The sequence below is a fragment of the Procambarus clarkii genome, chromosome 52, assembly GCF_040958095.1.
Source record: "Procambarus clarkii isolate CNS0578487 chromosome 52, FALCON_Pclarkii_2.0, whole genome shotgun sequence".
Taxonomy (NCBI): Eukaryota; Metazoa; Arthropoda; class Malacostraca; order Decapoda; family Cambaridae; genus Procambarus; species Procambarus clarkii.
In genome coordinates, this window is record NC_091201.1 from 6,307,869 (window position 1) to 6,452,047 (window position 144,179).

At 46.9% G+C, this 144,179-nt stretch overlaps 1 protein-coding gene across 2 annotated transcripts; it reads right to left on the minus strand.

The window, feature by feature from the left end:
* Positions 1-6,928: 6,928 nt before the first annotated feature.
* On the minus strand, positions 6,929-63,972 carry LOC123763692 (ell-associated factor Eaf-like). 2 transcript variants are annotated; one of them, XR_011222697.1, is made up of 6 exons: positions 63,851-63,972; positions 47,935-48,141; positions 32,042-32,064; positions 23,367-23,599; positions 16,202-16,556; positions 6,929-16,105 (listed from the first exon to the last, which is right to left on the minus strand). XR_011222697.1 is itself a non-coding variant. In XM_069304288.1 (5 exons), exons 2-4 carry the CDS (start codon positions 47,996-47,998, stop codon positions 23,390-23,392), a joined length of 297 nt encoding a protein of 98 aa, XP_069160389.1. In that variant the 5' UTR covers positions 47,999-48,141; positions 63,851-63,972; the 3' UTR covers positions 6,929-16,556; positions 23,367-23,389. The 2 variants fall into 2 exon arrangements, 1 of the variants encoding a protein (XP_069160389.1); XM_069304288.1 differs by having other exon boundaries at positions 6,929-16,556.
* Between the last annotated feature and the right edge of the window lie 80,207 nt (positions 63,973-144,179).

A 144,179-nucleotide genomic window follows, 5' to 3' on the forward strand; every position in this document is an offset into this window, starting at 1 on the left:
CCGCCATAGTGATAGTATTGGGCAGCGCCACTCATCCTGTGAGTGGACACACCGCCATGGTGACAGTATTGGGCAGCGCCACTCATCCTGTGAGTGGACACACCGCCATGGTGACAGTATTGGGCAGCGCCACTCATCCTGTGAGTGGACACACCGCCATAGTGACAGTATTGGGCAGCGCCACTCATCCTGTGAGTGGACACACCGCCATAGTGACAGTATTGGGCAGCGCCACTCATCCTGTGAGTGGACACACCGCCATAGTGATAGTATTGGGCAGCGCCACTCATCCTGTGAGTGGACACACCGCCATGGTGACAGTATTGGGCAGCCCCACTCATCCTGTGAGTGGACACACCGCCATGGTGACAGTATTGGGCAGCGCCACTCATCCTGTGAGTGGACACACCGCCATAGTGACAGTATTGGACAGCGCCACTCATCCTGTGAGTGGACACACCGCCATAGTGACAGTATTGGACAGCACCACTCATCCTGTGAGTGGACACACCGCCATAGTGACAGTATTGGGCAGCGCCACTCATCCTGTGAGTGGACACACCGCCATAGTGATAGTATTGGGCAGCGCCACTCATCCTGTGAGTGGACACACCGCCATAGTGATAGTATTGGGCAGCGCCACTCATCCTGTGAGTGGACACACCGCCATAGTGACAGTATTGGGCAGCGCCACTCATCCTGTGAGTGGAGACACCGCCATAGTGATAGTATTGGGCAGCGCCACTCATCCTGTGAGTGGACACACCGTCATAGTGACAATATTGGGCAGCGCCACTCATCCTGTGAGTGGACACACCGTCATAGTGACAGTATTGGGCAGCGCCACTCATCCTGTGAGTGGACACACCGCCATAGTGACAGTATTGGGCAGCGCCACTCATCCTGTGAGTGGACACACCGCCATAGTGATAGTATTGGGCAGCGCCACTCATCCTGTGAGTGGACACACCGCCATGGTGACAGTATTGGGCAGCGCCACTCATCCTGTGAGTGGACACACCGCCATGGTGACAGTATTGGGCAGCGCCACTCATCCTGTGAGTGGAAACACCGCCATAGTGATAGTATTGGGCAGCGCCACTCATCCTGTGAGTGGACACACCGCCATAGTGACAGTATTGGGCAGCGCCACTCATCCTGTGAGTGGACACACCGCCATAGTGATAGTATTGGGCAGCGCCACTCATCCTGTGAGTGGACACACCACCATAGTGACAGTATTGGGCAGCGCCACTCATCCTGCGAGTGGACACACCGCCATAGTGACAGTATTGGACAGCGCCACTCATCCTGTGAGTGGACACACCGCCATAGTGACAGTATTGGACAGCACCACTCATCCTGTGAGTGGACACACCGCCATAGTGACAGTATTGGGCAGCGCCACTCATCCTGTGAGTGGACACACCGCCAGAGTGACAGTATTGGGCAGCGCCACTCATCCTGTGAGTGGATACACCGCCAGAGTGACAGTATTGGACAGCGCCACTCATCCTGTGAGTGGACACACCGCCATAGTGACAGTATTGGGCAGCGATACTCATCCTGTGAGTGGACACACCGCCATAGTGACAGTATTGGGCAGCGCCACTCATCCTGTGAGTGGACACACCGCCATAGTGATAATATTGGGCAGCGCCACTCATCCTGTGAGTGGACACACCGCCATAGTGGCAGTATTGGGCAGCGCCACTCATCCTGTGAGTGGACACACCGCCATAGTGATAGTATTGGGCAGCGCCACTCATCCTGTGAGTGGACACACCGCCATGGTGACAGTATTGGGCAGCGCCACTCATCCTGTGAGTGGACACACCGCCATGGTGACAGTATTGGGCAGCGCCACTCATCCTGTGAGCGGAAACACCGCCATAGTGATAGTATTGGGCAGCGCCACTCATCCTGTGAGCGGAAACACCGCCATAGTGATAGTATTGGGCAGCGCCACTCATCCTGTGAGCGGACACACCGCCATAGTGATAGTATTGGGCAGCGCCACTCATCCTTTGAGTGGACACACCACCATAGTGACAGTATTGGGCAGCGCCACTCATCCTGTGAGTGGACACACCGCCATGGTGACAGTATTGGGCAGCGCCACTCATCCTGTGAGTGGACACACCACCATAGTGACAGTATTGGACAGCGCCACTCATCCTGTGAGAGGACACACCGCCATAGTGACAGTATTGGACAGCACCACTCATCCTGTGAGTGGACACACCGCCATAGTGACAGTATTGGGCAGCGTCACTCATCCTGTGAGTGGACACACCGCCAGAGTGACAGTATTGGGCAGCGCCACTCATCCTGTGAGTGGACACACCGCCATAGTGACAGTATTGGACAGCGCCACTCATCCTGTGAGTGGACACACCGCCATAGTGACAGTATTGGGCAGCGCCACTCATCCTGTGAGTGGACACACCGCCATAGTGACAGTATTGGGCAGCGCCACTCATCCTGTGAGTGGACACACCGCCATAGTGATAGTATTGGGCAGCGCCACTCATCCTGTGAGTGGACACACCGTCATAGTGACAGTATTGGGCAGCGCCACTCATCCTGTGAGTGGACACACCGCCATAGTGACAGTATTGGGCAGCGCCACTCATCCTGTGAGTGGACACACTGCCGTAGTGACAGTATTGGGCAGCGCCACTCATCCTGTGAGTGGACAGACCGCCATAGTGACAGTATTGGGCAGCGCCACTCATCCTGTGAGTGGACACACCGCCATGGTGACAGTATTGGGCAGAGCCACTCATCCTGTGAGTGGACACACTGCCATAGTGACAGTATTGGGCAGCGCCACTCATCCTGTGAGTGGACACCCTGCCATAGTGACAGTATTGGGCAGCGCCACTCATCCTGTGAGTGGAAACACCGCCATAGTGATAGTATTGGGCAGCGCCACTCATCCTGTGAGTGGACACACCGCCATAGTGACAGTATTGGGCAGCGCCACTCATCCTGTGAGTGGACACACCGCCATAGTGATAGTATTGGGCAGCGCCACTCATCCTGTGAGTGGACACACCACCATAGTGACAGTATTGGGCAGCGCCACTCATCCTGTGAGTGGACACACCGCCATGGTGACAGTATTGGGCAGCGCCACTCATCCTGTGAGTGGACACACCGCCATAGTGACAGTATTGGACAGCGCCACTCATCCTGTGAGTGGACACACCGCCATAGTGACAGTATTGGACAGCACCACTCATCCTGTGAGTGGACACACCGCCATAGTGACAGTATTGGGCAGCGCCACTCATCCTGTGAGTGGACACACCGCCAGAGTGACAGTATTGGGCAGCGCCACTCATCCTGTGAGTGGACACACCGCCATAGTGATAGTATTGGGCAGCGCCACTCATCCTGTGAGTGGACACACCACCATAGTGACAGTATTGGGCAGCGCCACTCATCCTGTGAGTGGACACACCGTCATAGTGACAGTATTGGGCAGCGCCACTCATCCTGTGAGTGGACACACCGCCATAGTGACAGTATTGGGCAGCGCCACTCATCCTGTGAGTGGACACACTGCCGTAGTGACAGTATTGGGCAGCGCCACTCATCCTGTGAGTGGACAGACCGCCATAGTGACAGTATTGGGCAGCGCCACTCATCCTGTGAGTGGACACACCGCCATGGTGACAGTACTGGGCAGCGCCACTCATCCTGTGAGTGGACACACCGCCATGGTGACAGTATTGGGCAGAGCCACTCATCCTGTGAGTGGACACACCGCCATGGTTACAGTATTGGGCAGCGCCACTCATTCTGTGAGTGGACACACCGCCATAGCAGCATGTACAACACTCCCCAATAGGAAGAAAACCCACTGGGTTGTTCATCCTGTCACTTGTACCCAGACACAGCTGGGACTTGCATAACTGTCTCAAGTGAAACACTGAGAACACTTACTTATCAAAATAAGAAGATTAACATTTGCCAACATCTAAAATGTACGTTCTCTTGAGGGTGCAAAATGGTTGAATCTCTTAAGAAAAGTATCTTGTTACGGGTTGTGGTACTGCAGCTATACTGAACCAAGAGGGTATGGCTCTCCATCACACAAATAAATAAAAAATTGGTGCTATTGGCCTTGCAGTGTGTAAGTCGCTGGTGGAAACAAATGAAAATCATCAAACAAATAATGAAAATAATATACTTTTTTTTATTATTTTCTACCACAGATGTGGCCACATATTTACAATGCTAACCAGCATATATATACATGTTCTTCTGTCCTCCATGAAACAGGGTTAGAGATTTGTTAATGGCACCTGAGAACACTTGGCGATCACATAATCCAAAGGTGGACAAGATGTTATGAAAATTAATAGAAAAATAAACTGTAAGAAATTAAATGAATACAATGCATGAAGATATACTGATGTACTGATGACAGCTACCACACCAGGGCATCAGACACACGGCGTAGGCTGAAGGCGGACGACGGGTGAGAGACACCAAGGTGATCCAAGTGCGCTAAGAGAGAGAAACTACTTCTCCAGGTTGTGTTGTTGTTTAAGATTCGCTACTTGAAACAAATAGTTCCAAGTAGCACGGTCTATGGTGAGCCCGTAGACTCTCTCCAGGGACTGTTCAGCACACTTCCACTACACATAAAGGGCATAACTGGCCGACCCCTCACAGTGTTCAAGAGAGAACTATCAACATCAGAGGCCCGAGACTGTTCAACACGCTTCCACTACACATAAGGGACATAACTGGCCGACCCCTCACAGTGTTCAAGAGAGAACTATCAACATCAGAGGCCCGAGACTGTTCAACACGCTTCCACTACACATAAGGGACATAACTGGCCGACCCCTCACAGTGTTCAAGAGAGAACTATCAACATCAGAGGCCCGAGACTGTTCAATACGCTTCCACTACACATAAGGGACATAACTGGCCGACCCCTCACAGTGTTCAAGAGAGAACTATCAACATCAGAGGCCCGAGACTGTTCAACACGCTTCCACTACACATAAGGGACATAACTGGGCGACCCCTCACAGTGTTCAAGAGAGAACTATCAACATCAGAGGCCCAAGACTGTTCAACACGCTTCCACTACACATAAGGGGCATAACTGGCCGACCCCTCACAGTGTTCAAGAGAGAACTATCAACATCAGAGGCCCGAGACTGTTCAACACGCTTCCACTACACATAAGGGGCATAATTGGCCGACCCCTCACAGTGTTCAAGAGAGAACTGGATAAACACCTCCAAAGGATACCTGATCAACCAGGCTGTGAGCCATACGTCAGGCTGCGAGCAGCCTCGTCCAACAGCCTGGTTGATCAGTCCAGCAACCAGGAGGCCTGGTCGACGACCGGGCCGCGAGGACGCTAAGCCCCTAAATGACTGCAAGATAACCGCAAGGTTACCTTGCGCTGGGGTTTATTATGGTTACATATTTCTAATGTCTCTTACATGTCCACATACCCTCAGGAAGTGGTCAAGGCGGTGTCCGTCACTCTCACCACAGATTCTGCAACTCCGCTGCTCAACTGTTGTTTCCACCCCAGATCTCCATGTGTATATTTGTAATTGTTCTTAGTTGACGTATTAACTGTTTTGACTCATGTGCGCCACGATGTAATATTTTTAAATATGTGCGCAGCTCAGGGGCTATACAAGGCTCACTGAGAATATCAATCACGTATTTAGTCACCCAGATGACAGGTGCAAGAGCTCGGTGTATGTGTGTGTATATCTTGTATGCTTCTTAATGACGCCCATCTGGTTCATACACACTGTCCACGGATCTTCGCAACCTCATCGTCTGTAAACAACTTCACTCAGCTTGTTAACTCACACTTCTAGAGTCACCTCACTTCTCTAGAGTTACAGAAATGTTAATTACACACTTCTAGAGTAATTAGCGGACTTCTGTCCGCTAATTACTTACTTACCTACTGCTACATATGCAGGCGATGAGTCACAATAACGTGGCTGAGGTATGTTGACCAGACCACACACTAGAAAATGACGGGACGACGACGTTTCGGTCCGTCCTGGACCATTCGCAAGTCGATTGTGACATTCACAATCGACTTGAGAATGGTCCAGGACGGACCAAAACGTCGTCGTCCCTTCACTTTCTAGTATGTGGTCTGGTCAACCTACTGCTACATAGTCTCCCCTGATTGGTGCTTTTTCTGAGTAATTACTTACTCGCCTACCATAGTGCCGCTGGCGACTTCAGATGAGTGATCATGAGTTTGTGAAGCAAATTCTTAATTGCTCGTATATTTCGTGAAAGAAAACTAACTTCAGTTTGTCTAGCTTGATTAACGTTAAGAAAATAGGGAGGGTGGAATGCCCGGTGCCTCAGGTAACCAGGGAGATTAATAATTAACTTAAACATATAAACAAAGGCAGACGATAGAATAAATTTAATCAGAATGATAAAGGAAGATACTTTCAGGTAAAAAGTTACCATTTGTTTTTATCACAGCTAATTAAACTGTGATGCATTATAACTTACAAGCCAATTAACAGGAAACTAGACACAGACACTCAATGCAGTCTTTCAAGAGCTCAGGCACTCTTTATCAGTACAGAGAATTAAGAGATTGTTTTGAGTGTTAAGATTGAGCCAATACACAATGCTCCCTCTCCCTTTAGATAGAATATTGTCCTTCTGTCTACAAGCCAGCACCAACAGCGTAATTAATCCTTCAGCTCGACTAGAAAGTCAGAATTCCGGTGCTGAATTGCAATTACAAGGACTGCAACAATGACTCCTCCGTAGGCCAGGATCGGGGGTTTGTCCAGCTTCCCAAGCTTTGGCACAGTCCAAACCGCTTTCAATTTGACGTTCGTCGACCCCGGAGAAGCGGCCGAGGGGTCGAGGCAGAGGAGGAAAGGAAACTCACACATTTGGGTAGACATTTATTGAGAAATATGTCCCTTGTACAAACACTTTAATATTAGCCGACCATACAGCTAGCCGGAGGGAACTGGAGTCCCTCTCCTGTGAGTGAGAGCAGCAAGAGTCTCCCCTCCTGTGAGTAAGAGCAGCAAGAGTCTCCCCTCCTGTGAGTAAGAGCAGCAAGAGCCTCCCCTCCTGTGAGTAAGAGCAGCAAGAGTCTCCCCTCCTGTGAGTAAGAGCAGCAAGAGTCTCCCCTCCTGTGAGTAAGAGGAGCAAGTGGTAAAGGAATCTCAGCTTATATCAAAGTCTTCCAGTGGTGTGAGCCCAGTGTTGTGAGCCCAGTGTTGTGAGCCCAGTGTTGTGAGCCCAGTGTTGTGAGCCCAGTGGTGTGAGCCCAGTGTTGTGAGCCCAGTGTTGTGAGCCCAGTGTTGTGAGCCCAGTGGTGTGAGCCCTCCCCAGTAGTGTGATAATCCTATGTCAATATATCTCAAAGGCTATTTTTTCACATATATGAAGCATATTTCTATATACGTGTAATCTATTTTTGCAAAGCTATGTATTAACTTATGGATCTTTCTATAGTGCATATGTATTATATATATGTGGATCGTCTACCTTTCTCTTGTGCTGATGTAATTTCCACACAAAGAGAGTTCACAAGATGCTGGAATAAAGTGAATCTAATATATATTATTTTACTGTGAAAAATGTCTATATTCCTGATGTAAAGAATACAGTATCTATGTTTTTTGGACTGAAGAACATCTATATTCTTGTTATGAAGAAAGTCAATATATTTCTACTGTGAAGAACATTTATATTCCTGTTATGAAGCACATCAATAGCCCTGCTAAAAAGCTTATCTGTTGTCCTGTTGAAAAGAACACCAACGCTCCTGTTTGGAGAATTTGTTTATGTAATCTCATAACACTGGAAGACTCGGAATAGTATCTGTTTTCTAGAGGTCCTAGTACTTTCTAGAGGGTCTAGTACTCTTTTAAGAGGTCTTAGTACTCTCTAAGAGGTCTTAGCATTCTCTAAGAGGTCCTAGTAGTCTCTAGAGATGTTAGTACTCTCTATAGGTCCTAGTACTTTCTAGAGGTCCTAGTACTCTCTAAGAGGTCTTAGTACTTTCTAGAGGTCCTAGTACTCTCTAAGAGGTCTTAGTACTCTCTAAGAGGTCCTAATACTCTCTACAGGTCCTAGTACTCTCTAAGAGGTCCTAATACTCTCTACAGGTCCTAGTACTCTCTAAGAGGTCCTAGTACTCTCTACAGGTCCTAGTACTCTCTAAGAGGCCTTAGCACTCTCTAAGAGGTCCTAGTACTCTCTAAGAGGTCCTAGTACTCTCTAAGAGGTCCTAGTACTCTCTACAGGTCTTAGTACTTTCTAAGAGGTCCTACTACTCTCTAGAGGTCCTAGTACTCTCTAGAGGTCCTAGTACTCTCTAAGAAGTCTTAGTACTCTGTAAGAGGTCCTAGTACTCTGTAAGAGGTCCTAGTACTCTCTAGGGGTCCTAGTACTCTCTAAGAGGTCCTAGTACTCTTTAAAAGGTCCTAGTACTCTCTAAAGAGGTCCTAGTACTCTCTAAGAGGTCCTAGTATTCTCTAAGAGGTCCTAGTACTCTCTAAGAGGTCCTAGTACTCTCTAAGAGATCCTAGTACTCTCTAAGAGGTCCTAGTACTCTCTAAGAAGACCTAGTACTCTCTAAGAGGTCTTAGTACTCTCTAAGAGGTCTTAGTACTCTCTAAGAGGTCTTAGTACTCTCTACGGGGTCCTAGTACTCTCTAGAGGTCCTAGTACTCTCTAAGAGGTCCTAGTACTCTCTAGAGGTCCTAGTACTCTGTAGAAGTCCTAGTACTCTCTAAGAGGTCCTAGTACTCTGTAGAGGTCCTAATACTCTCTACAGGTCCTAGTACTCTCTAAGAGGTCCTAGTACTCTCTAAGAGGTCCTAGTACTCTCTAAGAGGTCCTAGTACTCTCTACAGGTCCTAGTACTCTCTAAGAGGCCTTAGCACTCTCTAAGAGGTCCTAGTACTCTCTAAGAGGTCCTAGTACTCTCTAAGAGGTCCTAGTACTCTCTACAGGTCTTAGTACTCTCTAAGAGGTCCTAGTACTCTCTACAGGTGTTAGTACTTTCTAAGAGGTCCTACTACTCTCTAGAGGTCCTAGTACTCTCTAGAGGTCCTAGTACTCTCTAAGAAGTCTTAGTACTCTGTAAGAGGTCCTAGTACTCTGTAAGAGGTCCTAGTACTCTCTAGAGGTCCTAGTACTCTCTAAGAGGTCCTAGTACTCTCTAAAAGGTCCTAGTACTCTCTAAAGAGGTCCTAGTACTCTCTAAGAGGTCCTAGTATTCTCTAAGAGGTCCTAGTACTCTCTAAGAGGTCCTAGTACTCTCTAAGAGGTCCTAGTACTCTCTAAGAAGTCCTAGTACTCTCTAAGAAGACCTAGTACTCTCTAAGAGGTCTTAGTACTCTCTAAGAGGTCTTAGTACTCTCTAAGAGGTCTTAGTACTCTCTACGAGGTCCTAGTACTCTCTAGAGGTCCTAGTACTCTCTAAGAGGTCCTAGTACTCTCTAGAGGTCCTAGTACTCTGTAGAAGTCCTAGTACTCTCTAAGAGGTCTTAGTACTCTGTAGAGGTCCTAGTACTCTCTAAGAGGTCCTAGTACTCTCTAAGAAGACCTAGTACTCTCTAAGAGGTCTTAGTACTCTCTAAGAGGTCTTAGTACTCTCTACGAGGTCCTAGTACTCTCTAGAGGTCCTAGTACTCTCTAAGAGGTCCTAGTACTCTCTAGAGGTCCTAGTACTCTGTAGAGGTCCTAGTACTCTCTAAGAGGTCCTAGTACTCTGTAGAGGTCCTAGTACTCTCTAAGAGGTCCTAGTACTCTCTAAGAAGACCTAGTACTCTCTAAGAGGTCTTAGTACTCTCTAACAGGTCTTAGTACTCACTACGAGGTCCTAGTACTCTCTAGAGGTCCTAGTACTCTCTAAGAGGTCCTTGTATTCTCTAGAGGTCCTAGTACTCTGTAGAGGTCCTAGTACTCTCTAGAGGTCCTAGTACTCTCTAAGAGGTCCTAGTACTTGCTAGAGGTCCTAGTACTCTCTAAGAGGTCTTAGTACTCTCTACGAGGTCTTAGTACTCTCTAGAGGTCCTAGTACTCTCTTAGAGGTCCTAGTACTTGCTAGAGGTCCTAGTACTCTCTAAGAGGTCCTAGTACTCTCTATAGGTCCTAGTACTCTCTAAAAGGTCTTAGTACTCTCTAGACGTCATAGTACTCTCTAAGAGGTCCTAGTACTCTCTAGAGGTCCTAGTATTCTCTTGAGGTCCTAGTACTCTCTAAGAGGTCTTAGTACTCTCTAGAGGTCCTAGTACTCTCTAAGAGGTCTTAGTACTTTCCAAGAGGTCCTAGTACTCTCTAAGAGGTCTTAGAGAGATCTCTAAGAGGTCCTAGACTCTCTAGAGGTCCTAGTACTCTCTAGAGGTCTTAGTACTTTCTAGATGTCTTAGTACTCTCTAAGAGGTCCTAGTACTCTCTAGAGGTCCTAGTACTCTCTAAGAGGTCTTAGTACTCTCTAAGAGGTCCTAGTACTCTCTAGAGGTCTTAGTACTCTCAAGAGGTCCTAGTACTCTCTAGAGGTCTTAGTACTCTCTAAGAGGTCCTAGTACTCTCTAGAGGTCCTAGTACTCTCTAAGAGGTCCTAGTACTCTCTTAGAGGTCCTAGTACTCTCTAAGAGGTCCTGGTACTCTCTAGACGTCATAGTACTCTCTAAGTGGTACTAGTACTCTATAGAGGTCCTAGTACTCTCTAAGAGGTCCTAGTACTCTCTAGAGGTCCTAGTACTCTCTAGAGGTCCTAGTACTCTCTAGAGATCCTAGTACTCTCTAAGAGCTCCTAGTACTCTCTAAGAGGTCCTAGTACTCTCTAAGAGGTCTTAATACTCTCTAAGAGATCCTAGTACTCTCTAAGAGGTCTTAGTACTAAGAGGTCCTAGTACTCTCTAAGAGGTCCTAGTACTCTCTAAGAGATCCTACTACTCTCTAGAGGTCTTAGTACTCTCTAGAGGTCCTAGCATAAAGTTGTGTTTCTAGAGAGGATATTTTAATACAGAGAATTATAATGTCACATTTCAAGGCACAATTTAATATGTACATAAATTTTTCATTTTTTTTTTTTACAGACATAGATAAAGATGAGCCTCTGTGCCACATGCAAGCTTCCCCTCCATTGTTCACCGTTCACATTTGTTCAACATTGTACAAAAATACTTGGTAAATTTAGATCACGGTCTTTTAGAGAAATGTTTGGGAGGTCAGTTCAATATTAAATCACAATATTTTTTAAGTTCATTTTGAACTGAAAATTACTCTCACCGTGGTAAGAAATTTTTCAAATTTCGTTGAAAGTTGCTACAATTTTTAAAAAAGCTACTCAAATTTCTTTGAAAACTACTCACATTTTTTAGAAAAACTACTCGATTTTTCTTCAAAACTACACAATTTTTTTTTTTTCAAAACCACAGAAATTTCCTTCAAAATTATGCACCTGTTATCCTGAGTCTCTGGAGTTACCTAAGGATAAAATAATAATAACAATAAAAATTAGTAATTACAAATTCTGAATCGACACGTTTCTATGAAATGCTTCAAAATATAAAAGCCTTTTGAAGATATGTTTTCGTTTTAATTAAATAAAACCCATCATAAAAGTTTAACGTTTAAATATCTTGAACTTGAAGCAAATTTTCCAAAATCCGACTACAATGAAAACATTTCCTGAACTTAAAAAAAATATATATTTTCTAGAGGATTTTTATTTCATTATTTACGTTGCAAAATAGTCATGAACATTATTTTTTTGTAATAAAACTACTTACAAAATATTCATTTAATTTTTACGCTTTGAAAATAAATGCACAAATTAAAAAAAATATTAAAATCTTGATTAATTAATGAGCCAAGTTTCTGAAGTAATGTATAACATTATGGAATTCAATTCTTCACTCGAGAGTTATATTATAATTCGTTCGGAGAGACTATAATAGTTTGACCATTAGTTGACTATTCTGTTGGCTCTTATATGTCTTCTGGGATATACCATTGAGTCATTAATATAAGGTGCTGGGAATAGTCGAATCTTGGACAACGAGGCGAACAGAAACTGTTTACTTGGCTAGTTAAGAGGCCAATCGTTAATTATCCCCCCCCCCCTTAGCTGACTGGGTAAGTCGACCATTTCCTCATCAACTGCCTGGGTAAGTCGACCACTTCCCCATCAACTACCTGGGTAAGTCGACCATTTCCCCGTCAACTAACTGGGTAAGTCGACCATTTCCCCGTCAACTGACTGGGTAAGTCGACCATTTCCCCGTCAACTGACTGGGTAAGTCGACCATTTCCCCGTCAACTGACTGGGTAAGTCGACCATTTCCCCGTCAACTAATTGGGTAAGTCGACCATTTCCCCGTCAACTGACTGGGTAAGTCGACCATTTCCCCGTCAACTGACTGGGTAAGTCGACCATTTCCCCGTCAACTGACTGGGTAAGTCGACCATTTCCCCGTCAACTGACTGGGTAAGTCGACCATTTCCCCGTCAACTAACTGGGTAAGTCGACCATTTCCCCGTCAACTGACTGGGTAAGTCGACCATTTCCCCATCAACTGACTGGGTAAGTCGACCATTTCCCCGTCAACTGACTGGGTAAGTCGACCATTTCCCCGTCAACTGACTGGGTAAGTCGACCATTTCCCCGTCAACTGACAGGGTAAGTCGACCATTTCCCCGTCAACTGACTGGGTAAGTCGACCATTTCCCCGTCAACTGACTGGGTAAGTCGACCATTTCCCCGTCAACTGACTGGGTAAGTCGACCATTTCCCCGTCAACTGACTGGGTAAGTCGACCATTTCCCCGTCAACTGACTGGGTAAGTCGACCATTTCCCCGTCAACTGACTGGGTAAGTCGACCATTTCCCCGTCAACTGACTGGGTAAGTCGACCATTTCCCCGTCAACTAACTGGGTAAGTCGACCATTTCCCCGTCAACTGACTGGGTAAGTCGACCATTTCCCCATCAACTAACTGGGTAAGTCGACCATTTCCCCGTCAACTAACTGGGTAAGTCGACCATTTCCCCGTCAACTGACTGGGTAAGTCGACCATTTCCCCGTCAACTGACTGGGTAAGTCGACCATTTCCTCCCTAGCTGGATAATAAACAAGACCACAATTACCCTTCTGTAGTCAGTTTCCCTAGAACTACCTACTTACCCATTATTTACCTCAGCACCAGCTGCGACAGTGGACTGCGTTACCAGCTCGTCCCTGTTCAGTACTGCAGCTTATAGCATCAACAGAGTACATAAATATACTACTGTCTGGGTATATCAAGTTATATAGGAAGCGTGGTACAATCTACGGTACAAAATATTGGGGCATTTTCTGATATGTTCAGTATTTTCAATCAGCATGAACGACACATTTTTTGTATTTTTTTGTGTACTTTTGAATTATATTTCAAACAATAAAGAGAAGGAATATTTTTCTAAGAGCACGCAAGAACAAGATTTATATATTGAATATAAAATACATGTAATTTTCATATTTTTTTAAATGTATAAATGGGGGTACAAGGGGATTTTAACACCATGAATAACCTGAATGACTTGATGAGTACGCGTGTTACACACACACACACACACACAAACACCGCAGCACATCGATGAGTCTGGCTCAACGGTGAGTCAGTGAGGCGCCTCATTCCTACCTCATTGCAAGATCGACGTTCGATCCCCCGATGATCTAAGTAGCCGCCGGGCACTGTTCCGCCACTATGTTATCATGTCCTGGCTCTTTATCAGTCTTTATATGCAAGCTCTTAGTCTGTCTCATATCCCAGCACTTAGTCTGTCTCATATCCCAGCACTTAGTCTGTCTCATATCCCAGCACTTAGTCTGTCTCATATCCTGGCTCCTTGTCCTGGTATACCTTCCTAGTGTCCTAGCGCCTTCTCTCATTACTGCGATATCTTCCATCATCAGAAGAGAACCATCACTCTACATGCCAACCAAAGAGTATACTATAAGTGCTGTAAAAGTATCCTATATATACTTCCTCTCCAACTGAAAGTCAGTTAAAGTGGTGCCGTTTATATGAACGTGTGACTACCATGGTCAACAGACCTCCTCGACCAAACATACAGTATACAGAAATAAACTGATACAGTCTTCACTGCAACAAAGGGGTCCCTCAAGACTCAGTCTTGCTGTTCAGTTCACGGTGATGTTCAGCACCCGAGTGCCTCTGGTGGCAAGGGTTGGAAACAGGCGCCTCACAGCCCACCGCTGACATCAACGCCATGTTATATACAGTAATATAACGGTACATCAACGTCAGATCAACAGGGCATCAGTGTTGACTCACTGCTACATCAACGTCAGATCAACAGAGGATCATCATTGACTGCGACATCAACGACTCGTGCCCAGGCTTGCCCCTGGGGGGTAGGGGTGAGAATATACAGTGTTCGAGGTTGCCAGCAGACGACTGTACGTACAGTACTCACCCTGATCCTCGTTACTTATGTACACTAAATGTCTTCCAGCGACACTTGTCAATTGAAATGTTATTTTAACACACATGCTCCAAAGAATTACCTTTACAAAAGCTTCATTCACCAAGAAAACAAATAATGAGAACTTGAAGGGTTATTTGTTTTCATTTACTTAAAATCTCACTATGGAATAAAATGACTTGTTGTGTATTTAGTTCTCATCTCCTATAGAAAATTATGTTTCTACATTATGGTCAAATGCACTCAAGATTTCTATGTGATAAAATATATAGAGAACCCTTCAAAAGTCGGTCAAACTGGCCCCTCAGGTGGGTTCCACTTCCAAAAATCCTCTCTAAAGATTTTTTTGTGTTTTTTTTTGGAAAAATAATAGCATTTGATAGGTACATAAATAGCTAGATTCAATAATTATCCCCCAAAAGGTAACTCTAAGATAACATTGATCGAGGCACCATTGAGAGTCCGTCAAGACAGTGGCGTCTCAAGCAGGAGTCGAATTGCTGTTTTGGTCAATACATATCAGCCACGTCGTTGCAAGTTTTTTGAGCAATACTGAAACAAAAGGAAACATTGAATTTGTGCGTCAAATCTTATACGAACGAGGCCCGAACGTTCTGGCCGAGAGGAACATTGTCCTTGGCCGAGTAGCACTTGTCGCCCTGCTTGGCCGAGTGATAGCAGCTTCTGTAGGCGGCCGTGTGATCGTCGCTACTCTCTTCTTGGTCGAGTGATATAGCTGCTACTTGGTTTGGTCGGGGGGCAGCACCTACACTACCTGCAGGAGTGATACCAGCGACTCTACTTGATGGATTGATAACAGCTTCGCCACTGGGTTGAACCGTAGTATCCGCTATATTAGGCCTGAGGCCAAGTGGCAGCAACTGTTGTGTTTAGTCGAGTGACAGCTGCTTCTCCACTTGATCGAGTGACAACAGCCACTCGATAGAGTGACAAATGCTAGTTTACTTGGTCGAGTGACAGCCAATCTACTTGGCTAAGTGACAACATGTAGCCTATTTGGTTGAGTGAGAGCAACCACTCTACTTGGCCCAGCAATAGTAGTCAGTAGACTTGGCCAGGTGGCAGTTGCCATTCTACTTGCTAGAATAGCAACCGGCACTTCGCACGACTGAAGGCTAAATGGCAACTAACCAAGCAAACAAGGAGACATTTACGAAGGCATTAGTCGTCTCGCTACAGCATAAATAAGCTTGAAATGCTTCATGCTGCGTATATACAAAGCAGAGGTGGTAATGCTTGTGCACGTGTTTTGATTACTGAAAGAGGATGGAATGGAGAGTTTGAAAAAGATGCTAGAATCCTGGGAGGATGCCCTACCAATGTGCCTAAACGCTTGTAGGAAGAAATCCTGTCCTACAAGGTAAGGGTATATTATTGAATAACATATTTTAAAGGATTTGACATATATCTCGAATATTAATTACATTGATGAATGGGCTCTGTCCTCTTAAGAATTTGAGCGGAAGAATGTGCTAGACTTGGCCTCGGGAAATCCAAGATTATTTCAGTATCCGTGTCCACAAGCTCTGAGGAACTGCGAACTCCGTTTCCACAAGCTCTGAGGAACTTCGAACTCCGTTTCCACAAGCTCTGAGGAACTGCGAACTCCGTTTCCACAAGCTCTGAGGAACTTCGAACTCCGTTTCCACAAGCTCTGAGGAACTTCGAACTCCGTTTCCACAACTGCTGAAGAGCGGCGAACTTCGTGTCGACGACCCATAGGACGCTGTGAATACACTTCTAGAGCTCTGGAGAGCTTTGAACGCTCTCCACGAGTTCCAGAGAGCTATGGACTGGGCATCCACGAGCCCAAGGAGAATAGAGCACCGTGGCAGGCCTGAGAGAGGTCGCCATGATGCCTCTTGAGTAGCCCAGTCAGCGGATAAACTCTACGATGGGGAGAAGCCGCCCCCAACCGAGCCTCCGTTGGCCTTTGTGCGTGTGAGGCTCCAGCAGGGGCGGCTCCACCTTCAGATATAAAAATGATCAGCCATCTCCACCCTTCAGGCTGCTACAGGCACGAAGAACCTCACCAACAGCTGCAAATACAAGAGACATTGTTGAGTGAATTGTCCATCACGTGATGAGGACGGCGTGTTGTCTCATCTGTCTTGGCTCATCACCTCAAGGTCACAGTTATATAGCACTCTGGGGAGTGACATGTAAGACACACTGGGGATCTTACATGTAAGACACTCTGGGGATCTTACATGTAAGACACTCTGGGGATCTTACATGTAAGACACTCTGGGGATCTTACATGTAAGACACTCTGGGGATCTCACATGCAAGACACTCTGGGGATCTTACATGTAAGACACTCTGGGGAGTGACATGTAAGACACACTGGGGATCTTACATGTAAGACACTCTGGGGATCTTACATGTAAGACACTCTGGGGATCTTACATGTAAGACACACTGGGATCTCACATGTAAGACACTCTGGGGATCTTACATGTAAGACACTCTGGGGATCTCACATGTAAGACTCTCTGGGGATCATACATGTAGGACACTCTACGGATCTTACATGTAAGACACACTGGGGATCTTACATGTAAGACACTCTGGGGATCTTACATGTAAGACACTCTGGGGATCTTACATGTAAGACACTCTGGGGATCTTACATGTAAGACTCTCTGGGGATCATACATGTAGGACACTCTACGGATCTTACATGTAAGACACTCTGGGGATCTTACATGTAAGACACTCTGGGGATCTTACATGTAAGACTCTCTGGGGATCATACATGTAGGACACTCTACGGATCTTACATGTAAGACACTCTGGGGATCTTACATGTAAGACACTCAGGGGGATTTTACATGTAAGACACTGCGGATCTCAAATGTAAGACACTCTGGGGATCTTACATGTAGGACACTCTGGAGATCTTACATGTAAGACACTCTGGGGATCTTACATGTAGGACTCTCTGGGAATCTTACATGTAAGACACTCTGGGGATCTTACATGTAAGACACACTAGGGGATCTTACATGTAAGACATTCTGGGGATCTTACATGTAAGACACTCTGGGGATCTTACATGTAGGACACTCTGGGATCTTACATGTAAGACACTCTGGGGATCTTACATGTAAGACACTCTGATGATCTCACGTATAAGACACTCTGCGGATCTCACGTGTAAGACACTCTGGGGATCTCACGTGTAAGACACTCTGGGGATCTTATATGTAAGACACTCTGGGGATCTTACGTGTAAGAAACTCTGGGGATCTCTAGTGTAAGGCACTCTGGGGATCTTACATGTAAGACACTCTGGGGATCATACATGTAAGACACTCTACGGATCTTACATGTAGGACACTCTGGGGATCTTACATGTAGGACACTCTGATGGGGATCTTACATGTAGGCACTCTGGGGATCTTACATGTAAGACACTCTGTGGATCTTACATGTAAGACACACTGGGGGATCTTACATGTAAGACACTCTGGAGATCTTACATGTAAGACACTCTGGGGATCTTACATGTAAGACACTCTGGGGATCTTACATGTAAGACACTCTGTGGATCTTACATGTAAGACACACTGGGGATCTTACATGTAAGACACTCTGGGGATCTTACATGTAAGACACTCTGGGGATTTTACATGCAAGACACACTGGGGGATCTTACATGTAAGACACTCTGGAGATCTTACATGTAAGACACACTGGGGGATCTTACATGTAAGACACTCTGAGGATCTTACATGTAAGACACTCTGGGGATCTTACATGTAAGACACTCTGGGGATCTTACATGTAAGACACTCTGTGGATCTTACATGTAAGACACACTGGGGATCTTACATGTAAGACACTCTGGGGATCTTACATGTAAGACACTCTGGGGATCTTACATGTAAGACACTCTGTGGATCTTACATGTAAGACACTCTGTGGATCTTACATGTAAGACACACTGGGGGATCTTACATGTAAGACACTCTGTGGATCTTACATGTAAGACACTCTGGGGATCTTACATGTAGGACACTCTGGGGATCTTACGTGTAAGACACTCTTGGGATTTTACATGTAGGACACTCTGGGGATCTTACATGTAAGACACTCTGGGGATTTTACATGTAGGACACTCAGGGGATCTTACATGTAAGACACAATAGGGATCTTACAAGTAAGACACTCTGGGGAACTCACATGTAGGACACTCTGGGGATCTCACATGTAGGACACTCTAGGGATCTTACATGTAAGACACTCAGGGGATCTTACATGTAAGACACTCTGGGGATCTTACATATAAGACACTCTGGGGATCTTACATGTAAGACACTCTGGGGATCTTACATGTAAGACACACTGGGGGATCTTACATGTAAGACACACTGGGGATCTTACATGTAAGACACTCTGGGGATCTTACATGTAAGACACTCTGGGGATCTTACATTTAAGACACACTGGGGATCTTACATGTAAGACACACTGGGGGATCTTACATGTAAGACACACTGGGGGATCTTACATGTAAGACATTCTGGGGATCTTACGTGTAAGACACACTGGGGGATCTTACATGTAAGACACACTGGGGGATCTTACATGTAAGACACTCTGGGGATCTTACATGTAAGACACAATAGGGATCTTACATGTAAGACACTCTGGGGATCTCACATGTAGGACACTCTTGGGATCTTACATGTAGGACACTCTGGGGATCTTACATGTAAGACACTCTTGGGATCTTACATGTAAGACACTCTTGGGATCTTACATGTAAGACACTCTTGGGATCTTACATGTAAGCCACTCTTGGGATCTTACATGTAAGGCACTCTGGGGATCTTACATGTAAGACACTCTGGGGATCTTACATGTAAGACACTCTGGGGATCTTACATGTAAAACACTCTGGGGATCTTACATGTAAGACACTCTGGGGATCTTACATGTAAGACACACTGGGGATCTTACATGTAAGACACTCTGGGGATCTTACATGTAAGACACTCTGGGGATCTTACATGTAAGACACACTGGGGATCTTACATGTAAGACACACTGGGGGATCTTACATGTAAGACACTCTGGGGATCTCACATGTAAGACACTCTGGGGATCTTACATGTAAGACACTCTGGGGATCTTACATGTAAGACACTCTGGGGATCTTACATGTAAGACACTCTGGGGATCTTACATGTAAGACACTCTGGGGATCTTACATGTAAGACACTCTGGGGATATCACGTGTAAGAACGCATTTCTTAAAACTATTTATAGTTGCTATACATGAGTTTAGATGACTTTACGTCATCAGATGCTCGTTCATCAAGCAAACTTTGTCTACTGTGGTGGTGTTGTCTACTGTAGTGGTGGTGTCTACTGTGGTGGTGGTGTCTACTGTAGTGGTGGTGTCTACTGTGGTGGTGGTGTCTACTGTGGTGGTGGTGGAGTCTACTGTGGTGGTGGTGTCTACTGTGGTGGAGGTGTCTACTGTGGTGGTGTTGTCTACTGTGGTGGTGGTGTCTACTGTGGTGGTGGTGTCTACTGTGGTGGTGTTGTCTACTGTGGTGGTGTTGTCTACTGTGGTGGTGTTGTCTACTGTGGTGGTGGTGTCTACTGTGGTGGTGGTGTCTACTGTGGTGGTGGTGTTGTCTACTGTGGTGGTGGTGTCTACTGTGGTGGTGGTGTCTACTGTGGTGGTGGTGTTGTCTACTGTGGTGGTGTTGTCTACTGTGGTGGTGGTGTCTACTGTGGTGGTGGTGTTGTCTACTGTGGTGGTGTTGTCTACTGTGGTGGTGTTGTCTACTGTGGTGGTGGTGTCTACTGTGGTGGTGGTGTCTACTGTGGTGGTGGTGTCTACTGTGGTGGTGTTGTCTACTGTGGTGGTGGTTGTCTACTGTGGTGGTGTGTGGTCTACTGTGGTGGTGTTGTCTACTGTGGTGGTGGTGTCTACTGTGGTGGTGTTGTCTACTGTGGTGGTGGTGTTGTCTACTGTGGTGGTGGTGTCTACTGTGGTGGTGGTGTCTACTGTGGGTGTTGTCTACTGTGGTGGTGTGTGTCTACTGTGGTGGTGGTGTCTACTGTGGTGGTGGTGTCTACTGTGGGTGGTGTTGTCTACTGTGGTGGTGGTGTCTACTGTGGTGGTGTTTGTCTACTGTGGTGGTGTTGTCTACTGTGGTGGTGGTGTCTACTGTGGTGGTGGTGTCTACTGTGGTGGTGGTGTTGTCTACTGTGGTGTTGTCTACTGTGGTGGTGGTGTCTACTGTGGTGGTGGTGTCTACTGTGGTGGTGGTGGTGTCTACTGTGGTGGTGGTGTCTACTGTGGTGGTGGTGTCTACTGTGGTGGTGTTGTCTACTGTGGGTGGTGTGGTGTGCTACTGTTGTGGTGGGTCTACTGTGGTGGTGGGGTCTACTGTGGTGGTGGTGTCTACTGTGGTAGGTGGTGTCTACTGTGGTGGTGTTGTCTACTGTGGTGGTGGTGTCTACTGTGGTGGTGGTGTCTACTGTGGTGGTGGTTGTCTACTGTGGTGTTGTCTACTGTGGTGGTGGTGTCTACTGTGGTGGTGGTGTCTACTGTGGTGGTGGTGGTGTCTACTGTGGTGGTGTTGTCTACTGTGGTGGTGGTGTCTACTGTGGTGGTGTTGTCTACTGTGGTGGTGGTGGTGGTGTGTACTGTTGTGGTGGTGTCTACTGTGGTGGTGGTGTCTACTGTGGTGGTGGTGTCTACTGTGGTGGTGGTGGTGTCTACTGTGGTGGTGGTGGTGTGTACTGTTGTGGTTGTGTCTACTGTGGTAGGTGGTGTCTACTGTGGTGGTGGTGTCTACTGTGGTGGTGGTGGTGTCTACTGTGGTGGTGGTGTCTACTGTGGTGGTGGTGGTGTCTACTGTGGTGGTGGTGGTGTCTACTGTGGTGGTGGTGTCTACTGTGTTGGTGGTGGTGGTGTCTACTGTGGTGGTGTTGTCGTACTGTGGTGGTGTGGTGGTGTCTACTGTGGTGGTGTGTGTCTACTGTGGTGGGTGGTGTCTACTGTGGGGGGGGTGGTGTGTACTGTGGTGGTGGTGGTGGTCTACATGTGGTGGTGGTGGTGTCTACTGTGGTGGTGGTGTCTACTGTGGTGGTGGGGTGTCTACTGTGGTGGTGGTGGTGTTACTGTGGTGGTGGTGGTGGTGTCTACTGTGGTGGTGGTGTCTACTGTGGTGGTGGTGTCTACTGTGGTGGTGGTGGTGTCTACTGTGGTGGTGGTGTCTACTGTGGTGGTGGTGTCTACTGTGGTGGTGGTGGTGTCGTACTGTGGTGGTGTGGTGTCTACTGTGGTGGTGGTGTCTAACTGTGTGGTGGTGGTGTCTACTGTGGTGGTGGTGGTGTCTACTGTGGTGGTGGTGGTGTCTACTGTGGTGGTGGTGTCTACTGTGGTGGTGGTGGTGTCTACTGTGGTGGTGGTGGTGTGTACTGTGGTGGTGGTGGTGGTGTCTACTGTGGTGGTGGTGTCTACTGTGGTGGTGGTGTCTACTGTGGTGGTGGTGGTGTGTACTGTGGTGGTGGTGGTGGTGTCTACTGTGGTGGTGGTGTCTACTGTGGTGGTGGTGGTGTCTACTGTGGTGGTGGTGGTGTCTACTGTGGTGGTGGTGTCTACTGTGGTGGTGGTGTCTACTGTGGTGGTGGTGGTGGTGTCTACTGTGGTGGTGGTGTCTACTGTGGTGGTGGTGGTGTCTACTGTGGTGGTGGTGGTGTCTACTGTGGTGGTGGTGGTGTGTACTGTGGTGGTGGTGGTGTGTACTGTGGTGGTGGTGGTGTCTACTGTGGTGGTGGTGTCTACTGTGGTGGTGGTGGTGTCTACTGTGGTGGTGGTGGTGTCTACTGTGGTGGTGGTGTCTACTGTGGTGGTGGTGTCTACTGTGGTGGTGGTGGTGGTGTCTACTGTGGTGGTGGTGTCTACTGTGGTGGTGGTGGTGGTGTCTACTGTGGTGGTGGTGTCTACTGTGGTGGTGGTGGTGTCTACTGTGGTGGTGGTGGTGTCTACTGTGGTGGTGGTGGTGTGTACTGTGGTGGTGGTGTTTTAAGAAAGATTTAAGAAAAACAAATGGAAGAGAAAGACACACAAGTGATTAGAACAAAAATCCAAAATAACTTTTCACGAATGCAAAAAACAAAATAAAACTCTCCAATAATACTGGACCTATACACACATTTGTTGGTTCATTCACAGAGGACGACAAATACATCTGAGTATTTGTCGCCTCCCAAAATACTCGCAAAAGAACAGTGCGAGGCTACCGTTGTTCAGTATTACTCAATGGCTTCTGTTCGTTAGGTAATTAAAGATCAGTCATCCTCCCTCTGGGAGCAATTTTGTTTTTGAACATTTTCAGAGCAATAACACCATGGTCATATTTCTCAAAAGCTCTCTCGAAATCCGTGTTACATCAGCGTTTTGCTGGTGATCCATGGCAGCAGCGACCGTGTTACAGTGGTCTAGTAACTGTGAGACACGAGCGCCATGCTGTGTACCCATGCTCAGAGCACGGCGCTGATTATGTAGATATTGACCCCAGGGGGTTTGTCATCTTACTTCTTAGCACACTCTTTCAAATGCGTTTTATTATGTATACTATTTATACTATCGATCAGTCATTTTTTGCGTCTACTTTATTATCTCCTTTGTGCAGTGGCGCGATCTTCACTATTGCAAATGTGTCGGAGACAAGAACGGCATCTAGGCTCGGAATGTGTCACTCAATGGTGGCAACTGTCGCAGAAACACCTTAGTCTTTGAATGAATCACGTGAGGGTAAACAGTTAATAAATTTGGCCACTAGGCCTAAAGATAATGATAATGTAGGCCTACTCACCATGTCTTCACCTCGACGTTTTCTCATTTAACGTCTTCTTTCTTCTTCGTGTCGGAGTGAGTGTCGGAGTGGGTGTCGGTGGGTGTGGTGGGTGAAGCCTTGGCCCCGGCGTGGTGCTGCTGTTGGTGGTGGTGCTGTTGGTGCTGCTGGTGGTGCTGTTGGTGCTGCTGGTGGAGCTGTTGGTGCTGCTGGTGGTGCTTCGCCTCCTTCAGCTTCTTCTCCTTCAGCGAGGGCTGCGGGTCACCAGGTACTGTTAGTATGGTGGTGGTGGTGGGGTACTGGGGGGTGGAACAGTGGCTTCTGTGTGAGGGGGGACACTGAGGGGTGGAACAGTGGCTGCTGTGTGAGGGGGGACACTGAGGGGTGGAACAGTGGCTGCTGTGTGAGGGGGGGGGGCACTGGGGGGGGGGTAGAACAGTGGCTGCTGTGTGAGGGGGGGCACTGGGGGGGGTGGAACAGTGGCTGCTGTGTGAGGGGGGACTATGGGGGGTGGAACAGTGGCTGTGTGAGGGGGGTGCACTGAGGGGTGGAACAGTGGCTGCTGTGTGAGGGGGGGACACTGAGGGGTGGAACAGTGGCTGCTGTGTGAGGGGGGGACACTGGGGGGGGGGTGGAACAGTGGCTGCTATGTGAGGGGGGGACACTGGGGGGTGGAACAGTGGCTGCTGTGTGAGGGGGGACACTGAGGGGTGGAACAGTGGCTGCTGTGTGAGGGGGGGGCACTGGGGGGGTGGAACAGTGGCTGCTGTGTGAGGGGGGACACGGGGGGTGGAACAGTGTCTGCTGTGTGAGGGGGGACACTGGGGGATGGTACAGTGGCTGCTGTGTGAGGGGGACTCTGGGGGGGGGGGTGGAACAGTGGCTGCTGTGTGAGGGGGGACACGGGAGGTGGAACAGTGTCTGCTGTGTGAGGGGGGACACTGGGGGTAGGAACAGTGGCTGCTGTGTGAGGGGGACTCTGGGGGGGGGGTGGAACAGTGGCTGCTGTGTGAGGGGGGACACGGGGGGTGGAACAGTGTCTGCTGTGTGAGGGGGGACACTGGGGGTTGGAACAGTGGCTGCTGTGTGAGGGGGGCACTGGGGGGGTGGAACAGTGGCTGCTGTGTGAGGGGGGGGGCACTGGGGGTGGAACAGTGGCTGCTGTGTGAGGGGGGGACACTGGGGGGGTGGAACAGTGGCTGCTGTGTGAGGGGGGACACTGGGGGATGGTACAGTGGCTGCTGTGTGAGGGGGACACTGGGGGATGGTACAGTGGCTGCTGTGTGAGGGGGGGACACTGGGGGGTGGAACAGTGGCTGCTGTGTGAGGGGGACACTGGGGGGTGGAACAGTGGCTGCTGTGTGAGGGGGGCACTGGGGGGTGGAACAGTGACTGCTGTGTGAGGGGGGCACTGGGGGTTGGAACAGTGGCTGCTGTGTGAGGGGGGGCACTGGGGGGGTGGAACAGTGGCTGCTGTGTGAGGGGGGGGCACTGGGGGTGGAACAGTGGCTGCTGTGTGAGGGGGGGACACTGGGGGGTGGAACAGTGGCTGCTGTGTGAGGGGGGGACACTGGGGGGGGGGTGGAACAGTGGCTGCTGTGTGAGGGGGGGACACTGGGGGGTGGAACAGTGACTGCTGTGTGAGGGGGGGATGGAACAGTGGCTGCTGTGTGTGAGGGGGACACTGGGGGGTGGAACAGTGGCTGCTGTGTGAGGGGGGGCACTGGGGGGTGGAACAGTGGCTGCTGTGTGAGGGGGGGGCACTGGGGGGTGGAACAGTGGCTGCTGTGTGAGGGGGGACACTGGGGGGTGGAACAGTGGCTGCTGTGTGAGGGGGGGGCACTGGGGGCTGGAACAGTGGCTGCTGTGTGAGGGGGGGCACTGGGGGGTGGAACAGTGGCTGCTGTGTGAGGGGGGGCACTGGGGGCTGGAACAGTGGCTGCTGTGTGAGGGGGGCACTGGGGGGTGGAACAGTGGCTGCTGTGTGAGGGGGGGCACGGGGGGGTGGAACAGTGGCTGCTGTGTGAGGGGGGGCACTGGGGGGGTGGAACAGTGGCTGCTGTGTGAGGGGGGGCACTGGGGGATGGTACAGTGACTGCTGTGTGAGGGGGGCACTGGGGGGTGGAACAGTGGCTGCTGTGTGAGGGGGGGGGCACGGGGGGGTGGAACAGTGGCTGCTGTGTGAGGGGGGGCACTGGGGGGTGGAACAGTGGCTGCTGTGTGAGGGGGGGCACTGGGGGATGGTACAGTGACTGCTGTGTGAGGGGGGCACTGGGGGGTGGAACAGTGGCTGCTGTGTGAGGGGGGGCACTGGGGGCTGGAACAGTGGCTGCTGTGTGAGGGGGGCACTGGGGGGTGGAACAGTGGCTGCTGTGTGAGGGGGGGGCACTGGGGGGGTGGAACAGTGGCTGCTGTGTGAGGGGGGGCACTGGGGGGGTGGAACAGTGGCTGCTGTGTGAGGGGGAGACACTGGGGGATGGTACAGTGACTGCTGTGTGAGGGGGACACTGGGGGGGGGGGGGTGGAACAGTGGCTGCTGTGTGAGGGGACCCTGGGGGATGGTACCGTGACTGCTGTGTGAGGGGGGGCACGGGGGGGTGGAACAGTGGCTGCTGTGTGAGGGGGGGCACGGGGGGGGTGGAACAGTGGCTGCTGTGTGAGGGGGGGGCACGGGGGGTGGAACAGTGGCTGCTGTGTGAGGGGGGACACTGGGGGGGGGTGGAACAGTGACTGCTGTGTGAGGGGGGACACTGGGGGGGGGGTGGAACAGTGACTGCTGTGTGAGGGGGGACACTGGGGGGGGGGGTGGAACAGTGACTGCTGTGTGAGGGGGGACACTGGGGGGGGTGGAACAGTGACTGCTGTGTGAGGGGGGACACTGGGGGGGGGGGGGTGGAACAGTGGCTGCTGTGTGAGGGGGGGGACACTAGTAGCATATATGACGGGTCAGCCCAAACCGACGGGTCTAGGCGGACCCGTCAGGGGGTTTCAAGGAAAATTTGTCTGAGTTTAAGATAGGCTAAGTTGTCAGGGGTTTCCAGGCTACATTGTCTCAGCTTTTCACTTGCCGCTAAGATGCCCAACCACTTGGGCTGGACGGTAGAGCGGCGGTCTCGTTTCATGCAGGTCGGCGTTCAATCCCCGATCGTCCACAAGTGGTTGGGCACCATTCCTTTCCTTCGTCCCATCCCAAATCCTTATCCTGGCCCCTTCTCAGTGCTACAAAGTCGTAATGGCTTTGTGCTTCCCCCTGATACTTCCCTTCCCTTGGCGCTAAGATGCCACCCATTTAAGACTGATTTTTTTCAGATAATAAGTTTATTAGTTTGTTAAGGATTTCTTATAAGGGAAATTCAGAGCCAAAGTCGCCCTTGAGGCGTTCCTATCGAAACGCTACGGTTAAACAGATATTTTAAATGATATGATACAGTCATATTTCAGACGTATTAAGAAATGAAAATAAAGTTACGGAGCTCCAGTTCTTGTCCCCGTCTTGGTAGTGTCTCCTATCTTCGTAAATAACCAATCGATTCCCTTGAAAATTATTAGCCTTGTATTTCGGACGTAGTAAATAAGATCAAAGCCGTAACAGAGCTCTGGCTCTTGTCCCCCGCCTTAGATCACTCGTACTACTTCTGTAGTATCTATCCAAATCCCCGGAAATGTAAAACTGCTTTATTTTAGAAATAGTAAAATACAACAATCTAGTTACCGAGTTGCAGCTCCCGTCCCCCGCCTTAGTTCATTCGTACAACTCCGTTATTATCTGATAAATTTCCTCAAGATATAAGACCGCTACATTTCGTACGTAGTAAAATAGTTCAAAACAATTACCGCGCCCATATCTTCTCTTACCCCCAGCTCCCCATCTACCCCCCCTCACCCCTATATCTCCCCCCCTCCACGTCTTACTCCTTCCATACATTTATCCCTTCATTTTACCCCTACCCCGCACCGTCGTCTCTCCTATCTCCCTCACCCCTTACCTACCCCCCTCCCTTACCTTCCCGACTCCCCCCCACACCCTTATCTCCCCCTCCCTCACCTCTTTCTCTCCCACATCTCACCCATTCCTCTACTCCCCCTTCCCCAGATTCATTCACAACTCTGCACCTTCAAGAACTTGAAATACAACAATTACTAATAATCTTACTGTATTTTTGTGTTCTTCACTTTCTCTTTCATGTTCTCTACAAATTCCCCTCATGATGCTTTAAATAAGTTACTTTAAATAAGTTAGGTTATGTAAGGGCAGGTAAGTTATATTAGGTAGGGTAGGTTATGTAAGTTATATTAGGTAAGAGAGGTTAGGTAGGTGAGGGGTAGATAAGTTATGTTATGTTATGCAAGTTAAGTTAGCAAGTTATGTAAGTTGGTCAAGTTAGGATGGGTAAGTTACAGCAGGTAGGGTAGGTTTTGTAAGTTACAGAGGCAGGTAGGGTAGGTTTTCTGAGTTACAGCAGGTAGAAGAGGATAGGTAGGTTGGGTAAGTTATGTCAGCTAAGTTATTAAGATATGTAAGTTACATCATGTAGAAGAGGATGGGCAAGTTATGTCGGGTGGGTTATGTTATGTAAGTTAGGTCAGGTCAGGATAGGTAAGTTATATTAGGTAGGTTATGTAAGTTACATCAGGTAGGTAAGGATGGATAAGTTTAGCTAGGTAAGTTACATTATAAAATATATCTTCAGTAAAAGCTTGTCTTGCTAATAAATAATATATATATATATATATATATATATATATATATATATATATATATATATATATATATATATGTATATATATATATATATATATATATATATATATATATATATATATATATATATATATATATATATATATATATATCTGACGGAGAAAAACTAGTGCATATTAGATGTAACGTAAATAAATGAGAAATGATAGATATGTTACGAAAGTTGTAAATGTTCACTTTTTGTAATAATATTTAAATGCGGTTTTGTGTCTATATTACGATGCATCTTAATAAGTTTAACATAAAGTATACTTACATATGACTTGAAAAAGTTACTCTTGACTAATGAAAGTGCAATTTTATTTAAGATTTGTTAAGAAATTATAACTTTAAGATGTTGGAAATAAAGACATACCATCCTGGAAAGTAACATTCTTACGTCAATAAACCATAGAGTCTCTTTAATGCTTGAAGAGTATTCTTAATGATTCCGAGATTTTGGGATGCTCCCGGACTCAGGTTCGAATCCTCGTCACGGCCCTTGTGGATTTGTTCATTCCGAAATTAACTTTGATGATTCTGAGAATAACTTTTGATGGAAATAATAGTATTTTCAAGTCTTTGAGGGTGTCACTGGAGAATACAGATGACATGATAGAAACATTTGATGCGCCGAGATGTCTCGGGGAGTAACTTTAGTTTAGAAAATATTATGAAGAAATTACCTTTGACTATTTTTCGTACTTAACGACCCATTATAGTAGTTAAGAAAGTGTTGAAAGATGATGAACATGACTATTTTCCAGTTGAAAGAAGTGTTACTTTAGTTAAGAAACGAGAAAAAAAGAATGTCTTTGTAAGCTTGTAACTGTATAAAGAGTAATACTAGTTAAGAACAGTGTTGGTAAGAAATAATAAGTCGTTAAACAGAAATATATTAACAAAGTCGTTTGAAAAACAAACCTCAGTGAATGACTAAATAAATACTTTGTAGTAACTTGTTAACAATCAGTAATGCAGTTGATAATACATAACAACGAACTACATACTGAGGAGCCGGTCGGCCGAGCGGACAGCACTGTGGACTTGTGATCCTGTGGTCCCGGGTTCGATCCCGGACGCCGGCGAGAAACAAAGGGCAGTTTCTTTCACCCTATGCCCCCGTTACCTAGCAGTAAAATAGGTACCTGGGTGTTAGTCAGCTGTCACGGGCTGCTTCCAGGGGGTGGAGGCCTGGTCGAGGACCGGGCCGCGGGGACACTAAAGCCCCGAAATTATCTCAAGATAACCTCAAGATACTGAACGACAGAAATAATCGTACATGTTATTTAAAAGAACGAGAAGAACGAGAGAGCATGCAAGAGAATGCGATAAACGCAGTGAACATATGGAGAACACGTCAGAACAGGTAGAGGATGGATTGTTGTAGGGAAATTGTAAGAAAGGGATGAAAGGAGAGACCGTTAAGACATGTAAAGGATTGAGGGAGCAGTAAGGAGGAAGAAGAACCAGTAAGAAGTAGTAAGAAGAACTACACTACACTACTTACAATTTTATTAAGAAGACCCAACGAGACCAGGGGAGGACATGTTAAGGATGGAGACGTTGTGTATTTACATATGAGTAATGACAAAGTATGATAAGACACATGATAAGAGCTGTTTAACTCTCATGGAACATACAAAGAAACAGAAAACATGTAAGAGAATGTGATGAACGCTGAGAATATGCGGGGAATATGAATTGAACTTGTAGAGAACATGAAAACATAAAAAAGTAGAGTATATGGAGAATGAATAATGAACTTGTGAAGAACATTCTGAGAACATTGTGAGAACATGACAAAGAACACATTAGAACATAACAAAGAACACAGAACATGAAGAGGAATGCGAAGAACATGCAGAAACAGGGGGAACATATGAATTGAACTTGCAGAGAATAGGATGAGAACATGAATAATGTATAACAAGTTGTATATAGAACATGCTGTGAACATTTTCAGAACATGGAGAACACGGAGAAACGGGTGAAAACATGGAATGGACATTTGGGAAGCTCTTTTACGAACACGGGCGAACGTCCAGATGCGGTAAGATTATTGTTAATAGTTGTATTTCAAATTCTTGAAGGTGCAGAGTTGTGAATGATTCTGGGGAAGGGGGCGTTGAGGAATGGGTGAGATGCGAGGGAGTAGGGAAGAGGGGGAGATAAGAGCGTGGGGAGGTAGGGAGGTAGGGGAGAGGAAGGTAAGGGGTGAGGGAGATAAGAGAGGGGACGGGGGGGGGGGGAGTATGGAAGGAACGAGGGAGGTATGGAAGAAGTCAGGTGTGGGGAGGGGAGATATGGTGGGGGAGGGAGGGGAGATATGGTAGGTAGGGGGAGGGAGGGGAGATATGGTGGGGGGAGGGAGGGGAGATATGGTGGGTAGGGGGAGGGAGGGGAGATATGGTGGGTAGGGGGAGGGAGGGGAGATATGGTGGGGGAGGGGGGGGGGGAGATAAGGTGTGACATGACCGTGAGATAATGACCTGGTGGTGGTAATTACAGAGGTGAGTTGAGGGTATTGTTAGACTCGTGTTTACTGTGATAAGGTCAAGGTTAAGAGCGGGTCTGATGTTCTGGAATAACTAACTTTGATGAAGACTGAACTAAGCCGGAGGACAGGAGTTGGAGCTCGGCAATTGTTTTGATCTATTTTTATTATGCTCGAAATGTAGCGGTTTTAAATTTGAGGGAAATTGGACTAATAGCAGCAAAGTTGTACAAATGATCTAAAGCGGGGACAAGAGCCGGAGCTCGGTAACTAAATCGTTGTTTTTTTACTGTGGCATAAATATAGCCGTTTTAAATTTTAGTGGAATATATCGGTTAGAATCGAAGATACGGGAGGTTACTAAGGCGGGAACAAGAGCTGGAACTCAGTAACTTAATTGTTGTATTTTACTATGTATAAAATACATATGTTTTAAATCTCGAGGAAATTGATCGGATAATAGCGGAGTTGTAGGAATGAACTAAGGCGGGGGACAAGAGCCGGAGCTAGTTTTTTATTTTGATTTATTTTATAGCGTCTTTAACAATAGCGTCTTTAACAATAGCGTCTTTAATTTGTTAAATTCTTTAACAAATACAGCGGGGATAAATTTTTTGATGAATTGGATTGATACTAACGAGGATAGGAGAGGTAACTAAGGCGGAGGCCAGGAGCTGGAGCTTGATTGTCTTGATTTGATTTACTGAATCAGAAGTACAATCAAGCTCCAGTTTAAGTCTTAGTGAAATTGATCAGTTAATTTTGGAGTTATACAAATGAATTATGTCGGAGGCCGGGAGCTGGAACTTGGTAACTATATTCTTTTCTTAATACGTCTGATATATGACGAAAATTGGGCTATTAGTAGTAAAACTACACTTATAAATGTATAGAGCCGGGCCCAAGAGCTAAATTCTGATAAAGTTTTTTAAAATATCTGCTTAAGTCCGTAGAATTTATTTTTTCCATAAGAATTCTATAAGAAAGCAGAGACGACTTTGGCCCTGAATTTCCCTTATAAGAAACCCTTAACAAACTCTTAATGAACTTTAAAATATCGGCTTATGACCGTAGAGTTTTAATAAGAACGTCGATACTACTTTTCCTCTGAACTTCCCTAATAACATTTCTTTAACAAACTCCTAATAAAACTATTCTCTGAACATTGAAACATTACCATAAAACTAGACTCTTAAAAAATTTGACCCGAAAACAGGATGTTGTGTGATGGGACACTAGGTGAACAGTGGCATCAGGTGTAAGGTAACACATCCAAACTACAGCCCTATCTCCTTAATTAACAATTGTGCGGTAGTTACTGGTGCTTAGGCCTATCTGATCCAACTATTATAGTGACTAACACTTAATGTAGACGAGCAACACACAAAATAATTCTGCACATTCAGTATACCACAACATAATGAAGTGTTTGTAGTGTAAACCGTAAAGTATACTCACAGGAATCCCGCCGAAGCCGTAAACTGTTGAAGAAAACCAAACATTAGTTGGTGGGATATTATACAATATTTCAAGGGTGGAACCCGGCGGTGCCCGGGTCTCTCACTCTCTTTGCCCTGGTCGACGTTGTGTTTCTACAGGCTTATCCTTTCTCTCTGTATCTGCAAGTCTGTATGTCTATACATGTCTGTATGTGTCTAACTATATGTCTGGATGTATGTATGTATGTATGTACGTTTGGATGTCTGTCTCTGTTTTATCTACGCTTCTCTCTCTCTCTCTCTCTCTCACTCTCTCTCTCTCTCTCTCTCTCTCTCTCTCTCTCTCTCTCTCTCTCTCTCTCTCTCTCTCCCTCCCCCCCTCTCTCTCTCTTTTATTTATTTATTATTTATTTTCAAAATGTTTAGCTGGGTGTAGCCGTCGGGCAGTGCCAAAAATTGTCGTGGTCGTCCGAATGTGAACCCGATACGCACTTTTCTCCTCAATTTTACCAACACAAACCTGATTATGTTCGTCCCGTACCTCAGACCATTCACCCTGCACCCCCGTCATCATCCGCCCCATTTCCCTCATCTCCCCTCGACCCCTCCCCTTTAATCCCTACCCTATCCCAGCCGTTGTTCCCTCTTTCCCATCTCCGGGTGGTCCCGGGTTCGATCCCAGACGCCGGCGAGAAACAATGGGCAGTTTCTTTCACCCTATGCCCCTGTTACCTAGCAGTAAAATAGGTACCTGGGTGTTAGTCAGCTGTCACGGGCTGCTTCCTGGGGGTGGAGGCCTGGTCGAGGACCGGGCCGCGGGGACACTAAAGCCCCGAAATCATCTCAAGATAACCTCAAGATAGATCTCTCAGAAAATTTACTGTTAAGAAGCACGAAAACAACCGTATCGGCCCTTTAGAAAATATCTTATTACGATAGCTTAAAGCCACAGAAACCACACACATATTTTCAGAGCATCCTCCTAAAATGTGAGTACTTCTAGTAAATATTTGGTGAAAAGTACCCAAATGTAGTGATGGACCACTAGAAAGTACAATATGTTGTGATGGACCACAAAAAATACCAATATATTGTGATGCACCACCAGAAAGTACCTATATGTAGTAATGGGCCACCAGAAAGTACCAATATATAGTGATGGACCACCAGAAAGTACCTATATGTAGTGAAGGACCACCAGAAAGTACCAATATGTAGTGATGGACCACCAGAAAGTACCAATATGTTGTGATGGACCACCAGAAAGTACCAATATGTAGTGATGGACCACCAGAAAGTACAATATGTAGTGATGGCCCACCAGAAAGTACCAATATGAAGCGATGGACCACCAGAATGAACTAATATGTAGTGATGGACCACCAGAAAGACCCAATATATATAGTGATGGACCACCAGAAAGTACCAATATGTAGTGATGGACCACCAGAAAGTACCAATATGTAATGATGGAGCACCTGAAAGTTCCAATATATAGTGATAGAACACCAGAAAGTACCCATATATAGTGATAGACCACCACAAAGTACCCTATATATATATAGTGATGGACCACCACAAAGTACTAATATGAAGTGATGGGCTACCAGAAAGTACCAATATATAATGATGGACCACCAGAAAGTACCCATATATAGTGATGGACTACCACAAAGTACCCTATATATAGTGATGGACCAACACAAAGTACCCACATATATATAGTGATGGACCACCAGAAAGTATCAATATACCTGCTTGATGGTGTTCTGGGAATTCTTCTACTCCACAAGCCCGGCTCGAGGCCAAACTTGACTTGTTTTGTCCACCAGGCTGTTGCTTGGAGCGGCCCGCAGGCCCACATACCCACCACAGCTCGGTTGGTCTGGCACTCGAAGAAAACAATCTAGTTTTCTCTTGAAGATGTTCCACGGTTGTTCCGGCAATATTTCTTATGCTCGCTGGGAGGGTGTTGAACAACCGCGGACCTCTGATGTTTATACAGTGTTCTCTGATTGTGCCTTTAGCACCTCTGCTCTTCACTGGTTCTATTCTGCATTTTCTTCCATATCGTTCACTCCAGTACGTTGTTATTTTACTGTGTAGATTTGGGACCTGGCTCTGCAGTATTTTCCATGTGTATATTATTTGGTATCTCTCTCGTCTCCTTTCTAGAGAGTACATTTGTTGAGCTTTGAGACGATCCCAATAATTTAGGTGCTTTATCGCGTCTATGCGTGCCGTATATGTTCTCTGTATTCCCTCTATTTCAGCAATCTCTCCTGCTCTGAAGGGGGAAGTGAGTACTGAGCAGTACTCAACACGGGACAACACAAGTGATTTGAAGAGTACAACCACTGTGATGGGATCTCTGGACTTGAAAGTTCTCGTAATCCATCCTATCATTTTTCTGGCTGACGCAATATTTGCTTGGTTATGCTTCCTAAACGATAGGTCGTCAAACATCAGTATTCCCAAATCCTTGACATGCTGTTTTCCTACTATGGGAAGATTCGATTGTGTTTTGTACCCTGTATTATGTTTCAGATCCTCATTTTTACCGTACCTGAGTACCTGAAATTTATCCCCATTAAACATCATGTTATTTTCTGCTGCCCAATCGAAAACTTTGTTAATGCCTGTAGTTTTTCAATGTCTTCAGCAGAGGTAATTTTCTTGCCGATTTTTGTACCATCTACAAAGGATGACACGAAGCTGTGACTTGTATTTTTGCTTATATCTGATATGAGAATAAGGAACAGCAGTGGTGCAAGGACTGTACCATGAGGTACAGAGCTTTTAACTGTGATTGGACTCGATTTTACTTGATTGACTGTTACTCTTGGTGTTCTGTTCGACAGGAAATTGGGTTCTACTTTACCAGTTATACCCATTGACCTCCTTTTGTGTGCAATCACTCCATGGTCACATCTGTCGAATGCCTTTGCAAAATCTGTGTATACCACATCTGCATTCTGCAGGCGATGAGTCACAATAACGTGGCTAAAGTATGTTGACCAGACCACACACTAGAAGGTGAAGGGACGACGACGTTTCAGTCCGTCCTGGACCATTCTCAAGTCGATTGTGAGAACTCACAATAGACTCTAGAATGGTCCAGGACGGACCGAAACGTCGTCGTCCCTTCACCTTCTAGTTTGTAGTCTGGTCAACATCTGCATTCTGTTTTTCTTCTAATGCCTCAGTAATTTTGTCATAATGGTCAAGTAGCTGTGAGAGGCATGATCTTCCTGCTCTAAATCCATGTTGGCCTGGGTTGTGGAGATCATTGGTTTCCATGAATCTAGTGACCTGACTCCTGATCACTCTCTCAAATACTTTTATTATATGGGACGTTAGTGCAACTGGTCTATAATTCTTTGCCATTGCTTTGCTCCCTCCCTTGTGTAGAGGGGCTATGTCTGCTACTTTAAGTGCATCTGGTATCTCCCCAGTGTCCAAGCTCTTCCTCCACACTATACTGAGTGCCTGTGCTACCAGCACTTTGCATTTCTTTATAAATATTGAATTCCATGAATCTGGACCCGGGGCTGAGTGCATGGGCATATTGTCAATTTCTCTTTCAAAACTTCCACGCTCGTGTTGATATCAGTTATATTTACAGGTGTCTGGATATCACTCATAAAGAAATTGTCCGAATCTTCCACTTTCATGCTGTGTATCGGAGTGCTAAACATGTCCTCATACTGATTTTTTAGGATTTCACTAATTTCTTTATCATCCTCAGTGTATAAACCTTCACTAATACGAATAGGTCCAATACTGGCAGTCGTTTTCGCTTTTGATTTATCATATGTGAAGAAATATTTTGGGTTTTTCTTTATTTCTTGAATTGCTTTCTGTTCTAGTTGCCTTTCTTCAGTCTGATAGGAATGCTTCAGTCTCTGTTCGATTTCTTCAATCTCCCTGTTTAAATTATTTCTTCTTTGTATGGAGAGTCGTGTCTGCTTAAGCATTTTCTTTAATTTCTTCCTTCTTTTGTAATGTCGTCTGCGTTTTCTTTGTACATTGGACCTCTTTCTGGCTTTCCTCAAAGGAACATGTTTCAGACAGACTTCATATGCTTCAGAAGTCAGTTTTTCTATTCCTTGTGTAGGATTTTTATTTCTTAGAACATTTTCCCATTGAATGTTTGTAAGTTCCCTGTTTATTTTCTCCCAGTCTATCCTTTTATTATTAAAGTTGAATTTATTGAATAACCCTTCTCGCTTGTTGTTTCTCTTAGGCCTACTACCGTTATTAATGTTAGTTTGCACTTCAATGAGCTTGTGGTCCGAGTACGTAGTGTCGAAGACAGTAATGTCTCTGATTAGCTCCTCATTGTTCGTGAATATCAGGTCCAGCGTGTTTTCGTTCCTAGTTGGTTCTGTAATCTACTGACTGAGCGAGAATTTGTCACAGAATCTCAGTAGTTTTCTGACCTGTGGTTGGTTATTTCCAGGTTGATTTCCTGCTATAATGTTATTGTTTATTATTCTCCATTTCAAACTGGGTAGATTGAAGTCTCCGAGGAAGATATTTGGTACTGGGTTTGCTAGGTTATCAAGGATATTCTCTATTTTGTGGATCTGTTCAGTGAATTCCTCAACTGTTGCATCTGGCGGTTTGTATATTAAAATAATAAGTAGATTCATATTTTCTACCTTGATTCCAAGTACCTCTACCACCTCATTAGACGAGTTGAGGAGCTCTGTGCATGCCAACTCCTCTTTAATATACAGACTTACTCCTCCACTTGACCTAATTACTCTGTCACATCTATATAGATTATAATTCGGAATCCAGATTTCACTATCCATGTGGTCTTTTGTGTGGGTTTCTGTAAATGCACCAAATATTGAGTTCGATTCTATTAGGAGTCCATTTATGAACTTAACTTTATTTCTTGATTTTGGTTTCAAGTCTTGTATGTTTGTAAATATGAATGACTTCCCACATTGTGTGTCACTTCTGGTGGGCTTTGGTAGTTCTCCCCCCCCCCCTCCCCCCACTCTACCCAGGTCCAGGGTGTGTTGTTTTGGAAGTGGTTCGTCCAGTTTTGGTAGTAGGACGGGTGTTGTGTGGTGTAGTACCTGTGTGCTTGCTGATAATTTGTATTCCAGTCTTGTGGGTATCTCCCTTCCCCTCTGTAATCCTGTAGTGGTTCCATCTGACTGTTCCCCTAAATTATATTTACTACTCTGTTTCTGCCTTCCTCTAAAAAATTTCCAGTAGTGTCATACTGATCTTCCCGTCTATAACGCTGTGTACCTCTCACGTGGAATTCCGGACGCTGAAGATTGTAGCATTTTTTGTCCCTAATTGAAAATTGACATAATTTAGGGTGGAAGTATCTACACCCTGTTCCAAAACGGCATGTACCCCTCTCCAACATGTTCCTGCATTTTCGAGGATGCAGAAAATTGCATTTTGCTCCTAATTTGCCATATCTGCATATTAATTGAGCAGATTTGCAAATACTTTCAGTTTTTGCGTTTATCAAGGTATTTATACCTGTGTCTGTCTTGTCTACCTCTTTATTAGAGCCATCTCCGTCTTTCGTCCCAATTCCTTCATTTATGCACTCTGTCTCACTGTTGCTCTCATCGTTTATATTACCTGGCTCTGCAATATTGCTGTTATTTTGTACCACAATACCCTCTTCCTCCACACTACTGCTGCGGTTCTCTAAACTATGTAGATATGTAAATATGTATTTATGGACCACCAGAAAGTACCAATATGTGGTGATGGACCACCAGAAAATGCCAATATGTAGTGATGGACCACCAGAAAGTACCAATGTGTAGTGATGGACCAGCAGAAAATGCCAATATGTAGTGATGGACCACCAGAAAGTACCAATATATAGTGATGGACCACCAGAAAGTACCCATATAGAGTGATGGACCATCAGAAAGTACCAACATGTAGTGATGGACCACCAGAAAGTACCAATATATAGTGATGGACCACCAGAAAGTACCAATATGTGGTGATGGACAACTAGGAAGTACGAATATGTAATGATGGACTACTAGAAAGTACTAATATGTAGTGATGGACCACCAGAAAATGCCAATAAGTAGTGATGGACCACCAGAAAGTACCAATGTGTAGTGATGGACCAGCAGAAAGTACTAATATGTAGTGATGGACCACCAGAAAGTACCAACATGTAGTGATGGACCACCAGAAAGTACCAATATATAGTGATGGACCACCAGAAAGTACCAATATGTGGTGATGGACAACTAGGAAGTACGAATATGTAGTGATGGACCACCAGAAAGTACCAATATATAGTGATGGACTACCAGAAAGTACCAATGTGTAGTGATGGACCACCAGAAAGAACCAATTTGTAGTGATGGACCAGCAGAAAGTACCAATATGTAGTGATGGACCACCAGAAAATACCAATATATAGTGATGGACCACCAGAAAATACCAATATATATATAGTGATGGACCACCAGAAAGTACTAATATGTAGTGATGGACCACCAGAAAGTACCAATATGTAGTGATGGACCACCAGGAAGTACTAATATGTAGTGATGAACCACCAGAAAGTGCCAATATGTAGTGATGGACCACCAGTAAGTACCAATATATAATGATGGACCACCAGAAAGTACCAATATGTAGGGTACTTTTATAGTTGTATTTCTTTCATTAACTTTCGACTAAATAAATTTTTTTTTTAAATTTTGCCCCGAGGGGCGAGTTTATTGGGCAGCGCCACTCATCTTGTGAGTGAACATACCGCCATAGCAGAATGTACAACACTCCCCAATAGGAAGAAAACCCGCTGGGTTGTTCATCCTGTCACTTGTACCCAGACACAGCTGGGACTTGCTTAACTGTCTCAAGTGAACAGCTCCTCAAACAAGAAGATTAACATTTATCAACCCTTAAAAGCTTACGTTATCTTGCGGGTGCAAAATGGGGAAATCTTTTAAGAACAGTATCAATATTTGACAAATAGTGTTTTCCTAACTCAAACAATGTGGGGTTTATTATTCTACAGTTATTCCTAATGTCTCTCAGGTGTTCACATTCACGTAGATAGTGGTCAAGGCGGTGTCCATCACTCTCACCACAGATTCTGCAACTTCGCTGATCAACTGTTGTTTCCATTCCAAATCTCCATGGATATTTGTATCCAAGACGGATTCTCGCTATTACAGATTCTCTCACTCGTCGTCCTCCTCTTCGGCCATACTGATTGGGATTGCCAGCTGCAACCATGTTGTACCATCGTACAGATTCACTGGTTTGTGCTTCTATCCTCCTTTCCTCAGTTACCTTGTCACGGTGATGTTGCCTGATAATACCTCTAATTTGTAGTTGAGTCTTGGGTATGAAGTATTCAATATGGTCTCCTTCAGCGCCTTCAGCAGCCAGCACATCTGCTCGTTCATTCCCACATATTCCAACATGGGAGGGGATCCACAGAAACTTGATGACTCTTCCCTGATTGGTAAGTACTCTCACAGCTCTCTTGATTTCAGCGACTATTGCAAGATTTTCTGCCTGATTTTTACTTAGGCTTTGCAGTGCTGCTTTTGAATCGGTGCAAATCACTGCACCATTAGTGTTCCGTTCAAGAAACCTTAACGCCATAACAATGGCAGTTAGCTCTGCTTGCGTTGAAGATGCATAGTTCTCAATACGTGCTTTTTCTTCATTTCTGCGTTGGAAGGTATTATCCTTGATTACCGTGTATGCTGCACCAGCCCTGCCATTGATAGGATTAGATGACCCGTCAGTGTAGATTTGATCTAGTTCATCTCCGGCTTCTTTATAAATGTCCTCGAGATACTTGTGCCTCATTTCTTGTGGTATCATGTTGGATTTTTTCATTGCCATTTCATTGATGATGATCTTACATGAGTCATCCTCCCAGGGAGGTAACCTCTCTACAGGCAGGAGCTCACGGGCTTGCTCAAGCAGGTGAAGCTCTTCAAGGTAGCAGACTGTTCTGTGATGCCATTTTTTGCTTCTCCTGTTTCCCCCTGAAATTAGCACAGAGCTCAGTTTTTTCTTGGCAATATCATTGTAATGGGGATCTCTGGCTATCCTAATTGCAAGCTTAGCATTCAGCTCCTGAATTCTGCTTTTAATACTGGGAAGGGACAACTCCTCTCGTAGATTAGACGTTTTGGCAGTTCTTGGGACTCCAAGAATGATTGTCATGGCTTCATTTTGAATGCTTTCAAGCCTTTTCATATCGCTTTGGGAGTAGGTGCACAGTACTGGTGCGGCATAGTCTATGACGGAGCGCACATAGGCTGTGTACATCATTTTGAGCACGGCAATAGAGGCTCCATGTCCATTCCAGGTCATAGCTTTCAGTGCCCTGAGTCGACTTTTGCATGTTCCTATGAGTTGATTGAGCTCCTCTTTCTTTCCCTTGTTAGAGCCGACAGTGACGCCAAGGTACCGATAGTGGTCAACCCATTCAAGTGTTACACCATTAATTTGCAGTTCTTCATTTGCTCTCCGCTTGTGATGGGAGTATGCCTTCGTCTTGTTTGTGGAGAGAGTGAAACCGAGCTCAATACATTTCCTTCCGAGGAGTTCAATGGACTGTTCAATTTTTCCCAAGGTGGGAGCTTGTATTAGGACATCATCTGCATATCCCACTTGTTGTGTTCCTTCCGGAAAATCAATATTTGCAATGGCGTTCATAAGTACATTGAATAGTGTAGGGCTTAAGACTCCGCCTTGGGGGGTCCCGAGTTCCATACTCAGTGTTCTGGAGACTGCTCCATTGAAGCAAACCTTGGCTTTCCTTCCTGTGAGGTAGTCTTCAACCCATTTCATGAGTCTCCCCTTGACACCCATGCATGCAAGCTCGTCCAGGATCGCAATCCCCTGTGCTTTGTCGAAGGCTCCTTTGATGTCAACAAATACAGAGTACCTAGCCGTGTCATTAACCAAGTAATTAACTATACAATTTGCTGTGCTCCGTCCTTTAAGAAATCCATTGACCCCCTCCCCTAACCTGCCTATTTTGTGCAACAGTCGGTTTAGGATGATCCTTTCAAGCATCTTGCAAGTGCATGACACGAGGCTGATAGGTCTGTAATTACCAGGGTCATTAGGCTTCGGTATGGGAATAATTATTGCGTGTTTCCATTGTGTGGGCAACACTCCACTTAGGAATGACTTGTTAAACAGGTGGAGTAGTGGATTCCCAGACACTTCACACAGTGCATTGAGTATGTCGTAGGTGACGCCATCTTCACCAGGTGCTGTACTTTTACCCTTTTTCATAGCGCCCCTTACTTCTTGGGCTGTGATTGGTTCCCCATACTCGTCATCACTAGACAGTGCTCTTGTTATCCTAATTCTTCTGTCATCATGTCGCAGGAGCTGTTCCCTGCTGATTTCTGCAGGGAGGGAGGAGGAGGATGCTGCATCACTCCACTTGTGAATTAGTTCCTCAGCCTTACCCTGGGGGTCTTTGTGAGCCGCAGGCCGGGCTCTGCCCCCCTTAGCTATCTGAATTTTTGCCCGCACTTGTCTTGCAGATGTTTCCCGTCCAATAGAGCTAGTGAACTCAAGCCATTGTCTTTCCCGCTCTTTAATCTTCTCTTCCCTGGCTACTTGACACACTGTTTTAAACAACTCTTGGTTACTTTCAGTGGGATGTCTCCGGTACTCTCTACTCATGTCTCGCACATTTGCGTTAAGCATCTTTATGTAATCATTCTCATACCATTTTATTTTCTTCCTCTGAGGGTTACTTCGCCCAGGCGTACGGCGCGGAACTCTTAGACAGCTCTCAATTTGGTGGTTAAGGTCATCAACAAATGTGTCAATGTCTTCTGGGATTTGGTATTCCGTGAACCAGTCACTCATCCTGTTTATGAAGTGCGGCCTCATATCTGGTCCGAGTGATAACCTTTTTCTTTTATTTGTCTCTTTCCTTCTCTTGCTCATGTCGACGGTGGTAATCAGTGCCCAATGGTCACTACATAAACTGTGCACAATGTGTGTACTGGCATCCGTGTCCTGTGCATTCAGCAGGAGAGCATAATCTAATCTTCCTCCTCTGAGGTGAGTTGGCTGTTCATCACCCAGGACCCTAAGGTTTTCACTAAGGTTTTCACTTCCCCTGACAAAGAGTGACAGTTTCCGTCCATTGACATTGGGCTGATGACAGTTGGCACCAAAGTGTGGGTGTCTGGCATTAAGGTCACCAACCAGCAGGGTAGGTTCTTCAATAACAAATTCAGGCAGTGTGTCAAGGCAGTGTGAACTACTATTCGACTAAATAGTTACACTAAGTACTATCATAACAGGAGGACGTGTTGTATATTAGACACTTGACTACATGGGCATGTTTATAAAAGCTAACATTTCTTAAAGCATTTCATTTAGGCCTACCCCCCTTGCCTATGATGTCCGTCCCATACCCAAGACCCTTCCCCCTGCAAATTTGGGTAAGCATCTGGGCTCTAAATTTGAACAGACAGACAGACAGACATTCTCTTTCTACTATAGTATAGCCTGGGACAACGTCATTATAAAGGGTTTAATATATAGCATTTGGAAGGGAAACGAGGTCAAGGAACTGGGATACGAGGTCAAGGAGCAGGGATACGAGGTCAAGGAGCTGGGATACGAGGTCAAGGAGCTGGGAAACGAGGTCAAGGAACTGGGATACGAGGTCAAGGAACTGGGATACGAGGTCAAGGAGCTGGGATACGAGGTCAAGGAGCTGGGAAACGAGGACAAGGAACTGGGATATGAGGACAAGGAGCTGGGATATGAGGACAAGGAACTGGGATATGAAGTCAAGGAGCTGGGATTTGAGGTCAAGGAGCTGGGATACGAGGTCAAGGAGCTGGGATACGAGATCAAGGAGCTAGGTTACGAGGTCAAGGAGCTGGGATACGAGGTCAAGGAACTGGGATACGAGGTCAAGGAGCTGGGATACGAGATCAAGGAGCCGGGATACGAGGTCAAGGAGCTGGGATATGAGGACAAGGAAATGGGATACGAGGTCAAGGAGCTGGGATATGAGGACAAGGAACTGGGATACGAGGTGAAGGAACTAGGATACGAGGTCAAGAAACTGGGATATGAGGTCAAGAAACTGGGATATGAGGTCAGGAAACTGGGATATGAGGTCAAGAAACTGGGATATGAGGTCAAGAAACTGGGATATGAGGACAGAATAAGACCTGGGATAGGAGGGCGGAGGGATGGAACGATGGTGGACCTCTCTCCTGGGACACGTGAAGGGCCAAACCAACTCGTTCGCCAGTCTCGTACACTGGACCCCCGGCACAAGTGTATTCTTCCCTGGTAGTGTGTGACTATCTCCTCTGGCCAGCCATGGTTTGTGGCCAGCCATGGTTTGTGGCCAGCCATGGTTTGTGGCCAGCCATGGTTTGTGGCCAGCCATGGTTTGTGGCCAGCCATGGTTTGTGGCCAGCTATGGTTTGTGGCCAGCCATGGTTTGTGGCCAGCTATGGTTTGTGGCCAGCCATGGTTTGTGGCCAGCCATGGTTTGTGGCCAGCCATGGTTTGTGGCCAGCCATGGTTTGTGGCCAGCTATGGTTTGTGGCCAGCCATGGTTTGTGGCCAGCCATGGTTTGTGGCCAGCCATGGTTTGTGGCCAGCCATGGTTTGTGGCCAGCCATGGTTTGTGGCCAGCCATGGTTTGTGGCCAGCCATGGTTTGTGGCCAGCCATGGTTTGTGGCCAGCTATGGTTTGTGGCCAGCTATGGTTTGTGGCCAGCCATGGTTTGTGGCCAACCATGGTTTGTGGCCAGCCATGGTTTGTGGCCAGCCATGGTTTGTGGCCAGCCATGGTTTGTGGCCAGACATGATTTGTGGCCAGCCATGGTTTGTGGCCAGCCATGGTTTGTGGCCAGCTATGGTTTGTGGCCAGCCATGGTTTGTGGCCAGCCATGGTTTATGGCCAGCCATGGTTTGTGGCCAGCCATGGTTTGTGGCCAGCCATGGTTTACGGCCAGCCATGGTTTGTGGCCAGCCATGGTTTGTGGCCAGCCATGGTTTGTGGCCAGCCATGGTTTGTGGCCAGCCATGGTTTGTGGCCAGACATGGTTTGTGGCCAGACATGGTTTTTGGCCAGACATGGTTTGTGGCCAGCCATGGTTTGTGGCCAGCCATGGTTTGTGGCCAACCATGGTTTGTGGCCAGCCATGGTTTGTGGCCAGCCATGGTTTGTGGCCAGCCATGGTTTGTGGCCAGCCATGGTTTATGGCCAGCCATGGTTTCTGGCCAGCCATGGTTTCTGGCCAGCCATGGTTTGTGGCCAGCCATGGTTTATGGCCAGCCATGGTTTGTGGCCAGCCATGGTTTCTGGCCAGCCATGGTTTAGTTGTTGTAGCTGGGTGGAAGCTGAGGCCAAAACAATGTCTTAGGAGAACCATAAGACATCGTTCGTCTCACATCCGGAACGTTCATAGAGGATGATCTCGGGAGGTGAAAATATGATACAAAATGGGCCAGATGCAGATGTGAATCAGAAACTTCGTTAATCTTCAGGAATAGTTGGGATGCAAATGCTGATGGGCTCTAGGTAAAGACTGGCCCCTAAGGACCCAACCCTGCCAGCAAACAAGGAAGAAACATGCAGGACAACATTAACAAAGGATATATCATATAGAGATTATAGATTTTGGGATTTAGTGGACCTTCCTTTTAAATTCTATTAAGGTCCTATTAGTTTGCACTCATTAGAGTGAAGACTACACAAATTAAGCTCTCCCAGTACTTGTCCTCAGCCCCAGCTTAGTGTACCACCTCCCCAGTACCTGTCCTCAGCCCCAGCTTAGTGTAACCTCTCTGCCCAGTACCTGTCCTCAGCCCCAGCTTAGTGTAACCTCTCCCCCCAGTACCTGGCCTCAGCCCCAGCTTAGTGTAACCTCTCCCCCCAGTACCTGGCCTCAGCCCCAGCTTAGTGTACCACCTCCCCAGTACCTGTCCTTAGCCCCAGCTTAGTGTACCATCTCCCCAGTACTTGTCCTCAGCCCCAGCTTAGTGTAACATCTCCCCAGTACTTGTCCTCAGCCCCAGCTTAGTGTACCATCTCCCCAGTACCTGTCCTCAGCCCCAGCTTAGTGTACCATCTCCCCAGTACTTGTCCTCAGCCCCAGCTTAGTGTACCATCTCCCCAGTACTTGTCCTCAGCCCCAGCTTAGTGTACCATCTCCCCAGTACCTGTCCTCAGCCCCAGCTTAGTGTACCACCTCCCCAGTACCTGTCCTCAGCCCCAGCTTAGTGTACCACCTCCCCAGTACTTGTCCTCAGCCCCAGCTTAGTGTAACCTCTCCCCCCAGTACCTGTCCTCAGCCCCAGCTTAGTGTACCATCTCCCCAGTACCTGTCCTCAGCCCCAGCTTAGTGTACCACCTCCCCAGTGCCTGTCCTCAGCCCCAGCTTAGTGTACCACCTCCCCAGTACCTGTCCTCAGCCCCAGCTTAGTGTACCACCTTCCCAGTACCTGTCCTCAGCCCCAGCTTAGTGTACCACCTCCCCAGTACCTGTCCTCAGCCCCAGCTTAGTGTACCACCTCCCCAGTACCTGTCCTCAGCCCCAGCTTAGTGTACCACCTCCCCAGTACTTGTCCTCAGCCACAGCTTAGTGTACCACCTTCCCAGTACTTGTCCTCAGCCCCAGCTTAGTGTACCACCTCCCCAGTACTTGTCCTCAGCCCCAGCTTAGTGTACCACCTCCCCAGTACTTGTCCTCAGCCACAGCTTAGTGTACCACCTCCCCAGTACTTAGAGTAAAGCCTACCACCCAACCTTCCTTGTCTCCTCTTCCTCCTCTTCCAGCTTCTCCTTTTCCCCCAATGTCTTCTCTTCTCCTTCTCTTCTATCGCCACCACTCTCCTCCACGCCTAGTCCTCCTCTTCCTCTGCCCTCCCATCACCAACGTCCCTCCCTCTCCTGGTAAACATCTCGCCTCTCCTCTTCCATCACTCTCCTAGACGACCACTCAGACACTCACACCCAGACAGTGTTTACCTCCTGTGTAAACACCTGCCCAGCACGCTGGTTCTGGCACTCAGGCACCGGTTCTGGCACTCCAGCACCGGTTCAGACACTCAGGCACCGGTTCAGGCACTCAGGCACCGGTTCAGGCACTCCAACACCGGTTCAGGCACTCCAGCACCGGTTCTGGCACTCCAGCACCGGTTCTGGCACTCCAACACCGGTTCAGGCACTCCAACACCGGTTCTGGCACTCCAGCACCGGTTCAGGCACTCCAACACCGGTTCTGGCACTCCAACACCGGTTCTGGCACTCCAGCACCGGTTCAGGCACTCCAGCACCGGTTCTGGCACTCCAACACCGGTTCAGGCACTCCAACACCGGTTCAGGCACTCCAACACCGGTTCAGGCACTCCAACACCGGTTCAGGCACTCCAACACCGGTTCTGGCACTCCAGCACCGGTTCAGGCACTCCAGCACCGGTTCTGGCACTCCAACACCGGTTCAGGCACTCCAACACACCGGTTCAGGCACTCCAACACACCGGTTCAGACACTCCAGTACACCGGTTCAGGCACTCCAACACCGGTTCAGGCACTCCAACACCGGTTCAGGCACTCCAACACACCGGTTCAGGCACTCCAACACCGGTTCAGGCACTCCAACACCGGTTCAGGCACTCCAACACCGGTTCAGGCACTCCAACACCGGTTCAGGCACTCCAACACCGGTTCAGGCACTCCAACACCGGTTCAGGCACTCCAACACCGGTTCAGGGACTCCAACACACCGGTTCAGGCACTCCAACACCGGTTCAGGCACTCCAACACCGGTTCAGGCACTCCAACACCGGTTCAGGGACTCCAACACACCGGTTCAGGCACTCCAACACCGGTTCAGGGACTCCAGCACCGGTTCAGGGACTCCAACACACCGGTTCAGGCACTCCAGCACCGGTTCAGGCACTCCAGCACCGGTTCTGGCACTCCAACACCGGTTCAGGCACTCCAACACACCGGTTCAGGCACTCCAACACACCGGTTCAGGCACTCCAACACCGGTTCAGGCACTCCAACACCGGTTCAGACACTCCAGTACACCGGTTCAGGCACTCCAGCACCGGTTCAGGCACTCCAACACACCGGTTCAGGCACTCCAACACCGGTTCAGGCACTCCAACACCGGTTCAGGCACTCCAACACCGGTTCAGGGACTCCAACACACCGGTTCAGGCACTCCAACACCGGTTCAGGCACTCCAACACCGGTTCAGGCACTCCAACACCGGTTCAGGCACTCCAACACCAGTTCAGGCACTCCAACACCGGTTCAGGCACTCCAACACCGGTTCAGGCACTCCAACACCGGTTCAGGCACTCCAACACCGGTTCAGGGACTCCAACACCGGTTCAGGGACTCCAACACACCGGTTCAGGCACTCCAACACCGGTTCAGGCACTCCAGCACCGGTTCAGGCACTCCAACACCGGTTCAGGCACTCCAACACCGGTTCAGGCACTCCAACACCGGTTCAGGCACTCCAACACCGGTTCAGGCACTCCAACACCGGTTCAGGCACTCCAACACCGGTTCAGGCACTCCAACACACCGGTTCAGACACTCCAGTACACCGGTTCAGGCACTCCAGCACACCGGTTCAGACACTCCAGCACACCGGTTCAGGCACTCCAACACACCGGTTCAGACACTCCAGTACACCGGTTCAGGCACTCCAGCATATTGCACAGGATATATTCAGGCAGACATATTGCACAGAACCGGTTGCACACACATGAATACAACACGCTGAACAAAATATATACATTGCACAAAAGCTATATTACATAAGGCACGTCGCACAGTGCACAACACCTGTCGCACAGTGCACAACACCTGTGACACAGGACACAGCACGAGGGAGAACTCACCGTTCGCCTTGCCGGGCACTCTGCCCCCATTGCCCATGCTGCCCAAAACGGTGACCAGTGACATAATCGTGGCGCCGAGGAGCAGATGCGACGCTCAGCAGTTGTGTGGCGCTCAGCAGGTGTGTGTGGGGGGGCTCAAGCACGTGTGTCGTCAGGCAGGTGTGGAGACAGATTGGCGATCCGGTCCAACAGACTGACTGCAACAGCCTGTGAGAGAGGAGAGAGAGGAGATTGTGTTGATAGACTGCTTGTATTAAGACTGGGAGGTCAGTCGTCTAGGGCTAGCCTCGCGCAACTTTGCAGGGGGACTGGTGGTAGGAGGGGGACTGTCACTGACGAGGTTGGGAAGAGCCCCAGTAACACCTTCAGGGTCTCCTCTCATGCCATCCTCAGCGACTCTAATGGTCAGAAATTTCATGTAAATTCAATGCGTAATATTAATACTGTAGATTTTCTTTACAATGAGTACTTTTTAATAAGTTTAATAGTTTTAATTCAATAAGTAATGCTATAGCGAGGGTGACCGATAGAGTGACAGGCAAAAGAGAGGGGGGAGAGGGAGAGGGAGAGAGAGAGAGAGAGAGAGAGAGAGAGAGAGAGAGAGAGAGAGAGAGAGAGAGAGAGAGAGAGAGAGAGAGAGAGAGAGAGAGAGAGAGAGAGAGAGAGAGAGAGAGAGAGAGAGAGAGAGAGAGAGAGAGAGAGAGAGAGAGAGAGAGAGAGAGAGAGAGAGAGAGAGAGAGAGAGAGAGAGAGAGATAGGGAGACAGAGAGGGAGACAGAGAGAGAGAGACAGAGAGAGAGGCAGATAGAGAGACAGAGATAGATAGAGAAAGAGAGACAGAGAGAGAAAAGAGAAAGAGAAAATAGAGATAATGAGAGAAAAAAAGACGTGGAGATGGCAGGTCACATTGTGGCTGAGAAGACACCAGCGATGATCATAACTAGACTGCACACGGCGCATCAGACGGACCTGCACATGGGTGACAAGTCCCTAGAGTTCACAGATGAAACTGACATCTTGGGAATGAAGTTCGACTCTTCAGTGACAATGAAGAGTCACGTGCTTAACCTGGCCCAAAAGGCAGCCAGGAAGCTTACAGCTCTACGGCGCATCTCACACCTTCTTGACAGCTGGGGCTGCACAACCTTATATGAAGCACAAGTTCGCTCTCATCTAGAGTATGTACTCCTCTCCTGGACCCCCCCCCCCCCCATCATTCATCAGACTGTTGGACAAAGTGGAGAGACGGGCAAGAAGGCTTATCTCTAGTCTTGACCAAGTCTGGTGGGAACGGTCTGAACATCAGAGCCTGCAACACCGTCGGGACGTTGGTGGTCTTACTGTTATGTACAAGGCCAACATTCTCAAAGTTCCGCACCTGGCCCAACTCCGTGGACAACCAGTAGTTGCCGCCCGTAGCACTAGACTCTCAACCTTCATCAGTCTCATGCTGGAACTGACTTTCTCAAGAACATCACTCCATCAGCGATCATTCACTCCGAGGCTGACTCGCATCTGGAACTTGTTCGCCCAACAGATCACACGGGAGATCAGGTCACCTGACCACATGAAGGCTCTGGCACACAGTTGGCTACTGCCTCATTCTGCTCCTTATATCATTGTTACTTAGAGGCAAATTGTATTTCTAATTATGCATCCAACAAGCCCTTGAAATAAATGGGTCTCTAGGAGCAGGTTTCAACTGAGCTGAGATAGGGTTACAGCTCTTGCTTGCAGATTCACCAGGTTCCTGTTCCTTATATGACAGTTAATTTGTTTCAGAGAACATTTTCATTAAATAAATGTTTCTAGCAGAATGCTTCAGACAAGCTAAGGCAGGATAACAGCTCTTGCTTGCATTTGCACTTGGTCGACAACCCTAATGAATCCTAGTCTTAGTTTAAACAAATTCACACTAACTGATGCAGGGTAGTGAGGTGATAGTGACTACACTGATGAGGGAGAGTAGTGCTACCAGTGTGTAGCAGTGTCACCAGTGTTGGTGTGTGTGTAGCACAGTATCACCAGTGTTGGTGTGTGTAGCACAGTATCACCAGTGTTGGTGTAAGTAGCACAGTGTCACCAGTGTTGGTGTAAGTAGCACAGTGTCACCAGTGTTGGTGTAAGTAGCACAGTGTCACCAGTGTTGGTGTGTGTGTAGCACAGTGTCACCAGTGTTGGTGTGTGTGTAGCACAGTGTCACCAGTGTTGGTGTGTGTGTAGCACAGTGTCACCAGTGTTGGTGTGTGTAGCACAGTGTCACCAGTGTTGGTGTGTGTGTAGCACAGTGTCACCAGTGTTGGTGTGTGTGTAGCACAGTGTCACCAGTGTTGGTGTGTGTGTAGCACAGTGTCACCAGTGTTGGTGTGTGTGTAGCACAGTGTCACCAGTGTTGGTGTGTGTAGCACAGTGTCACCAGTGTTGGTGTGTGTAGCACAGTATCACCAGTGTTGGTGTGTGTAGCACAGTATCACCAGTGTTGGTGTGTGTAGCACAGTGTCACCAGTGTTGGTGTGTGTGTAGCACAGTATCACCAGTGTTGGTGTGTGTAGCAGTGTCACCAGTGTTGGTGTGTGTAGCAGTGTCACCAGTGTTGGTGTGTGTAGCAGTGTCACCAGTGTTGGTGTGTGTGTAGCACAGTGTCACCAGTGTAGGTGTAAGTAGCACAGTGTCACCAGTGTTGGTGTGTGTGTAGCACAGTGTCACCAGTGTTGGTGTGTGTGTAGCACAGTGTCACCAGTGTTGGTGTGTGTAGCAGAGTGTCACCAGTGTTGGTGTGTGTGTAGCACAGTGTCACCAGTGTTGGTGTGTGTAGCAGTGTCACCAGTGTTGGTGTGTGTGTAGCACAGTATCACCAGTGTTGGTGTGTGTAGCAGTGTCACCAGTGTTGGTGTGTGTGTAGCACAGTATCACCAGTGTTGGTGTGTGTAGCACAGTGTCACCAGTGTAGGTGTAAGTAGCACAGTGTCACCAGTGTTGGTGTGTGTAGCACAGTGTCACCAGTGTTGGTGTGTGTGTAGCACAGTATCACCAGTGTTGGTGTGTGTAGCAGTGTCACCAGTGTTGGTGTGTGTAGCAGTGTCACCAGTGTTGGTGTGTGTAGCAGTGTCACCAGTGTTGGTGTGTGTGTAGCACAGTGTCACCAGTGTTGGTGTGTGTAGCAGTGTCACCAGTGTTGGTGTGTGTAGCAGTGTCACCAGTGTTGGTGTGTGTAGCAGTGTCACCAGTGTTGGTGTGTGTAGCACAGTGTCACCAGTGTTGGTGTGTGTGTAGCACAGTATCACCAGTGTTGGTGTGTGTGTAGCACAGTGTCACCAGTGTTGGTGTAAGTAGCACAGTGTCACCAGTGTTGGTGTGTGTAGCACAGTATCACCAGTGTTGGTGTGTGTGTAGCACAGTGTCACCAGTGTTGGTGTGTGTGTAGCACAGTGTCACCAGTGTAGGTGTGTGTGTAGCACAGTGTCACCAGTGTTGGTGTGTGTAGCACAGTGTCACCAGTGTTGGTGTGTGTGTAGCACAGTGTCACCAGTGTTGGTGTGTGTAGCAGTGTCACCAGTGTTGGTGTGTGTGTAGCACAGTGTCACCAGTGTTGGTGTGTGTAGCAGTGTCACCAGTGTTGGTGTGTGTGTAGCACAGTATCACCAGTGTTGGTGTGTGTAGCACAGTGTCACCAGTGTTGGTGTGTGTGTAGCACAGTATCACCAGTGTTGGTGTGTGTAGCACAGTGTCACCAGTGTAGGTGTAAGTAGCACAGTATCACCAGTGTTGGTGTGTGTGTAGCACAGTATCACCAGTGTTGGTGTAAGTAGCACAGTGTCACCAGTGTTGGTGTAAGTAGCACAGTGTCACCAGTGTTGGTGTAAGTAGCAGAGTGTCACCAGTGTTGGTGTAAGTAGCACAGTATCACCAGTGTTGGTGTAAGTAGCACAGTGTCACCAGTGTTGGTGTAAGTAGCACAGTGTCACCAGTGTAGGTGTAAGTAGCACAGTGTCACCAGTGTTGGTGTAAGTAGCACAGTGTCACCAGTGTTGGTGTAAGTAGCACAGTGTCACCAGTGTTGGTGTAAGTAGCACAGTGTCACCAGTGTTGGTGTAAGTAGCACAGTGTCACCAGTGTTGGTGTAAGTAGCACAGTGTCACCAGTGTTGGTCTAAGTAGCACAGTGTCACCAGTGTTGGTGTAAGTAGCACAGTGTCACCAGTGTTGGTGTAAGTAGCACAGTGTCACCAGTGTTGGTGTAAGTAGCACAGTGTCACCAGTGTTGGTGTAAGTAGCACAGTGTCACCAGTGTTGGTGTAAGTAGCACAGTGTCACCAGTGTTGGTGTAAGTAGCACAGTGTCACCAGTGTTGGTGTAAGTAGCACAGTGTCACCAGTGTTGGTGTAAGTAGCACAGTGTCACCAGTGTTGGTGTAAGTAGCACAGTGTCACCAGTGTAGGTGTAAGTAGCACAGTGTCACCAGTGTTGGTGTAAGTAGCACAGTGTCACCAGTGTTGGTGTAAGTAGCACAGTGTCACCAGTGTTGGTCTAAGTAGCACAGTGTCACCAGTGTTGGTGTAAGTAGCACAGTGCGCATCTGCACTTCTTGGAAGCTCCTTCGCCGTGCATTGTAACGTATCCATTAAATAATTCTGAATATCAATAACAGCATTACAATATTCGACGATATCGTTACTACGAAGCAAGACAGCCATTACACTGGGGAGAGGGGAGGAAATTGTAGTGTATTATCAAAATACATTAGCTAATGTAGTATATCAATACAAGTGCAATTCTGGAGACTGTGTGCTCCGAAATGTATGTTGTATTGGACACACAACTGATATTCTTGGGAGACGTTTTACACGTAATTTGCAAGGAAGAGGAATTAAACACCATCACTCTCGACACCAATATACCATCCTGGGGGCCAGATTCACGAAGCAGTTACGCAAGCACATACGAACCTGTACATCTTTTCTTAATCTTTGGCGGCTTTGTAAACAATTATTAAACAGTTAATGAGCTCCGAAGCACCAGGAGGCTGTTTATAACAATAACAACAGTTGATTGGTAAGTTTTCATGCTTGTAAACTGTTTAATAAATGTAACCAAAGGCGTCAAAGATTGAGGAATGATGTACACGTTCGTAAGTGCTTGCGTAACTACTTCGTGAATCCGGCCACTGAATCGCCGGGACCTCGGAAAGTGAAGCATTATCATCAATTACACCAGTGATCAAAGAAGATTATGAACACTTTTGGCAATAATCATTCCTGAACTGGTCCCATTAGCTAACACTAAACAGCAGTCATCTGACAGCTGCTTAAGTAGTCTCATACCATAAATTTACGGGATATTCATGCCCGTGCAACCTCTTGGGTGGCTTAATCCTCATCACTCATACAACAGATGATCCTCCCATGTTGACGAGGCAGAGAGGCGTGAGGAACCTTTATAACTGGTGAAGGATCATATATTTTACGTGACTAACATGCCCGTGTTTACCCTGTGATCAAGTTAACATTAATCATAGAGCGAAGCATTTGGTTACGTGATCGCTGTCTAACATCTGAGGACAGTGCCCCACATACTCGAGGTTCCAATATAATGTTCCTAATGTCTTTTATCGATAAAACTTACCAAAATACCACGAGAGATATTAGTAATAATCCTTACCCATGGGCCAGTTTCAAGTGTGAAATGTGTAGTGTGTTTAACGTGGAGTTTTAGCGAGTATAATAAATGCTTAAGGAACATGGAAAAAAAAACAACAATTTAAGGGACTTGTACAGATATTTTAGGGTTTGTTGAAATGGATGGGGAGTTTAGGGATGGGGAGGAATAGGGGATCACCTACAGGGTGGGGATCAAGGGTGTGAGGGAGAGAAAGGGTGGGGAGAAGGGGGAGGGGAGAAGCAACCAGGGAGAAGTGTAGGGGAGGAAAAGGAGGGAGAACGAAGGACGAAGAGGGATGGGGATGAAGAGACAAGAAAAGATGGAACGGTGGAGGATAGGGAAATGCAGGTGACAGACGAGGAAGGGGCAAAATAGGGACTAAGATGGACGAGGGGGTTTAGGGGAAGAGGGGAAAGGGTGGAAATAGGGGTCAACAGACCCAGGTGCAGTAGGGGTAACAACTGAGAGGGTGGGAAAGAGTAGGGAAAGTATTATATCTAATATATATCCAAAAACATATATCAATAAGAGGAAATACCTGATTGGGTCCAAGGATAGAGGCTAGAAGCTTTGGGCTAGTCTCACCCAACTTTGCAGAGAAACATGGTCTGGGGTAAGGGATAGTCATAGGCTAATCGGAGTCGTCTTAAATTAGATACTTTAAGAAATATTATCATTTATAAAGGCGGGGGCAGATAGAGACACAGACACACAGTAGATAGATGGATGGATTTAAAGGGTAGAAGGATGAACTGATGACTAGAGGGATAGATGAATGGACAGACAGATTGACATATATGGATAGATGGACAGATGGATTTATAGACATATGGATAGATACATGGACATATGGATGGATAGATGGACAGATGGATTTATAAACATATGGATAGATACATGGACATATGGATGGATAGATGGGCAGACGGATAGATGGATGGAAAGATGGACAGATGGATTTATAGACAGATGGACATATGAATGGATAGATGGACAGATGAATAGATTCATGGATAGACGAACAGATGGATAGATGCATAGATAGGCAGATGAAGAGAAGGATGGATGCATAGATGGATGGATATATGGATAGATAGATTGGTAGATATATAGACAGTCAGCTATATAGATGGATAGGTGAATATATAGATGAATAGATGTATAGATAGTATAGATGGCTATAGATGGATAGATGCATATAGATGATTAGGTAGATGGCTATATATGAATATATAGATGGATATAGGTGAATATTGAGATGGATATAGATTAATATAGAGATGAATATAGATGAATAAATAGATGGCTATAGATGAATAGATAGATATAGATGAACAGATTGATGGACATAGATGAATAAGTAGATGGCCATATATGAATAGATAGATGGCTATAGATGAATAGATAGATGGCTAGAAGAATAGACGAGTAGATGGAATATAGATGGATGGATATGTGGATAGATAGAGGGAAAGACGGATGGAAAGAATGGGTGAATTGACGGACAGATGGGTGGATAGATGGATGGCTTGAAAGATAGATGGGTGGATTGACGTATGTGATATACCGTAAGTGGCATAACCTTGTATACCACATATGACAGACTAATCCTAGAGTATGCAGCTGTAGCCTGGAAACCATACTTTGTCAACCATACGACCGAGCTGAAGAAGACTCCAAGGAATACCACCAGACTAGTACCAGAACTAAGAGGCATGAGGCACGAGGAAACGCTGCGTGAATTGCACCTAACGTCGATGGAAGACAGAAGAGTTCGTGAAAGAACATGATCTCTACATACAAAATTCTCAAGGGGAATTGACTGGCAGGCTAAGGACGTTATTTAGCACGGGTGAAACACGAAGAAGGGAACACAGGTCGAAACTGAGTACCAAAATGAGACATTATAAAGACATTAAATTTATTAACTACTCTGCAATTTATAAACACTCCAGGAGTCGAGGTTCGAGTCCCCTTGAGCCCAGGTAAATCAAATAGACTGAAGCTTTTTCAGTGTCAGAGTAGTTAACAGGTGGAATACATTAGGCAGTGATGTGGTGGAGGCTGACTCCATACACAGTTTTAAATGTAGATATGATAGAGCTCCAAAACCAACCACCACCCGGCAACATAGTAAATCTGGCAGAATAGTAAATCTGGCAGACTGCTACTCCTGGCAGAGCGTGCTTCATGTAGCAGACAACTACTTCTTGCAGACTGCTTCCCCTAGCAAAGTACTATCCTTGGCAGACTGCTTAAACAGAAAAAGTTATACCCCTGGCAAAGTTCTGCCCCCCCCCCCCGCAGAGTGCTTTCCCTGGTAGACCACTACTCCTGCAGACCGCTACTCCTGAAAACCCACTACTCCTGCAGACCGCTACTCCTGGCAGACCACTACTCCTGCAGACCGCTACTCCTGGCAGACCACTACTCCTGCAGACCGTTACTCCTGCAGACCACTACTCCTGCAGACCGTTACTCCTGACAGACTGCTACTCATGGAAGACCGCTACTACTGGCAGACCGCTACTCCTGCAGACCGCTTCACCTGGCAGACCGCTTCTCCTGGCAGACCACTACTCCTGGAAGACCGCTACTCTTGGCAGACCGCTACTCCTGGCAGACAACTACTCCTGGAAGACCGCTACTCCTGGCAGACCACTACTCCTGGAAGACCGCTACTCCTGGAAGACCGCTACTCCTGGCAGACCACTACTCCTGCAGACCGCTACTTCTGGCAGACCACTAATCCTGCAGACTGCTACTCCTGGCAGACCACTACTCCTGCAGACCACTACTCCTGGAAGACCGCTACTCCTGGCAGACCACTACTCTTGGAAGACCGCTACTCCTGGCAAACCACTACTCCTGGAAGACCGCTACTCCTGCCAGACCACTACTCCTGCAGACTGCTACTCCTGGCAGACCACAACTCCTGCAGACCACTACTCCTGCAGACTGCCACTCCTGGAAGACCACTACTCCTGGCAGACCACTACTCCTGGAAGACCGCTACTCCTGGCAGACCACTACTCTTGGAAGACCGCTACTCCTGGCAGACCACTACTCCTGGCAGACCACTACTCCTGGAAGACCGCTACTCCTGGCAGACCACTACTCTTGGAAGACCGCTACTCCTGGCAAACCACTACTCCTGGAAGACCGCTACTCCTGGCAGACCACTACTCCTGCAGACTGCTACTCCTGGCAGACCACAACTCCTGCAGACCACTACTCCTGCAGACTGCCACTCCTGGAAGACCACTACTCCTGGCAGACCACTACTCCTGGAAGACCGCTACTCCTGGCAGACCACTACTCCTGGAAGACCGCTACTCCTGGCAGACCACTACTCTTGGAAGACCGCTACTCCTGGCAAACCACTACTCCTGGAAGACCGCTACTCCTGGCAGACCACTACTCCTGCAGACTGCTACTCCTGGCAGACCACAACTCCTGCAGACCACTACTCCTGCAGACCACTACTCCTGACAGACTGCAACTCCTGGAAGACCGCTACTCCTGGAAGACCGCTACTCCTGGCAGACCGCTACTCCTGCAAACCACTACTCCTGGCAGACCGCTTCTCCTGGCAGACCGCTACTCCTGGCAGACCACTACTCCTGGAAAACCGTTACTCCTTACAGAAAGCTACTCCTGGCAGACCACTACTCCTGGCAGACCGCTATTCCTGGCAGACTGCTACTCCTGGCAGACCACTACTCCTGGCAGACCGCTACTCCTGGCAGACCGCTACTCCTTACAGACCGCTACTCCTTACAGACCGCTACTCCTTACAGACCGCTACTCCTGGCAGACCACTACTCCTGGCAGACCGCTACTCCTTACAGACCGCTACTGCTTACAGACCGCTACTCCTGGCAGACCGCTACTCCTGGCAGACCACTACTCCTGGCAGACCACTACTCCTGGAAGACCGCTACTCCTGGCAGACCGCTACTCCTGGCAGACCGCTACTCCTGGCAGACCACGATTCCTGGCAGACCACGACTCCTGGCAGACCACGACTCCTGGCAGACCACGACTCCTGGCAGACCACGACTCCTGGCAGACCGCTACTCCTGGCAGACCGCTACTCCTGGCAGACCACTACTCCTGGCAGACCACTACTCCTGGAAGACCGCTACTCCTGGCAGACCGCTACTCCTGGCAGACCGCTACTCCTGGCAGACCACGATTCCTGGCAGACCACGACTCCTGGCAGACCACGACTCCTGGCAGACCACGACTCCTGGCAGACCGCTACTCCTGGCAGACCGCTACTCCTGGCAGACCGCTACTCCTGGCAGACCACTACTCCTGCAGACCGCTACTCCTGGCAGACCACTACTCCTGGCAGACCACTACTCCTGCAGACTGCTACTCCTGGCAGACCACTACTCCTGCAGACCGCTACTCCTGGCAGACCACTACTCCTGGCAGACCGCTACTCCTGGCAGACCACTACTCCTGGCAGACCGTTACTCCTGGCAGACCGCTACTCCTGGCAGACCGCTACTCCTAGCAGACCGCGACTCCTGGCAGACTGCGACTCCTGGCAGACTGCTAGTTCTGACAAACCGCTACTCCTGGCAGACCGATACTCCTGGCAGACCACTACTCCTGGCAGACCACTACTCCTTGCTTACCACGTCTCCTGGCAGACCACAACTCCTGGCAGACCACTACTCCTGGCTTACCAAGACTCCTGGCAGACCACGACTCCTAGCAGACCACGACTGGCAGACCACGACTCCTGGCAGATCACGACTGGCAGACCATGACTCGTGGCAGACCACGACTGGCAGACCATGACTCCTGGCAGATCACGACTGGCAGACCATGACTCGTGGCAGACCACGACTGGCAGACCATGACTCCTGGCAGATCACGACTTCTGGCAGACCACAACTGGTAGACGACTGGCAGACCACGACTGGTAGACCACCACTCCTGGCAGACGACGACTCCTGGCAGACCACGGCTGGCAGACGACGACTCCTGGCAGACGACGACTCCTGGCAGACCATGACTCCTGGCAGACCACGACTCCTGTCATACGACGACTGGCAGACGACGACTCCTGGCAGACCATGACTCCTGGCAGACCACGACTCCTGTCATACGACGACTGGCAGACGACGACTCCTGGCAGACGACGACTGGCAGACGACGACTCCTGGCATACGACGACTGGCAGACGACGACTCCAGGCAGACCATGACTCCTGGCAGACCACGACGGCAGACCACGACTGGCAGACCACAACTCATGGCAGACCACTACTGGCAGACTACTACTCATGGCAGACCGCTGCTCCTGGCAGACCGCTACTCCTGGCAGATCGCTACTCCTGGCAAACCACTACTCCTGGAAGACCGCTACTCCTGGCAGACCACTACTCCTGCAGACCGCTACTCCTGGCAGACCACTACTCCTGGCAGACCACTACTCCTGCAGACCGTTACTCCTGCAGACCACTACTCCTGCAGACCGTTACTCCTGGCAGACCACTACTCCTGTCAGACCGCTACTCCTGACAGACTGCTACTCATGGAAGACCGCTACTACTGGCAGACCGCTACTCCTGCAGACCGCTTCACCTGGCAGACCGCTTCTCCTGGCAGACCACTACTCCTGGAAGACCGCTACTCTTGGCAGACCGCTACTCCTGGCAGACAACTACTCCTGGAAGACCGCTACTCCTGGCAGACCACTACTCCTGGAAGACCGCTACTCCTGGAAGACCGCTACTCCTGGCAGACCACTACTCCTGCAGACCGCTACTTCTGGCAGACCACTAATCCTGCAGACTGCTACTCCTGGCAGACCACTACTCCTGCAGACCACTACTCCTGGAAGACCGCTACTCCTGGCAGACCACTACTCTTGGAAGACCGCTACTCCTGGCAAACCACTACTCCTGGAAGACCGCTACTCCTGCCAGACCACTACTCCTGCAGACTGCTACTCCTGGCAGACCACAACTCCTGCAGACCACTACTCCTGCAGACTGCCACTCCTGGAAGACCACTACTCCTGGCAGACCACTACTCCTGGAAGACCGCTACTCCTGGCAGACCACTACTCTTGGAAGACCGCTACTCCTGGCAGACCACTACTCCTGGCAGACCACTACTCCTGGAAGACCGCTACTCCTGGCAGACCACTACTCTTGGAAGACCGCTACTCCTGGCAAACCACTACTCCTGGAAGACCGCTACTCCTGGCAGACCACTACTCCTGCAGACTGCTACTCCTGGCAGACCACAACTCCTGCAGACCACTACTCCTGCAGACTGCCACTCCTGGAAGACCACTACTCCTGGCAGACCACTACTCCTGGAAGACCGCTACTCCTGGCAGACCACTACTCCTGGAAGACCGCTACTCCTGGCAGACCACTACTCTTGGAAGACCGCTACTCCTGGCAAACCACTACTCCTGGAAGACCGCTACTCCTGGCAGACCACTACTCCTGCAGACTGCTACTCCTGGCAGACCACAACTCCTGCAGACCACTACTCCTGCAGACCACTACTCCTGACAGACTGCAACTCCTGGAAGACCGCTACTCCTGGAAGACCGCTACTCCTGGCAGACCGCTACTCCTGCAAACCACTACTCCTGGCAGACCGCTTCTCCTGGCAGACCGCTACTCCTGGCAGACCACTACTCCTGGAAAACCGTTACTCCTTACAGAAAGCTACTCCTGGCAGACCACTACTCCTGGCAGACCGCTATTCCTGGCAGACTGCTACTCCTGGCAGACCACTACTCCTGGCAGACCGCTACTCCTGGCAGACCGCTACTCCTTACAGACCGCTACTCCTTACAGACCGCTACTCCTTACAGACCGCTACTCCTGGCAGACCACTACTCCTGGCAGACCGCTACTCCTTACAGACCGCTACTGCTTACAGACCGCTACTCCTGGCAGACCGCTACTCCTGGCAGACCACTACTCCTGGCAGACCACTACTCCTGGAAGACCGCTACTCCTGGCAGACCGCTACTCCTGGCAGACCGCTACTCCTGGCAGACCACGATTCCTGGCAGACCACGACTCCTGGCAGACCACGACTCCTGGCAGACCACGACTCCTGGCAGACCACGACTCCTGGCAGACCGCTACTCCTGGCAGACCGCTACTCCTGGCAGACCACTACTCCTGGCAGACCACTACTCCTGGAAGACCGCTACTCCTGGCAGACCGCTACTCCTGGCAGACCGCTACTCCTGGCAGACCGCTACTCCTGGCAGACCACGATTCCTGGCAGACCACGACTCCTGGCAGACCACGACTCCTGGCAGACCACGACTCCTGGCAGACCACGACTCCTGGCAGACCGCTACTCCTGGCAGACCGCTGCTCCTGGCAGACCGCTACTCCTGGCAGACCACTACTCCTGCAGACCGCTACTCCTGGCAGACCACTACTCCTGGCAGACCACTACTCCTGCAGACTGCTACTCCTGGCAGACCACTACTCCTGCAGACCGCTACTCCTGGCAGACCACTACTCCTGCAGACCGCTACTCCTGGCAGACCACTACTCCTGGCAGACCGCTACTCCTGGCAGACCACTACTCCTGGCAGACCGTTACTCCTGGCAGACCGCTACTCCTGGCAGACCACTACTCCTGCAGACCGCTACTCCTGGCAGACCACTACTCCTGGCAGACCACTACTCCTGCAGACTGCTACTCCTGGCAGACCACTACTCCTGCAGACCGCTACTCCTGGCAGACCACTACTCCTGGCAGACCGCTACTCCTGGCAGACCACTACTCCTGGCAGACCGTTACTCCTGGCAGACCGCTACTCCTGGCAGACCGCTACTCCTAGCAGACCGCGACTCCTGGCAGACTGCGACTCCTGGCAGACTGCTAGTTCTGACAAACCGCTACTCCTGGCAGACCGATACTCCTGGCAGACCACTACTCCTGGCAGACCACTACTCCTTGCTTACCACGTCTCCTGGCAGACCACAACTCCTGGCAGACCACTACTCCTGGCTTACCAAGACTCCTGGCAGACCACGACTCCTAGCAGACCACGACTGGCAGACCACAACTCCTGGCAGATCACGACTGGCAGACCATGACTCGTGGCAGACCACGACTGGCAGACCATGACTCCTGGCAGATCACGACTGGCAGACCATGACTCGTGGCAGACCACGACTGGCAGACCATGACTCCTGGCAGATCACGACTTCTGGCAGACCACAACTGGTAGACGACTGGCAGACCACGACTGGTAGACCACCACTCCTGGCAGACGACGACTCCTGGCAGACCACGGCTGGCAGACGACGACTCCTGGCAGACGACGACTCCTGGCAGACCATGACTCCTGGCAGACCACGACTCCTGTCATACGACGACTGGCAGACGACGACTCCTGGCAGACCATGACTCCTGGCAGACCACGACTCCTGTCATACGACGACTGGCAGACGACGACTCCTGGCAGACGACGACTGGCAGACGACGACTCCTGGCATACGACGACTGGCAGACGACGACTCCAGGCAGACCATGACTCCTGGCAGACCACGACGGCAGACCACGACTGGCAGACCACAACTCATGGCAGACCACTACTGGCAGACTACTACTCATGGCAGACCGCTGCTCCTGGCAGACCGCTACTCCTGGCAGATCGCTACTCCTGGCAGACCACTACTCATGGCAGACCACTACTCATGGCAGACCACTACTCATGGCAGACCGCTGCTCCTGGCAGACCGCTACTCCTGGCAGACCGCTGCTCCTGCAGACCGCTACTCCTGGCAGACCACTACTCATGGCAGACCGCTGCTCCTGGCAGACCACTACTCCTGGCAGACCGCTGCTCCTGCAGACCACTACTCCTGGCAGACCACTACTCATGGCAGACCGCTACTCCTGGCAGACCACTACTCATGGCAGACCGCTGCTCCTGGCAGACCGCTACTCCTGGCAGACCACTACTCATGGCAGACCGCTGCTCCTGGCAGACCGCTACTCCTGGCAGACCGCTGCTCCTGCAGACCGCTACTCCTGGCAGACCACTACTCATGGCAGACCGGTTCTCCTGGCAGACCACTACTCCTGGCAGACCGCTGCTCCTGCAGACCGTTACTCCCGGCAGACCACTACTCATGGCAGACCGCTGCTCCTGGCAGACCGCTACTCCTGGCAGACCACTACTCATGGCAGACCACTACTCATGGCAGACCGCTGCTCCTGCAGACCGCTACTCCTGCCAGACCACTACTCATGGCAGACCGCTACTCCTGGCAGACCGCTACTCCTGGCAGACCGCTACTCCTGGCAGACCACTACTCATGGCAGACCGCTGCTCCTGGCAGACCGCTACTCCTGGCCGACCGCTACTCCTGGCAGACCAGTACTCATGGCAGACCACTACTCATGGCAGACCGCTGCTCCTGGCAGACCGCTACTCCTGGCAGACCACTACTCATGGCAGACCGCTGCTCCTGGCAGACCGCTGCTTCTGCAGACCGCTACTCATGGCAGACCGCTGCTCCTGGCAGACCGCTGCTCCTGCAGACCGCTACTCCTGGCAGACCACTACTCATGGCAGACCGCTGCTCCTGGCAGACCGCTACTCCTGGCAGACCGCTGCTCCTGGCAGACCGCTACTCCTGGCAGACCGCTACTCCTGGCAGACCACTACTCATGGCAGACCGCTACTCCTGGCAGACCGCTGCTCCTGCAGACCGCTACTCCTGGCAGACCGCTACTCCTGGCAGACCACTACTTATGGCAGACCACTACTTATGGCAGACCACTACTCATGGCAGACCGCTCCCCCCCCCCCCCCCCCCCGCCTGCTGGCAGAGCTGGCAGATAAACATATGCCCGACAATGGACAATTAATTTCTTTATTTACAATTTATCATTGTTTAGTAATTATCTTACATCTGGTCAGTAATGTTTGGACGCGAGTGCGCACGCGCGCGCGACTCATGCAATAATGTTATTGGGTTCAGGAATTTTTAGCCGCGGCTGGAAGAGGCAGTGAAATAGTTAGAAATGAATAGCACGTAGTGAAAAATATTTGGTTTTATCTGTGAGAATGAATTATGTTTATAATAATATGGCGAAATATCTATACAAGCTCCTAATGAGCCTATGTAAGCCTATCCATATTAATACTGTTTTATCTCAGTCTTTTTAATCTTTAATCACTGCTATATCTTTCAATTCGTTTAATATAATGGTAGAGAAGTCGTGTTAGGTTCCTACCTGCAGCGGCTATAGGGTGTATTCCCGAGGGTTTTATATAATAGTAAATCACAGAGTCGGAGCACTGGTCAACACACGTCCACCCGCTAGCTCTGCGTGCAGCTGACTGAAGCCTCCGCCAGGGCGTCCTCTGTTATACTCTAACTCACGACGCCAGAGCCGAAACGGAGTTCGAATTCCGTTCCCTCATAATCCCACCATTTAAACCCGGCGTATGAACCGGTTTTTGTGGCCGAATTAGTATCCGGTAATTCAATTTGATCATTTGTTTCCCAAACGCTGAGAAATGAAGCAAACGGACCGGAAATAGGGCGATATTTTAGATAGCTTTGATATTTGAAGACAGAGATTCGCAGGCGGGAGTGACGTCAACACGCGCATGCGCAGGAACGTTCCTGAGGAAGAGTTCTGATAGCTTCCTTACTCACAACACAACTACGACCTGTGGCTCCTTGCCTCCCTCCTCCCCACCCTCCTAGTGCACGACTCAGAGGTGTTCCTGGCTGATGGCTGAGTGGATGAGGGCTGGCTGGTTAGGCTAACCCTTCCCATATATCCAAAATAGGATATTATGCAAATTACCAAATTGTAGAACTTAACAAACTAATCACTGAAGTCTTAAGACTGAAAATTTAACCTAAATCCAACATGCTTTATAATAGTTAAAATATACATTAAAGTTGACAAAATTGACTCTTTCTTTGGTGTTTTTTCTATACAACTTTTTTTTTTTAAACGCACTGAAAATATTACATACATACATTCACACAGAAATAAAAATGAAGAATTGAAAGAAATGAATATTCCGTCTTCACTTTTGCTGGCACATCATATGCTAACCAAATTAAATTATTTACATAGTAGAGAATTTAGGCTATTTTACTGTTTATAAAGGATTGTGGACGGGCTTTAAAAATGGACAAATTAACGTCCATAAAAAAACAGTACTGTCCAGCTGAAGGGAAGGGAACTATCAGGGGGGAAAATGCCAAGCCATTACGACTATATAGCACTGGGAAGGGATCAGGATAAGGATTTGGGATGGGACGGTGGGGAAGGAATGGTGCCCAACCACTTGGACGGTCGGGGATTGAACGCCGACCTGCATGTAGGGAGACGCAATGGAAATTGCCTGCTGGATGAAAGTTCTTGATAGTATGCGTGCAGTTCAATTGAAGGCATCAGCTGATGATATGGAGGCGGTAAGTGGATGAAGATGGCTGAAGGGTGGATGAATGAAGCTGTCTATGAATAAATATGCCTGGCAGATGGAGATATTGGATGGTTGAGGTAACTTGTGGATGAGCCAACTGATGTATGAGGCAACTGGTGGATGAAGGAAACTTATATATATATATATATATATATATATATATATATATATATATATATATATATATATATATATATATATATATATATATATATATATACGAAAACAATGGATTATATACTGGAGAGGTTTAAGTATCTGTTGTTACTTGAACACAATATTGTGGGAGGGAGCTGCCTCTTACCTGGAGGGAGCAAGTGATGGTATTATTAGCCAAGATGTAAACAATCTTTTGCCCTCCTTCTTCCCTTCCTCCTTCCTCTCTCTCTCTCTCTCGCTTTACCTTCCCTCCTTTCTTTCTACTCTCTTGGCTTTCCTCCCTTCCACTCTCTCTTTTACTCTTGCTCCCTTCCTCCCTCTCTTTCTCTTGCTCCCTTCCTCCTTCTCCATCTCTCTTTCCGTCCCTGCCTCACTTTCGATCTCTTGCACTCCTTCCTTCATTTCTTTTTCCCTCCATCCTTCTCTCTTTTGATCTCCCTCCCTTCCAAACTTCCTTCCTCCTTCCCCCTCTCTCCCTCCCTCCTTCCCCCTCCCTTTCTCTCTCTCTCTCCCCCCCCCCCCTCTCTCTCTCTCTCTCTCTCTCTCTCTCTCTCTCTCTCTCTCTCTCTCTCTCTCTCTCTCTCTCTCTCTCTCTCTCTCTCTCTCTCTCCCTCCCTCCCTCTCTCTCTCTCTCTCTCTCTCTCTCTCTCTCTCTCTCTCTCTCTCTCTCTCTCTCTCTCTCTCTCTCTCTCTCTCTCTCTCTCTCTCTCTCTCTCTCTCTCTCCCTCCCTCCCTCTCTCTCTCTCTCTCTCTCTCTCTCTCTCTCTCTCTCTCTCTCTCTCTCTCTCTCTCTCTCTCTCTCTCTCTCTCTCTCTCTCTCTCTCTCTCTCTCTCTCTCACTTTTTAACTAAGACTTGGGCTCATTAGGGCTGTCATATAAAGAACCTAATGAAACTGCAAGCAGGAGCTGTTATCCTACCTCAGCTCAGTTATCCTGCCTGCTCCTAGAGATCCATTTATTTCACGAGCTTATTATATGCGTCATTAGGAATAAACTTTATGTAGCTTAAGGTAACAATGATATAAGGAGCAGAATGAGGCAGTAGCCAACTGTGTGCCAGAGCCTTCATGTGGTCAGGTGACCTGATCTCCCGTGTATCAACCTGTTGGGCTAACAAGTTCCAGATGTGAGTCAGCCTCGGAGTGAATGATCGCTGATGGAGTGATGTTCTTGAGAAAGTCAGTTCCAGCATGAGGCTGTTGAAGGTTGAGAGTCTAGTGCTACGGGTGGCAACTACTGGTTGTCCACGGAGTTGGGCCAGGTGCGGAACTTTGAGAATGTTGGTCATGTACATAACAGTAAGACCACCAACGTCCCGACGGTGTTGCAGGCTCTGATGTTCAGACCGTTCCCACCAGACTTGGTCAAGACTAGAGATAAGCCTTCTTGCCCGTCTCTCCACTTTGTCCAACAGTCTGATGAATGATGGGGGGGGTCCAGGAGAGGGGTACATACTCTAGATGAGAGCGAACCTGTGCTTCATATAAGGGTGTGCAGCCCCAGCTGTCAAGAAGGTGTGAGATGCGCCGTAGAGCTGTAAGCTTCCTGGCTGCCTTTTGGGCCAGGTTAAGCACGTGACTCTTCATTGTCACTGAAGAGTCGAACTTCATTCCCAAGATGTCAGTTTCATCTGTGAACTCTAGGGACTTGTCACCCATGTGCAGGTCCGTCTGATGCGCCGTGTGCAGTCTAGTTATGATCATCGCTGGTGTCTTCTCAGCCACAATGTGACCTGCCATCTCCTGCCCCAGGTAGAAACCGCTGAAAGTTGGTGATTGATTATTCTTGCAATAATTGGCATTTCTTCTTTTCTGTGTGTGAGGGTTAGAGAGTAATTATCAGCATAGACTTGAGCTTCAGGAACGAGATGAAGCAGATAGTTGAAATAAACATTCCACAGAAGAGGCCCAGGAACACTACCCTGTGGAACACTGGCACCAATTAAGTGGTTTTCGGATTCTGCTCCATTGAGGACTACTCTTAGAGTCCGTTCTTGAAGGTAGTCCTTGATTAGGTCTAAACTGGAGCCTGAGATGCCTAGTGCTTGAAGCTTCACTACTAATCCAGAGTGCCAGACCCGATCAAAGGCACCTGTAATGTCTGGAGCAACAACACAGTTGATCTTGAACTCATCCAGTGACTGATGCCACTTAGTGGAGATCAGCAGCAGATCGGCCTTTTCTTAAACCATACTGTCGATCACATAGTAGCACATGATGGCAAAAATTATGAAATTTGCTGAGAGATTAATGTTTTGAGAATTTTACCAGTAATGGAGAGCAGCGACACTGGTCTGTAGTTACCAACCACTGAGCGGCTCTTCTTTTTGTGTACTAGAACAACGTCTGCCTTCTTCCATAAGGAGGGCCACCTTCCTTGAGACAGACAGAGTTGGTAGAGGCAGGTGAGAGGTGGAGCCAACAGGTCAGCGCAGCTGCGTAGTAGTCTTGGACTGATCTTATCTAGCTCTCTCTCTGTCTCTCTGTCTCTCTCTCTCTCTCTCTCTCTCTCTCTCTCTCTCTCTCTCTCTCTCTCTCTCTCTGTCTCTCTCTCTCTCTCTCTCTCTCTCTCTCTCTCTCTCTCTCTCTCTCTCTCTCTCTCTCTCTCTCTCTCTCTCTCTCTCTCTCTATCTCTCTCTCTGTCTCTCTCTCTCTCTCTCTCTCTCTCTCTCTCTCTCTCTCTCTCTCTCTCTCTCTCTCTCTCTCTCTCTCTCTCTCTCTCTCTCTCTCTCTCTCTCTCTCTGTCTCTCTGTCTCTCTCTCTCTCTCTCTCTCTCTCTCTCTCTCTCTCTCTCTCTCTCTCTGTCTCTCTCTCTCTCTCTGTCTCTCTCTCTCTCTCTCTCTCTCTCTCTCTGTCTCTCTGTCTCTCTCTCTCTCTCTCTCTCTCTCTCTCTCTCTCTCTCTCTCTCTCTCTCTCTCTCTGTCTCTCTCTCTCTCTCTCTCTCTCTCTGTCTCTCTCTCTCTCTCTCTCTCTCTCTGTCTCTCTCTCTCTCTCTCTCTCTCTCTCTCTCTCTCTCTCTCTCTCTCTCTCTCTCTCTCTCTCTCTCTCTCTCTCTCTCTCTCTCTCTCTCTCTCTCTCTCTCTCTCTCTCTCTCTCTCTCTCTCTCTCTCTCTCTCTCTCTCTCTCTCTCTCTCTCTCTCTCTCTCTCTCTCTCTCTCTCTCTCTCTCTCTCTCACTCTCTCTCTCTCTCTCTCTCTCTCTCTCTCTCTCTCTCTCTCTATCGCTATCTCTCCTTCTCTCTCTTGTCATCCCTTCCACCTTCTTTCTCATCGTCTATCTCACTCCCTCTCTCTCTCAATCTTGCCCTGTTTCCCCTCTCTCCTGCTCCTCACTCTCTCTCTTACTGTTCCCTTCCCTTCCTCATCTCTCTCTTCCTCTCCCTATCTCACTCCTGCACCCCATCCCTTTTTCTCCCTCTCTCTTGCCCTTCCTCCCTGTCTCCTTCGGCCCCTCTCTCTCTCCCTCTCTCTCTCCTAACCTCCCTCTCTTGTCATCTTTGTTAGTATCATATTCCATAATTTACCCTCATCCATGAACTATCTCCATCAGTGTTCTCTATACAACGGCCTCTTTTTTGGGGTTTAGTGTTCTCTAGAGAACACTAGAGTTCTCTCTTGTTAAGGTTAGTGTTCCCTAGAGCACAACCGTCAAAGTCATACCAGTGAGCTGTGTGGACCTGACGTGGCTACACACGGCTTGACATATGACCGGGACCCATCCGGAAGGAGGGCCTAAGTGCACGGGGACGTCCCCGTATGATCCGGAGTCTTCACACGGCTTAACATATGACCAGGACCCATCCGGAAGGAGTCCCTTAGGGCACGGGGAAGTCCCCGTATGATCCGGAGTCTTCACACGGCTTAACATATGACCGGGACCCATCCGGAAGGAGGCCCTCAGGGCAGAGGGACGTCCCCGTATGATCCGGAGTCTTCACACGGCTTAACATATGACCAGGACCCATCCGGAAGGAGGCCCTCAGGGCAGAGGGACGTCCCCGTGTGATCTGGAGTCGACTCCTCCAAATGCGTTTTTTCCGGTGGCGTCTCCAACAGCCGCAGCTTTAAGTCGAGGGGCGGAGCGGTGCGCAGGTGAGAGGGAGCCTGGCGATCGATGCCTCCCCATCACGTAGGTGCTGACGGCGGCTCTGAATGAGGGAGGGAGGGGCATGGAGGGAGAGAGGGAGAGAGAGGGAGAGAGAGGGAGGGAGGGAAGGCAACAAGGGCGTGGCTCAGCAAGTGGCTTTCCTAGAACACGTAGGCCAACTGTGAGTCAGCTGCACACACAGAGGGCTGTAACGCAGCTGCGCACACATGCGCCAGGAACCGCATGTAACGCGCACCACCAGCTGGATTCAAGAAGACAAAGACACAGCTACACGAGCTGAAACAGCGAAACAAGTACAAACGAAGGGTTGACCTCGGGGACAATAGCAACAAAAACAGGTGTTTCTTTACTGAAACAAACACCCGCACAACGGACATTACCAGTCTGACAATACTAGGCACCAAGGGATAGAGCTGAGGCAGCTAGTGTGAGACTAGAGGTAACTAGGGGCGGGCGTGGTGAAGTCTGGTGCTGGTGGTCCACTGGTCCAGGGGGGTCACCGGGTCCACTGGTCCAAGGGGGAGGGTGACCGGGTCCACTGGTCCAGGGTGAGGTAACCGGGTCCACTGGTCCAGGGGGCGTGACCGGGTCCACTGGTCCAAGGGGGAGGGTGACCGGGTCCACTGGTCCAGGGTGAGGTGACCGGGTCCACTGGTCCAGGGGGGAGGGTGACCGGGTCCACTGGTCCAGGGGGGAGGGTGACCGGGTCCACTGGTCCAGGAGGGGGGGTGACCGGGTCCACTGATCCAGGGGGGTGACCGGGTCCACTGGTCCAGGGGGGTGACCGGGTCCACTGGTCCAGGGGGGGTGACCGGGTCCACTGGTCCAGGGGGGTGACCGGGTCCACTGGTCCAGGGGGGGGTGACCGGGTCCACTGGTCCAGGGGGGTTCACCGGGTCCACTGGTCCAGGGTGAGGTGACCGGGTCCACTGGTCCAGGGGGGGTGACCGGGTCCACTGGTCCAGGGGAGGGATGACCGGGTCCACTGGTCCAGGGGGGGGGGTGACATTACCAGACTCGTTAAAGGGAATTAGTATGAATAAATGATTTAGTCCTTTATTATGCCCCCCATACCAGACCCGAGGGCGCCGCTGGAAAAGATTATAGCGGCACATAATGGGTCCAGGCACTGAACCCCACAATTCACTTAGCTAAGCAGGTAACAATTATGTGAATGTAGTTACACAATTTTAATACATATATCAATAGCTTTATATATCACAAATGGTTCAAGAAGTGGCCCATCACAGTATACCAAGCAGTTTACATGTACGGTGAGTCAGTCACACAGTTACTAGTCTTGCTCCACACCCACCCAACTGGGCGGCAGCTGCACACTCATGTGCAGGCTGCACTTACGGTAATTCTTGGCAGTGCAGCATTGCGAATGAACAACTTACACATTTCTTGGAGACGAGGAATTACAATAACGTGGCTGAAATATGTTGACACAAACCACACAGAGAATCGATTGTGAATCGACTTGGGAATGGTCCAGGACGGAGCGAAACATCGTCGTCCCTTCACTTTCTCGTGTGTAGTCTAGTCAACACATTCCTTGGACACCATTGATTGTGTTGTCTCTGACTTCCGCCATTGTTTCCACATGCCATTACTTAGTGACAGGAAGTATGTGAACAGTTCTGCAGGCAGTTTATACTTAATCATAGTCTCCATCAACATGGAGTGTAAGTTACTAGAGGTACTTGTAGCCGAGCCTGACCCTGGCAGAGGCACCATCTAGAAATCCGCTAACCTTATTGGCTGGTGCAAAGATGTGCTGTTCTTCCTGCATGATAGAGTGGTGAAAGATGTGGCGCCAATCTTCAAGATGTTTAACTCATTTATTTTTAACTATTGTCCAATTACTTTCACGATTATTGATGGAAAGTTGCTTGAATGATTAATCGCCAAGAACAATTCTCTTTCATCTTGAAAAACATAGTTTAGATAATGGCTTCAAAACATGGGTTTTATTGCCCCTGTGTTAAAAGAACCTTCTCTCATTCCTTTCCAATATATTTAAAACTGTTGACAACTGATGTTATTGCAACCTACTATACCTTGCCCTTGACCCAGCCTTTGACAGTGAGCCTCAACTGAGACTCGTTAGAAAGATTCCTTCAACAAGAGGTGTTTGCGCCAGAGGTTCTTTGTTCCAAACAAATCAAAGAGTCGCCGTAAATAGTCAAGCGAGAGTAGGAAACCATTGAAAGTGAAGGGTTCCAAACCTTCATGTGTATGTGCATGCATATATATATATATATATATATATATATATATATATATATATATATATATATATATATATATATATATATATATATATATATATATATATATATATATATATATATATATATATATATATATATATATATATATATATATATATATATATATATTAGTATATTTTGGTAGCAGTCTTTCCTGTAGACATATATTATTAAATATGACCGAAAAAGTATGATTAATAATTCTAACACGAATTTTCTCAATCCTTCGTACATTTCTTTTCACTGTTGGAGGTAATTCAAAAATCAATTCGCCAAAATTCATTTTTATTTCTAGTCTGACGCGACACGAGCGCGTTTCGTAAAACTTATTACATTTTCAAAGACTTTAGTTTACAAATACACAACTGAATAGAACTTACACATCTCCGATTTTGTTTATATCTACATTTGAGTGAGGTGGATGGGGTGAGGTGGCATTAATAAGGTATTAATTTCATCAACACAAGACAGAACAAGAGGTGGCATTAATAGGGTATTAATTTCATCAACACAAGACAGAACACGAAACAATGGGTATTGAAATGGAAGCGATTGTAGAAAGCCTATTGGTCCACATTTCTTGATGCTTCTATATTGGAGCGGAGTCTTGAGGTGGGTAGAATATAGTTGTGCATTAATTGGCTGTTGATTGCTGGTGTTGACTTCTTAATGTGTAGTGCCTCGCAAACGTCAAGCCGCCTGCTATCGCTGTATCTATCGATGATTTCTGTGTTGTTTACTAGGATTTCTCTGGCGATGGTTTGGTTGTGGGAAGAGATTATATGTTCCTTAATGGAGCCCTGTTGTTTATGCATCGTTAAACGCCTAGAAAGAGATGTTGTCTTGCCTATATACTTGGGTTTTTTGGAGCTTACAGTCCCCAAGTGGGCATTTGAAGGCATAGACAACGTTGGTCTCTTTTAAAGCGTTCTGCTTTGTGTCTGGAGAGTTTCTCATGAGTAGGCTGGCCGTTTTTCTGGTTTTATAGTAAATCGTCAGTTGTATCCTCTGATTTTTGTCTGTAGGGAAAACGTTTCTATTAACAATATCTTTCAGGACCCTTTCCTCTGTTTTATAAGCTGTGGAAAAGAAGTTCCTGTAAAATAGTCTAATAGGGGGTATAGGTGTTGTGTTAGTTGTCTCTTCAGAGGTTGCATGGCGTTTCACTTTCCTTCTTATGATGTCTTCAACGAAATATATATATATATATATATATATATATATATATATATATATATATATATATATATATATGCACTTCTCAGCCTACTATGCAAGGCCCGATTTGCCTAATAAGCCAAGTTTTCCTGAATTAATATATTTTCTCTAATTTTTTTCTTATGAAATGATAAAGCTACCCATTTCATTATGTATGAGATCAATTTGTTTTTATTGGAGTTAAAATTAACGTAGATATATGACCGAACCTAACCAACCCTACCTAACCTAACCTAACCTAAGCTATCTTTATAGGTTAGGTTAGGTTAGGTAGCCGAAAAAGTTAGGTTAGGTTAGTTTAGGTAGGTTAGGTAGTCGAAAAACAATTAATTCATGAAAACTTGGCTTATTAGGTAAATCGGGCCTTGATATATATATATATATATATATATAAATATATATATATATATATATATATATATATATATATATATATATATATATATATATATATATATATATATATATATATATATATATATATGAGTGTGTGTGTAAATCACGAAAATTAACACACGAAGAAAAATGTGACAGTTTCAGACCATGGAGAAAGAAATGAAACAGGAATTTCCTTATTAAGTGCTTTCATATATAATAATATATCGTGAGAAGAAATAGAGTGAAGACCATTTCGTGACTTTTTGATGTGTAGTGCCTCGCTGATGTCGAGTCGCCTGCTATCGCTGTATCTATCGATGATTTCTGTGTTGCTTGTTGAGGTTTCTCTGATGATGGTTTGCTTGTGAGAAGAGATTATATGTTCCTTGATGGAGCCCTGTTATTTGTGCATTGTTAATCGTCTAAAGAGACGTTGTTGTCTTGCCTATATACTGAGTTCTTTTGGGCTTATAGTCTCCAAGTGGGCGTGTGAAGGCATAGACGATGTTGGTTTCCTTCAAGGCGTTCTGTTTGGTGTCTGGCGAGTTTTTCATGAGTAGGTTGTCCGTTTTTTTTTTTTTTTTGTAAATTGTCAATTGTATTTTCTGATTTTTGTCTGTAGGGATAACGTTCCTATTAATAATATCTTTCAAGACCCTTTCCTCCGTTTTATGAGAAGTAGAAAAGAAGTTTATGTAAAACAATCGAATAGTGGGTACAGGTGTTGTGTTAGTTGACTCTTCAGAGGTTGCATGGCGTTTCACCTTTCTTATTATGATGTCTTCAACATAACCGTTAGAGAAGCCTTTGTTGACTAGGACCTGCCTTACCCTACAGAAATCTTTATCGACTTGCTTCCATCCTGAGCTGTGACTGAGAGCCAGGTCGACGTAAGCGTTGACAACACTCCTCTTGTACCTGCTTGGACAGTCATTATTGGCATTGAGGCACATTCCTATGTTCGTTTCCTTAGTGCAGATTACAATGTGGAAGATTCCGTTCTATTCCGTGATTGTTACATCTAGAAGGGGCAGCTTCCAATCATTCTTCAACTCGTAAGTGAAACTTAACACAGAATTTAGCTCAAATGCCTCCTTCAGCTGCTGCAGACGTCTAACGTCAGGTACCTGCATAAAAATGTCGTCAACATACCTGCAGTATATGGCCGGTTTCAAGTCCATGTCAACAGTCTTCTCCATGTCCATGTTTGTCCAGTCCATGTCTTCTGCTCTATGGTACCCATGTAGAAGTTCGCAAACAGAACACCTAGGGGAGAACCCATGGCGACCCCATCTACTTGTTTACACATGTGCCCATCTGGACTCAAGAAGGGTGCCTCTTTAGTGCAGGCTTGGAGTACCTTTCTTCGTATGTTTTCTAGTATGTCAAGAGGAGTACAGGCCGGATCACGATACACTCTGGCTGCTATCATCCCGATTGTTTCATCCACAGGTACATTGTTAAACAGTGATTCTATGTCCAACGAGGCTCTTATCCCTGTGACCCGTGCTCCCTATCTTGAGATGATTTCGGAGCTTAGTGTCCCCGCGGCCCGGTCCTCGACCAGGCCTCCACCCCTAGAAAGCAGCCCATGACAGCTGACTAACTGCCAGGTACCTAATTTACTGTTAGGTAATAGGGGCATCAGGGTGAAAGATACTCTGCCCATTGTTTCTCGCCGGCGCCCGGGATCGAACCCGGGACCACAGGATCACGCATCCAGTGTTCTGTCCGCTCAGCTACCGGCTCACCAGCTCAGTGCAGTAAGTCAACGAATTCCTTTGGAGGCGTCAGACTGAAAGCACAAGGCACATAAGGAGTCAGCAAGCAGTTGAGTCGCTAAGCCAGTCTGTACGTGGGTGTGGGTATCTGTCTGATGATTGGCTGAAGTAGGTTTCCAGGCTTGTGGGTCTTGACATTTCCATATGAATACCCAAGTTTGTATTCCTCAATAACCTTTGGCAGGTGGAGTCCGGATTTCTTGGCGTTCACAGATTCGATCAATCTGTTTACCTTTGTTTTCAATTCAGCTGAAGTGTCCTTCGTTACCCTTTGGAATTTAGTTTGGTCGGAGAGTATGAGGTTCATTTTTGCCAGATATTCTTCTTTTTTAAGAATAATGTATATTAGTGACTTGTCACCTCTCCTGACGACTATCTCCTTATTCTCACGAAGGCTCTTAGCTGCCACTTTGAGAGCTCCGGAGACAGTATGGTGCTTCTATAGTTACTTCATATCTTTCCTCCTTCTGCAATAAGTTCCGCTTGCAAGGTGTCCAAATAATGTTGTCAGTTTCTTGATTATCCTGGTTTCGGTGCTGTGGTGATGTCGATCTGTGAGGATGTCGAGGTGTTGGTCGACTCGAGTACGGAGGTCTTCGTCGATGTTGGTGTTTCTCCATTGGTCTGTAGCATGAAGTAGTTGCGCTTTGCAATCGTTGATCTCATTTTCTACCTTGTGTATGTGATTTCGAATCAGATGTTGGGGATATTTTATCGTGAAGGCTTGATTTCTTGCTGCTGGGTCGTGTGTTTTAATATTAGTATATTTTGGTAGCAGTCTTTCTTGTAAACATATGTTGTTGAATATGACTGAAAGGGTAAGATTAATAATTCTAACACGAATCTTCTCAATATTTCTTACGTTTTTCTTCACTGTCGAGGGTAATTGAAAAATTAACTTCCCAAAATTCATTTTTTACATTTTTATTCTTGATCTGACGCCTAAAAGTGTTTCGTAAGGCATCTTACATTTTCAAAGACTGGTTTACACATAACATACATCATGCTTATATTTGTTTTGGGTGAGGTGATATGACACAAAAGTTTTGGGTGAGATGGGTATAAACTGGGTATGAAAACGTAATACTGGAAGTAACTACAGAAGGCCTATTGGCCCATACTTTCTCTTGCTGCTTCTATGTTTGTTCGGGGTCTTGAAGTGGATAGAATATAGTGCATTAATTGACTGTTGATTGCTGGTGTTGACTTTTTGATGTGTAGTGCCTCGCAGATGTCGAGCCTCCTGCTATCGCTGTATCTATCGATGATTTCTGTTGTTTGTTAAGATTTCTCTGCTGATGGTCTGGTTGTGGGAAGAGATTACATGTTCCTTGATGGAGCCCTGTTGCTTATGCATCGTTAATCGCCTGGAAAGAGACGTTGATATCTTACTTACATACTGAGTTCTGTGAGGCTTACAGTCCCCAAGTGGGCATTTGAAGACATAGACCATATTGGTTTCCTTCAAGGCGTTCTGCTTGGTGTCTGGGGAGTTTTCCATGAGTAGTTTGTCCGTTTTTTTGTTTGTTTTTGTTGTAAATTGTCAATTGTAGTTTCTGATTTTTGTCTGTTGGGATAACGTTCTTATTAATATTTGCTATTATTAATAGGAACATTATCCCAACAGACAAAAATCAGAAAATACAATTGACAATTTACAGTTCCTATTAATTGACAATTGACAATTAACGTTCCTATTTATAATAGTTATTATTAATATGAATATATTCTCGTTGATGAAAAACACCCCCCCCGCAAGCACCTAATTTTGCTTGCGGGGGTTGAGCTCTGCTCTATCGGCCCGCCTCTCAATTGTCAATTAATCACCTGTTACTAACTACTAATTAACAATTTTTTTTCACGAACACACTCCCCGAGGAAGCAGCCCGTAGCAGCTGACTAACTCCAAGGTACGTATTTACTGCTAGGTAACAGGGGTCATCAGGGTGAAGGAAACTCGGCCCATTTGTTTTTCCGCCGGCTGCCGGGATCGAACCCGGGACCACAGGATCACGTGTGCAGCGTGCTGTCCGCTCGGCCATCGGCCGAGTGTGTGTGTGTGTGTGTGTGTGGGTGTGTGTGTGTGTGTGTGTGTGTACTCATCTAATTGTACTCACCTAGTTGTGCTTGCGGAAGTTGAGCTTTGGCTCTTTGATCCCGCCTCTCAACTGTCAATCAACTGATGTACAGATTCCTGAGCCTACTTGGCTCTATCATTTCTACAGTTGAAAATGTGTATGGAGTCAGCCTCCACCACATCACTTCCTAGTGCATTCCATTTACTAAGTACTCTGACACTTAAAAAGTTCTTTCTAATGTCTCTGTGGCTCATGTGGGTACTCAGCTTCCACCTGTGTCGCCTTGTGCGTGTGCCACCCGTGTTAAATAATCCATCCTTGTCCACCCTGTCAATTCCCCTGAGAGTTTTGTATGTGGTGATCATGTCTCCCCTAGCTCTTCTGTCTTCCAGCGACGTGAGGTGCAGTTCACGTAGTCTGCCCTCATAACTCATGCCTCTTAGTTCTGGGACTAACCTAGTGGCATACCTCTGAACTTTTTCCAGCTTCGTCTTGTGCTTGATTAGGTACGGACTCCATGCTGGGGCTGCATACTCCAGGATTGGCCTTACATATGTGGTATACAAGGTTCTGAAGGATTCCTTACACAGGTTTCTGAAAGCAGTTCTGATGTTAGCCAGCCTCGCATAGGCCGCTGATGTTATTTTTTGATGTGGGCTTCAGGAGACAGGTTTGGCGTGATATCAACTCCCAGATCTTTCTCTCTGTCCGTTTCGTGAAGGACTTCATCTCCCATTCGGTATTCAGTGACTGGCTTCCCAGTTCCTCCTCCTAGTTTCATTACCTTACATTTACTTGGGTTGAAATTTAGTAGCCATTTGTCGGACCATTCCTTCAGTTTGTCTAGGTCATCTTGTAGCCTCATACTATTCTCCTCTGTCCTGATCCTCCTCATAATTTTCGCGTCATCAGCAAACATCGAGAGGAACGAGTCAATTCCTTCTGGAAGATCATTTACATATATCAGAAACAGTATAGGTCCAAGGACTGACCCCTGTGGGACTCCACTAGTGACTCTCCGCCATTCCGAGACCTCACCTCTCACGGTGACTCGCTGTGTCCTGTTGCTTAGGTACTCTCTTATCCAGTGGAGTACCTTCCCTTTCACTCCTGCCTGCATCGCCAGTTTGTGCACTAGTCTCTTATGTGGTACTGTGTCAAAAGCTTTCTGGCAGTCCAGAAATATGCAGTCTGCCCAGCCCTTTCTCTCTTGCCTGATTTTTGTTGCCTGGTCATAGAACTCAATTAATCCTGTTAGGCATGATTTACCATCCCTAAACCCATGTTGATGTTGTGTTACAAAGTTCTTTTGCTCCAGATGTTCCACTAGCTTTTTTCGCACAATCTTTTCCATCATCTTGCATGGGATGCAAGTTAGGGACACTGGTCTGTAGTTCAGTGCTACACACCCCAGGAAGCAGCCCGTGACAACTGACTAACTCCCAGGTTTCCCTCTACTGCTAGGTAACAGGGGCCTAGGGTGAAGAAAACTCTGCCCATTGTTTCTCGCGGCGCCCGAGACCGAACCCGGGACCACAGGATCACGTGGCCAGCGTGCTGTCCGCTCGGTTACCGGCCGAGTTTGTGTGTTTACTCACCTAGTTGTACTCACCTAGTTGCGCTTATGGGGGTTGAGCTCTGGCTCTTTGGTCCCGTCTCTCAACCGTCAATCAACAGGTGTACAGGTTCCTGAGCCTATTGGGCTCTATCATATCTACACTTGAAACTGTGTATGGAGTCAGCCTCCACCACATTACATCCTAATGCATTCCATTTGTCAACCACTCTGACACTAAAAAATTTTTTTCTAATATCTCTGTGGCTCATTTGTGTACTCAGTTTCCACCTGTGTCCCCTTGTGCGTGTTCCCCTTGTGTTAAATAGTCTTCTGTCTTCCAACGAAGTGAGGTTTAATTCCCGTAGTCCCTCGTAGCTCATACCTCTCAGCTCGGGTACTAGTCTGGTGGCAAACCTTTGAACCATTTCCAGTTTATTATTATGCTTCACTAGATATGGACTCCATGTTGGAGCCGCATACTCCAGGATTGGTCTGACATATGTGGTATATAATGTTCTGAAAGATTCCTTCACAAGTTTCTAAAGACGGTTCTTTTGTTAGCCAACCTGGCGTATGCTGCTGATGTTATCCTCTTGATATGAGCTTCAGGGGACAGGTCTGGCGTGATATCAACCCCCAGTTCTTTCTCTCTGACTCTTGAAGTATTTCATCTCCCAAATGATACCTTGTATCTGGTCTCCTGCTTCCTACCCCTATCTTCATTACATTACATTTGCTTGGATTAAACTCTAACAGCCATTTGTTCGACCATTAATACAGCTTGTCCAGGTCTTCTTGAAGCCTCAAGCTGTCCTCCTCTGTCTTAATCCTTCTCATAATTTTGGCGTCGTCAGCAAACATTGAGAGGAATGAGTCTATACCATCTGGGAGATCATTCACGTGTATCAGAAACAGGATAGGTCCAAGTACAGAGCACTGTGGGACTCCACTGGTGACTTCACGCCATTCTGAGGTCTCACCCCTCACTGTAACTCTCTGCTTCCTATTGCTTAGGTACTCCCTTATCCACTGGAGCGCCCTACCAGTTACTCCTGCCTGTTTCTCCAGCTTATGCATCAACCTTTTATGGGGTACTGTGTCAAAGGCTTTCCGACAGTCCAAAAAAATGCAGTCAGCCCATCCTTCTCTTTCTTGCTTAATCTTTGTCACCTGATCATAGAATTCTATCAAGCCTGTAAGGCAAGATTTACCCTCCCTGAACCCATGTTGATTGGTTGTTACGAAGTCCCTTCTCTATAGATGTGTTACTAGGTTTTTTCTCACAATCTTCTCCATCACCTTGCATGGTAAACAAGTTAAGGACACTGGCCTGTAGTTCAGTGCCTCTTGTCTGTCACCCTTTTTAAATATTGGTACTACATTAGCAGTCTTCCATATTTCTGGTAGGTCTCCCGTTTCCAGTGACCTACTATACACTATGGAGAGTGGCAAGCTAAGTGCTCCTGCACACTCTTTCAATACCCATGGTGAGATTCCATCCGGCCCAACAGCTTTTCTCACATCCAGCTCCAATGTGTGTGTGTGTGTGTGTGTGTGTGTGTGTGTGTGTGTGTGTGTGTTTGTGTGTGTGTGTGTGTGTGTGTGTGTGTGTTTGTGTGTGTGTGTGTGTGTGTGTGTGTGTGTGTGTGTGTGTGTGTGTGTGTGTGTGTGTGTGTGTGTGTGTGTGTGTGTGTGTGTGTGTGTGTGTGTGTGTGCATGTGTGTGTGTGTGTGTGTGTGTACTCACCTAGTTGTACTCACCTAGTTGTGTTTGCGGGGGTTGAGCTCTGGCTCTTTGGTCCCGCCTCTCAACCGTCAATCAACAGGTGTACAGATTCCTGAGCCTATCGGGCTCTGTCATATCTACACTTGAAACTGTGTATGGAGTGAGCCTCCACCACATCACCCCCTAATGCATTCCATTTGTCAACCACTCTGACACTAAAAAAGTTCTTTCTAATATCTCTGTGGCTCATTTGGGCACTCAGTTTCCACCTGTGTCCCCTTGTGCGTGTTCCCCTTGTGTTAAATAGACTGTCTTTGTCTACCCTATCAATCCCCTTCAGAATCTTGAATGTGGTGATCATGTCCCCCCTAACTCTTCTGTCTTCCAGCGAAGTGAGGTTTAATTCCCGTAGTCTCTCCTCGTAGCTCATACCTCTCAGCTCGGGTACTAGTCTGGTGGCAAACCTTTGAACCTTTTCCAGTTTAGTCTTATCCTTGACTAGATATGGACTCCATGCTGGGGCTGCATACTCCAGGATTGGCCTGACATATGTGGTATACAAAGTTCTGAATGATTCTTTACACAAGTTTCTGAATGCCGTTCGTATGTTGGCCAGCCTGGCATATGCCGCTGATGTTATCCGCTTGATATGTGCTGCAGGAGACAGGTCTGGCGTGATATCAACCCCCAAGTCTTTTTCCTTCTCTGACTCCTGAAGAATTTCCTCTCCCAGATGATACCTTGTATCTGGCCTCCTGCTCCCTACACCTATCTTCATTACATTACATTTGGTTGGGTTAAACTCTAACAACCATTTGTTCGACCATTCCTTCAGCTTATCTAGGTCTTCTTGAAGCCTCAAACAGTCCTCTTCTGTTTTAATCCTTCTCATAATTTTAGCATCGTCCGCAAACATTGAGAGAAATGAATCGATACCCTCCGGGAGATCATTTACATATATCAGAAACAAGATAGGACCGAGTACAGAGCCCTGTGGGACTCCACTGGTGACTTCACGCCAATCGGAGGTCTCACCCCTCACCGTAACTCTCTGCTTCCTATTGCTTAGATACTCCCTTATCCACTGGAGCACCTTACCAGCTACACCTGCCTGTCTCTCCAGCTTATGTACCAGCCTCTTATGCGGTACTGTGTCAAAGGCTTTCCGACAATCCAAGAAAATGCAGTCCGCCCAGCCCTCTCTTTCTTGCTTAATCTGTGTCACCTGATCGTAGAATTCTATCAAGCCTGTAAGGCAAGATTTACCCTCCCTGAATCCATGTTGGCGATTTGTCACGAAGTCCCTTCTCTCCAGATGTGTTACCAGGTTTTTTCTCACGATCTTCTCCATCACCTTGCATGGTATACAAGTCAAGGACACTGGCCTGTAGTTCAGTGCCTCTTGTCTGTCGCCCTTTTTGTATATTGGGACCACATTCGCCGTCTTCCATATTTCTGGTAGGTCTCCCGTCTCTAGTGATTTACTATACACTATGGAGAGTGGCAAGCAAAGTGCCTCTGCACACTCTTTCAGTACCCATGGTGAGATCCCATCTGGACCAACCGCCTTTCTAACATCCAGATCCAGCAGGTGTCTCTTGACCTCCTCTCTCGTAATTTCGAACTCCTCCAAGGCCGCCTGGTTTACCTCCCTTTCTTCTAGCACAGTGACCTCACCCTGTTCTATTGTGAAGACCTCCTGGAACCTCTTGTTGAGTTCCTCACACACCTCTCTGTCATTCTCTGTATACCTGTCCTCGCCTGTTCTAAGTTTCAATACCTGTTCTTTCACTGTTGTTTTCCTTCTGATGTGACTGTGGAGTAGCTTTGGTTCGGTCTTGGCTTTGTTTGCTATATCATTTTCAAAATTTTTCTCTTCTTCTCTTCTCACCCTGACGTACTCATTCCTGGTTCTCTTGTATCTCTCCCTGCTTTCTGGTGTTCTGTTATTCCGGAAGTTCCTCCACGCCTTTTTGTTCAGTTTCTTCGCTTCCATACATGCCCTATTATACCATGGATTCTTCTGTTGCTTCTCGGATTTTTCCCTTTGGGCCGGGATGAACCTGTTTACTGCCTCCTGACACTTTTGGGTAACATAGTCCATCATACCCTGTACAGACTTGTCTCTGAGGTCTGTGTCCCAAGGTATTTCACTTAGGAAACTTCTCATCTGTTCATAATTCCCCTTTCGGTATGCCAGCCTTTTGATTCCTAGTTCTTTTTGGGGGGAGATAAGTCCTAGCTCTACCAGGTACTCAAAGTTCAATACACTGTGGTCACTCATTCCCAAGGGCGCTTCCATCTTAACTTCCCTTATATCCCATTCATTTAGGGTAAATATCAAATCAAGCATTGCTGGTTCATCTTCTCCTCTCATTCTTGTTGGCTCTTTGGTATGCTGGCTTAGAAAGTTTCTTGTTGCCACGTCCAGCAGCTTAGCTCTCCATGTTTCTGGTCCTCCATGCGGGTCTCTGTTCTTCCAATCTATCTTCCCATGGTTGAAGTCTCCCATAATTAGTAGTCCAGATCCATTCCTGCTAGCAACAGAAGCTGCTCTTTCTATTATGTTAATGGTGGCCATGTTGTTTCTATCATATTCCTGTCTAGGTCTTCTGTCATTTGGTGGTGGATTATATATGACTGCGACTATAATTTTTTTCCCTCCATTTGTTACAGTACCTGCTATGTAGTCACTGAAACCTTCACAGCCCTGAATATCCATCTCCTCAAAATCCCAGCCTTTTCTTACCAGCAGAGCTACACCACCCCCACCTCTGTGTGTACTCACCTAATTGTACTCACCTAATTGTGCTTGCGGGGGTTGAGCTCTGGCTCTTTGGTCCCGCCTCTCAACCGTCAATCAACTGGTGTACAGATTCCTGAGCCTATTGGGCTCTATCATATCTACATTTGAAACTGTGAATGGAGTCAGCCTCCACCACATCACTTCCTAATGCATTCCATTTGCTAACTACTCTGACACTGAAAAAGTTCTTTCTAACGTCTCTGTGGCTCATTTGGGTACTCAGCTTCCACCTGTGTCCCCTTGTTCGCGTCCCACCAGTGTTGAAAAGTTCATCCTTGTTTACCCGGTCGATTCCCCTGAGGATTTTGTAGGTTGTGATCATGTCCCCCCTTACTCTTCTGTCTTCCAGTGTCGTGAGGTGCATTTCCCGCAGCCTTTCCTCATAACTCATGCCTCTTAGTTCTGGGACTAGTCTAGTAGCATACCTTTGGACTTTTTCCAGCTTCGTCTTGTGCTTGACAAGGTACGGGCTCCATGCTGGGGCCGCATACTCCAGGATTGGTCTTACATATGTGGTGTACAAGATTCTGAATGATTCCTTACACAGGTTCCTGAACGCCGTTCTGATGTTAGCCAGCCTCGCATATGCCGCAGACGTTATTCTCTTTATGTGGGCTTCAGGAGACAGGTTTGGTGTGATATCAACTCCTAGATCTTTCTCTCTGTCTGTTTCATTAAGTACTTCATCTCCTATTCTGTATCCTGTGCCTGGCCTCCTGTTTCCACTGCCTAGTTTCATTACTTTGCATTTACTCGGGTTGAACTTCAACAGCCATTTGTTGGACCATTCACTCAGTCTATCCAGGTCATCTTGTAGCCTCCTACTATCATCCTCTGTTTCAATCCTCCTCATAATTTTTGCATCGTCGGCAAACATTGAGAGGAACGAATCTATACCCTCTGGGAGATCATTTACATATACCAGAAACAGTATAGGTCCAAGGACTGACCCCTGCGGGACTCCACTTGTGACGTCTCGCCAATCTGAGACCTCACCCCTCACACAGACTCGTTGTCTCCTGTTGCTTAGGTATTCCTCTATCCACCGGAGTACCTTCCCTCTCACTCCAGCCTGCATCTCCAACTTTCGCACTAGCCTCTTGTGTGGCACTGTATCAAAGGCTTTCTGACAACCCAAAAATATGCAGTCTGCCCACCCTTCTCTTTCTTGCCTTATTTTTGTTGCCTGGTCGTAGAATTCAAGTAACCCTGTGAGGCAGGACCTGCCATCCCTGAACCCATGTTGATGCTGTGTTACAAAGTTCCTTCGCTCCAGATGCTCCACTAGTTTTTTTCGCACAATCTTCTCCATCAGCTTGCATGGTATGCAGGTTAGGGACACTGGCCTGTAGTTCAGTGCCTCCTGTCTATCCCCTTTCTTGTATATCGAGACTACGTTAGCTGCTTTCCAAATATCTGGCAGTTCCCCTGTTGCCAGTGATTTGTTATACACTATGGAGAGTGGTAGGCTCAGTTCTCTTGCTCCTTCCTTTAGAACCCAAGGGGAGATTCCATCTGGGCCTATAGCCTTCGTCACGTCCAACTCTAGTAAACACTTCCTTACTTCCCCACTGGTAATCTCAAACTCTTCCAGTGGTTCCTGGTTAGCTATTCCCTCACTTACCTCTGGAATTTCTCCTTGTTCTAAGGTGAAGACCTCCTGGAATTTCTTATTCAATTCCTCACACACTTCCTTGTCATTTGTAGTGAATCCTTCCGCCCCTATCCTTAATCTCATAACCTGTTCCTTTACTGTTGTTTTTCTCCTAATGTGGCTATGCAACAATTTAGGCTGAGTCTTTGCCTTGCTTGCGATGTCATTTTCGTATTGTCTTTCTGCCTCTCTTCTCATCCTGACATATTCATTCCTGGCGTGTGTGTGTGTGTGTGTGTGTGTGTGTGTGTGTGTGTGTGTGTGTGTGTGTGTGTGTGTGTGTGTGTGTGTGTGTGTGTTTGTGTACTCACCTAGTTGTACTCACCTAGTTGTGTTTGCGGAGGTTGAGCTCTGGCTCTTTGGTCCCGCCTCTCAACCGTCAATCAACAGGTGTACAGATTCCTGAGCCTATTGGGCTCTATCATATCTACACTTGAAACTGTGTATGGAGTCAGCCTCCACCACATCACCTCCTAATGCATTCCATTTGTCAACCACTCTGACACTAAAAAAGTTTTTTCTAATATCTCTGTGGCTCATTTGGGCACTCAGTTTCCACCTGTGTTCCCTTGTGCGTGTTCCCCTTGTGTTAAATAGACTGTCTTTATCTACCCTATCAATTCCCTTCAGAATCTTGAATTTGGTGATCATGTCCTCCCTAACTCTTCTGTCTTCCAGCGAAGTGAGGTTTTATTCCCGTAGTCTCTCCTCGTAGCTCATACCTCTCTGCTCGGGTACTAGTCTGGTGGCAAACCTTTGAACCTTTTCCAGTTTAGTCTTATCCTTGACTAGATATGGACTCCATGCTGGGGCTGCATTCTCCAGGATTGGCCTGACACATGTGGTATACAAAGTTCTGAATGATTCTTTACACAAGTTTCTGAATGATGTTCGTATGTTGGCCAGCCTGGCATATGCCGCTGATGTTATCCGCTTGATATGTGCTGCAGGAGACAGGTCTGGCGTGATATCAACCCCCCAAGTCTTTTTCCTTCTCTGACTCCTGAAGAATTTCCTCTCCTAGATGATACCTTGTATCTGGCCTCCTGCTCCCTACACCTATCTTCATTACATTACATTTGGTTGGGTTAAACTCTAACAACCATTTTTTCGACCATTCCTTCAGCTTGTCTAGGTCTTCTTGAAGCCTCAAACAGTCCTCTTCGGTTTTAATCCTTCTCATAATTTTAGCATTCGTCCGCAAACATTGTGTGTGTGTGTGTGTGTGTGTTTGTGTGTGTGTGTGTGTGTGTGTGTGTGTGTGTGTGTGAGTGTGTGTGTGTGTGTGTGTGTGTGTGTGTGTGTGTGTGTGTGTGTGTGTGTGTGTGTGTGTGTGTGTGTGTGTGTGTGTGTGTGTGTGTGTGTGTGTGTGTGTGTGTGTGTGTGTGTGTGTGTGTGTGTGTGTGTGTGTGTGTGTGTGTGTGTGTGTGTGTGTGAGTGTGTGTGTGTGTGTATGTGTGTGTGTGTGAGTGTCTGTGTGTGTGTGTTAGAGTGAATATTTTCCATGTTTTCTTTCTGCGTGCAAATATGAGTGTTAGTGAAACCACAGCTGCTTATCTCACACAGTCAACTCCACAGAATTTAATTTAAAGCCAAACACCAAAAACAGATCTTCACAGATTGCCCCGCGGTAATCACCGATAAACCCACTCCAGGAAGCGGGCCGCAGATATTACCAGGCGGGAACTGCCGGAGATGCAAGGCATACCAATCGTTGCAGTAAGCAATCGCGAAAGATTGTACAAGATTGTTTACATAAGTTGATTTCCAAGAAATGGAAAATTTAAGTAAGGCCAGAGAGAGTGTGTAGAGAGAGAGAGAGAGAGAGAGAGAGAGAGAGAGAGAGAGAGAGAGAGAGAGAGAGAGAGAGAGAGAGAGAGAGAGAGAGAGAGAGAGAGAGAGGAGAGAGAGAGAGAGAGAGAGAGAGAGAGAGAGAGATAGAGATAGAGAGAGAGAGAGAGAGAGAGAGAGAGAGAGGAGAGAGAGAGAGAGAGAGAGAGAGAGAGAGAGAGAGAGAGAGAGAGAGGGAGAGGGAGAGAGAGAGAGAGAGAGAAGGAGAGAGAGAGAGAGAGAGAGAGAGAGAGAGAGAGAGAGAGAGAGTGTGTGTGTATGTGCATACAACTAAAGAGGTGTATCCATCTAGTTGTATTTGCGGGGTATGAACTGCAGCTCCTGGGCCCCGCCTCACGACCATTGGCGCACTGTATCTCAGAGCAGAGCGTGACAGAACAAGATCTATGATAGTGGATATAGATGCATTAACACGAATGAATGAAGAAGAGAGAGAGATGAAGAAAAAGAGACAAGGTCTCAACAAGGAGAAAGAGAAGGGGAGCGAGACAAAAGAGAGCAGCCAAGTCACAAATTTACACCCCAAGGAGTGGTCAATATGAGGGGGGGGGGGGGCAGGACGGGGGGGGGGAGACGGGGGGGAGGGGCCAAGACGGGGTGGGGAGACGGGGGGGGGGGAGGGGCCAAGACGGGGTGGGGAGACGGGGGGGGGCTAGACGGGGTGGGGAGATGGGGGTGAGGAGGGGCCAAGACGGGGTGGGGAGACGGGGAGGGGCCAAGACGGGGTGGGGAGACGGGGGGGGAGGGGCCAAGACGGGGTGGGGAGACGGGGGGGGAGGGGCCAAGACGGGGTGGGGAGACGGTGGGGAGACGGGGAGGGTGGAGGTAGGAGCCAGGACGGGGTGGGGAGACGGGGGGGGGGAGGAGGAAGGACGAGGGGTGGGGGAGAGGAGCCAGGGAGGGGGAGAGAGGAGCCAGGGAGGGGGAGAGAGGAGCCAGGGAGGGGGAGAGGAGTCAGGGAGGGGGGAGAGGGGACCTGGGAAGGGGAGAGGGGGCTCTGGGAGGGGGAGAGGAGCCAAGGAGGGGGGAGAGGAGCCAGGGAGGGGGAGAGGAGACAGGGATGGGGAGTGGGGGCCTGGGAGGGGGAGAGGAGCCAGGGAGGGGGAGAGGAGCCAGGGAGGGGGAGAGACGAGCCAGGGAGGGAGAGAGGAGCCAAGGAGGGGGGGGGGGAGAGGAGCCAGGGAGGGGGGAGAGGGGACCTGGGAAGGGGGTGGGGGAGACAGGTGTGAGAAATTTCACCCACTATATCAATATTATTATCTTAGAAATCATTATTTCTATATCTTATCTATATCATTCATTTGCTACATGATATCATAATCTTATATCTACTATATCCTACATGAGAATCATATTTACCATATCTTACTTCAGATTCACTATATTGTATTCAGTATATTGTATTATACATCAACAAGGTCCTACATATCCACTTGGTCACGTGCACTATATGGCTCATGTGCTTTCCTGTTATTGTGCCTTAATTCTCAAGGATCTAGAAGGTTCGAGAAGAACGTATTTATTTAAAAAATAGTTGGAACATCAATCCATTTTTTAAATTGCGCCATCTGTTGCACGTAATAGCAACATACGCTATTATAAATATGTTACGATTCCATTTCAATGTTTCTGTTTGTAATGATAAAGTTAATTTTCATAGATTTCGATTTATTTTAATTTTTTATTTAATCATTTTGTGTGTCATTGCACTAGAATTTATCTGTGTTGTTTACCACACTGTTTATTTCATGAGTATAGCTTACTTTTGTATTTTTTCATTGTTTTTTCGTTTAATTTTTTTTTAATTTTATTTATCAGTGATGGGAACATCAGATCATTTGATATTCCCATATTTCTGATCGAAACTTCAGATCATTTGGGGATGCATCAGACAAGGGAGTGTGGAATGGTGGGGAGGACGAGGGGACGGCAGTGGGGGACGAGGGGACGAGATTATGGTGGGGAGGACGAGGGGACGGGAAGTGGGGGATGGTGAAGAGTATGAGGGGACGGTGGAGTGGAGAATGGTCGGGAGAATAAGAGGACAGGGGGAGTGGAGGACTGTGGGGGAGGACGAGGGGATAGGGGGGGATGATGGAAAAGACGAAGGGGATGGGGAATGGTTGGGAGGAAGAAGGGGACGGGGGAGGGGAGAATGGTGGGGAGCACAGGGGAAGAGGGGAGGGTTGCAGTGGCCAGGTACAACTAGCCCTTAATAAGAGTCAATTGTACTGTTAAGGAAATAATCTTTAAATCCACTATCTGTTTATCTAATAATCCTATTTTATCACAAATTAGTTGTCTAGATGAGAATAAATCTTATAAATCATAAATTTTGATATAATCTTTCAGTAACTGAATCATCATCATAGACTGAATCTCTTCATATAAATATTTGATATATATATAAATATATATATATATATATATATATATATATATATATATATATATATATATATATATATATATATATATATATATATATATATATATATATTTGTCGTACCTAGTAGCCAGAACGCACTTCTCAGTCTACTATGCAGGGCCCGATTTGCCTAATAAGCCAAGTTTTCCTGAATTAATATATTTTCACAATTTTTTTTCTTATGAAATGATAAAGCTACCCATTTCATTATGTATGAGGTAATTTTTTTTTTATTGGAGTTAAAATTAACGTAGATATATGACCGAACCTAACCAACCCTACCTAACCTAACCTATCTTTATAGGTTAGGTTAGGTTGGGTAGCCGAAAAAGTTAGGTTAGGTTAGGTTAGGTAGGTTAGGTAGTCGAAAAAAAATTATATCATGAAAACTTGGCTTATTAGGCAAATCGGGCCCTGCATAGTAGGCTGAGAAGTGCGTTCTGGCTACTAGGTACGACATATTTATATATATATATATTTATATATATATATGCGGAAAATCCACAGAGAAATATGAAATGAGGTGAACGTTTCGGCTTTGTTAAAGCCTTTGTCAACACCAGACTGACTAAGGAGAAGGGAGAAGGGGGGAAGATATATAGGCCGACACCTGACCACCCATGGATGGGGTGGTCAGGTGTCGGCCTATATATCTTCCCCCCTTCTCCCTTCTCCTTAGTCAGTCTGGTGTTGACAAAGGCTTTAACAAAGCCGAAACGTTCACCTCATTTCATATTTCTCTGTGGATTTTCCGCATAAAATGATCAGTGTTTTGTGATCGTCAATTGCATATATATATATATATATATATATATATATATTTATATATATATATATCGAAACTGTGAACGCCAAGAAATCCGGACTCCACCTGCCAAAGATCATTGGGGAATATAAACCTGGATATGCGTATGGAAATGTCAAGACACACAAGCCTGGAAACCCACTTCGGCCAATCATCAGCCAGATACCAACACCCACGTACAAACTGGCGAAGCGACTCAACGGCCTGCTGACTCCTTATGTTCCTTGCGCCTTCAGCCTGAAGTCTCCAAAGGAATTTGTTGACTTACTGCGGGGCACACGGGCCACAGGGATAAGAGCCTCGTTGGACGTAGAATCACTGTTTACCAACGTACCTGTGGACGAGACAATCGGGATGATAGCCGACAGAGTGTATCGTGATCCGGCCTGCACTCCTCTTGACATACCAGAAAATATTCTAAGGAAACTACTCAAAGCTTGTACAAAAGAGGCACCCTTCTTGAGCCCGGATGGGCACATGTATAAGCAAGTAGATGGGGTCGCCATGGGTTCTCCCCTAGGTGTCCTGTTTGCAAACTTCTACATGGGTACCATCGAGCAAAAAGTCTTAGTCGAAATGAACTTGAAACCGGCCATATACTGCAGGTATGTTGACGACATTTTTACACAGGTACCTGATGTCAGACATCTGCAGGAGCTGAAGGAGGCATTTGAGCAGAGTTCCGTGCTGCGTTTCACTTACGAGATGGAAAAGGATGGGAAGCTGCAGTTTCTAGATGTAACAGTCATGGAAAAGAGCGGAGGTTTCCACACTGCAGTCTACACTAAGGAAACGAACATAGGAATGTGCCTAAATGCCAACAGCGACTGCCCAGACAGGTACAAGAGGAGTGTTGTTAACGCTTATGTCGACCGTGCTCTCAGCCACAGCTCAGAATGGAAGCAAGTCGACGAAGAACTCTGTAGGGTAAGGCAGGTCCTAGTCAACAACGGCTTCTCCAATGGTTTCATCGAAGACATCATAAGAAGGAAAGTGAAACGCCATGCAACCTCTGAAGAGACAACTAACACAACACCTATACCCCCTATTAGACTATTTTACAGGAACTTCTTTTCCACAGCTCATAAAACGGAGGAACGGGTCCTGAAAGATATTGTTAATAGAAACGTTATCCCTACAGACAAAAATCAGAGGATACAACTGACGATTTACTATAAAACCAGAAAAACGGCCAGCCTACTCATGAGAAACTCTCCAGACACAAAGCAGAACGCTTTAAAAGCGACCAACGTCGTCTATGGCTTCAAATGCCCTCTTGGGGACTGTAAGCTCCAAAAAACCCAGTATATAGGCAAGACAACAACATCTCTTTCTAGGTGTTTAACGATGCATAAGCAACAGGGCTCCATTAAGGAACATATAATCTCTTCCCACAACCAAACCATCACCAGAGAAATCCTAGTAAACAACACAGAAATCATCGATAGATACAGCGATAGCAGGCGGCTTGACGTCTGCGAGGCTCTACACATCAAGAAGTCAACACCAGCAATCAACAGCCAATTAATGCACAACTATATTCTACCCACCTCAAGACTCCGCTCCAATATAGAAGCATCAAGAAATATGGACCAATAGGCTTTCTACAAATCACTTCCATTCAATACCCATTGTTTCGTGTTCTGTCTTGTGTTTAGGAATTTAATACCCTATTAATACCACCTCACCCCATCCACCTCACTCAAATGTAGATATAAACAAATCGAAGATGTGTAAGTTCTATTCAGTTGTGTACGTGTAAGCTAAAGTCTTTGAAAATGTAATAAGTTTTACGAAACGCGCTCAAGTGTCGTGTCAGACTAGAAATAAAAATGAGTTTTGGAGAATTGATTTTTGAATTACCACCAACAGTGAAAAGAAACGTACGAAAGATCGAGAAAATTCGTGTAATTCATCTTACTTTTTCGGTCATAATATATATATATATATATAAATATATATATATATATATATATATATATATATATATATATATATATATATATATATATATATATATATATATATATATATATTAATATATTTTGGTAGCAGTCTTTCTTGTAAACATATGTTGTTGAATATGACCGAAAAGGTAATTCTTCTCTGTCGGTGGTAATAAAAATATCAATTCTCCAAAATTCATTTTTAATTGTCTGATGCCTGAACGCGTTTCGTAATGCTTATTACAATTTCAAAGACTTAATTTATACACAGATTCATCGAACTTATACTCATTTTGGGTGAGGTGATATGGTACAAAGTTTTGGGTGAGGTGAACAAACTTATGACAAACACAAGACAGAACACGAAACAATGGGTATAAATTGGATATGAGAACTGCAGAAGGCCTATTTGCCTCTTGTTGCTTCCATATTGGTTCGGGGTCTTGAATTGGATAGAATATAGTTGAGCATTAATTGGCTGTTGATTGCTGGTGTTGACTTTTTTATGTGTAGTGCCTCACTGATGTCGAGCCGCCTGCTATCACTATACCTATCGATGATTTCTGTGTTGTTTGTTAACATTTCTCTGGTGATGGTCTGGTTGTGAGAAGAGATTATATGTTCCTTAATGGTGCCCTGTTGCTTATGCATTGTTAGTTGCCTGGAAAGAGGCGTTGTTGTCTTTCCTATATACTGAGTTCATTGAGGCTTACAGGCCTCAAGTGGGCATTTAAAGGCATAGACGATATTGATCTTAAAGGCGTTCTGCTTGGTATCAGGAGAGTTTTTCATGAGTAGATTGACCGTTTTTTTTGTTTTATAATAAGCCGTCGAAAAGAAGTTCCTATAAAATAGTCTAATAGGGGGTACAAGTGTTGAGTTGGTTGACTCTTCAGAGGTTGCATGGCGTTTCACTTTCCTTCTTATGATGTCTTCCACGAAACCGTTAGAGAAGCCGTTGTTGACTATGACCTGCCTTACCCTACAGAGTTCTTCATCGACTTCCTTCCAATCTGATCTGTGGTTGAGAGCACGGTCGACGTAAGCTTTGACAACACTCCTCTTGTACCTGTCTGGGCAGTCACTCTTGGCATTGAGGCACATTCCTATGTTGATTTCCTAAGTGGAAACTGCGGTGTGGAAGCCTCCGCTCTTTTCTGTGACTGTTACATCCAGAAAGGGCAGCTTCCCATTATTCTCCAACTCGTAAGTGAAGCACAACACAGAATTCCGCTCAAATGCCTCCTTCAGCTACTGCAGACATCTGGCATCAGGTACCTGCATAAAAATGTCGTCGACATACCTGCAGTATATGGCGGGTTTCAAGCCCATGTCAACTGAGACCCTCTGCTCGATGGTGCCCATGTGGAAGTTCGCAAACAGGACACCTAGGGGAGAACCCATGGCGACCCCATCTACTTGCTTATACATGTGCCCATCTGGGATCAAGAAGGCTTCTACATGGGTACCATGTATCATGAGTTCAATTGCTGCCTTGGTCTTGTCGGCTAGTAGCGGCTTTGATGGTCCCGGTTGGCAAATTATTTGGGTGACATCGTCAGCGTATGTGATGTATTCTCCATGTTGGGGTTGGGGTAGGTCAGCCGTATATATGTTGAATAGAGTGGGGGAGAGGCAGCTTCCTTGTGGTACTCCACTTTTTCAGCAAGAGCTCAACCCCCGTAAACACAACTAGGTGAGTACGAGCCGGAACACGTAGGAATCTCAGGTCCCTCTCCTCTCCCCCCCCCCCCCTCCCCGTTTCCTTACCCCCTCCCCCCGGTCTCCTTACCCCTCCCCATCCCACCCCGTCCTGGCTCCTCCACCACGTCACCCAAATATCGGCAGTAATTCTCCTCATTCATTATATCATGGTACTTCCCCCACGGGGGAGGGGTAGAGGAGCGAGGATGGGGTGGAGAGATGGGGAGGGGTAAGGATGCTAGGGGGGGGGGACCTGAGATACCTACGTGGTCCAGCGCGTACTCACCTATTTGTGCTTGCGGGGATTGAGCTTTGGCTCATTGGTCCCGCCTCTCAACCGTCAATCAACTGGTGTACAGGTTCCTGAGCCTACTGGGCTCTATCATATCTACACTTGAAATTGTGTATGGAGTCAGCCTCCACCACATCACTGCCTAATGCATTCCATCCGTTAACTACTCTGACACTGACAAAAGTCTTAATAATGTCTCTGTTGCTCATCTGGGTACTAAGTTTCCACCTGTGTCCCCTTGTGGGAACCGACCTGTGAGATTCATATTTATTTAATTTATATGAATATATATAGAATTTATATTTACGTTAATTTATATACTTCGATAGCAATTTGTATGATAATGAGTGGACTGTATTTCTGCAATAATCTCATAATCTCACAAATCGATCCTCTACACATTAGGGGGGTTTATTAAATTTATATATGCAGCCAATCAAACTACAGGAATAGACTACATACATTGAAAAGGTTCCTTATCTTATAGTACAGCAGGTTAGTCCACCAGGTATAACTAGGGTGTAGACACCAAATTATCCTCTTTGAGGTAGCTTCCATCACCCAGTAACTGGTGCACAAATCTTGCTTCCTCGTCTTGACCTGTTAAAAGGGCGCTAGCTGTGAAGCCAGGTACCTATATATGACAAGCTATATCAGAGAAAATACTATACATGGAACAATAAAGACCTGGCTTAATTACCTTTAGTTTGAGGCTTCCACGTGCTCTAACCGGCTCACCCTATATAATGACATTAATGGCCAAAAATGAAGATACATGGGTTTCGGAAAGAACACTTAACTTGATTTGTAGACAGCGTGTTGATAATGGTACACTTCTGGTTTCCATAACACTACGTCCAAGTAAATTTAACAGGAGCCGAATTTGCTCCCGTGTGAGCCTCTGGTCTTGTATAAACAATGGCAATGTCTAACACTCCATACTACTGACGCCTGGCCGACATTGTCCAGATATGATAGGAGCCAAATTTGCTTCACACGTCTCGGAGGTGACACAACAATGGCTGCCCTCCTTCCTCCCTGACGCCTGGCCTACTTGTCCAGATGTCAATAAGTGATAGAAGGGTCACATTTACTCTACTTTAATATTGATAATTAAGTTAATTTATATAAGATGTTTTTATGATGGTAAAGTCCAAAGACTAATGTATTTAAGAATAATTCCTAGCAGAATAGCTGGTGAATTATAATAGTATGTGGTGATGATATCCCGTTTTCTATAGACGGTAATTCCACTACAAGTTACGTTTTCTATGGGTAACTTGTTTATACAATACAGCTATTATCTGTATGATTATTAAATGGTGTCGGATTTTCCGACACCCCTTGTTCGTGTCCCACCCGCGCTAAAGAGTGTCTTTGCCCACTCTGTCAATTCACCTGAGAACTGTGTAGGTGGTTATCATGTCTCCCCTTACTCTTCTGTCTTCCAGGGACGTGAGGTTTAGCTCCCTTAGCCTTTCCTCGTAGCTCATACCTCTCAGTTCTGGGACTGGTCTGGTGGCATACCTCTGAATCTTTTCTAACTTTGTCTTATGTTTAAATAGGTATGGACTCCATGCTGGAGCTGCGTACTCCAGGATTGGTCTCACATATGTGATATACAAGGTTCTGAACGATTCCTTACAGAGGTTCCTGAAGGCAGTTCTGATGCCTTAGAGCCTCGCATACGCCGCCGATGTTATTGTTTTGATGTGGGCTTCAGGAGACAGGTTTGGTGTGATATCAACTCCAAGATCTTTCTCTCTGTCCGTTTCATGTGAAACTGTGTGACACTGAGTGTGTGTGAGTGAGAGTGAGAGTGTGAATGAGACAAAGAGTACTCACCTAGTTGTGCTTGCGGGGGTTGAGCTCTGGCTCTTTGGTCAAAGTGAGTGTGAGTGAGACTGAGAGTGTGTGTACCGTGAGACTCTGAGTGTGTCTGTGAGTGCGTGCGTGCGTGCGCGTTGCTCAGGCAGGCAGAAACTGGGTCAGGTAACAGCGAGGGTTTAATTAAGAACTGCAGCGGTGACAAGAGCTTTTGTTTAGGGTGAGTAGTCGTTAGTGGTGGTGGTTGGTGGGGTCGTTAGTGGTGGTGGTTGGCGGGGTCGTTAGTGGTGGTGGTTGGCGGGGTCGTTAGTGGTGGTGGTTGGTGTGGTCGTTAGTGGTGGTGGTTGGTGGGGTCGTTAGTGGTGGTGGTTGGTGGGGGTCGTTAGTGGTGGTGGTTGGTGGGGGTCGTTAGTGGTGGTGGTTGGTGGGGTCGTTAGTGGTGGTGGTTGGTGGGGTCGTTAGTGGTGGTGGTTGGTGGGGTCGTTAGTGGTGGTGGTTGGTGGGGTCGTTAGTGGTGGTGGTTGGCGGGGTCGTTAGTGGTGGTGGTTGGTGTGGTCGTTAGTGGTGGTGGTTGGCGGGGTCGTTAGTGGTGGTGGTTGGTGGGGTCGTTAGTGGTGGTGGTTGGCGGGGTCGTTAGTGGTGGTGGTTGGTGGGGACGTTAGTGGTGGTGGTTGGCGGGGTCGTTAGTGGTGGTGGTTGGTGGGGTCGTTAGTGGTGGTGGTTGGCGGGGTCGTTAGTGGTGGTGGTTGGCGGGGTCGTTAGTGGTGGTGGTTGGCGGGGTCGTTAGTGGTGGTGGTTGGTGGGGGTCGTTAGTGGTGGTGGTTGGTGGGGTCGTTAGTGGTGGTGGTTGGTGTGGTCGTTAGTGGTGGTGGTTGGCGGGGTCGTTAGTGGTGGTGGTTGGTGTGGTCGTTAGTGGTGGTGGTTGGTGGGGTCGTTAGTGGTGGTGGTTGGTGGGGGTCGTTAGTGGTGGTGGTTGGTGGGGTCGTTAGTGGTGGTGGTTGGTGGGGTCGTTAGTGGTGGTGGTTGGTGGGGTCGTTAGTGGTGGTGGTTGGTGGGGTCGTTAGTGGTGGTGGTTGGTGGGGTCGTTAGTGGTGGTGGTTGGTGTGGTCGTTAGTGGTGGTGGTTGGTGTGGGCTCGTTAGCTGTCGTAGTGCTTGTTAATGTGGTATCCAATCCTCGCCTCTACAAACTATCGAGAGACAAAGTAACCGACTTCGATTCACGATCGTTAGCTCGGGGTTCGAACCCCTCCCTTCCCCCCGGAGTTTAAACAAATTTGCAGCGTTTCCATTCACCTCATGCCGCTGTTCACCTAGCACTAAATACGTGAACAGGTCTCCTCTCTTCCGCCCCAAACCCACCAAACGCCTCACCCACTTAGGCTCATACCTCCTCATACCTCATGCCCCATACTACCCCCTGCCCCTCCACCATCCTCTACTTCTCATCCTCTATTGGATTCTCAGACCCTCTCTACCACTCACCCCCACTATGCTCTTCAGACACCCCAAGCTACCCCCCCCCTCCATCGCCCCCTGGCGCCCAGATCCTCCTGGCCCCTCATCTCCCCCCCCCTCACTATTCCCGGGCACTTCCCACCACACAACCACTCATTACACACACAACTGCACCGCAGGCTCTCACCTGCAGCACACAGTGAGGGAGATACGTAGGCAGATGATCTATATGAACTCAAGAAGTGTCTCAAGGTTTGGTACATCAATGCTGATGGGGTATCCAATAGAGCAGAGGAAATAAAAGAAAGAGTTAGTGAAGCAGACCATGATGTAATTGCAATAGAGGAAACTAAAATAAGCTATATGATCTAGGATTTAATTTTCCCAGGGGGTTATTAGTGATAAGAATGCAAAGGACATATAGACAGGAAAGGGAAGTGGTACTCCTAATAAAGCAGAAGTGGGAGTTTGAGGAACTAAACAATTGGGGAACTAATGGAAATACAAGCTCTATACTTGGGACTCTGACAGCAGATGGGAAGAAGAGTGTGATCTTGATACTCTACAATCCCCCACCAAACAGTAGAAGGCCCAGGCAGGAGTATGATGACAACAACAAGACATGTATAGACGGACTGCAGAAGGCAGCAACAACAGCTCATAGAATGAGAGCAAAGCTGCTGGTCATGGGGGACCTAAATCACAGAGAGATCGATTGGGAATCAAGGAATCCCCATGGCGGGGAGGAAACATGGGGAGCAAAATTAGTAGAAGCTATTGACGGAAGACACAACATAAAGAGGAGGGGATACACCTAGCCTATAAGACTTGAGATTCACTCAGAACAAGGAAGATACCGAGAATTTGGGACAAGAAATACCACTAGGAATTACTGAGTCCCAGTCTTTGACTGGAACTTTAAAGTGTGACCACGGGGCAAGAAGTCAGGTGAAAGGGGAGTAGACTACAGGAAAGGGGATTACAGGAGGATAAGAGAATATCTGGGAGAAGTACAGTTGGAAGAAGAACAAAGAGGAAAAACAGTACAAGATACGATGGACCTAGTCAAGTAGAAATGCCAGGAAGCCAAAGAGAGAATTTCACACCAACAGTAAGGAGAAAAAGTAAGAGGGAATATAATAACCCATGGTTTAGTAGACAGTGTTAGGAAGCAAAATTGTAAAGGAGGAGGAAGTACAGAGGACAAAGGACAGAGGACAACAAGATCAGATGCACCAGAGTAGCTTGCATATAAGTACGAAAATGTCGGTGAACGATCAAGGCAGAAAAACAGAGGTGACAGCAGAGGAGGTAAAGGAACAGCTGACTACACTGGACGATATTAGATTAAACAGAAAATCCTGTTAAGACCAGTTACACAGAAAGAAAAACAGTAGGAGCCATGAAAAGGACTCGAACCTATGTACTGGATACTCCCAGACTGGACCATGACCCAGAGCGCATGAGGGCATTGTGTGAACCCCTGATTAGGCTTCAGGGAAAGCCTCAGGAACACCCTAGAGGATACCGATGAATACCATGTTGCAACGCTTTTTGAACACGTCGTGGTGTAGTGGTCTTGACCGTGCGTGGGAGTACCCAGCACATTGGTTCGAACCCTCCTTATCGATCCTACTGATTTCCTCATTAATATGTTACGATAATGAGACTTCACTGTGCGGTAGTTGCACGCTTAGAGAAAATTACGTATGTAAACAAACCCTAACATGGGTTCAGGGAAGGGAAATCATGCCTAACAAACTTTCTGGAGTTCTATAATAAAGTAACAAGAATAAGGCAGGACAGGGAAGAATGAGCAAATTGCATATATATGGACCGCCTAAAAGTCTTTGATACAATAACGCACAGGAAATTACAATACAAACCTGAGAGGCAGGCGGGAATAAGGGCAAAAGCCCTAACCTGGGTAAAGAACTACCTTACAGGAAGGAGCCGGAGAGTAACATTCAGGGGGCGAGAAGTCGGACTGGCGAACAGTAACGAGTGGAGTACCTCGAGGATCGGTGCTGGGACCAGTTCTATTTCTAACATACGCGAACGACATGTCTACAGGAGTTGAGGGAGTAGAGTCATATATGCCAATGTTCGCAGATGACACGAAATTAATGAAAAGAGTTGTGATAGATGAGGATTGTAGGATACTCAAAGAGGACTTGGAACAGGTTGCAGAGATGGTCGGATAAATGGCTACTGGAGTTCAACACGAGCAAGTGTAAAGTGACAGAAATGAGAACATGTGACAGGAGACTAAAGAGGACAGTTCACAATGAAGGGAAACTACTTACCTGTAACATTCACTCACTCCGTGACAAATAAAAATCGGGAAGAACTGACTGAGAACCGATGCATGAGTGATGAAGGTTATGCCACCCAAGAGATGGCACGGGCATGAAGAGCCTGTAGGTGGTATTTTTTTTTTTAGTAAATATATACTGTATTTAGTAAAATGTATACTGTGTCACATTTAAATCGTCAGGCTGCTATCGCGGGGGAGGATACTAGCGTGACAGTCTTTATGAGGGTGTCCAGCTGCTGGACACCTTTTTGGACCAGGAGTGTGACAGTGTTGATGGCTTCAGGGTGGTTACTGCAAGAGTCAGGGCCTCTTACCGCTCTTCTAAGGTGGTTGTTGTTTCACATTCCAGAAGATAGTGAAGTAATGGCTTTTCTGTGATTGTTCGGCAAAAGATGCATTCCCTCTGTCGGGATTCACTAATCTCCCAGTTGTATCTGTAACCTAGACGTAGTCTATATAGCCTAACTGCTATTTCCCTGTGGATTCCTTTTGGGATATTTAACCTTTCTAACTTGTTGGCCTGAATATACCATATTGCAGATGGCGAACCTTCAGCTATTCTCTGGTGCAGGTAGGCTTTGTTGAGATGTGAGAGTTTTTTTGGTGATGATGTTTTTTATGTTCTCTAGGCTGGGTTGAATTGTTTTGTATATCACTGGATGACGAGTTGCCAATTTAGCAATATCATCGACTTTCTCATTTAAAGGGAATCTAAAATATAATGAGATCCAGTTTAGGGTTATGTTGAGTCCTTTGCCTTTAGCGACTGCTCCAAGATACAAAATAGTGGTAATTATTTCCACGTTGTCTTTCCACTGCTTTTGTCCTAATATGTGAAGTGCAGCTTTTGAGTGCAGTGTATGATTGCATTTTGTGTGCTTTGTGCAATCACATATGGGAATGCCTGTTGTATGGCAAACAGCTCAGTTTGGGTTGATGATACTGGTCCTCCCAGTCTCCAATATGCCTGTACGCTGGCCGTGCAAAGAGCAGCGCCAGCACTCTCATATTCTGTGTCCACCGATTGTGAGATTTTTCTCTACGCCTACCTCCCTTAAGAGGTGGACTACAAGTTTAAAGTCTGCTCACGGCAGTTAAGCATGAGTCCAGTAGAAAAAGGAAAAGCGGGAGCAAACCGCCAGGCTTCCACCACCAAGGGTGAAAACCTGTCCACAATAGGCCGCTGGCTCCTCCTAGTTAAACAGGACGTTAAAACTAATAAAGGGTAACCGACGGGTTCTCACAATCAAATATTTATATTTGAAGTGGCGCTATGAATTGGAATTCGAATTCCCAAGAACAGCCGCCTTATCAAGATCACATCAACATTTAATGATATTATGCAGAAATATAGTGGAATAATATGGTTGAAGGGTTGACATCAAAGACTGTTTTCTATAACATAACAATTTATTAATAACAAGAGACTAACTACTACATTACCGAGTTTACGTTACGTTAATGTCAATCCAGTGGCACGATAACAAAACAGCTAAATAGCAACCCTTGCTGTGAGGCTGCATACTGAACTAACCTGAACACAGGTGTGCCCACTGATGACGCAATATTGCAAATCAAAGAAAAATATCACAGACTAAGTTACACCACAGCGAATGGTTACGTTATTGTACATCAAGTGGCATTTGCAACACAGCTATTCAACAGCCCCTCGAGAAGTGACAGCAGGCTCCATCTTGCTGACACTTCGGGCTGACACATGAACTAACTGAACAAATGAAGGATCCACTGAAACAAAGACACAAGCAGGCAATCAATAGTGTCACGGTTTCCCTGACAGCTACTATAATCACAAGCTTAGGGATCCTCCCGCCCCCCAGGAGACCCACGTAACTAGGCGGAAGTCTAACAGTGACTCCCCCCTATCACAACCCCGTGTGAACACTCTTTGCAACTCCCACTAAGAAGTTGCCCTGTTGTAACCCGATACACCGACAGGCAAGGCGGGAATTCTGGGACACAGCTCCACAGATCCCTAGTATGACTCTACTCTCGTCACCAGACGACAACCAAAAGAAATTGCCTGAAGTGATTAATTACGTTAATTGACTGATCGCAGCAGTCAGCAACAAAGTACCACGGTAATCACAAACAATTGTCTCCCACTAGACAACAACATGATGGTACTCTACGTTAACCTTTAACACTTGTCTCTCTCTTGTTAACAATAACTCAACATATCACAACACACTTGACTCCTTGCAAGTATTCAGTGAGTAATTCTCAATTAAGGTCAAACGGACCACTAATTACATCCCCATTGAGTTACGTTAACTAAGCCTACCCTAACTTGGTAGCTTCTCCACAGTCCGTGTCAAAAAAATTACTAGTGAGTGTTAATTACCCTAATTAACCCACTAATTACTGAGCCATTAATTAACTGTCACCAGGACCGATAATTAACCATCCATAAATACGTCTCACTCCGCACTGCCTAAGCAGGTCTCATCAAACACTGTGAATTCACGGGAAAGGAGTTAATTACCCTAATTAACAAGATGTGCCAATAATCCATTGTCCTCAGACAGGATATGATTAATACAACGATTTATGCTAGCTCCATGACCTCGCTTTACCGAGTCACCGGAGCTCTCCAATGCTAATTACTCCACTAATTAACATGAGCCACTAATGCTATACCCCTGAAAGGTAATTAGTCTCGAGCATATTACGTTAACACAAATACTGACAGACTCTGACAGAACCTCTCCCACTACGTGAATTCATGATGAGAAGGCTAATTACATAATTAGCTAGAGTGGTCAATTAACTGTCACATGGACAATTAATTGCTCCCGAGACGTATCTCATTATAGCTCAACACTGTTCCCTTAACAGCCCCCACTCACTCCCCAATACTAAGTGTGCACCCCTTATCCAGTTAATTACCCCTTAATTAACTCACTGAATCCTTAAGTCCTCAACATAACTTAAAGAACAAAGTAACCCCAGCGTTACATAGGTCACACTATAATGGCATGCAACATCATATCAGCACTACCCACACATATAGTTGCAGCACTGCAACTCGCTAATTACTGTGCCCACACAATAAAACACACGGTTGTGCAACACACACAAGTATACTAATATTACTGCCGCTCCTCTTCTTTTACTTGCACCCGATTGCAAAGGAATACTGTGAACACACACATACTTCAGCCAGGCAATTAACCCATCAATTGCCTGCTCTCATTAAGTACTGAAAATTCCCCTGAATAATCCTAGAGGTCCCTTACCCTCAACACAGTTCCTGGGGCAATAATATTGTATACTGATAACAACACTGCACAAACCTGCAACATAATGATGCCGTCAGCATACCCCACATGCTAATGACATCATTAGGCACTCGGTCAGCAATCACCTCTACTGACCACCACACAACACAGTACATAGACATGCAAATAAACACATAGAAATGGCCTTCACATACTCTCTGAAAATTATATCACCAAGTAATATGTACTAATTACACAGACTTCAGGGGTCCTCACTGACACTCCTGACTACCTCTAATGATTATAATTTTACCGTACTCTATGGCATTAATCCAGCCTGAACGATTATATAGAATCGACAGGCTGGATCACTTATATGGTAAATCTCTACACTGACTGGTCACATCCTCTAGTCAGTCTACCAACATACTACCATACAGCGTGGTCCCGTGTATAATCTCTATCTCCAGGTACCCCCCTACCCGACATCTGGATTCCACTGACAGCTGCCCCCCAGCTGTTTTTTCCTGGCCTGGCGAGGCTCTGAGATAACTCTTACCGGGAACATCCACCGGTACTCATCACACTGTAACAGTACTCATTTCTACTCATTTCTACTGCCTTATTTTTTTCTCATTCCCAAAACTGACTACCACACTTAGCTGACTTGCTCCTCATGCGTCGACAAGATGTGGCCCTAGGCTGTCCCGGGAAAGTGGCCAAGGCATGTGGCCAAGGCAGGTGGCCACAGCGCCCCTCCCGAGCTGAGAGAGGGGGGGTTGGGTGGCCTGGGGTGGCCGGCTCGCGGGTGGCCTGGGTGGCCGCCTCGCGGGCAGGCGGGTGGGTGGCCTGGGGTGGCCGGCGCGCGGGCAGGCGCGGGTGGCCACGGGTGGCCGCGGGCTGGCAGGCTGCCGCCCACAGGAGTACCCATGCGGCTGGGGAATCTCCACCCCATCACTCTAGAACCATGCCTTTGTTCTACACTGGGGTGACAATGGTTGGTGGCGTCCCCAGGCGGCGTCCCCATACTGACGCAGCCTGGCGGAATGCAGAGTCCAACATGGGCCTGCAATCACACATACGCGTACACTGGCCAACATCAATTGTCCATGCCACTAGGCAGGATGCTCAGACCCGAGGGATGAGGGATCAATCTGATACTCCACGAGGCTTCTGCCAGCCTGCCTCATGCGTTCACACAGTCAACTGTCCCTTAACTTTTTACTGTTTCTACCGTAAATCCCTGGCCCCAATTCACTTAATTAGGCCTTGAGACAACCCCTGATGGCAGGAGTGCCACCAATCGAGTAATTTGGACGACAGAAGCGATTAACAGGGGGTGGAGGCGGCAAGCGTGCCGCCCCACCCAAACACCTCTTCCTTCCCTGGCCGCCCAATTCAAACTCCCGATTTCGCGGGCTCAGGGTACAACAGATACCCATACCTACTCCCTACAATTCCTAGACCAATCAGCTTGGAGCCGGCACAGCCCCTCGTGCCGCCCCCAATCAGAATTCTTCGCGCCAAAACTAGGCTTGGACCACACGTGCCCCAAACCAATCACCTCTCTCCGTCACCCTCGGCGTCTTGTGACGTCACAAGGAGGAGGAGGCCTAAGGAGTGGCGTGATGTCTCCCATGTGGGGGGGGGGGGGTGAGGCAGCGCTCCCCCACTCTTCCCCCCCCCCACCTCTAACGGTTTTAGTCAAGTATCCTCTCACACTCACTCTCAACTCACATCCTATTCCACAGAAACAGGAAAATCTCTGTAATTCTCTCTACAGAGCAATCACAGACTTCTAACTACTCTCAAGTGATAGTTCTTGACATAAGCTTTCATTCAACACCCAACAAGCATATGTTATTTTTGAAAGCTTCAATTTCTAGAGTGTCTAGCCTGCTCTAGAAACTAGAAAAACTAGCTGAGGGATCTAGATCCCTCACACCGATCCGTCTGTGAAGATATGGGTGGCTCCTGCTACTGCAATGATGCTCATTTGCTTTTCAATGATGCGCCTTAGGACTGTTTGATCATAGGCAGCATTTTTCATTGGAAGATCTTCTATTACTATTTTGAAGGTAAGCTCCTCCCACGGTGCGGAACTTGTGAAGTTTGGGTGTGGTTGATCACCTCCTCTATCAAGAATCATGCTTTTTAATTGTAGTCTGTTTAGGACATTCCCCACTCTGGCGGCCCAAGAGTTTCTGTTGTTTTGGCCACGTCCAACCACCAAGGCCTGCCGTACTGGGACTGGATCAGGGGAAATAATGATCATACTAATAATCGTAGCAGTTCTTTGTGATATTCGTTCTTGAAGAGATGGCAAACCCGTTTCCAGTCTTAGAGTTTCAAGCCTGGTCCACATGGGGGCTCCCAGTGTAGCTCTCATAGCATTGTTTTGGGCAACTTCAAGCTTTTTCCACTGTTGTTGTGATAGATTTGTGAGTGCAGGTGCGGCATAGTCGATCACTGATCTGACTGCCAAATGGAATGCATTAGGGGGTGATGTGGTGGAGGCTGACTCCATACACAGTTTCAAATGTAGATATGACAGAGCCCGATAGGCTCTGGAATCTGTACACCTGTTGATTGGCGGTTGAGAGGCGGGACCAAAGAGCCAGAGCTCAACCCCCGCAAACACAACTAGGTGAGTACAACTAGGTGAGTACACACACACACACACACGCACAGATTTATTTTTTCATACATGCTTCATACATGGAACTCTGACAGTGGATGGGAAGAAGATTGTAATCTTGATACTCTACAATCCCCCACCAAACAGTAGAAGGCCCAGGCAGGAGTACGAGGACAGCAACAAGACATATATAGATGAACTGCAGAGGGCAGCAACTATAGCGCATAGAATGAGAGCGAAGCTGCTGGTCATGGGGGACCTAAATCACGGAGAGATAGATTGGGAAATGAGGAATCCCCATGGCGGGGAGGAGACCTGGGGAGCGAAGCTGGTAGACGTTATTGACAGGAATTTCCTAACACAGCATGCGAAGGAAGATACTAGGGAAAGAGGAGGGGATACGCCCAGCCTATTAGATCTCATTTTCACCCAGAATGTAGAAGACATCGAGCAGTTGGAACATGAAATACCACTAGGAGCCAGTGACCATTGTGTCCTAGTCTTTGACTACATGATGGAGCTTAAAATTGTGACCAAAGGACAAGAGGTCCGGGAAAGGAGACTTGATTACAGAAAAGGGGACTACAGAAGGATAAGGGACTACCTGGGAGAAGTGCAGTGGGAGGAAGAACTTAGAGGAAAAACAGTACAAGGTATGATGAACCAAGTCATATTGAAATGCAAGGGGGCTGAAGAGAGATTTATTCCAACAATAAAGGAAAAAAGCAGGAGGGAATATAATAACCCATGGTTTAATAGACAGTGTCAGGAAGCAAAGGTAAGAAGCAGGAGGGAGTGGAGGAAGTACAGAAGACAAAGGACAGAGGACAACAGGATTAGATGTAACAGAGCTAGGAATGATTACGTTAACATAAGACGAGTGTCGGAAAGAAATTATGAGAATGATATTGCAGTCAAAGCGAAAAAGCAACCTAAATTTCTACATAGCCATATAAGAAGGAAGATGTCGGTAACCGACCAAGTGACAAGACTGAGGAAAACAGAAGGGGCATATACAGAAAGCGACAAGGAAATCTGCGAGGTACTGAAGGCAAAATTCCATGGAGTGTTCACAACCGAGCCTGAGCAGCTCCCATTGTTAGAAGCGATTACCCTAGATGAGAGACTATCAGATATAGAGGTGACAGCAGAGGAGGTAATGAAACAGTTGACAACACTGGATGCAAATAAAGCTGTTGGACCAGACAAAGTATCACCGTGGATACTTAAAGAGGCAGCGCAGGCTCTCAGCGTGCCTCTGGCAATGATCTTTAATGAGTCACTTATGTCGGAAGAATTGCCCAGTTGCTGGAAGGAGGCAAATGTCGTACCGATTTTCAAGAAAGGTGATAGGGAGGAGGCACTTAACTACAGACCCATATCACTGACAAGCATCCTCTGCAAAATACTTGAAAGAATAATTAGGCTAAGACTTGTTGAGCACCTGGAGAGCATTGGGTTTGTAAACAAGCACCAACATGGGTTCTGGACAGGGAAATCATGCCTAACAAACCTTTTAGAATTCTATGATAAAGAAACAAGGATAAGGCAGGACAGAGAAGGCTGGGCAGACTGTATATTTCTTGACTGCCAAAAGGCCTTTGATACAGTACCGCACATGAGACTGCTATACAAACTTGAGAGGCAGGCAGGATACAATACTTTCACAATACTTTCCAAAGTATTGTGAAAGGCCCTAGTATGGGTGAAGAACTACCTAACAGGAAGGAGCCAGAGGGTAATGGTAAGAGGCGAGAAGTCGGACTGGCGAACAGTAACAAGTGGAGTACCTCAAGGATCGGTGCTGGGACCAATCCTCTTTCTAATTTACGTAAATGATATGTTTACAGGAGTGGAATCATACATGTCAATGTTTGCGGATGATGCAAAATTAATGAGAAGAGTTGTGACAGAGGAGGATTGTAGGATCCTCCAAGAGGACTTAAACAGGTTGCAGAGATGGTCAGGGAAATGGCTACTGGAGTTTAACACCAGTAAATGTAAAGTTATGGAAATGGGATCAGGTGATAGGAGACCAAAGGGACAGTACACAATGAAGGGGAACAGCCTACCTGTAACGATTCGAGAAAGAGACCTGGGAGTGGATGTGACACCTAATCTAACTCCTGAGGCACATATAAATAGGATAACGACAGCAGCGTACTCAACACTGGCGAAAATTAGAACTTCATTCAGAAACCTAAATGAGGAGGCTTTTAGGGCGCTTTACACTGCCTACGTGAGACCCGTCTTAGAGTATGCCGCGCCATCATGGAGCCCCCACCTGAAGAAACACATAAAGAAACTGGAGAAGGTTCAGAGGTTTGCGACGAGGCTTGTCCCAGAGTTACAAGGGATGGGATATGAAGAGCGTGTGCAGGAACTGAACCTTACGACACTAGAGAAAAGAAGGGAGAGAGGAGATATGATAGGGACATATAAAATACTCAGGGGAATTGACAAAGTGGAAATAGATGAAATGTTCACACGTAATAACAGAACGAGGGGACATGGGTGGAAGCTGGAAACTTAGATGAGCCACAGAGATGTTAGGAAGTTTTCTTTTAGCGTGAGAGTAGTGGAAAAATGGAATGCACTTCAGGAACTGGTTGTGGAAGCAAATACTATTCATACTTTTAAAACTAGGTATGATAGGGAAATGGGACAGGAGTCATTGCTGTAAACAACCGATAGCTGGAAAGGCGGGATCCAAGAGTCAATGCTCGATCCTGCAAGCACAAGTAGGTGAGTACAAATAGGTGAGTACACACACACACACACACACACACACACACACACACACACACACACACACACACACACACACACACACACACACACACACACGGCTACTGGAGTTCAACACGAGCAAATGTAAAGTTATGGAAATGGGACTAGGTGATAGGAGACCAAAGGGACAGTACACAATGAAGGGGAACTGCCTACCTGTGACGTATGTACATGGGTGTACATACACACACACACACACTCACTTGTGTATTCACCTAGTTGTGTTTGCGGGGGTTGAGCTTTGCTCTTTCGGGCCGCCTCTCAACTTTCAATCAACTGTTTGCTTACTACTTTTTTTTTCTTCCACACCACACACACACACACACACACACACACACACACACACACACACACACACACACACACACACACACACACACACACACACACACACACACACACCAGGAAGCAGCCTGTAACAGCTGACTAACTCCCAGGTACCTATTTACTGCTAGGTAACAGGGGTATTCAGGGTGAAAGAAACTTTGCCCATTTGTTTCTGCCTCGTGCGGGAATCGAACCCGCGCCACAGAATTACGAGTCCTGCCCGCTATCCACCAGGCTACGAGGCCCCGATGGTGTGTGTGTGTATGTGTGTGTGTGTGTGTGTGTGTGTGTGTGTGTGTGTGTGTGTGTGTGTGTGTGTGTGTGTGTGTGGTGTGTGTGTGTGTGTGTGTTTACCTACGCGAGGACGCATGCGTCGCTCTCCCTCTCTCTCTCGCGTCTCAACCATCACTCACAGTTTACCAGCCGCCTGCATTAGCGATGAACGAGGCGCCGTAACGACCCTTGAGCCAATATGGGTCATGGCTGGCCAAATAGGCCAGCCTAAGCGCCGGCTGTCCCCATATTGTGGAGCCGTACACTGTTCCTCGCCCCGCGTGGGGTCAGTCTCGCTGGCTGTAGTGATGTACACAGTCACTCTGCGTAAAATGACTTCACATTATACGCTCGTAATGCGGGTAAGTGTCGTCTGGTCGTGTGACCTCGGCTCGCAATTAGTCCATATATAATCTGGATTTATGCTCATTAATCGGGTTGTCAGTCCATTAATCCAGTGGTCACAATACGTTTTCCAAAGTATTGTGAAATAGAGCCTTATAATGGAGGTATATGAAACCTTGTATATATGGCGAAGAATATGCATTGATGAGAGTGTCTATTGGTCGAGCACTTAGTTCCTGGACTCTGCCTTTCTAGCCATCAATTGTCTAATGTCCCGACCTATTTTCCTCTGTCATATGTACTATATATATATACATATATATATATATATATATATATATATATATATATATATATATATATATATATATATATATATATATATATTAGTATATTTTGGTAGCAGTCTTTCCTGTAGACATATATTATTAAATATGACCGAAAAAGTAAGATTAATAATTCTAACACGAATTTTCTCAATCTTTCGTACATTTCTTTTCACTGTTGGAGGTAAATCAAAAATCAATTCTCCAAAATTCATTTTTATTTCTAGTCTGACGCGACACAAGCGCGTTTCGTAAAACTTATTACATTCTCAAAGAGTTTAGTTCACAAATACACAACTGAATAGAACTTACGCATCTCCGATTTTATATCTACATTTGAGTGAGGTGGAAGGGGTGATGTGGCATTAACACAAGACAGAACAAGAGGTGGCATTAATAGGGTATTAATTTCATCAATTGATGAAATTAATACCCTATTAATGCCACCTCACCCCTTCCACCTCACTCAAATGTAGATATAAAATCGGAGATGCGTAAGTTCTATTCAGTTGTGTATTTGTGAACTAAAGTCTTTGAAAATGTAATAAGTTTTACGAAACGCGCTCGTGTCGCGTCAGACTAGAAATAAAATGAATTTTGGAGAATTGATTTTTGATTTACCTCCAACAGTGAAAAGAAATGTACGAAAGATTGAGAAAATTCGTGTTAGAATTATTAATCTTACTTTTTTGGTCATATTTAATAATATATATATATATATATATATATATATATATATATATATATATATATATATATATATATATATATATATATATATATATATATATATATATATATATATATATTTTATATATATATATATATATATATATATATATATATATATATATATATATATATATATATATATATATATATTTTATATATATATATATATATATATATATATATATATATATATATATTTCTCTCACACACACACATGTTCGTAGGAACCAACAGTACCAGCTGTCTATTGACAGCTGGTACTGCTGTCAATATTACCAGCTGGTGCTATTGACCAGCTAGTACCAGTCAATAGTACCAGGATGGATACTATTGGGTACAAGTCCTTTTGTTCAGTTTCTTTGCTTCCATACATGCCCTATTATACCATGGATTCTTCTGTTGCTTCTCGGATTTTTCCCTTTGGGCCGGGATGAACCTGTTTACTGCCTCCTGACACTTTTGGGTAAGATAGTCCATCATACCTTGTACAGACTTATCTCTAAGGTCTGTGTCCCAAGGTATTGCACTTATGAAGCTTCTCATCTGTTCATAATTCCCCTTTCGGTATGCCAGCCTTTTGATTCCTAGTTCTTTTTTGAGGGAGATAATTCCTAGCTCTACCAGGTACTCAAAGTTCAATACACTGTGATCACTCATTCCCAAGGACACTGCCAGCTTAACTTCCCTTATATCCCACTCATTTAGGGTAAATATCAGATCGAGCATGGCTGGTTTATCTTCTCCTCTCATTCTTGTTGGTTCCTTGTTGTGCTGGCTAAGAAAGTTTCTTGTTGCCACGTCCAGCAACTTAGCTCTCCATGTTTCTGGTCCTCCACGCAGGTCTCTGTTCTCCCAATCTATCTTCCCGTGGATGAAGTCTACCATGATTAGTAGTCCAGATCCATTCCTGCTAGCAACAGAAGCTGCTCTCTGTATTATGTTAATGTTGTTTCTATCATATTCCTGTTTGGGTCTTCCGTCATTTGGTGGTGGATTATATATGACTACGTCTATAATTTTGTGTGTGTGTGTGTGTGTGTGTGTGTGTGTGTGTGTGTGTGTGTGTGTGTGTGTGTGTGTGTGTGTGTGTGTGTGTGTGTGTGTGTGTGTACTCACCTATATGTACTCACCTATATGTGCTTGCAGGATCGAGCATTGACTCTTGGATCCCGCCTTTCTAGCTATCGGTTGTTTACAGCAATGACTCCTGTCCCATTTCCCTATCATACCTAGTTTTAAAAGTATGAATAGTATTTGCTTCCACAACCTGTTCCCCAAGTGCATTCCATTTTTCTACTACTCTCACGCTAAAAGAAAACTTCCTAACATCTCTGTGACTCATCTGAGTTTCCAGTTTCCACCCATGTCCCCTCGTTCTGTTATTATTACGTGTGAACATTTCATCTATTTCCACTTTGTCAATTCCCCTGAGTATTTTATATGTCCCTATCATATCTCCTCTCTCCCTTCTTTTCTCTAGTGTCGTAAGGTTCAGTTCCTTCAGCCGCTCTTCATATCCCATCCCTCGTAGCTCTGGGACAAGCCTCGTCGCAAACCTTTGAACCTTCTCCAGTTTCTTTATGTGTTTCTTCAGGTGGGGGCTCCATGATGGCGCGGCATACTCTAAGACGGGTCTCACGTAGGCAGTGTAAAGCGCCCTAAAAGCTTCCTCATTTAGGTTTCTGAATGAAGTTCTAATTTTCGCCAGTGTAGAGTACGCTGCTGTCGTTATCCTATTTATATGTGCCTCAGGAGTTAGATTAGGTGTCACATCCACTCCCAGGTCTCTTTCTCGAATCGTTACAGGTAGGCTGTTCCCCTTCACACACACACACACACATGTGTGTGTGTGTGTGTGTGTGTGTGTGTACTCACCTAGTTGTACTCACCTAGTTGTGTTTGCGGGGGTTGAGCTCTGGCTCTTTGGTCCCACCTCTCAACCGTCAATCAACAGGTGTACAGATTCCTGAGCCTATCGGGCTCTGTCATATCTACACTTGAAACTGTGTATGAAGTCAGCCTCCAGCACATCACTTCCTAATGCATTCCATTTGTCAACCACTCTGACGCTAAAAAAGTTCTTTCTAATATCTCTGTAGCTCATTTGGGCACTCAGTTTCCACCTGTGTCCCCTTGTGCGTGTGCCTCTTGTGTTAAATAGCCTGTCTTTATCAACCCTGTCGATTCCCTTCAGAATCTTGAATGTGGTGATCATGTCCCCCCTAACTCTTCTGTTTTCCAGCGAAGTGAGGTTTAATTCCCGTAGTCTCTCCTCGTAGCTCATACCTCTCAGCTCGGGTACAAGTCTGGTGGCAAACCTTTGAACCTTTTCCAGTTTTGTCTTATCCTTGACAAGATATGGACTCCATGCTGGGGCTGCATACTCCAGGATTGGCCTGACATATGTGGTAAACAAAGTTCTGAATGATTCTTTACACAAGTTTCTGAATGCCGTTCGTATGTTGGCCATCCTGGCATATGCCGCTGATGTTATCCTCTTGATATGTGCTGCAGGAGACAGGTCTGGCGTGATATCAACCCCAAAGTCTTTTTCTTTCTCTGACTCCTGAAGAATTTCCTCTCCCTGATGATACCTTGTATCTGGCCTCCTGCTCCCTGCACCTATCTTCATTACATTACATTTGGTTGGGTTAAACTCTAACAACCATTTGTTCGACCATTCCTTCAGCTTGTCTAGGTCTTCTTGAAGCCTCAAACAGTCCTCTTCTGTTTTAATCCTTCTCATAATTTTGGCATCGTCCGCAAACATTGAGAGACATGAATCGATACCCTCCGGGAGATCATTTACATATATCAGAAACAAGATAGGACCGAGTACAGAGCCCTGTGGGACTCCACTGGTGACTTCACGCCAATCGGAGGTCTCACCCCTCACCGTAACTCTCTGCTTCCTATTGCTTAGGTACTCCCTTATCCACTGGAGCACCTTACCAGCTACACCTGCCTGTCTCTCCAGCTTATGTACCAGCCTCTTATGCGGTACTGTGTCAAAGGCTTTCCGACAATCCAAGAAAATGCAGTCCGCCCATCCTTCTCTTTCTTGCTTAATCTTTGTCACCTGGTCGTGGAATTCAATTAAGCCAGTCAGGTAAGATCAGTGAGCCGGTCGGCCGAGCGGACAGCACACTGGACTTGTGATCCTGTGGTCCTGGGTTCGATCCCAGTCGCCGGCGAGAAACAATGGGCAAAGTTTCTTTCACCCTATGCCCCTGTTACCTAGCAGTTAAATAGGTACCTGGGCGTTAGTCAGCTGTCACGGGCTGCTTCCTGGGGGTGGAGGCCTGGTCGAGGACCGGGCCGCGGGGACACTAAAAGCCCCGAAATCATCTGTCGGAAAATCCGACACCATTTAATAATAATATCATACAGACAGATAAGAGCTGTGTTGTATAAACAAGTTACCCATAGAAAACGTAACTTGTAGTGGAATTACCGTCTAAAGAAAACGGGATATCATCACCACATACTATTATAATTCACCACCTATTATGGTGGGAATTATTCTTAAATACATTAGTCTTTGGACTTTACCATCATAAAAACATCTTATATAAATTAACTTAATTATCAATATTAAAGTAGAGTAAATGTGACCCTTCTATCACTTTCTGAAATCTGGACAAAGTAGGCCAGGCGAGAGTGGAGGAGGAGGGCAGCTGTTGTATATTGAGACCAGAGGCTCACACAGGAGCAAATTCGGCTCCTGTTAATTTTACTTGGACGTAGTGTTATGGAAACCAGAAGTGTACCATTGTCAACACGCTGTCTACAAATACAAGTTAAGTGTCTATCCGAAACCCGTTTATCATTCATTTATGGCCATTAATGTCAGGATATAGGGTTAGCCGGTTAGAACGCGAAATCGCCTCATACTAAAGGTAATTAAGCCAGGTCTTTAATGTTCCATGTACTGTATAGTGTTTTCTCTGATATAGCTTGTCATATATAGGATTCTGGCTTCACAGCTAGCGCACTTTTGACAGGTCAAGACGAGGATGCAAGATTATGTGCACCAGTTACTGGGTGATAGAAGCTACCTCAAAGAGGATAATTTGGTGTCTACACTCTAGTTATACCTGGTGGACTAACCTGCTGTACTATAAGAGAAGGAACCTCATCAATGTATGTAGCTATTACTGTAGTTTGATTGGCTGCATATATATATTAATTTAATAACCCCCCCTAATGTGTAGAGGATCGATTTGTGAGATTATGAGATTATTGCAGAAATACAGTCCACTTATCATTATACAAATTGCTATCGAAGTATACAAATTAACGTAAATATAAATTCATATAAATTAAATAAATATAAATCTCACAGGTCGGTTCCCACATTATTTGGACCTTCGGAACCGGAATATTTGGTCCTATGAACCCACATTTGGTCATCTTAGTACCGGATGAACCAGTTAACCAGTGGATTCATTAAATATACTAGTGCAGTGTGATTTAAACAAAGGCCTGCCAGTCATAGACGGTAGCGTAGCCTCGTGGGAGCTCAGGAGCCTCCCTCAGCCCAGTTCAGCTTCGTCAGCGGTTTCATGCACACCCACAGATATTTGGTGGCGTGTTATTTCGTGAAATGACAGCGCTAATATAGAAGCCAGCCTAATTAGTGACTGTGTCTTCGCGATATTGTTCACGGATTTCGTGGTGTTACATTTCGCGAGAGATTATCCACGAATTTTGTGGACTTTATTTCGCGAGGTCACTAATAATATTTAATACTTCTAGATAGTATTAGAAGTTTCATAGAGGCTAATTAAGAGGCTATTATCAATAATTGTGTATATTATTTCTCCAAATAGAGAATTATTTAATATAAATTGCACTAGTGATCACAGTATAATATTTACTAATTGCCAACCCACAACAGGGTAGGATAAAACCATTGACTAGTTGAACTATTATCGTTCATCCTAGTCCCATTATTACCATAGTCAGTTGTACTATATTGAACAACCTAACACCATTAATGAATGGTCCAGACCCTATTTTGGGTGTAATTTTTATCAACTCGAGTTGAGTTGTGTATATATAATAATTTACTTATGATCATTACACCTTTGAGTGATTAATTAGTGTCTCTACCATCCTAGGGTGATATAGAAGAGCTAACCTAAAGGTACTTCCAGTGACACTGGTTTATCACTCAAATCATTAGTGTGTATGATTGTATATATATAATGTGTATTAATTTTAAGTGCTAACCTCTAGTAGAGGTAGGATTATTGCCTAGTGAGTGCAGAATTAACCCTAGGCTACCATTAGAGCTTGTTCAGTAATATGAGCAGCCCAAGTACAAGCCCCACAAGGCTTCACCAACTAGCCAGTATGGATAATGCAGGGAGAATGAAAAGAACCCTTGCAGGTCTTAAAGGCCACTTAACAAGACAGATCAAGAAATGTGAAGATTTGTCACAACAATCTCAAGTTGATTATGCTGACCTGGAAAGCTATTATCAAGCAGCTGCAGGTAAATTTGAGCAAATCAAATGTCAAATAGCAACATATGTGGCTGAACTTGCCAACACCAATTTATCAGAAACAGAAATAGACGACATTATGGTTGATCTTGCGAATTATGAAGATCACACTCAGGCCACGTTACAGCCTTATGTCAAATTAATTGCCCAGAACAAGGCAGCAACAACAACAACAGTTGCATCTAATACGAGTCAAGCGGAAGCTCGACTCCCTCCAATTAATTTACCCACTTTCTCAGGAAAAGATGAGGAAGATTGGGACGAATTTTGGAACAAATTCGTTGACCTTGTAGACTCAAAACAATCTTTACCAAAGAGTAGTAAATTCTCTTATTTGCAAGGCCAATTATCAGGTGAGGCTAAAACAGTAGTATCCCATCTGAGATTAACTAATGACGGCTATGATCTGGCAGTAAAACTCCTCAAGGATAATTATGCTGATCCAGAAGTAAGAACATCACATTTAGTTCATGAGCTGTTGCATTTACCCCCACCGGAGGCTTCAGCTGATTCACTCCAAGTCTTCAAGCTGGAGGTAGAATCATTGATCAATGCCCTCAGCCTGACAGCAGATACAAACGGGGCTGAGTGGGTCTTGAAAATAATTGTCCAGGAGAAAATACCTAGGGACATATTGAGACAAATGAGTGCTCATTACAATAAAAGCATCTTATCTATGAATGAAATATCTGAAGGTTTAAAGTCAGTAGTTCATCAATTACGAACACATGACAAATTAAAACCACCAAGTAAACCCTCAGAAACCAATAATAGTAAACCACAGAGTACCAAAGGTACTCCAAATCAATCTAGACAATATAATTCAACACCAAAGTGGAACAGTAGCAGTGTGGGCGTATATGCAGTGGGACCCTCCAAGCCTATAGTTACTGTGTCACCCAAGAACGTGACACCAAAGGGTACTGGAAGCTATGGAACATGTTTGTTCTGCAATGAGAAACATTCAATGTACCACTGCTCTAATTTTCCTGATAGTGACGCCCGTGTTGAGCGACTCAAGGATTTGCAACATTGCACGAGGTGCCTCAGGAAACATAACATCAAGGACTGTGATACCCAATTACACACCTGTAATAGGTGTAACAAAGGTCAGCACCATGCAGCATTGTGCAGAGACACCAAAACAACGTATCCAAACCCCAAGGTGGAAGATAGCATTCCCACCACAGTACAGTACTGCAAGGTGCAACCAACAAAGAGTGTCCAATCGGCAAAGTCTAAAGGTAATACGACTTTGCCTACTGCCCAAATTACCATCCTGAATAAGAGGGCCAAGGTCCATACCCGTGGGTTGTTTGACCAAGGATCCCAGAGAACATATATCACTAAAAAGTTGGCAGATGAATTACAATTAAGGCCTGTAGCCCAGATGTCATTCAACATCTCAGGGTTTGTAACAGATGCAGGACCTCAAGTCTACCAGGTGGTACAACCATCAGTACGTTTAGGCAGGTACGTCTGTCGAGTACAAGCCATTGTGGTGGACAAAATACCAGTAGACCTACAAGTTCAAGGTCTGAGAGCAACAGCCAAATTCCTGAGAAATAGAGGAATAAAATTGGCAGATAATATTAAGTCTGATCACCTCACTGACTTCGGTCTCCTTGTAGGGACAGACTATTGTCATCGATTCATCGGTAGCCCTACTAAATATCAGGGTATAACCATGTTAAACTCTGCAGGAGGTAAATTACTCTCAGGCCCAGTATCAAGCCTGAGGAGACCTATGCCTGCAGATAAACAATACCAATAGAAATCTAAATTTGTCAGCTGATTATATTTCTCCAGTAGCATTATACTAAGGAGATTACAGCTGACTATACCAACAGAGGTTGATGTTAGTATCATCATATAAAGCTGGAGATGAGTTCATGAGGCCTCAGTGGCAAATCAGTGAACAGTAGCCTAAAACAGCTACAAGTCACTGCGACCAATGTCACTGAACCCACTGCAGTCTCAGAACCATACTTTGCTTTAATGATGAGCTATTCAATCTTCTGAAACAATTAACTAAATTAAACCCCAATAAATCTGATGACTGATTTGATACATTTATTATTTAATCAAGATGTATTCCATGGGCCTCAGTGTTTATATATCAGTGACCAGTTACCTGAAGAAACTTCAAGTTATATCTAATGTCACTGATCTCACTGCAGTCCCTGAATCATACTTGACTGTAGTACTTGATCACATCCAGTCTTCTGGGTTAAATAATATGTAATAAGGCTTGAATATTAGCCTTTCAAGAGTTGACAGGGAAATGAAATTGCATTAGACTTCTAACCCCTGCAACTCTAGTACGGGACATCCGTCCTGTACGAACAGACACACAAATGTGTGATTACTAACTATAATTCGAAGGAGGAGTATCGGTGTTCGTCTGTTCTAAAGAGGACTTCGACCCGTGAGCAGCCCCCTGGGGAATTATGTCGGAAAATCCGACACCATTTAATAATAATATCATACAGACAGATAAGAGCTGTGTTGTATAAACAAGTTACCCATAGAAAACGTAACTTGTAGTGGAATTACCGTCTAAAGAAAACGGGATATCATCACCACATACTATTATAATTCACCACCTATTATGGTGGGAATTATTCTTAAATACATTAGTCTTTGGACTTTACCATCATAAAAACATCTTATATAAATTAACTTAATTATCAATATTAAAGTAGAGTAAATGTGACCCTTCTATCACTTTCTGAAATCTGGACAAAGTAGGCCAGGCGAGAGTGGAGGAGGAGGGCAGCTGTTGTATATTGAGACCAGAGGCTCACACAGGAGCAAATTCGGCTCCTGTTAATTTTACTTGGACGTAGTGTTATGGAAACCAGAAGTGTACCAATGTCAACACGCTGTCTACAAATACAAGTTAAGTGTCTATCCGAAACCCGTTTATCATTCATTTATGGCCATTAATGTCAGGATATAGGGTTAGCCGGTTAGAACGCGAAATCGCCTCATACTAAAGGTAATTAAGCCAGGTCTTTAATGTTCCATGTACTGTATAGTGTTTTCTCTGATATAGCTTGTCATATATAGGATTCTGGCTTCACAGCTAGCGCACTTTTGACAGGTCAAGACGAGGATGCAAGATTATGTGCACCAGTTACTGGGTGATAGAAGCTACCTCAAAGAGGATAATTTGGTGTCTACACTCTAGTTATACCTGGTGGACTAACCTGCTGTACTATAAGAGAAGGAACCTCATCAATGTATGTAGCTATTACTGTAGTTTGATTGGCTGCATATATATATTAATTTAATAACCCCCCCTAATGTGTAGAGGATCGATTTGTGAGATTATGAGATTATTGCAGAAATACAGTCCACTTATCATTATACAAATTGCTATCGAAGTATACAAATTAACGTAAATATAAATTCATATAAATTAAATAAATATAAATCTCACAGGTCGGTTCCCACATCATCTCAAGATAACCTCAAGATTTACCCTCATTGAACCCATGTTGGCGATTTGTCACGAAGTCCCTTCTCTCCAGATGTGTTACCAGGTTTTTTCTCGCGATCTTCTCCATCACCTTGCATGGTATACAAGTCAAGGACACTGGCCTGTAGTTCAGTGCCTCTTGCCTGTCGCCCTTTTTGTATATTGGGACCACATTTGCGGTCTTCCATATTTCTGGTAGGTCTCCCGTCTCCAGTGACTTACTATACACTATGGAGAGTGGCAAGCAAAGTGCCTCTGCACACTCTTTCAGTACCCATGGTGAGATCCCGTCTGGACCAACAGCCTTTCTAACATCCAGATCCAGCAGGTGTCTCTTTCTCTTTCTCTCGTAATTTCGAACTCTTCCAAGGCCGCCTGGTTTACCTCCCTTTCTCCTAGCACAGTGACCTCACCTTGTTCTATTGTGAAGACCTCCTGGAACCTCTTGTTGAGTTCTTCACACACCTCCCTGTCATTCTCTGTATACCTGTCCTCGCTTGTTCTAAGTTTCAATACCTGTTCTTTCACTGTTGTTTTCCTTCTGATGTGACTGTGGAGTAGCTTTGGTTCGGTCTTGGCTTTGTTTGCTATATCATTTTCAAAACTTTTCTCTCCTTCTCTTCTCACCCTGACGTACTCATTCCTGGTTCTCTGGTATCTCTCTCTGCTTTCTGGTGTTCTGTTATTCCGGAAGTTCCTCCACGCCCTTTTGTTCAGTTTCTTCGCTTCCATACATGCCCTATTATACCATGGATTCTTCTGTTGCTTCATGGATTTTTCCTTTTGGGCCGGGATGAACCTGTTTACTGCCTCCTGATACTTTTGGGTAACATAGTCCATCATACCCTGTACAGACTTATTTCTGAGGTCTGTGTCCCAAGGTATTTCACTTAGGAAACTTCTCATCTGTTAATAATTCCCCTTTCGGTATGCCAGCCTTTTGATTCCTAGTTCTTTTTTGAGGGAGATAATTCCTAGCTCTACCAGGTACTCAAAGTTCAATACACTGTGATCACTCATTCCCAAGGACACTGCCAGCTTAACTTCCCTTATATCCCACTCATTTAGGGTAAATATCAGATCGAGCATGGCTGGTTTATCTTCTCCTCTCATTCTTGTTGGTTCCTTGATGTGCTGGCTTAGAAAGTTTCTTGTTGCCACGTCCAGCAGCTTAGCCCTCCATGTTTCTGGTCCTCCATGCGGGTCTCTGTTCTTCCAATCTATCTTCCCATGGTTGAAGTCTCTGATAATTAGTAGTCCAGATCCATTCCTGCTAGCAACAGAAGCTGCTCTTTCTATTATGTTAATGGTGGCCATGTTGTTTCTATCATATTCCTGTCTAGTGTGTGTGTGTGTGTGTGTGTACTCACCTAGTTGTGTTTGCGGGGGTTGAGCTCTGGCTCTTTGGTCCCGCCTCTCAACCGTCAATCAACAGGTGTACAGGTTCCTGAGCCTTTTGGGCTCTATGATATCTACACATGAAACTGTGTATGGAGTCAGCCTCCACCACATCACTTCCTAATGCATTCCATTTGTCAACCACTCTGACACTAAAAAAGTTAATTCTAATATCTCTGTGGCTCATTTGGGCACTCAGTTTCCACCTGTGTCCCCTAGTGCATGTGTGCCCCTTGTGTTAAATAGCCTGTCTTTATCAACCCTGTCGATTCCCTTGAGAATCTTGAATGTGGTGATCATGTCCCCCTAACTCTTCTGTCTTCCAAAGACGTGAGGTTCAATTCCCGTAGTCTCTCCTCGTAGCTCATACCTCTCAGCTCGGGTACTAGTCTGGTGGCAAACCTTTGAACCTTTTCCAGTTTAGTCTTATGCTTGACTAGATATGGACTCCATGCTGGAGCCGCATACTCCAGGATTGGTCTGACATATGTGGTATATAATGTTCTGAAAGATTCCTTACACAAGTTTCTAAAGGCCGTTCTTATGTTAGCCAACCTGGCATATGCTGCTGATGTTATCCTCTTGATATGAGCTTCAGGGGACAGGTCTGGCGTGATATCAACCCCCAGGTGTTTCTCTCTCTCTGACTCTTGAAGTATTTCATCTCCCAAGTGATACCTTGTATCTGGTCTCCTGCTTCCTACCCCTATCTTCATTACATTGCATTTGCTTGGGTTAAACTCTAACATCCATTTGTTCGACCATTCCTGCAGCTTGTCCAGGTCTTCTTGAAGCCTCAAGCTGTCCTCCTCTGTCTTAATCCTTCTCATAATTTTGGCGTCGTCAGCAAACATTGAGAGGAATGAGTCTATACCCTCTGGGAGATCATTTACGTATATCAGAAACAGGATAGGTCCAAGTACAGAGCCCTGTGGGACTCCACTGGTGACTTCACGCCAGTCTGAGGTCTCACCCCTCACTGTAACTCTCTGCTTCCTATTGTTTAGGTACTCCCTTATCCACTAGAGCGCCCTACCAGTTACTCCTGCCTGTTTCTCTAGCTTACGCATCAACCTTATATGTGTGTGTGTGTGTGTGTGTGTGTGTGTGTGTGTGTGTGTGTGTGTGTGTGTGTGTGTGTGTGTGTGTGTGTGTGTGTGTGTGTGTGTGTGTGTGTGTGTGTGTGTGTGTTTGTGCGTGTGCGTGTGTGTGTGTGTGTGTGTGTGTGTGTGTGTGTGTGTGTGTGTGTGTGTGTGTGTGTGTGTGTGTGTGTGTGTGTGTGTGTGTGTGTGTGTGTGTGTGTGTGTGTGTGTGTGTGTGTGTGTGTGTGTGTGAGTGCGTGTGCGTGTGTGTGTGTAACACTGTTTGCGTGCAGGGGCCGGCCACCAGCACGGTGCGGCTGCCATAAACCAATCAGAAGGTCCGGCGCTCAATAATGTAACATGATTGGCCGTGACGTCAGACGCCGGCTTTAAATAACAGCGGAACGTCGTCCAATTTTCACCGGACAACTGCTTCGTGTTGGCCCTGACCTCGGGACGACCCGTGTATACCCTGGGACGACCCGTGTATACCCCAGGACGACCCGTGTATGCCCCGGGACGACCCGTGTATACCCCAGGACGACCCGTGTATACCCCGGGACGACCCGTGTATACCCCAGGACGATCCGTGTATACCCTGGGACGACCCGTGTATACCCCAGGACGACCCGTGTATGCCCCGGGACGATCCGTGTATATCCCAGGACGACCCGTGTATGCCCCGGGACGACCCGTGTATACCCCAGGACGACCCGTGTATACCCCAGGACGACCCGTGTATACCCCGGGACGACCTGTGTATACCCCGGGACGACCCGTGTATACCCCGGGACGACCCGTGTATACCCTGAGACGACCCGTGTATACCCTGGGACGACCCATGTATAACCTGGGACGACCCGTGTCTACCCCAGGACAACCCGTGTTTACCCCGGGACAACCCGTTTATACCCCGGGACGACCCATGTATTCCCTGGGACGACCCATGTATACCCTGGGACGACCCGTGTATACACTGGGACGACCCGTGTATACCCAGGAACGACCCGTGTATACACTGAGGCGACCCATGTATACCCTGGGACGACCCGTGTATACCCTGAGACGACCAGGGTTTACTCTGGGACAACCCGTGTATACTCTGGGACGACCCGTGTATACCCTGGGACGACCCGTGTATACCCGGGACGACCCGTGTATACCCTGGGACGACCCGTGTATACCATGGGACGACCCGTGAATACCATAGGACTACCCAGGTATACCATGGGACGACCTGTGTATACACCGGGAGGACCTGTGTATACTTACGCTTGAAGCAAAGCACTTTTTTCCTACCACAGACGTGGCCACACATTTACAATGCTGACCAGCATATATACATTTTCTTCTGTCCTCCATGGACAGGGTTAGAGAAGTGTTAAACATATAGTTCAAGGGTTTATTGAACACTCAACCACAGAAGGTGATTCGGTGCTTTTAAAATGCTAATCTAACCTACATACGTAAATACATATATATACACAGATTTACGTATGCCCTACATAAAGTGTTCGATGTGTCTTTTACATAGTGTCATTAATGTGCATTTATAAAGTGAAATGTAATTCTGATCAGCTTCCATTTATACTTTATACACATACATATACATACACACACACATATATATGTACACATACATATATACATGTATACATACATATATACACACACACACACATGCATTCACATACATTTGTCTCTTTTATTCTGACAGAGTGAGATAGCTGATAGAGAAACTAGTGTGCAATTAGGCACTTAATCACTGAAGGTGATGAAGGTGCTTTTACAAGCTCAGGTTATATAGTTACATCACATACATACATTATATAATTGATACATTACATGGTTAATCTTGGGTACAAGTCCAATACATCATCAAGTGTGCCAGTACTCATATAGTAATTACACAGTTCAGCATACCTTAGCCCAGGAGGGCGAAAGTCAGTCAATATGGGACATTCTACAATATAATGTTCAAGAGAGTGCATGTTTTCTCTTTCACAAAGATGACACATTGTGTACTCGACATTTGGGTTTTGAGAAAGCTGCCAGATACGTCTATATCCCAGCCGTATTCTGGCCACTATAACATCATATTGCCGGGTTCTTGTTCTATTAGTCCCATATGTGAATCTAAGCAAAGCACTGTATACCCAGGGGTCAAGCATGGCACTCTATACCCTGGGGTCAAGCAAGGCACTGTATACCCAAGGGTCAAGCATGACACTGTATACCCTTGGGTCAAACAGGGCACTGTATACCCAGGGGTCATACATGGCACGGTATACCCAGGGGTCAAGCATGACACTGTATACCCTTGGGTCAAACAGGGCACTGTATACCCTGGGGTCAAGCAAGGCACTGTATACCCAAGGGTCAAGCATGACACTGTATACCCTTGGGTCAAACAGGGCACTGTATACCCAGGGGTCATACATGGCACGGTATACCCAGGGGTCAAGCATGACACTGTATACCCAAGGGTCAAGCAAGGCACTGTATACCCAGGGGTCAAGCATGGCACTGTATACCCAGGGGGTCAAGGATGACACTGTATACCCAGGGGTCAAGCATGACACTGTATACCCAGGGGTCAAGCATGACACTGTATACCCAGGGGGTCAAGGATGACACTGTATACCCAGTGGTCAAGCATGACACTGTATACCCAGGGGTCAAGCATGACACTGTATACCCAGGGCTCAAGCATGGCACTGTAAACCCAGGGGTCAAGCATGACACTGTATACCCAGGGGTCAAGCATAGCACTGTATACCCAGGGGTCAAGCATGACACTGTAAACCCAGGGGTCAAGCATGACACTGTATACCAAGGGGTCAAGCAGGACACTGTATACCCAGGGGTCAAGCATGACACTACATACCCAGGGGTCAAGCAAGACACTGTATACCCAGGGGTCAAGCAAGACACTGTATACCCAGGGGTCAAGCATGGCACTGTAAACCCAGGGGTCAAGCATGACACTGTATACCCAGGGCTCAAGCATGGCACTGTAAACCCAGGAGTCAAGCATGACATTGTATACCCAGGAGTCAAGCATGACACTGCATATCCAGGGGTCAAGCATAGCACTGTATACCCAGGGGGTCAAGCATGACATTGTATACCCAGGGGTCAAGCAGGACACTGTATACCCAGGGGTCAAGCAGGACACTGCATACCCAGGGGTCAAGCATGACACTGCATACCCAGGGGTCAAGCAAGACACTGTATACCCAGGGGTCAAGCAAGACACTGTATACCCAGGGGTCAAGCATGGCACTGTAAACCCAGGGGTCAAGCTTGACACTGTATACCCAGGGGTCAAGCATGACACTGTATACCCAGGGGTCAAGCATGACACTGTATACCCAGGGGTCAAGCATGATACTGTATACCCAGGGGTCAAGCATGACACTGTATACCCAGGGGTCAAGCATGACACTGTATACCCAGAGGTCAAGCATGTCACTGTATACCCAGGGGTCAAGCATGACACTGTATAATCAGGGGTTAGCAAGAAACTGTATTCCTAGGGGTCAAGCAAGACACTGTATACTAAGGAGTCAAGCAAGGCACTGTAAACCTAGGGTTCAAGCAAGACACTGTATACCCAGGGGTCAAGCATGGCACTGTAAACCCAAGGCATAAGCATGACACTGTATACCCAGGGGTCAAGCATGACACTGTATACCCAGGGGGTCAAGCAAGAAACGGTATACCCAAAGGGTCAAGCATGACACTGTATACCCAGGGGTCAAGCATGACACTGTATACCCAGGGGCCAAGCATGACACTGTATACCCAGGGGTCAAGCATGACACTGTATACCCAGTGGTCAAGCATGACACTGTATACCCAGGGGTCAAGCATGACACTGTATACCCAGGGCTCAAGCATAGTACTGTAAACCCAGGAGTCAAGCATGACACTGTATACCCAGGGGTCAAACATGCCACTGTATATCCAGGGGTCAAGCATAGCACTGTATACCCAGGGGGTCAAGCATGACATTGTATACCCAGGGGTCAAGTAGGACACTGTATACCCAGGGGTCAAGCATGACACTACATACCCAGGGGTCAAGCAGGACACTGTATACCCAGGGGTCAAGCATGACACTACATACCCAGGGGTCAAGCAAGACACTGTTTACCCAGGGGTCAAGCAAGACACTGTATACCCAGGGGTCAAGCATGGCACTGTAAACCCAGGGGTCAAGCATGACACTGTATATCCAGGGGTCAAGCATAGCACTGTATACCCAGGGGGTCAAGCATGACATTGTATACCCAGGGGTCAAGCAGGACACTGTATACCCAGGGGTCAAGCATGACACTGCATACCCAGGGGTCAAGCAAGACACTGTATACCCAGGGATCAAGCAAGACACTGTATACCCAGGGGTCAAGCATGGCACTGTAAACCCAGGGGTCAAGCATGACACTGTATACCCAGGGGTCAAGCATGACACTGTATACCCAGGGGTCAAGCATGACACTGTATACCCAGGGGTCAAGCATGACACTGTATACCCAGGGGTCAAGCATGACACTGTATACCCAGGGGTCAAGCATGACACTGTATACCCACAGGTCAAGCATGTCACTGTATACCCAGGTGTCAAGCATGACACTGTATAATCAGGGGTCAAGCAAGAAACTGTATTCCTAGGGGTCAAGCAAGACACTGTATACTAAGGAGTCAAGCAAGGCACTGTAAACCTAGGGTTCAAGCAAGACACTGTATACCCAGGGGTCAAGCATGGCACTGTAAACCCAGGGGTCAAGCATGACACTGTATACCCAGGGGTCAAGCATGGCACTGTAAACCCAGGGGTCAAGCATGACACTGTATACCCAGGGCTCAAGCATGGCACTGTAAACCCAGGAGTCAAGCATGACATTGTATACCCAGGAGTCATGCATGACACTGTATACCCAGGGGTCAAGCATGACACTGTATACCCAGGGGTCAAGCATGACACTGTATACCCAGGGGTCAAGCATGACACTGTATACCCAGGAGGTCAAGCAAGAAACGGTATACCCAGGGGTCAAGCACGACACTGTATACCCAGGGGTCAAGCATGACACTGTATACCCAGGGGTCAAGCATGACACTGTATACCCAGGGGTCAAGCATGACACTGTATACCCAGGGGTCAAGCATGTCACTGTATACCCAGGGGTTAATCATGACACTGTATACCCAGGGGTCAAGCAAGAAACTGTATTCCCAGGGGTAAAGCATTACACTCTATACCCAGGGGTCAAGCATGACACTGTATACCCAAGGGTCAAGCATGACACTGTATACCCAGGGGTCAAGCATGACATTGTATACCCAGGGGTTAAGCAAGACACTGTATACTCAGGAATCAAGCATGGCACTGTATACCTAGGGGTCAAGCATGACACTGTATACCCAGGGGTCAAGCATGACACTGTATACTCAGGGGTCAAGCAAGGCACTGTATACCCAGGGGTCAATCATGACACTGTATACCCAGCGGTCAAGCAAAACATTGTATACCCATGTGTCAAGCATGTCACTGTATACCCAGGAGTCAAGCATTACACTGTATACCCAGAGGTCAAGCAAAACACTGTAAACACAGGGGTCAAGCAAGGCACTGTATACCCAGAGGTCAAGCATGGCACTGTAAACCCAGGAGTTAAGCATGACACTGTATACCAGGGGTCAAGCATGACACTGTATACCCACCCAGCAAACATAAATCGTATAGAAAACGTTCGTCTATCTGTTCCCATAGGTGTAGGAACGGAACGACTTGCATTGAGAATGGTGTAGGAGAGCCTTTGAGAAACTTTTAATAAAAAAATCCAAACACAAAGGTTTTATAATAAATTGTTTTTCTATGACTATTTTGTTCCTAATGTATTACAAATAGTTTTTACATGTTTAAATATAAAATTTATGGTGTTTTTTGTAAAATTCATTAATAAATTGTGAATGATATTTAATGGCTGAATGAAACCTTTAAAATTCATTTAGTTATTTTATGATCAGAAAAAAGTAGTTTTCCAAATTTTCTAAAGATCACTCTTTTTAACACAACTTGACTCCTTATGCTTTCCACTAAACACTAATATCATGTTTAAATATATAATTTATTTATTATTCCCTAAAATAATTGATATAAATTATAAATGTTGCTGGAAAGTGGTGTGAAAGAATCTGAAAACGTTTTGTTGTCTTATATATTGGAGGAGAGCAAAGAGGAAGGAGGAGGAGGAGGGCGAGGAGGAAGGAGGAGGAGGAGGGCGAGGAGGAAGGAGGAGGAGGAGGAGGAGGGCGAGGAGGAAGGAGGAGGAGGAGGAGGAGGGCGAGGAGGAAGGAGTAGGTCTAGGAGGAGGGGAGAAGAGGGGGGAGGGGGAAGAAGGAGGTGCAAGGAGGAGGACCTCGGGGAGGGGGGAACTAAGTGACGGAGGAGAAGAGGGGGAGAATAGCAGGGGTAGAAGTAGTAGAGGTAAATGGGGGAGGGAGAAGAGGAGGAGTAAGGGAAGAGGGATGAGAAGGAAGGGGAAGTGGAGGGGGTGAGGGTAAGGAGGGGGAGGGGTAAGAGAAAGGGGGATGGGGAGGAGGGCGAAAAGGAGGGGTAACAGACGGGGATGAGGAGGAAGGGGAAGAGGAGGGGGGAGAGAGGAGGGGTAAGAGAAGGGGAAGAGGAGAGGGAGGGGTAAAAGAAAGGGGGTAAAAAGGGGGGAGGGGTAAGTGAAGGGTGGAGGAGGGGAGGATGAGGAGGATGAGGAAGAGAAAAAGGATGAAAATGAGGAGGAAGGAAAAGAGGAGGGGGAAGAGGGGAGGGGAAAGAGAAGGGGGATGAGGAGGAATGGGAAGAAGGGAGGGGGGTAAGAGAAAGGGAAAGAGAATGGGGTAGGGGTAAGAGAAGAGGGAGGAGGAGGGGGAGGGGTAAGGGAAGGGGGATGAGGAGTGGGGAGGGGGTAAGAAAAGGGGGGATGTGAAGGAAGGGAAAGAGGGGAGGGGTAAGAGAAAGGGAATGAGAAGGAGGAGGGGGGAAGAGGATAGGAGGGAAGAAAGGAAGGTGGGGAGGGAGTGTAACAGGATCTGTGTGACAGCTGGGGCATGTACACTATAGGCCTACAGAGTTGCCATGACGTGTTAGGGCGCTGGATTAAACAGGCATGTCTTGGTAGATGACTATGGTGTGTTCATCTTCATAAAATACAGCAAGAAAAATAAAGAATAAGATAATAATGTTTTACATTAATTTATCTCTGACTTTACTAATGAATTAAATTAATATTATTAAGTGAACATGCAGGTTGGTGAGGCAGTGACGGTTGTGATGTGGGTCCCACCAGGTGACTACTAGCTGACCATCACCTGGGTGGTGGTCCAGTGTTTATACCCACGCGTAGTGACCATCACCCCCTCCCCCTGCTCTACCCCTGTCTTCTCTTACCCCTCCCCCTGCTCTACCCCTGTCTTCTCTTACCCATCCCCCTGCTCTTCCCCTTCCTTCTCTTACCTCTCCCCCTGCTCTACCCCTGTCTTCTCTTACCCCTCCCCCTGCTCTTCCCCTGTCTTCTCTTACCCCTCCCCCTGCTCTTCCCCTTCCTTCTCTTACCCCTCCCCCTGCTCTACCCCTGTCTTCTCTTACCCCTCCCCCTGCTCTTCCCCTTCCTTCTCTTACCCCTCCCCCTGCTCTACCCCTTCCTTCTCTTACCCCTCCCCCTGCTCTACCCCTTCCTTCTCTTACCCTCCCCCTGCTCTACCCCTGTCTTCTCTTACCCCTCCTCCTGCTCTTCCCCTTCCTTCTCTTACCCCTCCCCCTGCTCTACCCCTTCCTTCTCTTACCCCTCCTCCTGCTCTTCCCCTTCCTTCTTTTACCCCTCCCCCTGTTCTTCCCCTTCCTCCTCATCCCCCCTTCTCTTCCCCCTACCCTCTCCCCCTCCTCTTCCCCTTCCTTCTCGTCCCCCTTCTCTTACTCCTCCTCCTCCTCTTCCCCCTCCCCCCTCTTACCTGTACTACTCCTACCCCTGCTATTCTTCCCCCTCCTCTTCTCCTCCATTATCTAATTCCCCCATTTCCCCCCCAGACGTCCTGCTCCTTCCCCCCTCCTCCTTTCCTCTCCCCCTTCTTCCTCCATCCTCTTAGACCTACTCCTTCCTCTTTTTCATCCTCCTTCCTCCTCTGCCTCGACCTCCTCCTTCTCCTTCCTCCTCGATCTCCTCCTTCCTCCTCAATCTCCTTCTTCCTCCTCGACCTCATCCTCTTACCTGGAATTCTTCCTCCTCTACCTCTTCCTAAGAATATGAGTATAAATGATGAATTAACATTTATTATGACCCTGTTTCATTTTACTAAATGTAGAAATATACTTTTATATTTCTACATTTATATAAATAACAGCAATAAAAAACTACGATTATGAAACATTTAAGGTTGCCACAAGGTTTAAATTTTTTTTAGCCAACGTTTCGTACAATACGTTTTAGAAACTTATTTACATCCACACAAAATTACGCATCTAATGCGTGAAAACAAACGTTGCCAATACTTTCCAACACTTTCCAGCTACGTTGTGGCAACCTAAAATTGTTTCCTGGGCAAGGGGTCAAGCAAGACACTGTATACGCGGGGGTCAAGCAAGACACTGTATATCCAGGGGTCAAGTAAGACACTGTATACCCAGGGGTCAAGCAAGACACTGTATACCCAGGGGTCAAGCAAGACACTGTATACCCAGGGGTCAAGCAAGACACTGTATACCCAGGGGACAAGCATGACACTGTATACCCAGGGGTCAAGCAAGACACTGTATACCCAGGGGTCAAGCAAGACACTGTATACCCAGGGGTCAAGCAAGACACTGTATACCCAGGGGTCAAGCATGACACTGTATAATCAGGGGTTAACCATGACACTGTATACCCTGGGGTCAAGCAAGACACTGTATACCCAGGGGTCAAGCATGACACTGTATACCCAGGGGTCAAGCATGACACTGTATACCTAGGGGTCAAGCAGGACACTGTATACCCAAGGGTCAAACAAGACATTGTATACCCAGGGAACAAGCATTACACTGTATACCCAGGGGTCAAGCTTGACACTGTATACCCAGGGGTTAAGCAAGACACTGTATACCCAGGGGTCAAGCATGTCACTGTATACCCAGGGGTCAAGCAAGACACTGTATACCCAGGGGTCTAGCAAGACACTGTATACCCAGGGGTCGAGCATGACACTGTAAACCCAGGGGTTAAGCATGACACTGTATACCCAGGGGTCAAGCATGTCACTGTATACCCAGGGGTCAAGCATAACACTGTATACCCAGGGGTCAAGAATGTCACTGTATACCCAGGGGTCAAGCAAGATACTGTATACCCAGGGGTCAAGCAAGACACTGTATACCCAGGGGTCAAGCATGTCACTGTATACCCAGGGGTCAAGCATGACACTGTATACCCAGGGGTCAAGCATGTCACTGTATACCCAGGGGTCAAGCAAGACACTGTATACCCAGGGGTTAAGCATGTCACTGTATACCCAGGGGTCAAGCAAGACACTGTATACCCAGGGGTTAAGCATGACACTGTATACCCAGGGGTCAAGCATGACACTGTATACCCAGGGGTCAAGCATGACACTGTATACCCAGGGGTCAAGCATAACACAGTATACCCAAGGGTCAAGCATGACACTGTATACTCAGAAGTAAAGCATGGCACTGTATACCCAGGGGTCAAGCATGACACTGTATACCAAGGGGTCAAGCATGACACTGTATATCAAGGGGTCAAGCATAACACTGTACACCCCAGGGGTCAAGCATGGCACTGTATACCCAGGGGTCAAGCATGACACTGTATACCCAGGGGTCAAGCATGACACTGTATACCCAGGGGTCAAGCATGATACTGTATCCCAAGGGGTCAAGCATGACACTGTACAGCCCAGGGGTCAAGCATGGCACTGTATACCCAGGAGTCAAGCATGGCACTGTATACCCAGGGGTCAAGCATGACACTGTATATCCAGAAGTCAAGCATGACACTGTATACCCAGGGGTCAAGCCTGCCACTGTAAACCCAGGGGTCAAGCATGACACTGTATACTCAGAAGTAAAGCATGGCACTGTATACCCAGGGGTCAAGCATGACACTGTATACCCAGGGGTCAAGCATGACACTGTATACCCAGGGGTCAAGCATGTCACTGTATACCCAGGGGTCAAGCATGGCACTGTATACCCAGGGGTCAAGCCAGACACTGTATACCCAGGGGTCAAGCATTACACTGTATACCCAGAGGTCAAGCAAGACACTGTATACCCAGGGGTCAAGCATGACACTGTATACCCAGGGGTCAAGCATGACACTGTATACCCAGGGGTCAAGCATGACACTGTATACCCAGGGGTCAAGCATAACACTGAATACCCAAGGGTCAAGAATGACACTGTATACCCAGGGGTCAAGCATGTCACTGTATACCCAGGGGTCAAGCATGACACTGCATACCCAGGGGTCAAGCATGACACTGTATACCCAGGGGTCAAGCATAACACTGAATACCCAAGGGTCAAGAATGACACTGTATACCCAGGGGTCAAGCATGTCACTGTATACCCAGGGGTCAAGCATGACACTGTATAACCAGGGATCAAGCATGACACTGTATACCCTGGGGTCAAGCATGTCACTGTATACCCAGGGATCAAGCATTACACTGTATACCCAGTGGTCAAGCATGACACTGTATATCCAGAGGTCAAGCATGACACTGTATACCCACGGGTCAAGCAAGACACTGTATACTCAGGGATCAAGCATGGCACTGTATACCCAGGGGTCAAGCATGACACTGTATACCCAGGGGTCAAGCATGACACTATACCCAGGGGTCAAGCATGACACTGTATGCTCAGGGGTCAAGCAAAGCACTGTATACTCAGGGGTCAAGCATGACACTGTATACCCAGGGGTCAAGGATGACACTGTATACCCAGGGGTCAAGCATGACACTGTATACCAAGGGGTCAAGCATTGCACTGTATACCCAGGGGTCAAGCATGACACTGTATACCCAGGGGTCAAGCTTGCCACTGTAAACCCAGGGGTCAAGCATGACACTGTATACTCAGAAGTAAAGCATGGCACTGTATACCCAGGGGTCAAGCATGACACTGTATACTCAGGGGTCAAGCATGACACTGTATACCGAGGGGTCAAGCATGTCACTGTGTACCCAGGGGTCAAGCATGGCACTGTATACCCAGGGGTCAAGCCAGACACTGTATACCCTGGGGACAAGCATTACACTGTATACCCAGGGGTCAAGCAAGACACTGTATACCCAGGGGTCAAGCATGACACTCTATACCCAGGGGTCAAGCATGACACTGTATACCCAGGGGTCAAGCATGACACTGTATACCCAGGGGTCAAGCATAACACTGTATACCCAAAGGTCAAGAATGATACTGTATACCCAGGGGTCAAGCATGTCACTGTATACCCAGGGGTCAAGCATGACACTGTATAACCAGGGATCAAGCAAGACACTGTATACCCAGGGGTCAAGCATGTCACTGTATACCCAGGGATCAAGCATGACACTGTATACCCAGGGGTCAAGCAAGACACTGTATACCCAGGGGTCAAGCATGACACTCTATATCCAGAGGTCAAGCATGACACTGTATACCCAGGGGTCAAGCAAGACACTGTATACTCAGGGATCAAGCATTGCACTGTACACCCAGGGGTCAAGCATGACACTGTATACCCAGGGGTCAAGCATGACACTGTATACCCAGGGGTCAAGCATGACACTGTATACTCAGGGGTCAAGCAAAGCACTGTATACCCAGGGGTCAAGCATGACACTGTATACCCAGGAGTCAAGGTTGATACTGTATACCCAGGGGTCAAGCATGACACTGTTAAGCCAGGGGTCAAGCATGGCACTGTATACCCAGGGGTCAAGCATTACACTGTATACCCAGGGGTCAATCAAGACACTGTATACCCAGGGGTCAAGCATGACACTGTATACCCAGGGGTCAAGCATGACACTGTATACCCAGGGGTCAAGCATGGCACTGTATACCCAGGGGTCAAGCATGACACTGTATACCCAGGGGTCAAGCATAACACTGTATACCCAAGGGTCAAGAATGACACTGTATACCCAGGGGTCAAGTATGTCACTGTATACCCAGGGGTCAAGCATGACACTGTATAACCAGGGATCAAGCAAGACACTGTATACCCAGGGGTCAAGCATGTCACTGTATACCCAGGGATCAAGCATGACACTGTATACCCAGGGGTCAAGCAAGACACTGTATACTCAGGGATCAAGCATTGCACTGTATACCCAGGGGTCAAGCATGACACTGTATACCCAGGGGTCAAGCATGACACTGTATACCCAGGGGTCTAGCATGACACTGTATACTCAGGGGCCAAGAAAAGCACTGTATACCCAGGGGTCAAGCATGACACTGTATACCCAGGGGTCAAGGATGACACTGTATACCCAGGGGTCAAGCATGACACTGTATACCCAGGGGTCAAGCATGACACTGTATACTGTGACGGTGTTCCCCCCCTTATATTTCTCCCACGCCTGCAGTAAGAGTCATGTCTACTTTTCCCAAGCATTCTCTACGTAGCAGGCTTCAATTTGATATATGGGAGAGAGTGGAGTGTTCTCGGAGAGCCGAGAAATTAGCGAAATAGTAATATTTTGGCCTGTGGTATAGGCCCTTTAGGAAGCCAAGATGGCGCTGGCCTTCGTGATTCCCCGCCAAAACTGTGTGACGTCAGTGGCACCGGATTGGTCACCGACAGCAATGTGGCACCGGGAGCCAATGAGAACTTCCCGTGGCGAAAGTGACGTCACGAAGGAAGGGGGTCCAGGCCGCGCGCCGCGCTGGCGCCATCAGTCAGACACGACACGTCAAAGAGGTTGGACGTGCGACGATTGGTCCTGTCAGTTTGACAGTTGTTTCCCGCTCCCGTGGATTTACGCGTCACCTGAAGTCTGCCAGTACTCTGTGAGGTCTTCCCTAGTTCATGTGTTGAACCAGAGAGGGAATCGACGGTTATTTGAGCAACAAGTGCTCCAGTCAGGTACTGTGCAAGAAGCAGTGAAGCCGTGCAGTGACGTATGTGACGTCTGTGGTAGTTCACCAGTTCGTGACAGCGTAGTGGCTGGCAAAGCCACTGGGTAGCTGAGGAAGGAGAGGACTATTTGGGGAATCCGGACGACTGCAGCTGAGACGTAGGCGGCAGCCGTTGCTGGGAGAAGACGACGGCCAGGAGACCGACTCCAACCCTACCAGAAGCAGAGAAGGAGCACGGACCTGCAGAGGAAGAAGGCACGGAGACGACGCGCTAAACGGTGGGACGACGAGTGGTTCCGGTAGGACACGACGACGTGTGTGTGGGGGCGTTCCCGACACGAGGACCAGGAGCTACATCTCAACTCTCATCGGAGGATAGGTTGAAGTAGGTGTTTCTAGTTCCCTCCCCATTCCCCTTTAGTTAGCTATATTATTCGGCTATATTATCTAGCCTGAGGATTTTATATGTCGTGAGCAAGTCTCACCCGTGTCACAGTGAGGCACCAGTTTGCCGTGTAGTACTATCAAGAGTACTTATAATACTTATGTTGATTATTGGTGTGTACAGGCACCAGGAACAAGTGATAAATTTACTGTGTTTTATATATCTTTCTACAGATTTTGATGTGAACATATAGTGGTAAATTATATATAATATTATGCCAGTATTTGGAAGTTAGGCTACGTGCCCAGAAACTATTTATTTTCCATGTATTGATGTTTGATGTATATACATTATATATGTCTATGTTCATGCAGTGATTAATCATTTGTGAGTACAGTGAATTATTGCTTTATCACCCACGAGAGAAAGTACTGAAAACTCCAGTGTTAATATTGCATAATATATCGTTGAATGAAGGGCAATGTAAAACCATTACAGTGAGTCATTGTAGCATTGATTGTAGAAACGACTGTTTGAGCCCGAGTATAGTGTAACTAAGTAATACGTTCTATTGTGCCAATATCGAGAGTGCAAGCTTCTGGTAATATTGGAGAACTTAAAGAAACAGCGAGCGTGAATCTAGAAACAAGCAATAAACTTTCGCGCGGGGCCAGGCGATCAGCTGTTCTTGACACTTGACGAGGAGGGGAGGTGTTGCCACTTAGTGAGTGCATACTATTCGTGGGAACTACCGGCCGCAGCCAGGATCAGTTGATTTATTTATTATTGTTTGGCCTTGTGACATCTTTCGTGCATTTTAAGTAAAATACAAAATTACCTGTGTGTTTATATCATCCCCTCCATTTATCTTGTGGCTATATTATACTGAAAGCATAGAGTGATAAAAGTACATACCTGCCTGAACTCCTGATCTTTTGAGTGTGACCTTGCCAAGGCTACCACTAATTCAACCAGTCCACTGAGGTGTTACTGGCCACCTAAAACACCAGTTGGCGACCTTGTGGTTAACCGTAGAGCCCGATTGTTGGGGAGGGCACATGACAGTCAAGTGAACGAGTCGTGTTCCCACTCCTTCTCAATCAGAGGCCGTTGAGATTGACTGGGAGACTCTCCTGGCGTGCAGTGGCGCCGTGAGGATCGAGTGAAAACCCGCAGGGCTACGGTGAGTGACCTTGAGCATAACTATTGCTCACCCCAGAGTAAGAATAGAGTAGTAAACCCCAACATTGGCGACCTCGCCAGGATATCGATCGAAGTAAAGATTGCAGTGGTGATACTTGGCAGTGGTGTTAGAGATCAGGCGCAGGTTATCACTCATAGCACAAGATGGAGGATGATAAAGTAGCAAGGTTTATTGACTCTAGAGACGAACAGGTGCTGGAAGAGTGCAACAAGGCACAGCTACAGGTAATAGCGGATTATTTTGGAATAAAGCTGAGATCTGCCAGAGTTGGTGAAAGAAGACTAGAGATAATGGCTCAGCTCAGGGCTCGAGACGAAGCTTTGGGGGAGGAACGGCCCCAAACACCTGCCAGTGTGGGTGAACACCTGAGCATTGGTGGAAGCAGCAGGGGATCCAGCGGCAGCAGGCACAGCGTGAAGCTGGAAATAATGAAGTTGCAGCTGGAAGCACAAATGAAGCGTGAAGAGCGAGAAGCACAACAGCGCAAAGAAGAGCGAGAAGCACAACAGCGCAATGAAGAGCGAGAAGCACAACAGCGCAAAGAAGAGCGAGAAGCACAACAGCGCAAAGAGGAGCGAGAAGCAGAAGCACAGCAGCGCAAAGAAGAGCGAGAGGCACAACAGCGCAAAGAGGAGCGAGAAGCACAGATGAAGCGTGAGGAGCGAGAAGCACAGATGAAGCGTGAGGAGCGAGAAGCACAGATGAAGCGTGAGGAGCGAGAAGCGCAGCTACGCAGGGAAGAACAAGAGCGAGAAGCGCAGCTACGCAGGGAAGAACACGAGCGAGAGGTTAGGCTGAGACAATTGGAAATAGAAGCCAACCAGGAGGTGGAGCTGAAGCGAGCTGAGCTAGGACTAGGTGCACCTGCTCCGCCGCCACAGGAAGACCGACGAGTGAGGGAACGAGACCTGCCGGTCTTTGTGCCTAGTGAAGCCGAAAGTTTCTTCGATCACTTTGAGAGAGTTGCTGCTCTGAAGAGGTGGCCGAGGGCGGAGTGGGCGGAGTTAGTTCAAGGGAGGCTCACAGGTGAAGCTCGTGAAGCCTTCACTATGCTCGACTTCCAAGAATGCACCAACTACGATGCGGTAAAACGAGCTGTGCTCCGTTCCTTCAAGCTCACGCCGGAGTGTTACCGAAAGAGGTTTAGAGAATGTACCCGGTCGCCAGGCAAATCATATGCGGAGACGGCGAGGCACATGGAAAGAAAGTTCCTTAAGTGGCTGGACTCTGAAGGAGCGAGGTCGGTCAAAGAGGTCAAGGAGCTAGTGGTCATGGAAAAGTTTATGTCCGTGCTCTCTCCTGAGATCAGGATGAGGATAAAGGAGGCGGACATAAAGAACCTAAGGGCCGCAGCCGACCGAGCCGACATGTTAGAGGAAGCACTACGCCCAAGCCGAGAGGGACAGCACCGATCACCCGTGTACTCCGGAAGCAGTAGGAATTATAGGAGGACGGATGGATGGAGGACAGAAGCGAGTTCTCCCAAGTCCCACCGCTCGAGATGGGACGACAGAGGAACAAAAGGTGCTGTAGAGCCGATAGAGGAGAACCAAGCAGAGAGCTCGGGAGCTGTTACTGCAACGAAGGAAACGACAAGTGGGGCGAGAAGGACACAGGGAGCGACGGCCTCTGGAGGCAGTGCTAAGGCGAGCGGTGGCGGATGGTCTCCGCCGAGGGTCCGCTGCTACAACTGCGGAATAATCGGACACGTCGCGCGGGAATGCAGACGCCCTAAGCAGCGGGGACACATTGCTTTAGTGATGTTCGAGGACCAGAGGGCCGAGAGAGTGCGGGATGAACCCGTACTGGATGGGGAGAAGAAAGTTCACCCATTCGTGTGTCAAGGAACCGTAAGGATGGGGGACGCAGACCCCATCCCCGTGAAGATCTTAAGAGACACTGGGGCCGATTTTACCCTGGTGAGTGAAACCCTGTTCCCCGAGGGTTACAAGAGTACCAGTGTGGGAGTGGCAAGTGTGACCACTGTGGGAGGCCCAGTGAGGGTGCCCCTACACCAGGTAACTTTGGATTCCGATTATGGCTGCCAAACCCTAGTGGTGGGAGTCTGTACATCAATGCCCAAGATGGAGGCGCTGGTCATCTTGGGGAATGACGCGTGTGGAGGATATGTCCTTCCGAATCTCGTGAAGGGCGAAGACTGCCTAGAACAATACAAGGAGACAGGCGGAGAGTTGAACGCCTGTGGGGGCGAGAAGGGAATCGCACCGGTGGCGATCCCAGTTTGTGCTGTAAGGCCGAGACAGCGCGAAGAACCAGGAGGTTGTGGATCTGATGGGGCTGAGGAGACGACTGACAGCCTGGGAACAGATCACCTCTGCGTAGGACCCAGAGAACGAGTGGAGGGCGAAGGTAGCCCGAATGGTGAGTTGCAGGTGACCCTCACCAGTTCTCTAGGGGTAGACCGCACTCGTCTCGGAGAGTTGCAGCAGGAAGAGTTCCCCGAATTGATTAGTGAGGCCAATGGAGGACGTGTGGGTCCTGAGAAGGCTTACTTTCCATTTATCTATGTTATATATGCCATGCTATCCATGCTGAGGGAACAATGGACACCAGGAGCAACCGTGGGAACGGTGATTGGATATGTCCAGAAGTTCAGAGAACGTCTCACCCTAACGAAGGAACTGGCTGGGAAACACCTAAAGGAGGCGCAGCGTAAGATGTCGGAGTGGTACGACAGGAGAGCTGCGCAGAGGGATTTTCAGGTCGGATCCCAAGTAATGGTTGTGCTGCCAGGTAAAGGTAGGGTGACCGAGTCGCGGTTTGAGGGACCATACCAAGTGCTGCGACAGTTGGGTCCAGTGTCGTACGAGATTGGGAAGCCGGACAAACCCCGAAAGAAACGGGTGTGTCACGTCGTCCGCCTAAAACCTTTCTTCACTGTGGAAGGGGGAGCCGCCAGGCAGGAAGGAACGATGATCCGAGAACCCCAGCGGAAGACGGTTCTGTGTGTACAGGGGGACCGAGAATTCCCGGAGGAGGAAGGAAAGTGGTCCAGGGCGGACGGCGCCCGTCTCATCAACACTGAGAGTCTGACAAAGATCAGGATCGAGCACATCAAGGGGAAGGACGACGTGGTAGCGGATGCCCTATCCCGCATACACTAACCAGACATGACTCTTATTTTAAGGGGAGGGATTTGTGACGGTGTTCCCCCCCTTATATTTCTCCCACGCCTGCAGTAAGAGTCATGTCTACTTTTCCCAAGCATTCTCTACTTAGCAGGCTTCAATTTGATATATGGGAGAGAGTGGAGTGTTCTAGGAGAGCCGAGAAATTAGTGAAATAGTAATTTTTTGGCCTGTGGTATAGGCCCTTTAGGAAGCCAAGATGGCGCTGGCCTTCCTGATTCCCCGCCAAAACTGTGTGACGTCAGTGGCACCGGATTGGTCACCGACAGCAATGTGGCACCGGGAGCCAATGAGAACTTCCCGTGGCGAAAGTGACGTCACGAAGGAAGGGGGTCCAGGCCGCGCGCCGCGCTGGCGCCATCAGTCAGACACGACACGTCAAAGAGGTTTGACGTGCGACGATTGGTCCTGTCAGTTTGACAGTTGTTTCCCGCTCCCGTGGATTTACGCGTCACCTGAAGTCTGCCAGTACTCTGTGAGGTCTTCCCTAGTTCATGTGTTGAACCAGAGAGGGAATCGACGGTTATTTGAGCAACAAGTGCTCCAGTCAGGTACTGTGCAAGAAGCAGTGAAGCCGTGCAGTGACGTATGTGACGTCTGTGGCAGTTCACCAGTTCGTGACAGCGCAGTGGCTGACAGAGCCACTGGGTAGCTGAGGAAGGAGATGACTATTTGGGGAATCCGGACGACTGCAGCTGAGACGTAGGCGGCAGCCGTTGCTGGGAGAAGACGACGGCCAGGAGACCGACTCCAACCCTACCAGAAGCAGAGAAAGAGCACGGACCTGCAGAGGAAGAAGGCACGGAGACGACGCGCTAAACGGTGGGACGACGAGTGGTTCCGGTAGGACACGACGACGTGTGTGTGGGGGGCGTTCCCGACACGAGGACCAGGAGCTACATCTCAACTCTCATCGGAGGATAGGTTGAAGTAGGTGTTTCTAGTTCCCTCCCCATTCCCCTTTAGTTAGCTATATTATTCGGCTATATTATCTAGCCTGAGGATTTTATATGTCGTGAGCAAGTCTCACCCGTGTCACAGTGAGGCACCAGTTTGCCGTGTAGTACTATCAAGAGTACTTATAATACTTATGTTGATCATTGGTGTGTACAGGCACCAGGAACAAGTGATAAATTTACTGTGTTTTATATATCTTTCTACAGATTTTGATGTGAACATATAGTGGTAAATTATATATAATATTATGTCAGTATTTGGAAGTTAGGCTACGTGCCCAGAAACTATTTATTTTCCATGTATTGATGTTTGATGTATATACATTATATATGTCTATGTTCATGCAGTGATTAATCATTTGTGAGTACAGTGAATTATTGCGTTATCGCCCACGAGAGAAAGTACTGAAAACTCCAGTGTTAATATTGCATAATATATCGTTGAATGAAGGGCAATGTAAAAACCATTACAGTGAGTCATTGTAGCATTGATTGTAGAAACGACTGTTTGAGCCCGAGTATAGTGTAACTAAGTAATACGTTCTATTGTGCCAATATCGAGAGTGCGAGCTTCTGGTAATATTGGAGAACTTAAAGAAACAGCGAGCGTGAATCTAGAAACAAGCAATAAACTTTCGCGCGGGGCCAGGCGATCAGCTGTTCTTGACACTTGACGAGGAGGGGAGGTGTTGCCACTTAGTGAGTGCATACTATTCGTGGGAACTACCGGCCGCAGCCAGGATCAGTTGATTTATTTATTATTGTTTGGCCTTGTGACATCTTTCGTGCATCTTAAGTAAAATACAAAATTACCTGTGTGTTTATATCATCCCCTCCATTTATCTTGTGGTTATATTATACTGAAAGCATAGAGTGATAAAAGTACATACCTGCCTGAACTCCTGATCTTTTGAGTGTGACCTTGCCAAGGCTACCACTAATTCAACTAGTCCACTGAGGTGTTACTGGCCACCTAAAACACCAGTTGGCGACCTTGTGGTTAACCGTAGAGCCCGATTGTTGGGGAGGGCACATGACAGTCAAGTGAACGAGTCGTGTTCCCACTCCTTCTCAATCAGAGGCCATTGAGATTGACTGGGAGACTCTCCTGGCGTGCAGTGGCGCCGTGAGGATCGAGTGAAAACCCGCAGGGCTACGGTGAGTGACCTTGAGCATAACTATTGCTCACCCCAGAGTAAGAATAGAGTAGTGATACCCCAACAATACCCAGGGGTCAAGGATGGCACTGTATACCCCAGGGGTCAAGGATGACACTGTATACCCAGGGGTTAAGCATGACACTGTATACCCAGGGGTCAAGCATGACACTGTATACCCAGGGGTCAAGGATGGCACTGTATACTCAGGGGTCAAGCATGACACTGTATACCCAGGGGTCAAGCATGACACTGTATACCCAGGTGTCAAGCATGACACTGTATACCCAGGGGTCAAGCATGACAATGTATACTCAGGGGTCAAGCATGACACTATATACCCAGGGGTCAAGCATGACACTGTATACTCAGGGGTCAAACACGACACTGCATACCCAGGTGTCAAGCATAGCACTGTATACCCAGGTGTATACATTGGGTACACTGACTCAACAAACTGCAACACTGACTCAACAAACTGCAACACTGACTCAACAAACTGCAACACTGACTCAACAAACTCCAACACTGACTCATCAAACACCATCACTGACTCACCAAACTCCAACACTGACTCAACAAGCTCCAACACTGACTCAACAAACTCCAACACTGACTCAACAAACTCCAACACTGACTCATCAAACACCATCACTGACTCAACAAACTCAAACACTGACTCAACAAACTCCAACACTGACTCAACACACTCGAACACTGACTCAACAAACTCCAACACTGACTCAACAAACTCCAACACTGACTCAACAAACTCCAACACTGACTCAACAAACTCCAACACTGACTCAACAAACTCCAACACTGACTCAACAAACTCCAACACTGACTCAACACACTCGAACACTGACTCAACAAACTCCAACACTGACTCAACAAACTCCAACACTGACTCAACAAACTCCAACACTGACTCAACAAACTCCAACACTGACTCAACAAACTCCAACACTGACTCAACAAACTCCAACACTGACTCAACAAACTCCAACACTGACTCAACAAACTCCAACACTGACTCAACAAACTCCAACACTGACTCAACACACTCCAACACTGACTCAACACACTCCAACACTGACTCATCAAACACCAACACTGACTCATCAAACACCAACACTGACTCATCAAACACCAACACTGACTCAACACACTCCAACACTGACTCATCAAACTCCAACACTGACTCATCAAACTCCAACACTGACTCATCAAACTCCAACACTGACTCATCAAACTCCAACACTGACTCATCAAACTCCAACACTGACTCAACAAAGTGCTGACGAGTGATGACGTCAGCAGCCGCCAGCCATAGCGTGACCAGGGTGTCAAGTGTCGACTTTTGTCAAATATTTACCCCCAATCCTTCACTCATAAATGTATAACTTTTTAACATCTACTCTTCAAGGTCATCACATTCAAACATATATATATAAAACAAACAAAGACATCATGACAGTAATTGTATTGATTGCAATATTATTAATAATACAACAAATAAATCAAAACAAATCAAGACGGCAGCAGGGTAATGTGTAGCGTGGGTGGGCGCGGGCCCATGAATGGAGCCCAGTCTCTCCTGGGAATCGTTGGCAGCGTATTAGGAGTAGGGGGCGTCCTTCCTGGGAAACGGCGAGTCACCGGCTTATACGTCATGTTGGCACCCTGCCAGTGGGTAGGTATGTAGGCCGCTGGGGGGGGGGGGGGTGATCAGCACAGGCTACAGATGGTCAATACAGGGCTTGCCTGGTCAATACAGGACTTGGGCTGGTCAATACAGGACTTGGGCTGGTCAATACAGGACTTGGGCTGGTCAATACAGGACTTGGGATGGTCAATACAGGACTTGGGCTGGTCAATACAGGACTTGGGCTGGTCAATACAGGACTTGGGCTGGTCAATACAGGACTTGGGCTCAGACCTGCCCAGCAAACAATGACGAAGGAAATATGTAGACAATTCAGGGAACGATTCAATAGATAAGCAACATCTAGGCAAACATTGCAACAACCAATGAAGTGTGGCAAATATGACTTATCATCTGCAGCAACATTTTGTAAACAAATTTTAAAACTTTATTGTTAGTTTTAAAAGTTGCCAGAATGTTATCTGTGTAAGAGCTCGTTGAATGTTGTCTGAATGTTACCTGTTGGTAAGTAGCCATTCATGGTTGCCTGAATGTTACTTGTATGACTAAACGTATATATATATATATAATATATATATATATATATATATATATATATATATATATATATATATATATATATATATATATATATATATATATATATATATTTAAATATTTATAAATATTCAGGAATGTGTGTGTCAATGATGAATAGCTTAGCACGTGATGAATAATGTGATAATGTATAACCAAGAAGTTAAAGGTTGAGCGACTTGCTGTTCATTTATTTAAATAGTTTTAAAATGGATTAAGAAAATACAATATGTTACTAATATTCATATGGAATGATTTTCTTATTTGTATTAAAACAGATTCAACAACATTAATGTTTCAAATGCTGTGATAAGTGTCGCTGTATAGGACTCTTCCAACCATTTGGTAAGAATTTTCAGACAAATGATTTAATAGAGT

Bases quoted from the DNA above. Each gene is read 5' to 3' on its own strand.
- LOC123763692 (XM_069304288.1), bottom strand. From the start codon at position 47,998: ATGTCACTGGTCACCGTTTTGGGCAGCATGGGCAATGGGGGCAGAGTG. The intron at 32,065-47,934 runs GTGAGTTCTCCC...TTTCTTCAACAG, and splicing joins AGTGCCCGGCAAGGCGAACG to TTTACGGCTTCGGCGGGATT. The intron at 23,600-32,041 runs GTGAGTATACTT...GGTGACCCGCAG, and splicing joins ACGGCTTCGGCGGGATTCCT to CCCTCGCTGAAGGAGAAGAA.